The sequence below is a fragment of the Populus nigra genome, chromosome 11 (genome assembly GCF_951802175.1).
Source record: "Populus nigra chromosome 11, ddPopNigr1.1, whole genome shotgun sequence".
In the NCBI taxonomy this organism is placed as follows: domain Eukaryota; kingdom Viridiplantae; phylum Streptophyta; class Magnoliopsida; order Malpighiales; family Salicaceae; genus Populus; species Populus nigra.
In genome coordinates, this window is record NC_084862.1 from 1,641,246 (window position 1) to 1,785,424 (window position 144,179).

The 144,179-nt window shown below is 31.7% G+C and overlaps 11 protein-coding genes, 3 non-coding genes and 1 pseudogene across 21 annotated transcripts; 8 read left to right on the plus strand and 7 right to left on the minus strand.

Moving 5' to 3' along the window:
• The first annotated feature begins 2,463 nt into the window (after positions 1-2,463).
• On the plus strand, positions 2,464-8,151 carry LOC133706389 (eukaryotic translation initiation factor 5B-like; annotated as a pseudogene).
• An 11,734-nt stretch (positions 8,152-19,885) lies between these two features.
• LOC133668233 (indole-3-acetic acid-amido synthetase GH3.10-like) lies at positions 19,886-23,618 on the minus strand. Its single transcript, XM_062088004.1, has 4 exons — positions 23,107-23,618; positions 22,656-22,757; positions 21,556-22,376; positions 19,886-20,532 (listed from the first exon to the last, which is right to left on the minus strand). The coding sequence occupies exons 1-4, from the start codon at positions 23,427-23,429 to the stop codon at positions 19,991-19,993; spliced, it is 1,788 nt and encodes a 595-aa protein (XP_061943988.1). The 5' UTR covers positions 23,430-23,618; the 3' UTR covers positions 19,886-19,990.
• Positions 23,619-30,143: 6,525 nt separating this feature from the next.
• Positions 30,144-32,975, minus strand: LOC133706383 (pentatricopeptide repeat-containing protein At1g03560, mitochondrial). Its single transcript, XM_062131910.1, has one exon. The coding sequence runs from the start codon at positions 32,806-32,808 to the stop codon at positions 30,829-30,831; it is 1,980 nt and encodes a 659-aa protein (XP_061987894.1). The 5' UTR covers positions 32,809-32,975; the 3' UTR covers positions 30,144-30,828.
• Positions 32,917-32,988, plus strand: TRNAQ-CUG (transfer RNA glutamine (anticodon CUG)). The gene has a single exon. It is a non-coding gene; the product is annotated as a tRNA-Gln (tRNA).
• Positions 32,989-36,188: 3,200 nt separating this feature from the next.
• On the plus strand, positions 36,189-40,076 carry LOC133668787 (protein SYM1). 3 transcript variants are annotated; one of them, XM_062088794.1, is made up of 7 exons: positions 36,189-36,726; positions 37,308-37,448; positions 37,552-37,665; positions 37,760-37,933; positions 38,738-38,853; positions 39,347-39,428; positions 39,670-40,076. In XM_062088794.1, exons 1-7 carry the CDS (start codon positions 36,310-36,312, stop codon positions 39,673-39,675), a joined length of 1,050 nt encoding a protein of 349 aa, XP_061944778.1. In that variant the 5' UTR covers positions 36,189-36,309; the 3' UTR covers positions 39,676-40,076. The 3 variants fall into 3 exon arrangements, 2 of the variants coding, with proteins under 2 accessions (XP_061944778.1, XP_061944779.1); XM_062088795.1 differs by having other exon boundaries at positions 36,594-36,726; positions 37,277-37,448; XR_009833802.1 differs by lacking the exon at positions 39,670-40,076 and having other exon boundaries at positions 38,742-38,853.
• A 2,207-nt stretch (positions 40,077-42,283) lies between these two features.
• Positions 42,284-46,844, minus strand: LOC133668023 (probable protein phosphatase 2C 52). Of its 2 annotated transcripts, none has more exons than XM_062087758.1 (6): positions 46,667-46,844; positions 44,798-45,297; positions 44,371-44,718; positions 44,126-44,243; positions 43,813-44,036; positions 42,284-42,998 (listed from the first exon to the last, which is right to left on the minus strand). In XM_062087758.1, exons 2-6 carry the CDS (start codon positions 45,053-45,055, stop codon positions 42,522-42,524), a joined length of 1,425 nt encoding a protein of 474 aa, XP_061943742.1. In that variant the 5' UTR covers positions 45,056-45,297; positions 46,667-46,844; the 3' UTR covers positions 42,284-42,521. The 2 variants fall into 2 exon arrangements, with proteins under 2 accessions (XP_061943742.1, XP_061943741.1); XM_062087757.1 differs by lacking the exon at positions 46,667-46,844 and adding an exon at positions 45,701-46,647.
• Positions 46,845-69,530: 22,686 nt separating this feature from the next.
• LOC133668815 (uncharacterized) lies at positions 69,531-73,088 on the plus strand. Of its 2 annotated transcripts, XM_062088827.1 has the most exons (7): positions 69,531-69,746; positions 70,420-70,643; positions 70,733-70,953; positions 71,276-71,495; positions 71,969-72,054; positions 72,290-72,381; positions 72,485-73,088. In XM_062088827.1, the coding sequence occupies exons 2-7, from the start codon at positions 70,554-70,556 to the stop codon at positions 72,766-72,768; spliced, it is 993 nt and encodes a 330-aa protein (XP_061944811.1). In that variant the 5' UTR covers positions 69,531-69,746; positions 70,420-70,553; the 3' UTR covers positions 72,769-73,088. The 2 variants fall into 2 exon arrangements, with proteins under 2 accessions (XP_061944811.1, XP_061944810.1); XM_062088826.1 differs by having other exon boundaries at positions 69,531-70,643.
• Positions 73,089-84,373: 11,285 nt separating this feature from the next.
• LOC133668239 (desmethylxanthohumol 6'-O-methyltransferase-like) lies at positions 84,374-85,982 on the minus strand. Its single transcript, XM_062088012.1, has 3 exons — positions 85,694-85,982; positions 84,995-85,584; positions 84,374-84,920 (listed from the first exon to the last, which is right to left on the minus strand). The coding sequence occupies exons 1-3, from the start codon at positions 85,857-85,859 to the stop codon at positions 84,621-84,623; spliced, it is 1,056 nt and encodes a 351-aa protein (XP_061943996.1). The 5' UTR covers positions 85,860-85,982; the 3' UTR covers positions 84,374-84,620.
• A 1,558-nt stretch (positions 85,983-87,540) lies between these two features.
• Positions 87,541-87,633, plus strand: TRNAY-GUA (transfer RNA tyrosine (anticodon GUA)). The gene is made up of 2 exons: positions 87,541-87,577; positions 87,598-87,633. It is a non-coding gene; the product is annotated as a tRNA-Tyr (tRNA).
• A 2,370-nt stretch (positions 87,634-90,003) lies between these two features.
• TRNAY-GUA (transfer RNA tyrosine (anticodon GUA)) lies at positions 90,004-90,096 on the plus strand. The gene is made up of 2 exons: positions 90,004-90,040; positions 90,061-90,096. It is a non-coding gene; the product is annotated as a tRNA-Tyr (tRNA).
• Positions 90,097-94,209: 4,113 nt separating this feature from the next.
• On the minus strand, positions 94,210-95,094 carry LOC133667848 (protein EPIDERMAL PATTERNING FACTOR 1-like). The gene is made up of 2 exons (XM_062087529.1): positions 94,926-95,094; positions 94,210-94,732 (listed from the first exon to the last, which is right to left on the minus strand). The coding sequence occupies exons 1-2, from the start codon at positions 95,011-95,013 to the stop codon at positions 94,461-94,463; spliced, it is 360 nt and encodes a 119-aa protein (XP_061943513.1). The 5' UTR covers positions 95,014-95,094; the 3' UTR covers positions 94,210-94,460.
• A 4,681-nt stretch (positions 95,095-99,775) lies between these two features.
• On the plus strand, positions 99,776-104,048 carry LOC133706348 (lipoyl synthase 2, chloroplastic). Of its 4 annotated transcripts, none has more exons than XM_062131867.1 (7): positions 99,788-99,956; positions 100,680-101,490; positions 101,711-101,801; positions 101,901-102,058; positions 102,769-102,940; positions 103,216-103,326; positions 103,650-104,048. In XM_062131867.1, exons 2-7 carry the CDS (start codon positions 100,913-100,915, stop codon positions 103,731-103,733), a joined length of 1,194 nt encoding a protein of 397 aa, XP_061987851.1. In that variant the 5' UTR covers positions 99,788-99,956; positions 100,680-100,912; the 3' UTR covers positions 103,734-104,048. The 4 variants fall into 4 exon arrangements, with proteins under 4 accessions (XP_061987852.1, XP_061987851.1, XP_061987850.1 ...); XM_062131866.1 differs by having other exon boundaries at positions 100,733-101,490; XM_062131865.1 differs by having other exon boundaries at positions 100,786-101,490.
• A 24,410-nt stretch (positions 104,049-128,458) lies between these two features.
• On the plus strand, positions 128,459-131,183 carry LOC133668211 (ethylene-responsive transcription factor ERF054-like). The gene is made up of 2 exons (XM_062087981.1): positions 128,459-128,803; positions 128,944-131,183. Exon 2 carries the CDS (start codon positions 128,992-128,994, stop codon positions 130,384-130,386), a length of 1,395 nt encoding a protein of 464 aa, XP_061943965.1. The 5' UTR covers positions 128,459-128,803; positions 128,944-128,991; the 3' UTR covers positions 130,387-131,183.
• Positions 131,184-136,011: 4,828 nt separating this feature from the next.
• Positions 136,012-137,181, minus strand: LOC133668643 (putative pentatricopeptide repeat-containing protein At1g12700, mitochondrial). The gene is made up of 3 exons (XM_062088593.1): positions 136,737-137,181; positions 136,412-136,653; positions 136,012-136,065 (listed from the first exon to the last, which is right to left on the minus strand). Exons 1-3 carry the CDS (start codon positions 137,179-137,181, stop codon positions 136,012-136,014), a joined length of 741 nt encoding a protein of 246 aa, XP_061944577.1.
• A 3,352-nt stretch (positions 137,182-140,533) lies between these two features.
• LOC133706322 (clathrin light chain 1-like) lies at positions 140,534-143,623 on the minus strand. Its single transcript, XM_062131827.1, has 3 exons — positions 143,179-143,623; positions 141,540-141,693; positions 140,534-141,407 (listed from the first exon to the last, which is right to left on the minus strand). Exons 1-3 carry the CDS (start codon positions 143,541-143,543, stop codon positions 140,736-140,738), a joined length of 1,191 nt encoding a protein of 396 aa, XP_061987811.1. The 5' UTR covers positions 143,544-143,623; the 3' UTR covers positions 140,534-140,735.
• Positions 143,624-144,179: the final 556 nt, after the last annotated feature.

Here is a 144,179-nt window from a genome sequence, read left to right on the forward strand (position 1 = left end):
ACTTTTTTTGTTTTTTTCCTAGGTGGCATTGTTTGAAATTTTTTAAATGAAATTTCTAGTTGATAATTTAGGTTAATCTGACTCAATTCATTTACATATAACCTCGGCCTTAGTTGGGCTTTACAACCAAATAAAAAAAAAAACAAAAAAACTGGATAAGCTATAAACTGGTGAAGTCCCTGCAGTGACTGCAGGATAATAACACAGGTACCAGGCTTCACGTGCCTCTCGTGTCACAGATCCCAGAGCTATGGACCCACAGCATGACACGTGGCGAAACATTAAGAACCTGATCCTTCCCAAGACTCGAGATGAGCAGGACAATCATTTGAATCAGGGCCGTCACTTTACTCAAGGGTCAATGGCACGTGCGATAGGGCGTGTAGGGGTTAGTGATTGGTGAGGCTTGGCAAATTGTGGGACCAAGTCACAGAGGTCCCGTGCAAATTTGGGCCATACGTGAAGAACCCTTTTATTGGTTTCTTTCGCTGAGACTTGAGAGAGTTTCATCAGCTTTCTCTTCTTTTGATGATATTACGATACAATTGTGGGTTGGGCTCAATAATCCTCTAGTACTCAACAGATCGGGCCCACCTCTGTTCATTTCATTGAGAAGATAGGCCCACTTGGTGGGGCCATGTTGTTTGGAAGGTAAAAGATACGACACAATTGATTGTTGTTAGGTAATCTCAGTGTATTCCTCTTGCAATAGAATTACGTATCTATTTGCATAGTTATTATCATCGGTTTATTGCGCCTGGGAGTGCAGTTTAACTGTTGTTTTTTAAAATTTTTATTTTTAATTTATTTATTTTTAGTATTTTTAAATTATTTTAATATGTTGTTATTGAATATAAATTTTATAAAATAATATTTTAAAGTATTTCTAAGCAAAATAAACTTTAACAAACTATCTTTACTATTATCTTAATATTTTTTAATTTAGTTTGAAAGGTGGATTTAATAACTTAATAATTTAAAATTTAATTTAGATTAATTTTTATTTTCAATTATTTTAGATAATGATTAAATTTAAATAACTTAACAAATTAACTTGCAATATTATTATTGACTCGAACAAATACCTAGAAAAAAGTGAGATTATATAGGAAAAATCTCAAGTTTTTTTTAAAAAACTAAAATAATATTATTTTAAATTGATTGATAATTCATGAGTTGAGGTTTGCACGGTGGCCGGTTTGCCCCCGTGGCGTCCAACGTGGAGATGCATGGGAGAGAATAGGGTTTGCAAACGTGAACCATTAACCACATTCCAAATATTGAGTTTTCCATCGTATGCTTCTATATGACCTTTCCAAGCATTCAAGCAATCCCCGGAGCTAAATAAGTTTCCTTCAAGAGCTACTATTTGATTAGGTGGCACATCTAATTGCCACATCCTTACTACGAGATACCACCTGTCATGCTCCGAGTCGTACACCTCAGCAGAACACCGCTCCAACGTGTGCCATGGAACCCATGTACTCCTTTCTCAGCGAATCCCCCAACCACATGGATCTTTCCTTGCCATGTCACCCCAACACATTTGCACCATATTGAGCTCCTGTCAGGCAATGCTTTCCACTCGTCAAGTGCCGCGTCATACACCTCAGCCAACCAAATCCCACGTGGACAAGCCTGTCCCACCAGTCACAAGCCGACGAACGTGTTCCAATACTCCAATGATGTATTTATATTAATTTAGGATAATTCAAGAAACTTAAAAGATAAATATTTCTTTAATATTTATACATAAATAATCTAAAAGAAAGCTAAAAAAATTAAAAGATATTTTAAATAAAACTTCAAAATAAATTCCAACATGAGAAACCATCATGCCAGCTCGCACAATCAAATCCTTCTGCACCTTGATCACCCACCGAACTGCCATCGACGTCATTGAGTTTAAGCCACCTTAATTCCATGAGAGATATTAGTTAAAATCCAGGAATCCTTAATCTAGAAGGATTAATTTGTGTTAAATTAATTAATTAGAATTAAATAGTAAATTAGAATCCTTATTAATATCTATAAATATAAAAACTAACATAAAAAGAATTTAAATGTGTGATAAGCAATAAGAACTTGAAAGATTCATATACTTGTGAGTTTAGATTTTAATAATTAGTATAAGAGATTTTCAAAAATCCAACGAGGCTGCTGAGACCTCATCAAAAAACAACAGTGTTCAATATTTCGCAGCCCAGCCCATTCCATATACAGCCCTAGAAAGGAGTAGTAACACGGTTAGCTACAACAACAACGTCCGCTGCATGCAAAATCCTATATAAATAAGTAGTAAACTACAACAACATCATCGTCTTAAGTAAGCCCTCTCTCTCGCTCTAATCACAATTTTTTTAATATTCTGATTTTTTTTTAATTTATTCCGAAATTATAGGAGGAGAAGAATCGGGTGTATTTATTTTTGTTGTAGAAGGAAGTTAACTCGTCGAAATATCGATGGCTGGAAAGAAGGCATCCGGGCGTGATGATGAGAACGCGGCTGTGGGTGGTGGAGGGATCAAGTCAAGGAAGAAGGGGTTGGTGATTGGTAATGATGATCAGTATTCGATTGGTACTGAGTTGTCGGAGAAGAAGGGGAATCATGAGGGAGAGGAAGGGGAGGATGAGCAGGTGCCGGAAGTTGTGCTTGTTTCTGGGAAAAAGAAGTTGAAAGGGAGGAAGAGCGGTGCTGGTGGGAATACTGGTTTTAATTGGTCGAATTTTGGGTTATTGGGAGGTGGTGATGAGGATGATAATGATGGTGATGATGAGGAGATATCCGAGTTGAATGGTGAGAAAGATAGTGAGGAGTAGGAGGATGAGCCGGTTGTAAGTTTTAAAGGGAAGAAAAAGGGTAAGGGCAATAAGAAGAGTGGTGGTGGTGGTGGTGGTGGTGGTGGTGGTGGTGGTGTGTTTAGTGCTTCGGGATTTGATGCTACCGATGATGGTGAGAATGATGGAGAGGTGATGGATAAAGATGGGGATGACGACGATGACGTGCCTGTCATTGAATTTACGGGGCAGGAGAAGAAGTCGTCAAAGGGTGGTAAGATCAAGGTTGCTGGGAGATTTTCATCCAAGTCTAACAAAAAGAGTGGTAATAATAAGTTTAGTGCAGCATTGCTTGATGACAAGAGTGAAGATCAGGTGGAAGAAACTTTGAAGCATGAGAAGAAGAAGAAGAAGAATAAGAGTGCAAGGGATGCTCAAGAAGAGGATGATTTGAATAAGATTCTTGCGGAGCTTGGTGACGCGCCACTTACTTCAAAATCCTTGGCACCACCTCCACAAGAGGAGAAACCCAATCTTCAGCCTGAACCTGTCTCAGTGCCAGATTCTGTGGCTGAGAAGGAGGGTGAAGATGAAAAAGAAGAGTCTGCTGCTGCAAAGAAGAGGAAGAGGAAGAAGAAGGAGAAGGAGAAAGAGAAGAAGGCAGCAGCAAAGGAAGAAAGACTGGAAGAAGCAAAAGCTGAAACAAGTGAGCCAAAAAAGACTGATGCAAAGGGTAAAGGTGCTGAGAAGAAGCTTCCAAAACATGTTAGAGAGATGCAAGAGGCACTTGCTAGGCGAAAAGAAATGGAGGAGAGAAAGGCGAGGGAGGAAGAGGATAAGAGGAGGAAGGAAGAAGAGGAAAGGCTAAGGCAAGAAGAACTCGAGAGGCAAGCAGAAGAGGCTAGGCGTAGGAAGAAGGAAAGGGAAAAGGAGAGACTCTTGAAGAAGAAACAGGAAGGCAAGCTTCTAACAGGGAAGCAGAAGGAAGAACAACGGCGACTAGAGTCTATGAGGTATCAAATACTTGCTAATGCAACTATTACCGTCCCTAATGCAGAAAGAGATGGTGGACCTACACGACGTCCTAGGTACCAGACTAGGAGGTCAAGACCAGTTCACGATCAAGCAAATGGTATCAGGATAGAGGAACCTGTAGAAGCTAAGGAAAAAGAGCAAGAGGAGGAGGAAGTAGTCCACGAGGTCGAATCCTTAGAATTAGAGAATTTTGAGCCAGTGGAGGAAGAGAAAACAGAAGTTGCTAATGTACTTGTGGAGGATGGAATGGAGGAAGATGACGATGATGAGGAGTGGGATGCAAAGAGCTGGGATGATGTAAATCTCAATGTTAAGGGTGCATTTGATGATGATGAGGATTCTGAGCCTGAACCTGTCTTGAAGAAGGAAACAAAAGGTTCAGCTCCAGCCTCTCGCAGTGCATTAGAATTAGTTTTTGCTTTGATTTCCTGTTGGATTATCAAGTTGTATGTTCTCTTTTTACCATTTGCTTTTGTTTCTGATTGCTAATTATTTTTTTTTCCTTTCATTCTTTTACTATAATTGCAGCCCCTCTTGCAGCTGCACAGCCTGCAATTGCTGTGAGAAAACCTGTTACATCACAGCCAATGGACTCTCACGATGTTGAAGATAAGAAAAGTCAGGCTAAGGTCGAAGTTTCTGACAAAAACAGGAAGAAAGATGCTGCTGCGAAAAGTAAAGGAGCAGTTTCAGATGTCATCCCTCATAAAGGTGAAGAGACCCTGCGCTCACCAATTTGCTGTGTTATGGGCCATGTCGATACTGGCAAAACCAAGCTGCTGGATTATATTCGAGGTACCCATGTTCAGGAAGGGGAGGCTCGGGGTATCACACAACAGATTGGTGCAACATTCTTTCCTGTTGAGAACATACGAGACAGGACTAAGGAATTGAAAGCTGATGCAAGATTAAATGTTCCTGGTCTGCTAGTTATTGATACCCCTGGCCATGAATCTTTCACCAATCTACGGTCACACGGTTCAGCTTTATGCGACATTGCCATTCTGGTTGTTAACATAATGCATGGCTTGGAGCCGCAAACCATAGAATCACTCAATCTTTTGAGGAAGAGGAACACGGAGTTCATTGTTGCATTAAATAAGGTTTGTTTCTTCTTCTTCTTTTTTCAATTTGATATAGGGATAGTTCTATAATCTTCCCTTAGATTGATGCTAGGTTCTGTTTCTTTATCTTTTCAATTTTTCAGATCGACAGACTCTATGGATGGAAAACACAACCTAATGCACCTATTAGGAAGGCATTGAAGCAGCAGTCAAAAGACGTACAAAATGAATTCGACAGGAGGCTCATAGAGGTCACCTAATTTTCTTGCTTCCTTCGAAGAGTTTTATCATCTTGTTCCTTTCTTTAAATGTTTGCCTTTTCTCCTGAATCCCAGGTCATAACGCAGTTGAAGGAGCAAGGATTAAACACTGAATTGTACTATAAAAACAAGGACATGGGAGAAACTTTTAACATCGTACCTACAAGTGCGATTAGGTAAGCCCTAGATTTCCTAGTTTTCCATCACATAACTAGGCTGAGCCTCATTGGCTTTAAAATCTACCATGTTTTTTCCCTTGCATCCATTGTGCTAATTAATGCTTTGGTTTTCTATATGTTTTAGTGGAGAAGGCATTCCTGATTTGTTATTACTACTGATCCAATGGTCTCAGAAAACTATGGTTGAGAAACTCACGTTCAGAAACGAAGTGCAGGCAAGTTTTATTTTTTACTATATATTAACATGCAGAATGCTTTAAGATAACACAGATATCTGATTGCAATTCGGTACATGTTCCAGTGTACGGTATTGGAGGTCAAGGTTACTAAAGGCCATGGAACAACAATTGATGTTGTGCTGGTTAATGGTGTGCTCCATGAAGGCGATCAAATTGTGTTTTGCAGCTTACAGGCAAGCTCAAAACTTTCCTTTTCCTGAAGATTTGTTGACCTGCTAGTTTCTGAGTTGTTGATAATTTATTTTGCTTCACAGGGTCCCATTGTTACTACAATTCGAGCTCTGCTGACGCCTCACCCAATGCAGGAACTCCGGGTTAAGGTGTGGTTTCGCTTTTTTTACCTCCTTTTATTCTCTTCATAGTTCGTTCTTATATATAATATGCGTGATCAGGGATTGATTTGGGCTTAACCCATCTTTTGACTTGGTGTGTGTCAAAATTTCTCAATTTCACCTCTGTGTTTAGTGGCCATTTCTACCACAATTTCTCAGATTTCAGAGCAGCAACCCCTCCTCTCAAATTCATTTGTTTTATTAGATTCTACTTTTCTGTGAATGAGTAAAAGTGTTGATAGATTAGATACTAACCCCATGTTTTTCTTTATGTTTTTTTTTTCCATTTTCAGGGGACATATCTGCACCATAAGGAAATCAAGGCTGCACAGGGTATCAAGATCACTGGACAGGTGATTGTAATTCGCAAACATAGCAATAAAGATTAGTTTATGTTGTGCATATACATAGCACATGCCTCTACAGAGTTCGTATATATTTTTAACTCCTGGTAATAAATTTTCTTGGTTTCTTTCTTGCATTGTTATTTTATTCAGGGCCTTGAACATGCTATTGCTGGAACTAGTCTATATGTGGTCCGGCGTGATGATGATTTGGAAGAGGTCAAGGAATCTGCAATGCAAGACATGAAGTCAGTCACGAGTCGGATTGATAGAAGTGGTGAGGGAGTTTGTGTACAAGCATCTTCCCTTGGCTCACTAGAAGCGTTGCTGGACTTCTTGAAGTCCCTGGAACCAAGCATTCCTGTTAGTGGTATAGGCATTGGCCCAGTACATAAAAAGGATGTCATCAAGGCCAGTGTAATGCTTGAGAAGAAAAAGGAGTATGCCAACATATTGGCATTTGGTGTTGAAGTGACACCTGAGGCTCGGGAACTTGCAGATAAACTAGGAGTGAAGATTTTCAAAGAGGATACCATTTATTGCGTTTCTAAAGAATTCAAGGCTTACATTCAGAATCTGAAGGAGGAAAGAAAGAGGGAAGCTGCTGGTGAAGCTATTTTCCCTTGTGTTCTTGAGATAATACCAGGGTGCATTTTCAACAAGAAAGCTCCAATCGTCTTGGGGGTTGATGTTCTTGAGGGCATACTCAAGGTAAAACTATATTCTAAGGCATTTTGTTTTGTTTCCACTATTTCATCCATGCATACATTGGTGAGTTACTGGTCTCGTATTTCATGAACAGAGCTAACTGAGACATTGAAATATGCAACTCTGCCGTTTGAATGTTTTGTTTCAGTACATTATACATATGTTTTTTGCAGTTCTTGGTTTCCTAGTTGTACAATGAACCAACAAGGTTTCTGGAGGATATACAGAACGCTAGGATGGTGTGAACATTTTCTTTTGGATGTTACGCATGCAATAATTTCAAAGATCAAAGCTGATAGTTATAATAATCATTACGATTCATCGCATTATAACCTTGTTTAAAGATGTATGTGGGTGAAGCCTGCTGTATGCTTCTACCAATTTTTGACATAAACTATAAATTTGGCCATGTCAACATACATGTTCTTAGTTCCATTAGGATTCACATGCTTTACTGTCCTCTGAAACTGTGTGCCCTTTTGCACAGGTTGGGACTCCAGTATGTGTTCTACAAAAAGACTTCACTGACATTGGTCGGATTGCTTCCATTCGGTTTAACGAGAAAGCAGTGGATCATGCAAAGAAAGGCCAGAAGGTGACCATAAAGGTATGGCACATTGTTGTTGATTGATTGAAATTAATTACTAGTTTGCAGCATAATTATGATAATGGAAATTCTATATTTTAGTTCTGTAAATTAAATGAGTGGAAGGTCTCATCTTTTTCCTTTGATTTTAAAAATTGAAAGCATGTATAATCCAAAAGAAAAAAAAGATTAGAACCATGGCAGAAGTAACAGTTGGATGATTATGAAGAAGGGGTAGTAGAAAAACTCTATCAAACTACAGATTCAATCTCTGTTTTAGGTATCTTTCCTTGAAATTTCTCCATACTGTCCGAGTTGATCTTATTTGTTGCTCCTTGGTGATATTGAAGATCGTAGGCACCAATCCGGAGGAGCAGCAAAAAATGCATGGCAGGCATTTCGACAATGATGATCAACTAGTCAGCCACATTACAAGAAGGTCAATCGATGTTCTTAAAGCTTATTATCGGGTAGGTTTTATTCAATTCTGGATACAGTTTACATTTCATTCAACGCTAATATCAACTGTAATTGCTAATATTTATTTTTTTTATGCGTAGGATGATCTGTCTATGGAAGATTGGAAGCTGGTTCTTAAATTGAAGACCCTTTTCAAGATACAGTAAAGCATGAGGGTTTGGTGCATGTTGGCAAATACTTCGAAGGGGCTTGCTTTTACACCAACGATGGAGTCTTCTCTTGTAAAGATGAAAGATGCAAAGAACATATTGAGATTAAATAGCACAAATTTATAAAAAAGAATTTCTTCTATTTTCTTGTCGTGGTCGCCATCGATTGTTGACGTGAAGGGTTCTATGTAGTAGAATAAAAATCTCTTGTAAAACCCAAAGGGCCAGTTTTCATTTGAAGTAGGCTATTGTGGAGAAAGCTACACTCACTCGTCTAGCAAAGAGTCAGAGAGAAAGATTGAGATTAATGAGGTGGATTTGGTATTTTGAACGTTTGTTGCAAAGGTCCAATGTGGTTCCAAATAAGCAAAGGCAAAGGCCAGATGGGGCTATAGGTGTTGAACATCAATCCAACCTTGCTTTTGAAGATAACTTGCATAAGAGCCCATAACTAGTTAAATAGTTGTAATTTTTAACTTTATCTAGTGGGTTTATCTAGTGGGTTGACTTGAATATGTTAAAATTTTAAAAAAAAATCAATTAATCTGGTTAAAAATTTAAATTGATTTGCTAACCCAATCAAAACTGATCCTCAACCTTCTAATTATTTTTTTATCAAAAGAATATTGTTTCGATAATTTTTAGAAAAATAATTTAGAGATAATTTAGATCAATTTTCTAACCCGTGATCTAGACCTTAACCCAAATTAATCTCGGATTGAGTTTTACAAGTATAACTAGTTCTTTATAGAAAACACATTCTACGAATGCTTATTTGAGATTGTGGTAGCGATGACGGTTTAAAGTGTTTTTCGCTTAGAAATGCATTAAAATGAATTTTATTTTATTTTTAAAAAATTATTTTTGACATCAGCATATTAAAATGATTTGAAAACATAAAAAAATTATTTTAAGTAAAAAAAAATTTAAAATTTTTAGGAATGCGGTGCCCAAACACACAAAATGAGAAGATAAAATGACAGAAATTGTTGTTTTTTCCTGCTTTTTTTTCTTACAATAATTTTTTTTGTATAGCTTTTAAATTAAATTACACGAACCAACGCTAGAACACATTAGAACTTGTAAACTTGGAAGTGATTAAGGTTAGCAAGATTTTTAAAAGGTGAGTAAATTATAATTTTGGGTTGATGATCATCTCGTTAATTATAGGTTTGTTTATAAGACTATGCTAGTATTGTGGGAGAAACGAACTTCAACAAGGGAAAATCTATCAATGCATGTATCTTTATTTTATAGAAGACATCATTTTTAATCATACCATTTTATAAAAAAAAAAATTAGTTAAATGTGTCTATGATCATAGGAAAATCACCTTCTCTTTTAGTATATTTGTAGTTTATCATCATAAATAAAGGGAACATGAGAGAATATCCCTCCCAACAATTTCTTTGTTTTGTTTTTTCAAAATCTGGTGAAACACAGCATCGATCTGATATCTGACCCTTGATACATTAATTATTAATTAATTAATTCTATTGAAATATAAATTTGTAAGATTCATGTAATTTGTTGAAATATAAAAATTTTGTATATTTTTGTATGATATAAAAAACAGTACTTCACATTGTTTAAGGAATTGATCTTGTGATTAAGGATCTGAACGAGAGTTCAAATCTCTTCACCTTTCTACTGTCAGGAACAAAAGCTTTACATATAATTCTACTTGTAATTCTGTTGATGGTATTTAGAAGAAGAACTACCTCTCATTTACTTGGTTTCTTTCGTCAATTTCGCTGTAGTTTTGGAAGTTAAAACTAAAATGTTCATGCCCTTAAGCATCTTTACACGCAGAGAAACACATCAGGCAAGTGTTTAATGGGAATATGGCAGCTCCTTTTGGCATCAAAGTAGAACTGGGCATGAGCCAGTTGTCATAGGGGCATGTTCAGTAAATATGAAAGCCACCCGATACTGTACCAATGCTCAAATAATTGGCTCTATGAACTTTATTGTTTCAAAAATTGAGGGCTGGACCAGCAGATATGCTTGTTTTCTTCGCTGCAGTTCAGTACCGTTTCTGCCAGTCCCCCTGAAGTCTGCATTCTGAAACAATCTGGCTTTTCCGGTGAAAGGTTCCCTACGCATATATCGACGCCATTCATTTGACATACAGGATTCCATATGTAGTGCTAATCGTCCATGTTAAAATAGAGCAACACTTTAACACATACAGGATCCTACGCATTATAACCAGCATATTTTATAAGGGGTCGGATTTTTCACACAAGCACCAAGTTCGAAATTCGAAACAAGGAACTCTCAAATGCCTTGTATGGCTTGAATGGTCCTACCTAGTAGGTTTGGCTATACTCTAGCTTGTTTGTCTATCACTAGGTGACCAAATAGCTAAAAAAATATTTTTTTAAATACAAAAATTATGTTCTATCAATATGATATCAAAGAAGTTACATAATTTTTTAATAATGTATAATGTATTAAACTATATCAGTAATATATTTGGACTCTATTTTTATGTTTATAAGCACATATTTGATTTTGAATAATTCCCTTGATTCATTACATATATGGAAATGGTTGAGAACACACATCTTTTCAAACAAGTGGGAAACTCCCCATTTTCTTACAAAACGTGCGGTTTTTCATTCCACGATGACCTTGTAATAGGTCCACAATTACAGAAATCGAAGAATTAACAGCCCTCCCTCTCTTGTTGTTTCATTGTCAAGGACGAGTAGTGATGGAGAAAGTTCTCTTATATGGGGAGGTGTGGCTGTGGTTATTTGACTGTAATTTTGATTGTAGAACGTGTCCCCCCCTGTTTGGGAGCTAGGTTTCTATCAAAGCAAAATCTGCAGTTAGTAGTACAAAAAGGTAATTTTCAAGTACTGTTAATATGAACCACAACATTGTAAAGCCGACACCATAACAACAATGACATTTTATATACAGAGAGAGAGAGAGAGAGAGAGAGAGAGAGAGAGAGCACGGAGCACGGGCACAAAACCACTTCAACTTATAAGCTATTAAGTGAGTTTGCGAGACATAATTTTATATTATTTTTTGAAGTAAAAATATTTTTAAATTTAAAATTTATATGTGTTAATATTATTTTATGTTTAATTTCTATCAAATAAAATAAAAATAATAAGATTTAAATTTAAGATTATTTAATTAATAAAATTCTGAATTTACGTTAAAGAATCATTTTAATCTAAAATATAAATTATTAAAAATATTTTAAAATATAATTTATATTATTTTTAATACTTAGAAGTACAAAGTTAAATTTAATTGTGGTTCACAAGAACATCCCAATTGTTGATGTTTGAAATTTTTATTAGAAGGTATCATGTTTAAATTTCAAAAGAGAAGAGGTGGGAGTTCTTGAATAATGAAGAAAAAAAAATTAAAGGATTCTTTGGTGACATTTGCGTTTCTGGTTTCAGATTTTTAGAAAAGGAATAAAAAAATTGTTTATTTTGATTTTTTTATATTAAAAAAACTATTATATTTTTATAGAGTGAACTACTTTCAACTTCTACAATCATTATTATTATTTTTTAAAAAAATGCTCCAATTAAATATAGTGGATTTTAAAGCCACCCGATAATGGACCAATGCTAAAATAATTTGCTTTCAATTTCAAACATTGAATGTCGCTTCAACACGTGTTGTGGTTGAGATTATTTTTTAAAATATTTTTTATTTTAAAATTTTTTATTTTTTAAAAATTATTTTTTATATCAGCACATCAAAATAATATAAAAATATTAAAAATATATTAATTTAAAATTTTTTTAATTTTTTTAAAAAGACTCAAAACTCAATGCAAAACACTGCCATAGTCATTGTTACAGGATTCCATAGTATCAATCGTCCATGTTAAAATAGAACAACACTTTCAAGCTTAATTAAAGGTGATTTGTTACTAACCATCTAGGTGGTGGTCTAGTGGTAAGAGCTTGGGACTAAGGGGTTTGCTTCCTCTTAGGTCTCAGGTTCAAACCCTATGGCTGCTCATATGATGGCCACTGGAGGCTTACATGGTCGTTAACTTCAGGGCCCGTGGGATTAGTCAAGGTGCGCGCAAGCTGGCCCGGACACCCACGATAATAAAAAAAAAAAAAGGTGACTTGTTACTTGTGAAATCAAAGTTACGGTAACTTAAAATCATGTGATCCTATGCATTATAACCAGCCTGTTTTACAAGGTGTAGGATTTTAATTTCACATAAGCATCAAGTTCGAAATTCGAGTTGCATATGAATAGTAAGTTAACATAAATTTAACTAATAAAGTTTTTCGATTAATTGATTTATATATATGTGATGAGTTTTCATGATGATTGCTACTAATTGATGACCTCTATTGGTAGCTACATGATTTGCTTGAAAAAACATAGGTTCCCTCGTGGAAGTTTTCAATATTTAAATCAATAAATTTATGAAAAGGGTAAAATTTACAGAAAAAGAAAAAATAAAATGAAAGCTAGAGAATAAATATCTATATGTATCGGCCTACAAATTGTCTAGCCAGCTTGGTTTGAACCGATTTTCAATGGTGTAGCTCTAATTGTCTTTCAATGTGTTGAGCCTGATTTTCATGGACGTGAATGCCTTCTGTGGCTAGAGTGGTCCTGATTTCTAGGCCTGACTCTGCTCTGACTTGTTTGTCTGGTGAATAAATGTATTTATATAATTAGGCCTTGGAATTTATTAATGGAGAAGGATATCATATGAGTGGTTGAAAAATTAGCGTTTAATCTTGGTCGTGGAGTTGGCCATCCACTAGAGAAAAAATGGTGCTCGTACATTTATGCTGTATATGAAAAAACCAAGTCATATTTGCTTGCTGGTTGATGTATCATGGAATGATTTTTTTTTTTAATTTAAGAAAACTCTACTTATCAGAAAGTGTATTTTATGGGTTTAGCTAAACGAGTAAAATCTCAATTGTTACAGGTTCTTACAAGAAATGCATGTCCTGACTTGAACTCGAAATTTATTGTATAAGATATCGGACTCTTTACCATCACGCTACTCCTTTTAAGATATAGAATGATTATTATGTTATATATTGAAAATATTATGTTTTCTGTGTAGAAAAAGTAGTACGTGCATGAAATTAAAATTTTTATGCACAACTACTGATAACTTAAAATAATTTATAAAAAGATGTATTGGGAATTGTACAAATCGAGTCAACACCGGTCTGCACTAAATTTCCAGCCTTTTTTTTCATATAAATTGTGTATTATCACTATGCTATCAAAGAAGTTACATAATTTTTTTAATATTTCATATTGTATTAAACTATATTAGTAATATATTTGTACTCTACTTATGATACATTTAGGTTGAGATTTTTTTGTGTCTTTAAATAGTTTTAAAAAGTATGTTTCCTTTGAAATTATACTTTAATTTTTTTTTAATCTTTAGAAGTATATTTCCTTTCTCTCTCTCTCTTTTTTTCGCCTATGCATACAAAAATAATTTTTTTTCTAATTAACTAAGTGTTTTTTACACAAACTTTTCTATAAACTCTCAATTATTATAAGAAAACTAGTTTTAAAAAGACATTTAATATCAAATCAGAGTTATTTAGTTCCATTGACAGAGCATCATATATATATATATATATATATATATATATATATATATATATATATATGTATATAACAACTTGAGAATCACTTTCTTGTACTACTGAGAGCGTGTTTGGCAGTGTGGCGTGTTTGGCAGTGTGGTTGCGGGTGCTTTTCAAATAGCTTTTCGTGCCGAAATGCATGCCAATGATATTTTTTTATTTTTTAAAAATTATTTTTAACATCAGCACATCAAAACGATCCAAAAAGTATAAACCGTACTCAATTTTAACAAAAAAAAAAATTTCAAATTTTAAGGAAACACAGATAAAAACGCAGTACCAAACATTCCCTGAGTCACTGACTGGGCAGATTTTTCTTTGATAGAAACATAGTTTCGAAACGTGTTCAAACAACTGCCACATCTCCCCATATAAAAGAACATTTTCATGACTCTCTCCATCATTACTTGTCCTTGACGATGAAACAACAAGAGAGGGAGGGCTCTAGCTTAATTCTTCGATTTCTGTAAATTTGGACCTATTACAGGGTTATCATGGAATGAAAAACATATATATATCCATCCTAATTTAAAAAAAAAAAAAACATGTTCACCTATTAATAAAACACATATTTGATATTGAATAATACCCTTAATTCATTACATATATGGAAATGGCTAAGAACAAACGCATCTTTCAAACAAGTGGGAAATCCCCTTTCCCCATTTTTTTTATACAAAACGTGCGGTTTTTCATCGTCAAGGACAAGTAATGATGGAGAGAGTCATGAAAATGTTCTTTTATATGGGGAGGTGTGGCAGTTGTTTGAACACGTTTCGAAACTATGTTTCTATCAAAGAAAAATCTGCCCAGTCAGTGACTCAGTAGTACAAGAAAGTGATTCTCAAGCTGTTATCTAAGCTTTCAAGTGATATATAGTTCTATTAATATGAACCACAACATTGTAAAGTCGACACCATGACAACAATGACATTTCATAATATATAGTACTTGGTAGTACCAAGTTAAATTTAATTGTGGTTCGCAAGAACATTGTTGAGATTTTTATTACAAGGTATCATGTTTAAATTTCAAAAGAGAAGAGGTGGGACTTCTTGAATAATGAAGAAAAACTAAAGGATTCTTTGGTGACGTCTGCGGCTTGTTTCAAGTTTTTAGAAAAAGGAATAAAAAAACATTTTTTTGCTAAGAAAAAATTAAAACCATGACTTTGACACATTGGACGACGAAGGAACGGGATTTAGGGGATTTTCAGAGTCTAATAATAATTTTTTAAAAAAATATATTTTACTCAGAATTACATTAAAATAATAATTTTTTAGTTTTAAAAATTTATTTGTGTTATCAATATATTAAAATAATTTTAAAATATAAAAAAATTAATTTAAAATAAAAAATTCAAAATTTATCTAACTCTACTTTGAATGCAATACCGAACAAGAACCGATTAACTCAAAGCCTTAAAAAAAATAGTAATAAATTATAGGAAACCAACCACAAGTTTGAATATCTTTTGAAAAGATGATTGGTTCTGAATCGCAAAACAATAGCTTAAATAGTATGCCCTAGTCACTCATGTGTTGAACATAAAATAAAAATATCATAGAATCGTAAATTAATACTGAAAAAAAAGGATTAATCGACCATGTTTATAGATATATGCCACCTTATCAAGTGATTAATAGAACTTAAACATGAGAGGTTTAAATTGACTGAATTTTTTCTTACCATCAAAACCAATTATTTAAAGTTGCTATAGAAAAAGAAAAGGTTAAAAAAAAAAAAAGGAACCAAGCTTTGCCATGCGGGGTAATTGGAAGGGGATGAGAAGAAGGGTGAGGTAAAAAGCGATGTCAAATTGATGTCCATCTCTTCATGCCTTCATAGTTACTAGTACAATGGCCCGTGCATTGCCGTCCAAATGTACGATGGAAACTACATTGGTATGTTCATTTTTTAAAAAAACGAAAAAAACAAAGAGTGTGGAGAAATTTTCGGCAATGTCATTAGAGGTAAGTTGATAAATCGTGAAATTTCTGGGCTCAACGTTCAAGTTTTTTATTAAACCGTATTAGAATTGATTCGATATAAATTAATTAATTTTATATTTTTAAAATAATTTAAATAACTAATAAAAATATAATTTATCTTATAAAAAACACTAAGATAAAATTTTTTTTATAAAATATTGAGACAGTTGTATATTGGATGACCCCGGTCACCCCGTGACTTGATCTATTAACTCAACAATGTTTAATAACTTTATTTTTTTAAAAATAATTTCTGTATTCGACCTGTAATATCCATTTATTTAGTTTTCTAACTCATTATTATTTTTAATATTCACATTAACCAACTTTGACGGATTGGGTCGAGTCAAATAATATAAATATTACATATGACTCGGGTTTTTTAAACACCCATTGTAGCAACTTTGATCAATTAAAAAATGGGTAATTCACAATAATTAAAGGAAGATGGATGTGAAAGTTTTTGTAGGACAAAACATTAAATTAATCGTTTCAATCCACTATAATTGATCTAATCCTGGTGAATTTTCTAAATATGGATTAATATTTCAAATTCACAACATGTGAAATTACAAACCTTAAATTTAATTAAGAAGTTCAATTCTTAGTCAATTTAATATTGAAAAATGAAATTGACAAACAAATCTCAAATTAAAAAACTTACCAAAGCAAGAAAAATCGGCAATAAAAAGAATGAACATCAAATATGAAAGAAGGAAAAAATGAAGGAGAGTGAAATTGAAAAAAGAAAAAAGAAAAAAAATTCAAAAAGTATTTAAAAAAACATAAATAAAAAGAATAGGGATCAAATCTGATAAATTAAAAAATTAAACGAGTATGAAATTAAAAACAAAATAAAAATTGAGAAATCAATTAAAATAAAACAAATAAAAATAAAAAAGATGGCTAAATCAAAAGAACAATAACTTGAAGGGCTAATCTGCAAGTTCAGAGGGCTAGACATGAATTTCTAGGAGGAAAGAAAAAGGAATGAAGAAAAAAAATAAAAGGTTGTTGGTATCGTATAGAAGGTCCATTGACTAGATGCGTTGTACAAAGAGGAAGAGAAGGTTGAGAAGAATCGAATGACACGATGAAAGAACGATTTTAACCACCGGAGTGAGCTGTACACGTTGCTTTAAGGCAGCGGAGCGGCTGGCTCATGCAACACGCATATTATTAGCTTTTTTTTATTTTTTTAATATTAATGAAAATACCACATTGCTCCTATGAATCAAAAAAATATTATGAAAATACCATTATGAAATGATGAATAAGCTTTTATAGTCAAGTTTTTGAAAATTTGATTATAATGACAAGAGAGTCGTTACATTATAGCAAAAAATATAAAATATCAAAAAAATTCCTAGACCATAGCTAAATGTTTTATGCTTTTAAGGGCAATAATGTAATATTATTGTATAAAAAATAATGAAAAGACCGAGATGCCGTAAACAATTTTAAAATGATAAATAAATAAAGTGAAAAGACTATAATTTTCTTACATGTGATTTTTTTTAATTTTACATTGTTATAATGCACAACAAACCAAGGCATGTGTATAATATTTTTCCTACGTCTTTTAGCTTTTTCTTTTAATTAAACTTGATTTGGGATTTAAATTAGGTGAGATTTAAAAAGAAAATCAAAACAATATTATTTTATTTTTAAAAAACCACATCAAAACAACATTATTTATTTTTTACAATGTAATGGTATTTTAACTAGTCACATCATCTCTCTCTCTCTCTCTCTCTCTCTCTCTATATATATATATATATATATATATATATATATATATATATATATATATATATATATATATAACTGCATATTTTCAGTAATGACTCCCCGTATAGTTAGGATATTTGCTTCCTTAACCTCAGGATATTTGTTTCCTTCTCTGTGTATAATTTTTTTTTTTCTATTTTGATTGTAACTCTCATTGTAAGCACAATATTAAGCATCGTTGTAATACAAGCAAATATCCTAATTATACGGGGAGTCATTGTTAATTGTTTGTGATTCATTCTGATGAACTATTTTCTTGTCCCCACTGAGCGCCTTTATAGCTCAGCAGAAGATTAATGTTCGGTGTTTGTTGAACCTTAAAAGTTGTAGCAGTTGGTGTTTGTCCTTTCTTATCATTTTCCCGACCTTTAAGAGGAGTCCAGAGGACAAGAAATCCATGAAGGGATTGTCTGTGGAGTAGGCCCTGGATTTCATAAATAGGAATGCCCACTTTTATACGTTGAAAATTCAATCTTCTCGTACAGACAGAAGTGGGCTTATAATTGTCATGGTATAATATATATATATATACATATACATATACACATATATGAAACTCAGTCAGTGGAGTAGGCCCTGGATTTCATAAATAGGAATGCCCACTTTTATACGTTGAAAATTCAATCTTCTCGTACAGACAGAAGTGGGCTTATAATTGTCATGGTATAATATATATATATATATATACATATACATATATATATATATATACATATACATATACACATATATGAAACTCAGTGAGTGGAGTAGGCCCTGGATTTCATAAATAGGAATGCCCACTTTTATACGTTGAAAATTCAATCTTCTCGTACAGACAGAAGTGGGCTTATAATTGTCATGGTATAACAAGGACATGCACATGGTATACAACTCACTGCTGCCCCTTCTTCTGTACAACAAGTAGTTGCATGGAGAATTGGCATGCAAATTGCAATGGAAAAGATTTTAGCTTTGTTTCAATTTACCCCTTTAGATTTGAGATGAATCCATTTTCTCTCTTCGATGTTCCCAAACTTTCCAGATCGAAGAATCATCCTAACATTTTTTAAAAAAAAATTTAAAATTTTTACGATTTGATTAACTAGAACTTCTTGCAAATGATTTGATGAGATAAAATCTTCTACTTGCAATTAAAGGGTCTAAACCATGCCGTGAACATTATTTAATTATAGCTAAACATATATAAAAAAAACTAAAAATTTTATGCGAAGGGAAATTTAAAATTAACCATGGGGCTTTTTAAAAATAAATAAATAAATTACTTTTGTGTTTTTCTCTTATGAGTCCAGTACTGTTGAATCACTTCTGAATGTCAACATTAATTAAATATACTATTACTTTATAAGTTGATAATATTTATATCGTTTTACCAGTAAAAAGTTAATGTTTTATTTATTTTAGGCGTTAAGCTTTTAAGTTTTAATTAGGCATTAATGTTTTATGATCTTTATAGTTTAATATTTTTCTTGTTTTTAAAGTATTTTATGTTTTTTCTTTATCATCAATGTAAACCATATTTAAAAAGGATAAATTGTAATTTTATATATTATAATTTTAAACATATACAATATTTATATGTGATATTATTTGAATTCTTTTTATTGAAGTAGAGGATTTAATCTCAACAAATTATTTTAAAAGGGTTTCTGGTCAAATTTCAACAGTTTAGAGATTAGAAAAACATTTTTCTCTCTTACTTTGAGTAACTTGAAGGAGAACATTTACATATATAATTGAAATCTCAAGGTGAAAATGGATTCGCTCTAAATATTAAGCTAAATTGAAATTAAACCAAAATTCTTACAAGGTTTGTTTTTGCAAACATTATAAGGCTTGGGACACCACCTTAAATTGACTTCTCTATCGTTATCGTTATGAGATCATGGTCCTTAATTAGTCTTATAATACATTTGTTTATAAGAAAAAAAAATTAAGGTACATTGTTATATATAATAGTAATAATTAAGGGTTTGAATTAGAATATTCCTTTTCTTGGGTGTGTTGGTAAGATACATTTGAAGGATAAATCACTAGAGAAAATGATTAAGATTTATTATTATTGTAAAATATATTAAATATTATTTGAATGTAGTTTTTTTAGGAAATACAGGAGGAGGGTTTTTTTTATATTATAATCCAAATTTTATATAAAAGCTAGTGACAAAAAGACTTTTCACCTCCACTATGATTTCTCTTTCTAAAATTGAATCAACTAAGGATAAGTAGCTAAAAAGGATGATGGAGTAATTGTCATCTCCATGATGATTTCTCTTTCGAAAATTGAATCAAGTTTGTTAAAAAATAATATAAAAATATTCATTTAACGTTATTCAAAAATTTAATCTTCTAAAATAAAATGATTAAATCCAGGTTACAAATTATTAATTGAGGACTATGACAACAAACAAAAATTATTGGATTATATCACTTACCATATGCAGTGCTGAAGAACCTCTTAATGGTGCTACCATTGAGAATTTTCAATATTCCTTGGTTGCTAGTGCACCTAGGAGTCTTGAACTGGCTCAATGCTGACCCATTGCCTATGAAATAGTCCAAGATCTTCTTGAAAGTCCCTATCTTGACAACGCAAAGCTCGAGAGGTCCAATGGAGTTGGTTCTTCTTGATACCACATAGCCATGATCGCTGAACGATGCATCCATTTCCTTGCAACACTCGCCAAGAATCCCTTCCTCGACCTCTCCTTTGATTTCCCAGTAAATTATGTAGTGACCTGGTTGCTTTTCTATCTCGGCATGGCTAGTAAAATCCACTAGCTCTGCTCTCCCCTTGCTCATGAGTACCTGACACCCTTTCTCCACCACTAATTGTAAATCTTTTTCAGTGTTCTTGTCAATGTTTATGGTTAAAATTAGCTTTCTCCTGCATATGAAGTTCAATTTCGGTGTCCCTTTGTGAAAGCCAGCCACTTCCACCACATCCCCTAGCCTGCATCTATAAAGCCCTGAACAAATTTAAAAAATAATAATAATAATTAGGTGACTTGATATATATCTTAATAAAAAAAAATATCCCCTCGTGAAATAAGATTTGAACCCAAGTTTAATCCTCTAATTCCCTTGCTTTCTCATTTTTGGTTTCGTTCTTTTTTGGTTCTGATTTCAAAGAATTCAAATCAAACTTATACTGCATGAGTTTTTAAAGAATTTCCATCAATTACTCATTACAAATTCCCGATACAAGATAATTGGAAACTCAATGCCCTCTAAAGTGATTATCTAATTGAAAAAAAAAAAAGATCAACGATCTTGATAATCAAATAAACCATGAGCACCAGGCTGAATTTATTAGAAATTTTTTGAACCAATGGAATGTTTACACCACAAGAAACTGAAGTATAGTATTCTAAAACCATGGCTTGTGGACAGTCTTGTGACCATGGAAACCTAGCTTCAAGTTTTTGGAACCGACTTCCTAAATTGTACGAGTTTTATCTTCAATCATGTGAAGGGAAAATAGATTCACGTTTTTTCTGTGAATTGTCGACATGTCACATCAATGGTAGAGAAGGGCTGCGGGTGTTTTAAGTGGCATGAAGCTAGGTTGTGTTTTTAAAGTGTTTTTAATTTAATAATATATTAAAATAATATTTTTTTATATTTTTTTTAAATTAAGTTTTACATCAGATTTAAAATTATAAAAAATTAATTTTAAATAAAAATAAATAAATTTTAACCGTTCCCATTTAAAACACAATAACAAACGGAGGCTTAATTCTCAATGGCTGACACGCATATCATGAATGCACTAATGATTTTCCAGGACATTAAATGTGCAGGACACAATAAGTCCATTCCCATAAAAGAAACTCAATGATTTTAGCTGCTAGCCTGATCACCATGTCCAATATATGATGAAAATATCAACCGACACAGGAAATGGACATTTAATTTACTGGAAAAACTTGATGATATGATCAAAATGGAAAATATAGTAAGAAATATAGGATAAAAAGATTAAAACTTACCAGTAAAAGTAGTGAGGACAATCTCATACTCCTGCCCAACCTTAACTTTTGAGAGTGGTACTGGCTCATCTTCAATGAAGTCATCAATGGCTGAGCTACAATCTTGATTCTCTCTAAAAAGTGGCATGAACTCAAAGTATGAAAAAGTGGGTATTACTGCAAAAGTAACATCTTCAGGAGGCAAATAAGGATCCACATTAGCTCCGATCCAACTCTCTGTTGATCCATAATCAGCACTCACTAATGCCAAGCCCCCAGCATAATGCCTTAGTTTTTTAAAGTAAGGTTGCATGGAGCCTGTCATTATGGAGTAAACATACTTGGCATTTGGCCAGAGTTTAGTAATCAAACCAAGCCAGTTTAGAGTTTCCAACTCCTTGCAGCTTTCTTCTATTCTTGAAGCTAAGCTTGGATTTGGAGAGATGATAGCAAGCACAGCTTTTCTCATCTTTGGCAAGGTGACTCTTTCACTTAGAGTACCTTGTTTAATGTCATCGCATATTTCTCTCCAAACATCTTCAAATGCTCTAAAGGCTTGAACTATGCTGTAAGCAAAGGTAGATGTTATAAACTCTACTTGATCACCGAAGTAGAGGCCAAGGAGAAGATGACAATAAGTAGATTGCTTGTAGTCTCCACCAGAAATGACTTCTGGTGGACTACAAGTGAAGCACTTTGTTTTTTCTTGCTTGATCTTGAACTCCTCACTTGCATAATAATGGGTTGTAGCTGTTCCTACTGTTAACCCTCCTTTTGTTTTGAATTGTTTACTGCTGTATATGAACTCAAGGATCCTTCCTCCTTCCCTTATTGGATAAACCCTACGTCCATCACATAGAACAATGAGAGGGTATAAGAAAAATAAATATCTTGAACAGTTCTGTTATAATTAAGTTAAGAGTATATAGTCTACTATATTTTTTTCTCATGTCCGACAGTTGGGCCACACAACGTATAAAGTGTACTTATCCATCTTTTCTTAAGTTAATTGTCTATCTAATATTCCAAGTATGAGTGACATTTGATTCCAGAGATGATCTTCTTAAAGACCATAAAGATTTGGGTTGTGTTTGTGCAAGAGGGAGAGAGATTGGATGAACCTTGATCTGTAGGCTGCTGCCAAGCTGAAAATCTGAAGAGTGGTTCGGGCACTATGGTCAGTGAAAGGAACGTACTTCTGCCTTCCTTCTGTGGTTCCAGAGCTTGATAAAAATGTGACCGTGAACAAAATCAGAATCATCCAAGAAAGTGGAAAATAAATCTGAAAATATTCTGACACAAATGGTGGAAATAATGGCTAATGGAATCCTTTCAAATCAATGTAAAAAAGCTGAGCTTTTGTACCCATTAGCCAATCCTAAAAGACAACCGTAAGGTATCTCATGAAATGAAGAAGAGCCTAATAGAGCCCATTACCCATGATAATCCTGTATATATTCTGATTCCATTTTCCACATCATATCTGAAAAGATCGATAAGCTTATGCTATAGTAATGTTGTCCAAGCATCGGAGAACTGGTAAAAAAAAAGGAGGTAAAAGGAAGTGCATACCTTAAGGATAGAAGTGTTATGGGCTGTTGAGTGAGTAAAGGAGCAGTATCCCCATCTGCAATTCTGTTAATGAAAGGCTCTAAATCTGCATGGGAAGCAAGAGGCACCAAAGAAGTGTAAAGAGACTCCAATGCACTTGCATCCATATCTCGGACATCAATATCCCCTAACCATTTCTTGAGATACTCCACACCCCAGTTGAGCTCAAGAATTCGGCGAAGAGTCTCGGTCTGGACTTGGCCGGCCTTCTCGGATATGTCCTCAAACCAACCGATACTGTCATGCTCGTAGCTTCTTGACCCATTGGTGTTTTTCGTTTCCATGAAGTTGATGGAGCTGAGCAAGCTAGGTACAAAACAAGAATAAACAAGTAATGGAACCAATATAAATGAAGCTAGGAGTTGGGGGGCACTTTGTGTACAATCGATACATCAACAAGTATAGGAGAGCCCGCATACATTGAAATATTGCTCTCTTAATTAGCTACGGTAATTTTATCTTGAGGTTTGTCGCCTTGTTAAAAAGCTCAACAAAAGCTCCTATCTAAATTGCTTGAAGCTCCATCTTGGAATTGTACGATAGGTTATAGACCACAAGACAAGGCCATGTTATCAAGCTCCTTAGACGAGAGAGAGAGAAAGATTCTTCATTCAAATTGAGTGATGTATGGAGAAGAATGTGACAAGCAGTCAGGACCCAAAAAACCATTCCATTATACATTTCTGCTTAGACAGCTAGGCATCAAGCAATTTTTGGTGCCAACGACTCGTGGGTTCTTTCTCTTGTGTCTTGGGAACAACCAAAGATACTATGATTGGTGGATGACCGGATGTTTAAACATATGGTTATATTTGCAAGAATTCCAGCCGTTCCTGGGTGGCGAGGGCATAAGAGTGAGGAATTCGAGAAATTCTAAGACAATTGGTTTGCTGATAAAGGATTTATATATATACTTTTTTGATTATTTAGATTATGATGCTAATATTCAATTAAATTTATTAAACATTTTTAAACGTATCTAGTTAATATTGGGGGTGTATATTTAAGAACATTTTAAAAAAAATTATCAACTAAATTTACTATTTCATTCAAAAATATTTTTTATCACTGAATAAAAAACAATTATGTGAGAAACATGAGAAAGTTAATTATCTCCTTGATTAAATTTGATTTTACTCCTATTTTAAGTTAGTAAGCGGTATAAATCACTGAAAATTAACTTAATTTGCTAACATCCAAACTTAATTATGAATATATATATATATATATATATATATATATATATATATATATATATATATATTCGCCCTTTCTCTCATCCTTCCATTTATTTGTATAATTTTTTATTTTGCTTTATAATTCATAATCTATTGGTTTTAAGTTTATTTATGCAAAATAAAAATTCAATTGCTACAATAAAATAATTAACAGATTCTATCTAGATTTTGACTGGTTTTTTTTATCCAAATCTAGATAATATGAAGGGATGAATTGATAATAAATTTTATATTTATACTTATTAGTTTATAATATGCATTGATCTATTTTTTTTTATTTTGACAGTTGAAAAACCAACAAGTCACACACTAAACATAGCATAATTAATCAATCGAATTTTTTATTTTATTCAACTTTATAGAAATAAAATTCTTTGATTTTTTTTTGTTTTTTGGTCATAAAAAAAAAAGAATTTATCATTTTTTATTCTATCAATTATAGAATGTAAAGATAAGTTAAATATGGGTTTACTATTCCTCGTCTATCCAAAATTTGAAACCTCGTATCCCTTCTAATATATATACACACGCTGTGCATAACTCCTTAATCAACAACAAAACTTTGACCTTTTCCACAATAACTGGCTTGACTTTTTTAGATCCTTTTATAGATATTGGCCTACGATCCTAAGCTATAAGCTAGATGGCCAATAAAGACGTTGTTAAGATCTAGTAAACTTCAGTCAGTTGACTCAAAAGGCAAGAGGAGTAGGTCTTGTACTTGAGGGTGGGCTACCTTGATTCGAAGGATGTGAAGAACATTTTAATGAAGAAATATAGATAAGTGATTGGCTGCGTACCTTGTAAGTTCTCATGCAAAGATCAAAGTCTCTCTCCCTCTACACTAGAGCCTGAGTGTAAGCTACCAAATTGTATGAATATGTAATCATATATTAGGTTAAAATGAGGGATGAACAAACCCTAATAATAATTTTTAAAAAAAAACATTTGCTTTATGGACCTTGTCGTTATGGAAAGCACAAGTACTTTGCCAATTTAACTAATTGAAACATTCCATATACATCTCATATATTTATTGAATCGCAATAACCATTGGCATTGCCGATTACGTTACCATACTTGTAGAAACATATATATATCTATACTTGTTAAAAAAAAAAATTAATGATTCTTCTTGACCATTAAAATAGTGTCTGTGAATATTGTAGTAGTTTTTATTTTGGGTGTGTTTTAAAAGTATATTTCACTAAAAAAAATATCAAATTAATTTATATTTCTTATGTGTTTTTTGATGAGTTTTATGTGTTGATATTAAAAATAAAAAAATCTAAAAAATAAATTATTTTAATACATTTTAAATTGAAAAACACTTTTAGAAAATATAATACACTACAATACCGAATACACACTAAACTTTTGTATTAGTGACTTTTTGCTCCAGTCTCCTACTAAAGTTCAAAGTTTATTCAAAAATATTTAGTAACCTTAAAAAAAAAAGGTTATTTCTTAGTTTTTTTTTTAATTTTTACTTGTAAGCATAGTTATAAGATCTGATTCAAGGTTCAATTCTAGGTTTGCCAAATCAACCCAAAAAGATGTTATTTTTTTTTAAATTAAACGATGTTACTTAAAAAAAAACTAAAATGACATGATTTTAAATATTTTTTTAAATAATAACTTGAAGTTGACTCGGTCAAGTCAACCGGGTCAGCCAAGTTTGACTATATCAATCTCCAAACTAGTTTAAAGTAAAATAAAACTCATCTCGGGCTAGAATTGATCAGATTAATTCAGGTTTGATTAGATCAATCTCCAAACTAATTTCAAATGAAACCCAACCTAAACTAGGCTCTAGATTGAAAGGTTACGTACCGAGTCGAACCATTATGTCATGCCAATTTTAATAACTATTCTTGTAATTGCATGTTTAATAATAAAATTGGATTGAAAAAACACTAATGTTTGGTTAGTACTATCTTAGACGGAAGAGACATGGAGAGTTGAGATAAAATAAACATTTCTTCTTGTATTTATATCTTAAAAGTATAAAATTAACTCTAAAATTATTTCAAAAATATATTTATTTTATGTTTTTATTTTTATTTCTTTAACCAACTATATTTTTATCTTTTATATATTTATTTTTTTCTATCTTGGTAAATCAACCCAAATAGTTTTTGTATTTTCAACAATACTTCCAACTTCATTTAACTGCAATACTAATTAAACTGGCTTAAGAGATTACAAAGAAAGTTGAAAATTTATTTTCAAAAACAGGAAAAAGAAAAACAAAGAAGATTAAGAAGATTGAAAATTTACCATCTCACGTACTAGCGTGGTTGAAAAATGACCAGCATATTGGAATAGATTGGCCCATGTAAATCGGCTGGCATTTTCACCTGGCCTGAAGGGTTGGACCATTAATTGCAGTTCATTTTCTGTGGCCTCAAAATACAGACCCCTATTAACGTAGTTTTGATCATATTTGTAGTGTCACTTTCTTCAGTCACCACCATATTTTGTAGTATATAATAGCTCAAGGTCCCCCAATCTTTAATGGCTGTCAACATTTTTGTATTTTCTTCGTCACCAAGGCATACTGTACGTAATGCTGACCAATGCACTTCAAGAATCCTCATCCAGATCATGTTTCAGTAAAGCCAATGAATTATCTTTCTCAAAATGAAGAGACTGTAGGTTATTCAAGGAATGTTTGCGAGTGTGTTAGCACAGTTGATAAAAATATAAATAAATAATTTTAAAAAAAATAAATCAAATTATGGTTTTAAATGCGTTACCAAATACAGCTCCTAAGGCAATATACAAAATTAATCATCAAGATTTTGTTTATTTGTAAAAATAATGATTCTTTTTGCAATTCTTGCCATCAAAATATTTTCTTTTTTGATGATCTCTGTCTATCTATTTAGGTTATGAAAACGAAATATTCTTGCTATGAAGTTAATCGAGCAAGAAACGACGGATAATGAAGTGGCCACAAGCTGGTGTAACAGTAAAGCTAAGTTACAATCTCTGCCCCCACAAAATTCACTCACCGTTGATTTTCATGTAGTGTCCAAAATTCAACTTTTTTTTAAGATCTTTATTTGAGTCATTCAACTGGAAATTAATTCCTGGATATTGCTAATTAAGAACCACTTTAACTAGCAAAAGATATTATTATGCGGCCACTGATCACTCTTAACAGATACTGTAATCATACAGGTGAAGTTCATAACGAACATAAATTCAATTATGAATGAACATATACAGACAAATTAAATTTGGTAACAAAAGGGATTTTTTATTTTTTTTTCAATGCTAAGGGTTTTTCACAGCTAGTTTTTGCACGTCGGGAGAAGATAACTTGGGATTTGAAGCGCCTTCGGGGAAGTTTCTGCTATTTCATCACCAAGGTCGGGAAGCATTTTTTGCACTGAGCAAGACAAAAAACGAAAACATTTTCTTTCCGAGAGATCCAAAACCAACCCTGGTAGGGCCCCACACATAGCCCCATGTGGGTTTTTATGCGATCCCACTTGCAACGGACTGCTCTCAAAACTCACCGGCCGGTAAAATACTGGGATTCATGTTAGGTCATCCAGACTCAAATTCCATTGGTAAAAGAGTTGTGTAGTTTTTTTCATGGATTATTATCTAGCAATTTAGAATTTTTATTTTTAAAAAATAGCGTTGGGCCAACTCTTTGGTTTGCAACTTACTTATCTTATTTTTTTATTTTATTTTCAAATTTATCTTCTTTTTTTAAGTAAAAGTCCAAGATTTGGACAAACAAATGTAGTAAAAGTTCAAGATTTGGATAAATGACTGCCCAGAATTTGAACATCCTTGAAGTTTGCTAACCTTCACAAATTTCTATTTTGGATAACGGAGCAACCTCAAAATTTGTTGTTCTCAATAGAGGAATTTGCATATTTTTTTAAAAAAAGAAAAAAGATTGCATTGTTATGATCAATCAATTTATTACTGGATAACACTATTTTCAACAACACAATTTATTAAGCTGAATTATTTTCCTAAAAAACTTTCTAGGACTTTGCGGGAATTCTCACTTGCTCATCAAACCCTTGCCTTATTTATTTTTTTTCTCCGCGTTAACGACCCTTAGGATTGCCGACCATCGCTCTAAAGCAGCCACTAACTTTCACATTCCAGACAAAGAAGGTTTCTTGAGCTGAGAAATAAACGTACAGTCCCCACACCTTCACCAAATGTAGACCAGCCATTGCCATTGAAAGAGAATGAACCGATGAAAATGGCACTTTGATAGACAGTAACACAGACACCAGGGGACTACTCAAATCCAATGTTGTCACGTTTTGTTCTTTTTAATTGGAATTGGAACGGAGCATTTTAACGTGCCCTTTCAAAGCTATTTTGTTCATATATATATATATATATATATATATATATATATATATATATATATATATATATATATATATATATATATAATTTCAAACACAAGTAAAAATATAAGAATTGACCTGATATGACTACATCAGAATTGAAAGCAACATAAAATTTGTTCTCATTTATTTCATTTTTTTTAATTGAACCAAGATAATACTTGACATTTCAGACAAAACAAAATTTTTAACCTTGCTCAAAGCATATCGAGTACTTGTTGAAGGGGACCACTTCAAAGTAAATATCGAGTACTTGTTGAAGGGGACCACTTCAAAGTAAATAACTAATCTTGGTGTTAAAGGGGCTGGCAAAGCTACTCGATCAGTCATCAATCTTTCAGCAACTATGAATAAATGTTGCCAGAATCTCAAATTTCCCGCCCCCCGCCCCAGTGCAAGGGAATGGATTATCATGAAAGCAAGATCACAGAAAAGAAGCCCCCATAATAGTTTCTATTCAATCATATTGAGACTTGCAAACTAGTTGCCAGAAAGCCCTAAGTGTGAATAGCGAGTCTAGGTATCAGCAAGAAAAGCACACCAGGATCTTTACTGATGCTTGTGTACATTAGCTTTATATGCATGGTATCAAGCTATTACTTAAGTGCATTTGAATGGCTGGCGCAGTTGCAGTATTGTTATCAATCATTGGAATGAATCAGGCTAAAAAACCAACACTTGCTAACATGAAAAGAATAACAATATTGTCTAGATTCCAACATTAACTCTTTTAAAACGTTGCTCAGCGGAACTATAATGAAATCCACTTGGATATGGTCCCCAAGGCCAATTGTTTTGAGCTCGTGGCTTTTGCCACTAACATGCTGGGTCATAGCAAAAATATCTGCAGCACAGCCACAAGGTCAAAAAATATAGCAAAATTTCAGACACTTGATTATTATGGCCAAGAATGCAGTGAGATAATGCGTATCGGTGAAAAGACTCATAAGCTGACAAACAAAGGGGAATAACAACAACTAATGGTACTGAAGCTTAGAGCATGGAGCATTAAGCTCAAGGACAAACAGTCATTATATTTTGGGATGTAACATGGAGCCAAAATGGGCGAACAATGTCGTGTATCTAATGTCAGAATTTTACATGGATACCCAAGCAAAAAACAAGAAGACATACCTCTGTATGGATCTGTCTTTGATAGAGAGAAACGCTCCTATCACTATGAAGTTTGAGCTTGACCCAATGCTACACTGGGCATGTTTCTGTAATGAGGAATCTGTTTTGCACATAAAATTCACATTTATCTGTCAAGTTTTAAGGAGAAAGGATTCACGTTCCAGCTCAATTATATTTCAGCCAGCTTAGTGTTAAATTGATTCCAAAACTATTTTGATTTTTTTTCAAATTAAAATAAATGAAATCCATTTATTTTATTGGATTTAACCGCCTAAAAATATCCAAATTGAGAAAACTTAGGAACAGCAAAAAAATAAAAAAGGAAAAGAAAATAAAAGATTTCTCCGCTACTTGGAAGAGATATCAAGGAATCACACTGGGATACTGTGTTGTAGATGGAAGTGTGTTAATGACATTACATAAAGCTTGACAGTTGAAGAACATAGAGAAGAAGGCCATGGCTTTAAAGAGTGCCAGCAAGGCATGGTGAGTTATAGTACCAGCAGAAGTGAGGAGGGCATGAAACATCCAAGGGACCAAAATTAAACTGAATGGTAACTTGACATAAGGAGGGTTATTGGTCTTTGAATTATTGTCAGTTCAGAGTAAGGATCGCTTAGATGCAAAGAAGACAATTGTAGGGCTGAGTTTTAAGGACGGCAGTGTAAAATTTCCCTTGTTTCTTTTTGGCTGGGCATCAATCCTTCCACTCCAAAGAATGAGAGCTGTTCATTTGCATCTTGAACATGCTATCCAAAAGATGTCACTTGGACAGAAGATCTGGTGCCAAAGCTTCTTCATAAAGTGAATAGCATTATGTACAGGAATGAACTGCAGAGTCATTGCAGGCACGCTATCCTCCAATTAATGGTCAAAAGCAAACTGCCCGGAGGCATAGAAGCAAAAATAAGGCAGACGAATTAACTTTCAACAAGAATCCGAAATTTCACTCGCCTCTTCACACTACCCATTCTATCATACCCAATCCCAATCTTGCTATGCATCAACTTCAAAGCCAAATCTGCATTGCCAGCTTTCCTCAAAGCATTGATTAAAACAGTGCGAACTCTCCCTGGAATTTCCCGGCCCCTGTCAACAAAGCCATCAGCCAACTTACAGGCCTCTTTTATACGGCCTGCTTTGCACAACACATTGAGCATATCCTCGAAAGCTGTCTCGGGAATGACACCCATTGGTGCTAGTTCATCCAAAAGTTTACAAGCTCTGGCTACCTTGCCTGATAAACAGAGACCAATAGATAGAGCCCTAAAAGCAGCTGCAGTTGGCGTGATACCCTTATCTATCATCATATCCCACATCTTCAATGCCTCTTCATTTTTATGCTCTCTGAACAATCCATTTATCATTATGGTGTATGTATATACAGTCTGATCGCACCCTTCATCCTCCATTCTCTTAAAGAATGCTAATGCTTCATCGATCTTACCACATTTGGCAAGGGCATCAATAAGAGCATTATAGCAATATGAATCTGGTGGGCATCCTTTCTTGACCATCTCTTCAAAAAGTTTCTCAGCTTCGTGCACCCTCCCAGCCTTGCCAAGGCCATCAATAAGACTAGAATATAGCATGGCATTAACTGCCACTCCATTAACTCTACAAAACTCCAAATACTCCATAGCCTCATCCAACCTCCCACTCTTACACATACAATTAACAACGACCCCATAAGTAACCACATCTGGTTCAAGTCCTTCCTTTTTCATCCTTTCAAAAAGCAACATTGCCTCTCCCATGTTACCGCATTTTGCATTTGAGTCAATCAAGGCTGTATATATTGCCACGTTCACTTTACATCCTTTCTGAATCATCTTCTCGAAAACAGCATATCCTTCCACACATTTCCCCTCCTTACAAAGCCCCCCAATAACTAGACTATAAGCATGAGGCGGAATTTCCAATCCATTCTCATCCATTTCATGATATAAACTTAAACACAAATCAAAATCCCCCTCCGCATAACACGCCTGAATCAAAGTCATATACGTAATCTTATCTGGTGCCACATTTCTCAACTCCATATCTCTAAACTTCTCAAATGCTTTTTGGGTCTTCCCGACCTGACAATAGCCTTTAATCATAGTATTATAGGTAACAACATCAGGTCCAATTTTTCCGTTCTCCATGACCTCAAGAACACGCTCAGCGGATTCAATAAACACTGAATTAACCAAAACATTAAGCAAAAAATTATAGGTAAATAAACTTGGTTCAACCCCATTTTCCTTCATTCCACGCCACACCCACAACAACTCCTCTACCATCCCTAAACTACCGAAGCTCTTAATCAAAGAATTCGCAGCAGAAACATTCATCAAAAACCCCATTCCTCTAAACTTACAAAAAACTGACTTTACATTATCTAAATCACCATTTATAGCTAAGACATCAATCAAAGAAACATAACATTGAAGATTATGAGTATATTTCTTTTGCTTACCGGCCCAAGTAAAGAACTTTAAAGCAAGATCAGGTCTTTTTTGAAGTTCCATAGATTTCAAAACAAAAGACACAAAATTTGGCGATAACTTGATCAAGAACTTGTTGCAAAAAAGATCCAATCTTGATTCCATGTCCACCGAGCCATCTAACAAAAGACTCATAATTTGGTGAACCCAAGGAGAGGGTTTAAGGTCTTGAGGGGTTTTTGAGGCGATATCAGAGAGGTCATTAAAGGGCTCTATCCATTCAGGTGGAGGGAGATAGTTGCTGTCTGTGAATACCCACCTAGAATTTGAAGTGAAAGTCAGCGTAGGTCCCTTTTTTGGATGTTTTGATGAAGACCCGCCATTGTTATAGGGTAGGAGAGTTGTAAGAGAGTGAAGGGTTGTTGCGGGGAGAAGGGAAGGAGGAGGTCTCAAAAGGGTTATTCTTCTCATGAGGGTTTTTGGGAGTTTGAGTGACACACTGAGTGACAGAAATGGCAGAGGTTTTGAAGACAGAACAACATTTGGAAACTATATTTTGAGGGAGAACTCATCACCATAGGTCCCATGGTCTAGTGGTGAGGACATTGGACTCTGAATCCAGTAACCCGAGTTCAAATCTCGGTGGGACCTCTATTTTTTCTAACTATTTTTTTCACAGATTTCTTTGATGGTGGAGGCACATATACCTGATTTTTGTTGTTTAGATTTATATTTTTTATTTTATTATTTGTATTATGAAATATTGTTGAAATTTAGTTTATGAACTCGATTCTTTGGAGATCAGTCTGCTGTAGAAAAAACTTAGACAATCGATCTCTTTTTTCTCTATTTTTTTCTAGTGAAGTCTAGTCTTTATATTTATTTTAATGAACATGGAATATTTTAATTCTTTTTTACACTTATTTTGTTTTTCATATCCTAATCTAAAAAAATTAATAGATCTTCAATAGAGATGAGTATGAAAATCTAAAGATTATTATGAAGCTACGCGAGAGAAGAAAGTGATCGATGTAACCTACGATTAAGGACATCTCAATTTCCATTGCTACGTAAAAAATACATGGATGGAACTGGATCACTGACCAGAGGGTGAAATTAATTTTTTTTTAATATAAAAAAATTTATTTAGGTATAGTTAATGTTTTTTTAATAAAAAATAAATAAACAATATGAGAGCTGACTTAATATAATTTGATCAACTCGACAAACTCAAAGATAATTTGAATAACTAGTAAAAACATGATTTAACTCATAAAGATTCAAGATGACATCTATTTTTAAATATTAAGATGGCAACATATTGGATTTTCCCGAGTTAACATTTTAAATCCGTGACTCGGGGTCATGAGACTATGATAACCCTATAAAAATCAAATCAAAACAAATTATAAAGCATAATTTTCAATCAACCTCACATAAAATGATGAAATTAAAAAGGATAATTAAAAAGGAAAAAAAACAATCAAAGTTAACCCGAGTCATAAGATTAGGATAACTTCTTAGAGAGTAAATCAAAATAAATTATAAAGTTTAATTCTAAATTGAAGAATGAAATTGAAAAAAATTTAAAAAAAACAAAAAAATAACTTGGATTAACTCATCAAACTCATGATCCAGGTCATGAGACTAAGATAACCTAATAGAAAGTAAATTAAAAAAATAACATGAGTCAACCTAAGCTGACCTACCACACTCACAACTTAAGTTATGAGACTAGGATAACCTTAAAGAAAATAAATGGAACAAATTATGATGTTCATTTCTTAATAAACTCATTGTTGAATGATAAAATTTAAAAAAAAATCAATATAAAAAAGTACACAATAAAACAATTTGAGTTTACCCGAGTTTACTTACACAACCTATGACTCGGGTCATGAGATCATGATAACCTTATAGAAAATAAACCAAAATAAATGACAAAGTATGATTCTTAATCAACCTAATATTAAAGATGTTAAAAGATAAAATTGGAAAAAAAATTAACTAAAAAAATAGATAAGAAAATTGAGTCAACTAGGTTAATTTGTTAAAACTGTGATAAATTATAATAAATGATAAAGTTTAATTTTTAATAAATTAAATATTGAAGGATAAGTTAAAAAAATATATAAATGTTTTTAAAAAGACAAGACTATTACAATGAATAATACTTTTTTAAAGTGATAAATATTAAAAACACCATCTCTTATAATTTTTTTTAATAATAACAAATAATATCACCACTACCTTGGCACAAATACAAAAAAATTTACTTTTAACCAAGGGGATCTTTACATCCTTTTCCCTTTGGGAAAATTCCATTTGGATGGCCTAAAACTTCCATATAAATTAGATTGTGTTTATAATATATAGTTGCTAAAGTATATAAAATAATTAAGAATTAAGAGTGGATTGATATCAAAGGAAGAATATTAATTATATACTAAAAACAAACTTGAGATGATTATCTAGCTCCATAGGTTTGTTTTCTTCTTCTTCTTTTTTAATTCATCCCTCTATTTTTTTTTCATTCTCCTTTTTTCATTTTTTTTTATTTTATTTTCAACTTTTTTTAACAATTATTTACATTGTTTTTAAACCAACTAAATCGACCATATCATGTTGGAGTAACTGCTATATAATTTAATTTTAAACTCGGACTAAGCAAAGAGGCATGTATAGAGGTTTTTTTCTTTTAATTTTATCATTTTTTTAATTTTATCTTCAAATATTTTTATCAATCGGTCAAGTCATGTCATGCAAGGACAACTCTAATATGGTTTAATTTCAAACTTTGACTAGGTAAAAAGTTGAGTTCTTTTTTTACGTTGATTTCATTTTTTTTCTCAATTTTATCCTCTTGCTTATTTTACTAGTTGATCGGAATGTTTTTTGATCGGTCAAGTCAATTGTTATATGATTTAATTTTAAACACGAGTTAGGTAAAGAGTCGGACCAAGAGATTTTGAACCTGTTTGGCTTAGTTTAATAAAAATATCAAAAAGTTATCTGCAACCTGTATATTTTTTGTTAATTTTTTTTATATACTGTTTTGAATCGTAGCATAGTTCAAACTTGCAAACTAATTATAGTTGCAAAAAATAGTTAATTTTCAATCAACATGTTTATTATCAAAGTTATTAAATCTAACTTGTGCTATCAAAGGCTCGAGCTATTAGTCAAATGAGTTGACCCAAATCAATTTAAAATATTATCATTTAAAGATTTAAAAAAAATACAAGATGATATTATTTTTAAAAAATAGAATAAAAAAATTAAAATTGACCATGTCAAATAAATTAGGAATTAATCTATCTTATTGAATAAATCAACTCTAATCCAGTTAGATTTAAAATCTAATTCAACTAAGAAGTCAAATCAAGGAGTCACCGAGACAACTTATATAGGCATGTAGATTTTAATAACTCAAAGAGTTCCTTTATGATTGTTTCAACTTATATAGCCGATTTAGATGTCTAACTACAAGCCAATTCAGGAAGAAATGTCGATGAATCTAGTTTTGAGTGACATTACCAAGGTGGTCATTGTTTGGGATTTGATCTCTAAAATTTATCAAAAGTTTTCTCATAAGGGAAGGTGAAGATATGTGGCAAGAAAACCTCCACAGGAATGGTCGGCAAAGTTTGAAATGCTGACTTACTGTACATGGTGATCGAACACATGATGTGGCTCCTTTATCTTACACATGCTCTTCTCTTTAAGGTTCGATGTAAGATCTCTTATTCGACTTCTTTAACTAGAAGAATGTGCAGAATTAACTCCACTCATTTCCCTTTTTTCCTCGAGAACTATGCATTTTAGCTTAAAAGAAGAAAAAAAAAAAAAAAAAAAAAAAAAAAAAAAAAAAAAAAGAAGAAGAAGATATAACCTTAAGTACAATCAAAGCTCCAATCAAAATTGTCTTCATTGCCATTCTTGCACTTTTGGTTTTAGCTCTCTTTCTGATCCATGGCCACTCTTTACACGCTTCCTTCCCATCACAAATTCTCTTCGCTCACCAAAACCCACAAACCCTATTCCTCTTCTCCTTCACTTCTCCTCTCCACAAAACCCTTCACCAAATCCAACCCATCAAAGAACACAATCCTCTCAACCAAAAAGACTAGAACTTTGATCACTGGATCGCTCACAGAAGACAAAGAAGTTGTTCCAGTCAAAGATAAACCTTTGAAAGACAAAAGTAACCCTTTGCTTGTTAATGGGTCTAAAGATTCTGACCTTCTTTCATCATCTTCTTCTTCTACTGTTGAGAGTGATGATGAAGAAGAGAGAATGACAAGTAGAGCTATTAATGCTACCATTGTATTGGGGTTTGGTACTCTTGCTGTCTCTAGGTTGCTTACTATTGATCATGATTATTGGCATGTAAGTAATGCTTTTCTTACCTTAAATTCCGTTCGTTTTTTCTTGTGGTTAGTAAATGAATCCAGTTCTGTTTATGCTGGCCATGAACATGGGTGAAAGTTGTGCTCTTTGTAGTTTGCTTCTGTTTATGATTAACAGGTGGGATTTTTGTTTTTAATTTTTGGTTTGTAATGTTAATTTGTTATGTATTGTGCAAAATTTGGATTGGTTCATTCTTGGTTTGCACAAGAACTTTTGTTTTTTCATTGATCTTACATGTGTGAAACTAATTGCTCAATTTTTGTAATTTGGCTCTTAGAAATCTGATATTAATCTTTGAGGTTTGATACCCTTTGATTGTCAGAATCATGTTTTGTGAGGTTAAGCATCACCTGAATTGGTTCACAAATTGTGGGATCAGCATTATTTGATGTTTTCCGTAATTTAAAGAGTAGAAGTTTTATCCAGTGATGAAAGAAGCTGAAAAGAAAGCTTAATATCAATTTCCTTGCTACATTTTATCAGTAATGAACAGAATTATTGTTCTAGTTACTGCATTTCTATCCTTCAGGAAACTTTTCGTAATTTTTAATAGCGTTCAGGGATGGACCCTTTATGAGATTCTAAGGTATTTGCCTGAGCACAATTGGATTGCATATGAACAAGCTCTCAAAGCGAACCCTGTTTTGGCCAAAATGGCAATTAGTGGGATGGTCTACTCTATAGGAGATTGGATTGCTCAAGTAAGTCTTCTGTTTCCCTTGTATGGGATTTTTCCCAGGTGGCTTAGCAGAGTTTTCAACTTGTTTTTCACAATTCACGTGTTTATATTGTTCTGAAATGCAGTGCTATGAAGGAAAACCAATTTTCGAGTTTGACCGGACTCGCACGTTTAGATCAGGGCTTGTTGGGTTTACTCTACATGGATCCCTCTCTCATTATTACTATCAGTTCTGTGAGGTGATTATTGTTGTTTGGGTTTTGTTCATTTCACTTCACTTGCTGTCATGTTGATGTCATTTGGATGGCTGAAATCGTTTACATTGGTTTCTAGGCTCTTTTTCCTTTTGAAGATTGGTGGGTGGTCCCAGCCAAAGTTGCTTTTGACCAAACAGTTTGGGCAGCACTTTGGAACAGCATCTACTATGTGGCGCTAGGTTTGTTGCGTTTTGAGTCCCCAGACACTATTTTTAGCGAGCTGAAGGCAACGTTTTGGCTAATGTTGACTGTAAGAAGCTCCTCGAATTTTTCCATGTGCTAGTTGAAAATGCTATGAATAAATGCTCCTGATTGAAACATTTTCCCCTTGATTTCAATTTGTCCATGATATTGTTGTCTGGGAAAAAAGTCATTGATTTACCAGCTTTGATTTTGATTTTATACCAAACTTATTTATCAGCATTTTCATTGCATTTTGAAATTTGCTATTGGCTTTTAAATTCAGCTAAAATGTTTCTCTAGAAAAACCGAATAAAGGATAGAATAGGTCTCTTCTAATTTAGACTGCAGGATTGAGGCTTCTACTGAACATATGATCTTGGGATTGTGAAGGGACAAATTAATAGCTTGCCTGCGAATGTCCTCCGTGTCAATTGAGAATATGAAGAAGAAAGATTTTTGTGCTCGCATTGAGGCCCTTGGTTAGAAGATGACATAGAAGGGCTATAGACTGCCACTAGCATCCTACCTGTTGTAACCCTTAAAAGTTTGACAAAGGAATTATCTTTGAAATCATTTTTTTCACAAAGAGAAAAAATCTTGAACAGCTCAATGTAATCTAAATTGCATTCATTTGTCTCCAATGGTGCTAAAAGTAGCATGAACTAGCAGCAAGAAAGAATATTACATTGGTAAAGGTCCATTTTCTTGCCTTTATACACTGATGTAGTTGAATGATTTTCACCGAGGCAATTTTTTGAGGTTCATTTATGCTTTGAGGTCCATGTAAAATAACATTCAACTGATAGATAATTGTTCATTTATACATCGTGTCTTGGTGATAGTAAACTGTTTCTGTTGACCTGCTTGATAGGCAGGATGGAAGCTTTGGCCATTTGCTCATTTGATTACCTATGGTGTTATCCCTCTTGAACAAAGGCTTCTTTGGGTAGATTGTGTGGAGCTCATCTGGGTGACGATACTCTCAACGTAAGTATTCATGATCATTAACCAGCTAAAAATGAGGGTATCTAATGAGTAACACCAGTCTCAACAATTAGAACTGCTAGAATGGCTGGTCTCTTTATAGTTTGTTTAATTTGCAACTGAATCTTATGACTTGATATATAGGATTGAATTATAAAATTGCTTCTTTTTTTGCTTTGTTCTATTCATACGACCTATCATTTTTGGTGGCTAATTGGTTGCATAGTGTAATTAACATATGAAATTTAAGGATTCTGAAGCGCTTAGGACCCCAGGTACAAACCATTGTGAACTCAAAAGGAGCATGTCTTTTATTCTTACCGTTTGTGTAGCATTGCATCTTTCTTCGATTTCTGTCTCTGGTGATAACTTGTAACTATTATCATAGTTTTGGTGGGGTTTTTTTTCCTGGTGTTAAAATTGTGCTATAGCTTTTCTTCTATGTAAAATGCTTCGCTGATTTTCTATTTAACACTGTTTTCTTTTCTGTTTTCAGTTATTCGAATGAGAAATCAGAAGCTCGGATTTCTGACACAACCTTGGAGGCAAACTCAAGCTCTTCAGGCAGTGCTGATGAGGTACATCACAATTAAACTTTTCCTTTCAAATAATCCCATTATGGATAAAACTATATTATTGGAAAGTCCATTGACTCTGAACAATGTAACCAAAAATCACCGCTCCTCTAGGCTTTGCGTCAAGTAATCGAACCTATACTGTAGGTCAGAGGAACCACAATTTTGTACAGGTTCATGTTGTGATGCAGTTGATTTTTAGTTTCCTATATGCTGATATCCTTCCCTTTATCTCACCTTGCAGAAATAAATGAACTGGAAAATCATGTCCCAACAAGAAGGGTGGTGCATTTGCTGTCATCAGGCAAACATGGACAGACTTGCTGTGCAAGAACAGCCTCTACCGTAATTTGCCTCTTGTTTTGTTGATGTGTATGCTGTATATTAATATTGTTTTAGGTTGAGGCTTGGTGGCTGCTGCAACAGCAGATTGTTTCTTTGCATGAGCTTCAAAATACAGAAGCAGCTTCCTGCAATTATAGCAACAAGGGTGTGACACCTGACCCTTCGAATTCTTGAATTGGGAGAAATTATCACACGGACCTGGTCCTCAAACTCAGTCATGGACCAATCAATCAAGAATCAATGTATTGAAACATGGAGCTATAGAAGAAAAGTAAATGAAACATATGATTTTCCTTCTCTCCTCAAGACTGTTATACATTGACCATTATGAAACAGGGACAACAAATCGGATCTCCCAGGCTGCATACACTGGATGAAGGACATGCCAGCTCTTTGGCTTTGTGTTTTGTACTACGTTTGTGTTTTAAAAATGTGTTTATATTTTAAAGGATTTGATATGCTAGTATAAAAAAATTAAAAAATATATTTTAATATATCTTTAAATAAAAAATATTTTTTAAAAAATATCCCAAACACAAATAAGTGAGGAGCATGTGGAAGACATGACAGGCAGTCTATGCTCGTATTCCGAAATTGGCAGGGATCCTCACCTGTTTCAAGGCTTCAAATAAATATTTCCTCGTGAATTCAGTAGTCATAGCATGGGTAGCGTGTGAATGGTATTATTGTAGTTTGTGATTGTGATTTAAAAAAATTATAAATTGTAGATTTTTTAATTAAAATTTTAGTAGAGTTTTTAATAGAATTTATATAAAATTTTGGTATCTATTGATTAATTAAATATTTTTAAATTTATAATTAATATAAAATGTAGATTGTATCTTACTATATAAAAATATATAAAGTGTTGTTTTTAAAAATATTTTTTGATTGAAAATATATCAAAATAAATTTTTTTAAATGTATTATTTTTTTTGTTTTTTATTTTAATAAGATTAGATTATTAAAAAAATAAATTAGAATGCCTATAGTTAAGAAAGAAACCTATACTAAGAATACAAATGAATCAATTGAAATCTATAATAATTCCTAGAAGAAAGAGAAAAAAGTATTTTTAAAAATATTTCTTCACCAGGTACCGGATCTCAACAACTGTAAATGAATCATTTAATAAATTATTTTTTTTATCAACAATTCATATGGCTTTTCAAAATCTAATTACTAAAAGATGGATAGCCTGATACTATCATATTTAAATTCTTATCTGGAGGTGAAACTAATTGAATATACATTTTTATTTTTTTATTCACCATTTGAATTGATGAACTAAATTAGATAATAATATGAGTGAAAAAACAATTTCTAAATTTGCAGTAAAAAAATCAAGACTCATTTCTTTGGATAAGGTTTCTAGGTTTTCATATCTTCCTGATGGTATGAAAATATGTACTTCTGAAATGAGAAAAAAAAAAAAAAAAAAACCCTTTTTATAGAACAGAGAATCAGAATGGTTGGTTATTGGCCATTTCCTGTCATGTTTTGAAAGTTGGAACCTAGCATTCTCTTTTGAATGAAAAACTATTTGAGATCTTGTGTTATTATTTATCTTCTACGTGTTGCCGTTATTTACTAATGTGATTTGTTTTTGTTGATTGAACTTTTGGGTGGTTGTTGGGAGATTTTGTCTGGTTTTGCTTGTGATCAAAGATGGTTTTCCAGCAAGGTGTAAATGTGTTACTGTCTCTGCTTGCATGAAGGATAAAAGAGATGGGTAGGTCATGGTTGTAAGAGACTGATTTAAATGTTGCTGATGGTGACTGGAAACCACATTCATTAAGTTTGGTTTCGAAAAAAACCTTTAAAAATGAAAAACAAAATTATACAGACGATTGGTAGCGACGGCACAAATCCAAGTAGTCTTGATCAATAAAGGATGAACCAATGATGCTTCCCTCTTAAAGGCCATGGAAATTGGAAATTTCCCTCTAAAAATCGCTTGGTGGTTTCTTGTTTATTGACAAGTTGGAACATGTAGAGCTAACCTTGTTTCCCTAACATTTGGGTCCTATTTTTCATTACCAAGCCCGGCGGCCATTAAATTGATCTCTTCCATCCCTCTAACTACATATTTGTCCTTGTGACCAGACGAGAGATGCTATTAATGGTATGTCTGTCCATAACTATACCTGTTCATATGATTCTAGTAAATTTGATTTGGTTTTGTGATCGTGTCCATTAATAATTTTTACAAATGTGTTTACCGTAAACGTTAGGAGGATGCAACAAACCAAGAGATGGAATAATTTCCTGATAAGATGGTAAATGAAGAAGTAATGAATGCATTGATAATATCAGCTAAAAAATGCGTCATATTATCGTGGTTATGTTAAGGGGTGTCCCTTCAGCAGCAGCAGCAGCAGCAGCAAAAAATGTGTCAGGCAGGACTCCTATCGTAGCTCTTGGAGAAAAAGCCCATCTGGGATCAGAAACTTGCTGGCGACAAGAATTTGATATGGCGACCATGAAGACCTTATACAAGCACATTCAGAATCTTGACAGAAGATAAAGTGGTATTGACTGAGCTATGTTTAGTTCAATTCTCTGAACAAAGCTGTCTTTCTACATTTCTGTGAACATACAACAAAAGGGACCGGAGCAATAATTTACCTGGACAAAGTTTCAAAACAATGTGCCACCAGAACAAGAGAACTTTCTGAGTATAATGTGGCTCAAGAGCCAAAATATTACAATGATGGCAGCCCCATTTCATCTATGTAGATACCACAAAAATTATGGGCCTGGTCTTTCCTCAGAAAATCTTGGAAGTTGAACAAGTGAATTCACTCGAGTGACTCCTTCCAAACCTAGCCAACTCTGATCCTCAGCATTATTCACTGCTTCGCCATCTCCATCAACTTCAACAGCTTGCCTTCCATAAGTATCAGTTTCTTCTGCTGATCTAACTGTAAAATTTCTTTGCAAACATGGCTCAGATTTCTGCCCATCGTCTGATTCAGCAACATTGCCAGAATGATTGCTCTGATCAAGAGTTGCTGAGGAAAAGCCTTGTTCATCATAATCCGATTCTGAGTCCATTTTCCCGTCCAGAAATAAGCAAACAACAGCACAGTCATCCATCTTTGAAGTTGGGTATTTAAGCTTCCATTCCCGAGCAGCCGAGTCCACCAGAATTCTTGCTGCTGATGCCCGTGTTGGAGCTGAGGATACAATCTCAACCACCTCTTCGTTGCTCAAGACATCCCAAACCTGTGCAATTCAAACTTAACATTTAGCACAGAAGAAAGTAGTGCATAAGTAAAAAAAAAAAAAGAATATTGCCAAGCATTGTCTCGGAAAAAGAAAAAAAGAATATATCAAGGTTACAGTTCTGGTATTTCAAAATTGCTGAGGTGTAATTGGCTTTGATATTACATTACTGTTTAGCATTTCTGTATTCTTGATGAATTTGGATAGGTGAGACTAAAAGATTTGGCAATCCAATCAAGATGATGCACATGTATCACAATCAGAAACTCAATATATCAAAAAATAACATTTGGAAAAGCTTGCACAAGACAGGATTATATGGAAGTCAGAATAGATTGGGAGCATCAGGAACTCATTTTGACTCAAAAGCTCAAGCATAGAACAATGCAACACTGTTCAAAGAAAAACATGACTGGCCATTGTAACATAGCTGTCATGGAATGGCAGCTGACAGCTGGGTCAATCTATTTGCTGCTTAGGTTTGAAGAACCCTCAATTCAATCTATAGGCATACAAAATCCATGATCCACCACACTGAGTTCTCTTTTTTCCCTTGTAGGCCTTTCAAAAAAAACGTGTTATTGCCTGATTGGTATTTATATACACTTGACACTCCTCTACAACTTTCCTCTCCACCATGCATCCACATGGTAACCAGAGTCAATAAACATTCAGTCAGTAATATATAGGACCTTAGAAATATCAAATTGAAAAGTCTCATCAGCTGAGCATCTCAAAATAAATAAATCCGGATTTAATATTAACAGATAGAAAATGAACTGCTCGGAAAAATATATCAGAGGTGAAAACATACCCCATCTGAGGCAAGAACGATGAATTGATCCCTCTCTGTAAGGGTCCGATGTGAAAACTCAGGTATGGAGATCACTCCATATTCCTTCAAACAGAAATCACCAAATGCCCGAGCCATTGCTAAGCCAGGAGCATCATCAAATGGTAACCAAACTCTTGGCACTTCAGGCTCGTCTTGCAATGCAAACACTCTACCTTTACACCGCTTAATTCTTTCAGCTTCCCCTGCAACAATTTCGTTTCATGTCAACTCATGGGTTTGCAAAGATGGGTACCACCAAAACACATAGTTAATTGTAATGCATATGACCTACTTGGCAAATCAGGCTTCAGATCAACGGTCAACTGGACTGCCACCATGGAATCATTGCTGTCCTTAGATCCCATGATTGCACGGGAATCCCCAATATATCCCATGAATAGATTGGAGCCCTTTAAAATCACAAATAAATGTATACAATAAGGCTAAAGCTAAACAAGTGGAACATGAAGAGTGATCTATACTTCCTACAAGCTAAATGAATGAAATATCAACACTGAGCTGTCCACCCTACAATACCTGTTTCACAATAGTGATAGCTGTGCTCCCACTGCAGAAGCAGTCCAAATTCGGATGGGATTTCAGCTCTTTATCCATGGCCTTATATGACTTCAGGAACGCTTCTCTCCATAAAGAATTCAATTTATCCTCGATAGAGCCATCCTTGTCCAAATCCCCAACATCAGATTTCATCGAATTCCCCTTGAAACAAGTTTGATCTGACCCATTTTGCCTTGACTGACAAGAGTTCAAGAATGATTGTAATTTTACAGGCAGGGCATCCCTGACCTTGCGGGCAACTAGATGGCCATGAGGACCATGACCATCAAAAACACCACAGAAGGTCACATCCTCTGACATGAAATCCTACATAGATCCAAAGTGAGACTAAGCATTTAACTCCAAATGTTATTAAAAGCTAATCTCGATGGAAAATGAAACTTACTTCCCACACAATCATTGCATCCTGGTTTATGCCCTTGCGACCCTGCTGTGTGAATATACAAGAAGTTCGGCTCTTTCCATTGGTGAAAACCCTGTTAGGTATGGATGGTAAATGTTGTAGTGTGACCACATGATCAGAGAATGTTCTTTTAGTTCTCTTTTGCCGGCAAAAACCAATCCCCAAGCAAGGCAGAGGAACTGGCTCTCCATTGCTCTTACTGCTGCAAGTACTCCGACTAGTTGAAACACAAGCTCCCATTTGCTCAATCCCAGAACAAAGACATCTATGGTTTAATTAATAGACAAGTTTCCCCTTATTTCCAGAACAGATCTCGCATAAAATTCCGAATTTTGCTAGCTAGTCAACCAAGAAAAAGACTATCCGAAACATCAAAGATTCCCACACTAGTCACTGTACACCCCAATGTAGAAAACCATGACCTTTTTAATCTTGGTCAAATAAAATCCATAAGTGATTGCGAAAATCAACGATTAAACTGGCTGAACACAAACAAAAGGACAACAGTTACTGATTGTTAATTAAATACCTCGTTAGAAACCAGAGATGACTGCAAGTAACTAAACTCTCAACAAATCAAACAAAAACAAATTTAATAATCTTCCATGTGACCTTGGAATAGGATATTCTTAAAAGGCTGTCCTAATATCTTGTCCTTCGTAAGGATTCACATTATTGTCACACTACTTAGAGAGTTAAAATCTTGTTACTTAAGAATCCACAAACAAATAATTAAAAAACTGAAGCCAACAAAGAGAGAAGCATAAAATTCAAGAACAAATCAGAAAACAAGAAACCTGTTTGTCCTGCCAGGTAAAATACATCAAAATACACTACAATCATAAGAATAAAATGAACGTATTTTCATGATTCTGGAATTCTTACCTTTTATTCTTGAGTAGAGAACCAAAGAAGAGATCAAAACAAAGAGTTGACAAGTAGTATACTATTTGGCACAATCTCAATTAAAACCCTCAGATTTCTGGTGGGTTGTCCATAAAAGACTTAAAGATAGAACAAAGTATGCATTTTGCAATTAGTTTCCACTAAAAAAAAGAAACCCATCAAAGCAAATTCAAAATTAAGACTGGACCATTATTTCAAAGTAAAGAGGGAGGGAGGGAGGGGGGGAGGGGGGAGGGGGGGAGAGAGAGAGAGAGAGGAAACGTAGAACTTTGAATTCCCACTAGAGAGAAAACCAAGACGAGATAAAGCAGAAACAGAAAAGTAAAAAAGGACGAAACAAAGGTATGATTTTGTCAAAACAGAATCAAAAGATGGCCTTAAAAAGAGAATATAACAAAGATATCAACTATTACATAATTATCATTAACAAAGCGAGAGAACCAAAAAAAAAAAAAAAGGAGCAAAACAACACACTACAAAACAAAAATTTACTAGGACTGGAAACTTGTTTGGCCAACCAACTCAACCCAACTCTGTTAACTTGTATGGCCAACCAACTCAACTCAACCCAACTCAAACTCTGTTTCCCTCTTTGGCCACTCAAAAAATGCAAAAAAACAAAGAATATAAATTCAAAATTTTCCATTTTTCAAGAACCCCATTTTGTATACCATAGTAGAGAACAGTAAGTCTCAATTTTTAAAAGCAAAAACACTCCATAATCCATAAAGCATGCATCTTTCTTTTATCCTTTGGTTTCCTCAGTTGCCTCTGTAAACAATTAGAGTTAGCTAATGAACACTTTAAGATAAATGTGTCAGATCTTTAAGCCTTCTTGCATTAAGTGTTAACATTATCTTAAGCAAACAAAGAAAACACATTTATCATCGAAAGACAAGCAAAGTTCATGAAACGGGGCATTCAAAACTGGAACAAAGACAGCACCTTCAATATTTTGTCGAGAAGTGAAACAAAACAGTTCAGAGTTTAGGATAAGAAGAACAGAGCAAAACCCATAGAGAAACAAAATATGTTGAAATAAAAAACATGAGAGAGAGAGAGAGAGAGAGAGAGAGGTGGACTTGTTTGTGTGTGGATGCATTAATTGTAAAAGCAAGCAAAGCAGGCGAGAGGGAGGGACGTTGGCCAGCAGTAACTGATGTGTTAAGGGTGTGGGCTCAGAGCCTAAATCATGATTTTTCCTTTTAGATAATTTTGTTGTTAAGGAAAATAACACTCGCATTTGTTAAGCGCGTTGGTTTCTGATGCATTAATTCATGCCAAATGTTGATTGCAAAAATGAAGAGAGGTTACTATGAAAGGAGGATGGAGTTAAGACATCTAAGATTTGCTTTTAAATTTGCATTTCAAATGGTTTTTCATGAAAATTTTAAAAAGAGTAAATTAATTTTTATATATTTTTACATTATTTTAATATGTTGGTATCAAAATTAATTTTAAAAAAATAAAATAAAAATATTATTTTAATGCATTTCCAAATAAAAAACACTTTTAAAAGCAATCGCGATTGTATTCTCGAGCATCTTTTAAGAATTGATTTTTAGAGGGAATTTCAATGATACTTTAGTTATAGTTTAAAATTTGTTGATTTCTATAGTGGTTGAACCAAAAATATTAAAGCTACACTTTAATTTGATGAGTTTTAAAATTATAATAATTTAATATAAAATCTAACCAAAATTGTTCATGTCACACTAATATTACTTGATATATAAATAATAAGCATGGCAAGAGAGAAATGACATAATAAGAGATTAGAAATACATTTTCAATGCTACATCAATGCTTAGCAATAAAAAAAAGAATCATAATTTTATATGGATTTTATTAAAAAAATAAAAATTTAATTAAAAAAATATTATTAGTAATAAATTTTTAAAATTTATTATTTTAAATCATAACAAAAAAAAATTATCTCAAATAAAATAAATATTATTATTATAAATTATCTTTATAAGTTCTCGACCAAAACTTGAATGTCATGTGATGGCCTACGGGTCCCTTGTTGGAAGCGTGTGTTTTACACTTGAAGTGGAGAGCGTGAAAGGGAACGAGTTCAAGGTTCAGAAGGGTGGGGATTTCCTGTTAAAGGGGCAGGCCGAAAACGGACACGTAGTTGGGGTCACGTGACGTGGCAGTATAAGGGGAAAAGGGAATTAAATGATGGGCCACGAAAAAGGTTTTCGCTAGTGGTAGAATTCAGGCCCACAGTCACTTACCCTCCGTGTTAGCTCTGCTGTCCTCTCTTCTCCTTTTTCTTTTTAAATAAATAAATAAATACTAAGTTTCTTTTTTTTTCTTTTCTTTTCACAGAGTACCTTAATTCTTGTAGACGAAATGGAGGGAAAAGTTGATGGGCCTTGGATGGGCCTTCTTGAATATAATATTTATTACAATCTCAATAACATGCCTAACCTATCTATATGCCAAGTGTGCTTACATGTGTTTAGACTCTTGCAATGACACAATCTATCTTCTTTAATTTTATAATTTTGAGCCCTCGTTGCTTATATACTAATGTTTTCTTTAAAATAATTAGAGATGACTTGCTTCCTATGTTAATTGATGAGTGAATAAAATGGAAAGTCAACCAAAAATATTCAATGTTCTAACTTCCCAACCATACAAAGCATTAATGTTGATATCTTATGAGACACGAGAGAGGCTTGGGGTTAATCAATTGTTGTCTATTCGTTCATAATTATACATGAATATCCCCTCCGTGATTGCCCTACTTTTTGCTGAGTTTTATATATGCAAGTTTTTTCTTGAATATTTATGGTGTATTTTATCTTGTGATAACTTTTAAGATTACAGTTTAAAAGAAAATTATAAAATTATAAATTATCACCATCATTCTAGATGAAAAATAAGTTTAATTATCTAGGTGGTAGTCCAATAATAAGAGGTTGAGACTGAGAGGTTTGCTCCCTCTGTGGTCTCAGGTTTGAACCCCGTGGTTGCTTATATGATGGTCACTGGAGACTTACATGATTATTAACTTCAGGGCCAGTAAGATTAGTCGAGGTACGTGCAAGCTAGCCCGGACACTCACGTTAAACTAAAAAATAATAATAATAAGTTTAAGGAATGAAAATCAAATAACTTTTAAATTATAAAAGTTTAGCAAAGTTGGATAATGGATGATGTATCATTTACATTAATTAATTATGCAATAACTCTAAAGTTCATGGCTGATGAAGGAGGGAAAAACACATTCCAGTCTAGAGTATATATGCAGCCTGTGTGGGCTAGCAGCTGTGTTGTTATTATTATTATTGTTAGGTGGTGTGATAATAACAAAAAGTAAACATTATGAAAATTAAAAATATATATATTTTAATACTAGTTTTATTTTTTTTATTTTTAAGTTATTTTGATGTTTTACTGTGTTTTTTATTTTTTATATTTATTTAAATATTAAATTTCTCATTATCTAATAATAATAATAAAATCATTATGAAAATGTATAAAAAAATATTTCTAAATATTTCTAAATAAATAATAATATTTATTACAATATTAAACACCACCCCATCTGGTTTTTCAATGGGTACTCAATGGGTCCTCATTCTCCAACTCCAATCAGACAATGACTTGGAAGCGTATTGACCTGAAAATAAAGTTGATAACAATTAATGAACAAACCAAAATTAGGTGAGGAATATAAATGCAAAATTTTCTTATTTCTTTTTAGTAATCCTAAATATTTATTGTGGTTACTTAAATAGCGCTATGTTATTATCTCAAAAAAAAAAAAAACAGTTATTACAAAAAGACATGTTGATTTGGAAAGAGCATGAACTCATTCTAAATTCATCTCATTCATGTAATCAAAACATGTTTTTGTTTTTTTTATATTTATTTATTTATTTATCTAAAATACTAGTCAAATACAATTTTAAACTAATCTTGAAGTTGTAAAAAAAAGAAAAAAAGAAGGTAACATACTAAAATCTTGATAGAAAAAATATATTTTGTTATAAGTATAATTCTAAATTTGAACTACACTCTACACTTTGAAAAATCTAATTTTAATTTTGAAGGGTATAGTTTAACTGGTCAGATTCTAGGTTTACTTCAAAGAGATCACCAGTTTGAGTCCCACAAATCTTAAGGTCGCTGGAGATTTACATGTTCGTTAATTTCAGGGCCTGTGTGATTAGTCGAGGTACGCACATTAATAAAAAAAAATCTAGTCTTTGAGAAGCTGTTAAAGAAAATCTTCGGATTTTACAAACATCCCTTTAGAATTTTCAAAAGACTACAGATTCATTATTTCCATTCCCACACATTGAATTTTCAAAGATATCTAGAACCTTTTTCATAGTTTTTATTTATTTATTTATTTCACTATTTTATTCTTTTGTTTATTATTTTGGCGTTGGCGATCGATCAAAAGAATTGCTATCTTTTCCACGACCTTTTGGGATGGTTTCTCTAATGCTCTTCGCCTTTACAACATAGTCTACGAATGTAGGCCCTCTTCTTCCCTTTGTACATGCATTTCTTCACTTCAATTTCTTGCATCACAAATCATTATTTAGTGCCTTCATGATTATCGTTTTCCTTTTACAACAACCCACCATTCATGTTCTCTCCACACTCCTCGATCTTCAATCACATTCTGTTCCTTCTTATTAAGCAAATCTTGTCGATTTTCATAAATTATTATTGGAATGGTTTAATGATTTGGATTGAAATGGGATTGTTTGAAAAGGGTCCACATGAAATTTCATAAAAAATTTAAAATAAAATTATTTAAAATTTTTATTTTTATGTTTTTAAATCATTTTAATAGGTCAATATCAAAAATAATTTATAAACTTTTTAAAAAATAAATTAATAAGAAGTTGAATTACCGCAGGCACTAGATCGTATTCATATTTAAATTTTAAAAACATGACAAAACATCAAGAGAATCCCGATCATTTATTTTAATTTAGCTTCACAAAAATCAATTAATGACACCAGGGTATTTCTATTTCTATTTTCCTTCCTTCCCCTCTCAGGTAATATTAAACTTCTCTCTCTCTCTTTTTTTTTTATGAATCATAATCTTTTCTTTCTTTTCTCTGGAAAAAATAAAATGATAACTTAATTCTTTTGTTCTCCAAGGATGTTTCTCCTCCTGCAAGCTTCATAGCTCCTCTGGTTCTCACAGGAGGATGCTTGACTTGGTGATGATGTTTGAATGATACACTTAGCCCTAATTAATTATGTGCCTTCTCGGCAGCTAGCAGAAGAAAAAGCTTCAGCTTTTTCAGGTAAGAAAGGAAGGATAATGCGCAATGGCATGGAACTAAGTGAAACGATACAAAATAAAATGATTAAAAAGGGAATGACAAAACTCTAACCTTATCCTTCTTTACGAAGCAACAAGCACTTTATCTTCAAATATTTTAAATCGAAATCCCCTTAAAGCATGGGCAATACATGGTGGCTTGCATAAATTACACAAAGTTGAATGGATCCAAGTTGTAGTCAATGGAGATTGGGGTCCTAGCTCATTATTTCCCCCCATTTCTATGAAAAGTAAATCTTGGCTAAACTTTGTTTCAAAACCAATGTGCTATCATCAATCACAATTAGGTAATGCTTGGAGGTTAAAATTGTCTCCGAATCAATTTAATTTAAAATTTAAATTTTTAGGTAATGTTTTAAGGTATAATTTATATTATTTTCTAATACATCTCTTCAAGTGAAAGTTCATTGATCTTGAAACTTATAGAGACTCATACTATCTTGAACTTAATTTTTATTAAATAAATAAGGATTGTGAGATTCAAAATCGTAACCGTTTTGTCATCAAGGTTTTGATATCATGTCAAAAAACAAATTCAACCCAAAAACTTAAGTTGCTAGATGGGGTTTTAAAATATAATTTATATTATTCTTTAACAAAAAAAATACAAGATTTGATGTAATGTAATATATCAAAATATAAAGAAGATAAAATTGTGTTTGACAGTGATATATGAAATATAGTAATTGTTATGTTTCACCCTTGATTTATATTATTATTAAATCTGACTTATTTTAATATTTTAAATATCTGTTGTTTTTGTTTAATAATTTGAAATGATAATTTCTTCATTGATAAAAATCAAGTTAAAAAATCTAGCAGTAAGCATACAATATTTTATTTTCAAATGAATATTATAGATTATATCTACTAAGTTATTAATATTCCAAGTTTCATATGTTAAATCTAGAGTTATATATAAAAACATAAACTAATATAAATTCTGTTAAAAACATAAATAAATGTAGCGTGAATATATTAAAAATCTATATTATATTTTGATTAATTATTTTTCATCTATTTCTCACTTCATAAAATGATAAATAAATCTCTGTGATATAATAATGTTGCAATAAATAATATATATGTAACATATATATTTTTTAGAAAATAAATGTAAAAAAGGAAGGGATCTGGCTAAAAAATAAGAAATATAATAAGCTTGGACCTGTGCCAAATTATAGAGACTAATGGGCCTGGAATAAAGCCCAGAACAGCCTACGCTAGGATGCAGCCCAAGCTTTAAGCAAAGGATCAAACAACGCGCTTCTTCCTCTATAACTATCTCATCATTGCTTGGGCAGACTCGTCGGAATCGGACTCACATTGTCGACGACCGCGCCTGTGTATATTTATGTATAGAACATGAAGGGTCTAGATTCAAATGTGGGGGGTCATGAACAGAAAATATGAAAATTTTGTGAGGTCTTTTTTGGAAAAACAAAATCATAATTCTATATTGTCTCCTCGTGTCCTCTTATCCTCCTTTCTTTTTTTCTTTCATTTTTTAGAGGTGCATAAATTTATTTCTAGGGTAGAAATTCTTTTTCACCATCTATCTTCATCCCTGCATTCAAGTATATTTTTAATTTTTTATATCTATTTCTTATATCATGAAACACTAATAAAATATTTTATAAAAAAATCCATTCTTTTCTTGACGAGGGAATTTGACATCCTTATTTGAAATACTATCATCTTAAAATACTGGAAAAAAAACCCTAAAATTCAAAACTCCTAAAATCACGATTAAATTGTAATATCAAATGATGTTGATTTCTAATCATAATAGAAGCATTTTAGTTTAGGAAGTGCTTTACCTTTCAAGTTTTATATATTCATGTAACAAATGGGTTTGGATCTCATATCGTTGTTCTGGGCTTCGATTTCAAAAGAGGTAACAAGATTATTATTTTTTTTAATGAATGGGAGGATTGAATCCAAATTTTGAGAGATAACACAAAGGGCAATGGGAACTCCATGATAGGCGAGAGAGGTTCCTTCCACATCCTGGACATGGATGCGTGCCATTTTGGGTTATGAATCCGATTTAGCTTACAATAACGTATTCAACCCTAAGATATTGCAGATAAACATGGTTTGACATGGAGACCAGACAACCTTAGTCCTGGTAAAAGATGCTGCCGGTCTCAATTTCTTGCCGATAATTATGGCAGGAGAGAGTGAGAGACAGGGAAGAAAAGTATTACTCTTACCATTTTATCTTCCATTATCTTATTTGCTCAGCCAAAATTTGAGGATAATTATGATTGACATAGTCATGCCAGTGAATTGACGTAGGCCCGATTTTATGTCCGTTTGATAAGAAGGCCACGTGACATGTCGATTTTAAAAAAATAGTCGTCTTTTTTTTTTTTTTGGCTAACCAAATCTTCCACGTGATATTTCTTCATGCAACACAGATTGGTAAGCATGTTCAGGCCACATAATGGCAACGACATTCAATCAGCCCAACAAAAATCAGTGTTAGCCCATGCTTTCAAGTAAGTTTTACTATTTCTCAACTTCTCATTATCATTTAACCCAACCCATTCATAGTTCATTTCAATAAAATCCTGTATTGAGTTTTAAATTAAACTATATAAAAATTAATCTAGTTAATATGATGGGATAACCTGTAATCTAATAAAAAATAAATCTGTTTTTTATTTTTTTCAAAACAATATCATTTTATTTTAAAAAAAAATCTTGGAACGAACTTTGTGAAGAATTCCATCGTGTCTCTCCCTTGTTATAAACAAAAAAAAGTAGGGTTGCACCCTAGTGCTACTCATTTCGACCTTGTTGATTATAAACTTTATTTACAAAGAAATAAGGTTTTTAACAAGCCAATATTTATTTATACATTATTTTACCACGTTGTTTTGGATTAATTCAGGTCAATTAAAATTAACATGTTCAATTTATAATTCAAGTTATTGGCTGAGCTTGATTTAATAACTTTGCCTCTTCTTTTTTTTATTGAGAAATGATTATTATTATTATTATTATTATTTGATGTTTACAAGTATTTTTAAATGAATTTGTACATCAATAGAGATTATTTTATCTCCAAATAAATTTGTATCCATCCGTTTTAACTTAACACATCGAGAGAATTATATTCCTTTAGATGCCAAAATAATAAAAGAAGAAACAAACCTCCTAAAGGCATTAGGAAAGAACCAAATCATGCCTTTTAAAAAAAAAAAACTCAACATTTTTTCAAGTTTGGCCTTTATGCCTAGAAAGATGGCAAAATTGTCCAAGAATTTTAATGAACAATGGTGACATAAATGCAATTCTGAACTGAATTTTAGGCAAATAATACGGAATAAATTAATTTTAGGCACATGTGATGTGATACCACCAATTAATTCAAAGTCGGTAAACCATCTTCATCTTTAGTTTATCTATTTATAAATAAAAAATATTTATTTATAAAATGCACCGTTTCTATTTACATGAAACACATCTATGGCCAACAAAACCCACGTGTACAAGGCGACCCAGATTTCTATCCGTAGTAAGCTTTATCACATGACTGAGATGGTCTTCTTGTACAGTAATGGACCGTGCTTTATCTAGAAGCCTAAAACTGAAGCATTGACAATCTTGGAATATTCCCACGTGGCTATATCTATTTCAATTTGGAGACTATTTCTCCACGTTTTTTAAAAACTCTTTTTCAATTTTTTTTATTTTTTTATTTTAAATTAATATTTTTTAGTGTTTTTAGATAATTTTGATGTGTAAATATAAAAATAAATTTTAAAAAATAAAAATATATTATTTTAATACATTTCTAGATAAAAAATACTTTAAAAAACAGTTATAAATTAATATTATTGTAATATTTTCATATTATTTTGACATGCTGATATAAAAATAAATTTAAAAAAATAAAAAATATATTATTTAATATATATTTTAAATAAAAAATATTTTAAAAACAACTTTTCCCACCAAATAATAATAATAAACATCTCTATAACAAAGTTTTGACTTTCTGCACAACGCAATTAATTAGTACCAAAACCAATGCTAGTTGAAGGGACAAAACTACGAGCTTAAATAATATAGCTTTGGAATTTGAATAGTTAGGTCAAATCTTGCATGAATTGAGATATTAAATCTATGATCTTGTGATCAAAATAGATTTTTTTACATTGAAATTAAGAGATTTCCTACGAGCCATCTTCTCGTAGCTTGACCAAAATGACTTGGTATCCTTATCCATTCAACACATACCACTCCTTAATTTCTGGTGGTCAAATCTTCCATTGTTTCATGGACTTGAAATTGTAATTGTGGACATAAAATTTACAAATGGAGCTCCCACTTGGCTAGTCTTCTAAAGGGATATGCCCATCCTGTTTAATTTGGCTTCTGCATCAATCACCGATTAATTTCGTTCTAACTAGGTCTTAGCCACATTAATTAAGAACACTAATCTTTGGCCTTGTGATCTTAAAAAAGATGCCTCTGAACAAAAATACTTCAATATGCTAATTATGAAATAAGTTTCCCATCTTTTATTTTGTATGCACGGATGGATCAATTTAGGGTTCATAGAATCATCTGGCATAAAGAAAGGGTTATTATAATCAAGAGCTACGATTTATGAGATTGTAAGCATTTTCTTATTGATGGGATTTGTCTTCCCAACCAGAAAAAGTTTTCACTCAGATTTTATTGAAGGCAGTAGGGGAGAAAAAAAAACCAAAAAATAATTAAATCTAGAAAACTGAAAAAACCAAATCGTGAAAAAAAAACTGATTAAAATTTTAAAAAAACCGACCAGTTTGATTTCAGTTTTATAAGTCTGAAACTGAAAAGACCGAACCGAATTGAATTCAAATAAAAAAAACTGAGCCTAACTAGAAAAATCAAATCAAATCAAACTAGTTTGAATCAGTTTTTATTAAAAAAAAAAACAAACCTAATTACTTTGAATTCACAAACTTTTTGGTGTTTTGACTGCATAAGAAAACTCGGAAAATTAATGGGGAGTTGTTGCACCATGACAATTATTGCAAAAGGTAACTCTATCCTCGACATCACCTAGCTAGAAGCCACTATTTCCTGCTACATTAAAATTGAAATTAAACTAAAAATCATCGGTCATTTTCTGTCGCTCAAAATATATATTATTATGAAATAGTGAAATAAAATAACTATTTTACCATTAGTAAATAAAAATAATGAATTAGCCATTTGAAGTAAAACAATATTTTCTCTAGCACTCATGGGTCATTACCATAGTTATTTAGGACAAATTGATATCCTCATATTTTTTAGCATTATAAAGGTTCTAGCATAATAAAGTGATTTAATTATTTTTAAAAACAAATGAATTTCAATTAGTGTCTAAACACTTTTTAGTCTTTTTAATATATTAAAATCATTAAATTGCCTTTAAAAATAAAAGTTATTAAATTGACTTCTAGGGGATTTTTTATTTCATCTTCATATTTATTTTTTTATTATCATTTATTTTATTTGAAATAATTTATAAATTATATTTTTTAAAATTTTAAATTTAAATTTTTTTATTTGTTAAATTCAGTCCCTATTCTTTTGATTTTTATTTATTTTATTTTATATAATTTTAAAATTGAATTTTTTTATAATTTAATCCTTATTCAATTTTTTCTATAAAAATTTATTCTCATTCTTTTTATTGATATTTTTTTTAACTTTGGAGAATTTGCTAAATTCATATATTTTTTTATTTTATCATTTAACATTAAATTAGTTAAAAATTAAGTTTCTTGATTGAGTCAGAGTTTAAAATGTTACGGGTTGCTGGTTTGAGAGATTAACCGAGGTTTAAGAAATTCACTCAACTTTGCTAGTTTTTTCTCTCTATATTTTAAGCTTTTTTTTAGTTTCATCCTTGAATATTTATTTAATTGAAGATTGAATTCTATTATTTTTTTATTTGCTTCCTATAGAATTTTTCACTGAATTTGAAAATGACTTGGGTTATTTCTTGTCTTTTTGTTTATTGTTCCTTGTTAAACTTAGCTTTTTAAAAAGAAATTGTGTTTTATTTGAATTAAATTATATTAATTAATTAAATATAAACATGAGAATTGAGTTTATTGATTAAACTCGAATCTAGGATTTTATAAATTATGAGCTTAGGATATTAATCATTGTTTATGATATTTGCTCAGGCGTGCTTTTGTTTTTGTTTTTTTTAACTTCTATTTTTTCAATTTCATCATTCAACATTTATTTAATTAGAGACCTGGTTTTATTATATTTTTTTATATATATTATGATGGATTTTCAATGATTTTAAAAATTACATGAGTTATTTTGTATCTTTTTATTAGTTGAATTTAGTTTTTTTTTAATTATTTTTAAATTAAATTAATTAATTTAATATAAATATAAGATATTTACCTCATAATATATTATTTGATTTGCTTTAAGCGTACGTAATTTTTTTTAATATTATTATATAACCTTCACGGTGGTATTAAAACCGTTTCAATGAATTTTTTTAGTTGATGAATGATGTTTACAATGAAATAACAATGACTCAATGAGTTAAAAAAAATAAAAATTACTAGCTCTTTTAAAAGAAACAAAGTGAACCCGTGGCGCATCGTGTATCAGCTATCTAATTAATTATTTTGATATTTGAGGATCTGGTAGTTAGGATTTGGTCCTTGACGTACGAATCTACCGTGCAATAATCTGATCTCAACAAGTCTCACTTTTTGGTGTTTTCATGGACATGGATTGCATTACCATGCAAAACTAAAATATTTAAAATGAACAAATTAATATATATATATATATATATATATATATATATATATATATGTAGACTTTGAACAAAGCTCAATCACTACTGAGCTTGGAATCAAGCCCAAATGACTTAGTTAAAAAAATTAATAGATTAAATTAATAATTGTTCGTTATTGTCTTCTCCAATCTTTCATTAGTTTGGTTTTATTATTGAATTGTGGTCGAATAGCTAACCATATAGATAAATATAAATTATTTTTTAAAAATAAAACATGAAAACACTCAATTGAATATTATAAACACAAATTTAACATTACTTTTAAACAACCAATAAACACACAGATTTGATTAATTATAAACATTTTAAGAACCAGAAATTTAAATCCACTAATAAAATTGTTTAAATCAGGTGTGTATAAGCTTTTTATGATGAGAGTTTTTATTTGTTTGTTCGTTCGTTTGACCGAATTTCATTCAATCCACGCTTTCTTTCTCTTCTCTTTTACTTTCTTGTTTATATTTCTTATTTTCTTATGATTTTTTTAATATATTTTCTAGTTTTCAATTCTGATAATGAAAATTAAGTTGATTAACAAGTGATGACCACCTCATTAGTTTTCAGAGCAAATTTCCGACCGTTTACCATGAACTACAATTTCGACGATTACTTACTCCCACAGTAAGGCCCTTGACTTGCTTCCATCCATTCAATGCCTGCCGAAGGGAAAAAAAGTCTTCAAAGGTCATTAATTTATTGCCTTTCTTGCCGGGTAGCCATCCACAGCAGTGGAGCCACTAGCCTTGCACCTCCACTTTCTCGCCTTTCTTTTCCACAAACGGCGACTCAGGTCAATTAGCATTTTTTTTTAATTCCTCCTTTTCTCTATCGAAACTATATCTTCTTCTTCTTTTAATGGGGAAAGAGCACCATTAAATGGCCTCCCCCTCCCTGCCGGTGGCCCATAAATTGATGTTTGGAATTTCTACTGCCGAGCATGATTTGTTGGAAGTTCTTGAGATTAAATTTGCTCCTACACAATACTGTTCTTGTTTTTTGTTTTCTTATTTTCTCAGGCTGTTGTTTGCGGTCAGTTAATTTACCTTTTCTATGAATGGAATTCGTGGGGCAAAGTATTTGACTATCTGGATAACAATTTTTTTATGTGATCCATAATTTTGGCCGTTGATTTTGTCTCAAGACTAAAGTTTCTATTTAATTAATTCTAACTATAACTCATACTTTTTCAATGAACTGAGCACTTTTTGGTGGACGGTCGAGTCATTCTGCTTATGGAGTCCAGCTTAATCTGAAATTAATTATGGATTTTATTGTTAAATTAATGAAAGTCTTCTCTCTTGTGTTGTGTTTGGTTAGAAAATTCGTATCTTGAGGGGGGAAAAATGGATATAGAAGCTAGGTAAAGGTATTGATATATACATTATGATAATTATATATTGAGTTCAAATTTTAAAGTTATTAATTAAGAATATATTACAAAGTTCATGCTTGTATTTAATGAGGCACAATTTATATTTTCCCAAATACTAACTTCTAGGTTTTATTTAAAGACTTTCTTGATATCAAATTGTTATAAATTTTCAATTCTATAAAAAACACCAAAATCATTCCGCAAAATCTCAGTTGGATCCAGCTATCAAATGAAAAGTTAAGACTATATATTAATATAAAATTATGTAGTCAAATATATGTTATGTTAAGTAATCTCATTTCTTGTTTGAATTATACTAATTAAGACCTAATTTTTTTTTAAACACCACTTCATGTTTGAAATTAATTATTTTAGAAGAAATTCTCAAAGTTTACAAATACCATGAATAGGCTGAGGCTTGTTCAATATCTCTTTAGTCCTCTTGACTCTTATCCTTGTAATAAATCCAATGGACACAAATAATGAATTTTATATTGGTGCTTGTTTATTCCTATCAAAATTTCTACCCTTGACTAGCGGTGATATAAAGAAATATTGACCGATCGAGTGCCATTAACTTCAAGAGAAAAAGAAGTACTAGAAGTGATTAAAACTGATGGCCATCTGCACCCAATAGATCCAAGTTTGATATTTTAATTATCTGTAGATTTTTTTTTATTCAGTGGTTTTTTATTATACATTTCAACCAACAAAAATTAGGAATATAATACAAAAAAGACCACCCGTTTAGCTTTTAAAAATGTCCAAAATATATTATGGCCATGGGTCTGCATGGCTCTTGACCGACATCCACAGCTCCATAATTGAGTGCGAAGGAGAAATAGCCTTCAATAGTCTAGTTGACATTTTTGGCTTGTTTACGGGCGGCCATCAAAGGAGGGTAGCCATGCACTAAGCTTCGCAGCTCAACTTGCTAGCCTTTATTTTCCACAAGCTACAGTGTCAAACTGTGGCTTCAATGCGATGTCAAGATCAAGTTGTTCCATTGTTTTTGTCATTGGGTGACGAGAAAAATCGTAACATCTGAAAATAATTTTAGATCCTCTTGTTTTCGAAAAGAAACGTAACCATTCATGTTTCAAGCTTTATCATCACTTTTGAATTACATGATGTATATTCAAAATAAAATCAATTATTTAGCCATCATCATTTTTAACGTATGTTACAAGGAGAAAGGAGATGATAGTAGATGTTCGAGAATGTGATAATAATTATTTTTTAAAATATTTTTTATTTAAAAATATATTAAAATAATATTTGTTTATATCAGCATTTTAAAACGATCCAAAAACATAAAAAAAAAACTAATTTGAAGTAAAGAAAAAAAAATAAATTTATTTTATTTAAAAAAAACACTTTTAATATGCAAAAACAAACGGGCTCTTGAATCATTAGTATTAATTTTAAATTTATTAATTTAAATCTTTAAAAAAAGATTAAATATGAAATGAAAGAATCCAAGAAAATCTCCATCTATCAAAAGAATATGAACCCCCATGCCGATGGACCATAGATGATTCGCATTGACTTGCCATCGTTTGGTGGAAACTTACAAGGCATTTAGAAAACTTTAGAGAACATTTTTTTCTTTTTCTTTTTCTTTTTCTTTAAGGATGGAGCTAATTAGGCAACGTAGTCAAAATGAAAGCCACTAGAAAGCTTGGATATACTTTTTTGTGAAAAGGAGATTCTTATTCTCCTTTATCATCCTATTCTCAATTAATTACATCTAATTAATAGGAAAATATTTAAATCGAGTCTTCTATCAATCGAACTTTATCCAGTTATTCCTTGTCTTAATATCTTTGCCTCTAAAATCATAAAAATGAGAGCCTGAATTTCTTAAAACTTGTCCATTTTTGTTTAATGGTAAGATTAATCGGATAATATTTTATATACAACAAATACTGTTTTCTTTTTAATTTTCTATAGTGTTGGAAAATTAGTTTTTTTTTTTATATAACTCGAAGTATTCTGGCCAGCTTACATGCACCACAATTATTTTCTGGATTCACTAAACACCCTACAAATCTAGTAGACAGGTAAGACACCGCGAGAATAATAGATCTGGACACAAAGTTCGAATCTAAGGTGCAGAGACGAGGAATTCTTTGTCAGGACCGCTAGGCCACGAACCTCGGTGGGTGTAAAGAATTAGTTTTTGATATGATTGATGGATATAAGATAAAATTAAAGCAAAATCTGCTCTGCTCATATTTGAGGTTAAGATTTTATTTAAAAATTTTATGCAATATAAGTTCTTTATAATGGATTATTAACACATATAAAATTAATTGTAAGCGAACAAGAGATTGATCTTAAAAAATTATTAGGTGATAAGAAAATCTCAAATCTTTATCTTATCTTGAGAGATCACAAGCTTTTTTAATATCGTATGTAGTCGTGTCTTGGATGGAAAGTAAAATGAATTTTTTAGGCAACCAAAGCTTTTAGAGAGAGAAAAAATCTAAGCAGCATGGGTTTTGCTTAAAACCACCGACGTGCACTCAACTCTCGCTTGGGCATGGGTTCAGATTCATTGAATTTGTTTTGTTTGGTTAATTTTCCATCTTGTTAATTTAACATTTGATGATTTTGGTTTTTTTTTCCTTCAAAATGTTAGGTATTAAACCGTAAAATATGTCATAACTTGAATTTTCCTCCCAAATTTTCAGTATTTACAAAAACATAAAAATATCAAAAATATCACTTCAATCAATTTATGTCATTTCTTTATTTTTGGGCGCTTTCATTGATTTATATTATTTTATAAGATCAATTTTATAGATAAAAAAATTAAAAATATTGAAGAATGAAAAATAAAAATAAACATTTAGGGAGTGAAATAAAAAGGAAAAAAAGTATTAAAATGTATTAGAGAATAATATAAATTATATTTTGAGATCTCAACTTAAAATTTTAGATGAGATCTCAATATATGATTTATATTATTTTTTAACAAAATGATTTATATAGAACTACAAACAATATAATGAAAGATCTTGTAAAATGAGAAAAATAAAAATAAATAGAAGAATCAAATAAAATTGAAAAATTATAGGAAGAGATTCTACACAATTAAAAAAGAAAGAAAATTTATTTAATTTTGACCACAAAATTTTCCAATTAGAAATCCCCAATCAAGAAGAAAATAATATAAAATCTTCAAATATTATCTTTCTACTTCTGACTTTTCCTATTTAATAAAACCAAAAAAATTTTCATATCCAAACAAATATATTTGTTAGAAAATATTTTATTTTGACTTCTTCGAAGATTTAAATTGACATATTGTATAGTGAAAAACTAGGGCTTGGGTTTTTCAAGTTCAAAGATTACAATATTAATTAAATGATAGAAAATAACTCAAATATAAATTTAATAATTTATAAAACTGATTGAAAAAATAGCACACTAACCTAACTGTTTTCACAATAGCTAGACTGGCCTAGTCTATAAAGGAAAAATCAAACCAAAACATCATTTTCTAAACCTAATTTATATATAAAAACAATCTTACAAGAGGCAAGGCTTCTAGAACACTCTGATAAAATTATATCTAAGTAATCAGATAATTAAGAAATTATAGTGAATTTTGTCTGAAAGCTCAGATAACAAGTATCAACCTTTTCTTATAGTTAACATTATCAACTTATTCCATGAATTCAAGAATATATTTGCTAAAAATTCCGCGTCACAAATTCTAAATGATAACGATGAATTGAAGGCTGTCAACTCTGAATGGTAGAGCAAAGATGTCACTCATTCGTGGAAGGTAGAAAACTTGGTGCTCTTTTGCACGTAAAACGCATGAATGGTGGGTGAATTGATGCCAAATTTAAAGTCTACAGCCCCTTCTTCTTCTTTTTTTTTTTTAATGTTTAAAGATTCTTATAACCGCAATGGTTATGGTTATTTTTTAAAATATTTTTCACTTGAAAATATATTAAAATAATATTTTTTTTATTTTTAACTTCAGTACATCAAAATAATCTAAAAATATCAAAAAAATATTAATTTGAAGCAAAAACAACAAAAAAATTTTAATTTTTTTTAAAAACACTTTTGAAATACGAAAACAAATAGGTTGGTCAAGCTTTCTAACATTGTGTTTTAACTTGTGTTTAAATATGTTTTCAAAATACGTTTATCATTGAAAAATATTAAATTAATGATTTTTTTAGTTTTTTCTAATAATTTTGATGTGGTAATATAAAAAATTAAAAAAATTAATATATTTTAAATTAAAAATCACTTTTAAAACACAATATATATTGCAGTATTAAACACACGCTGAATTCCTTACAATTCAAACTGAGGTATGTTAAAAACATTATGGCTACATTTGTAGCTTCCAATAAATTTCTACCAACTTTATAAGAAAATGATTTGCTTGATTAAAGTCGTTAATTTGGCACTTTTCACACAAAAAAATCGAATTTAGGATGGCCTTCTTTAATCCCTAACAGTGGGGAAAGTGTTGCGAGGGATTGATGTTGGTTTTTATTATCTTACACATGGTAGAAATTACATAACAAAATTATTTGAAAGTTTTTAAGATTTTATTAGATAGATCTAGAGTTGTTTAGGGATTTATTACCTAAAAATTTGATCATTTTTAGGTTTGAATAATTTTTTAAAGACTGGGTTGTTGCAAGCCATAAGCTGACAATTGTCCAGCCTTCAACGATAATCTACATGAACTACCGATAAGAAATCTTCTAAATCCCTATTTAGAAAAGAGAGATTGCCACGGTTAGAGTGCTAGCTCTAATATTATGTTTACGTATTTTTTTCGTCTAACAAACAATCACTCCTCTTTTGTTAAAATAAGAGGCATGATTTATTATTTATAGATAAATCTAAAAAAACCTATAAATTGGTAAAAATATCACTTTACCCCCTGAATAATATTCATATATTAATTCAAGATGATTTTAGAAATTAACTCAATCAGGTCCTTACTTGATTTTTCTAGGTCTAGAAATATAATTCATGTATTAATTATATTCTAGTCCTTAAGTTCTAAAATATATTTTAATTTAATCAAGTCATACTTAATTAAACCATCCCAGTTTAATTTGTAAGTGATAGTTTTTAATGCGTTTAACCTATTAGATTACTAATATGTTGACCCAAATATAAATTATAATTATAATTAAATAAATTAAACAATTTAATTTATTATCAATTCAACAATTGATTAATTTATATTTGAAGATTAAATGCATTATCTAACAATATGTTATGATTCTCAAATATTAGAAAAGTTATTGATTTTAAATTAAATTTCAACAATTGATTAATTTATATTTGAAGATTAAATGCATTATCTAACAATATGTTATGATTCTCAAATATTAGAAAAGTTATTGATTTTAAATTAAATTAGATTTTAAGTTGAATGGATATAGAATTGAACCGATAAAACAAGTTTAATTACTGCACTCAAAATCGGTTGTTTCATATTAAATTCTGTGAGGCCAATCCCATTCTTTTTTCTGAATTATTGATGACTCGTTAGTCTCTCAGATTTTATTTGCATGTGCATGCGACAGAGAGGTGGACGAGCTTTGAATTTTTGGAACCTTAATTTTCAAAGGATTTTGCTATCAATTATTTTTTGTAAAATTAGTTGCTTATACTCTCTTTTTTCTTCTTCTTCAACTATCTCATCAATTAATTTAATGAGTCTAATTAATCCACAGCCCAAATCTTAATCGACTTGTTAATCTAATTTGTGGTTTTATTTAGCTCTTAATCTCTTCTTTTCCATCTTATTAATCTAATTTCTTGAGACAAAGAAGGATACATCCGTCCCCACCTAATTAAGATTAGGGACAGGAAAGAAAAATAAAGAGAAAAATCCCAGAGGACCCCTCATGGAAGATCGATGCAATTTAAACACAAAAACTGAACATGTGATTTCGCTTCGCTTTTTTTGCATGTGAGTGTCATTTTCACCCTTCTTTTTATAATTATTTTTCTGCATTTTTTTGATAGATTTTTATTTGTGGCCTTGAAAGTCTCTTGATTTTAGGATGTTCACATTAAAGGAAGTCTGTCGTTTCCTTCGTGTTCGGTTCTTGGATATCTGTTCTCGATCTGGAAACAAAATAGAAGAAAATGATTAAAATAAGAAATTTATGCTTGTTTTTTCCATATATGTGTTGTATTTTGAATAGAATCGAGTTTAGTAATCTTGAAATATATAAATTAAATCAAGATATTTAATATTAAAAGTGCACATAACAAGGATATGTTTTTGTAATTGGAGTTTTAATTTCTTGTAAATTTAATAGTTTTTTCTGGTTAGCGAAATTAAGATTAATAAAAGATTAATTATAATTGGTACCTAAATTAAAAAAAAAAGACCTGTAAACACATCCATTAAAATCCTTTAATAAACATCACCCACAAGTTTACTTATGAAATCATTAATAATAATATCCTTTAGTTGATGTAAGTTGTTATTATTATTATTATTAGTAAAAATTATATAAATAATCATTAAAAATTATTTAATAAAAATATCATATGGAAAGAGAAATATAAATTATATAAATTTTAAAGTAATATATATATATATATATATATATATATATATATCAATTAGTAAATCCACGCATGCACCAAGCAAAAATCTTACGACAACAAAACATGAACAGATCATTGTCAAGAATAAGATTTGGTGCATTGAATGACTTCAATTATGTTTTCCCCTTTCACATGAAATTAAAATAGAGAACAAATCATTGTAAAAAACATGGCAATTGATTATACCATTTAACTAATTGATGGACTTAATTTACTTCTAGTTTGGCTTAGAGCACTTGATTAATAAGATTATTAATTCTTTTTTTAGCTGTTGAATTAATAATATCTCTCAATTGATGTTGATTATTTTTAAATAATGCTAAATATAAAGAAAACATAATTAAAAAAACTTCAAAAATATATATTTATTTTAAAATCACGGTCCAATAACACAAGTACATTCTTGAATTTTCTTATTGTTATTTTTTTCACATTTAGCATTTGAGATGTCATAAATTCACTCATTAATTTTTTTGTATCATTTTAAATCACTCCATTTAGCTTTTTTCTTTTACATGATATAAACTATATTTTTTATTTTTTTTTATTTCATAAAACTTAAATCATCCTCCACCTATTTTTTCAAAATTGTACGCTACATATTTTTCTCAATTTCTACATATGGCTATGAATGAAAATGCACGCCCAACCGTAAATCCATCTATCAACCCGTAGAGAAACAAACAAATAGTCAGAATAAGGGCTCCACCCCATTATTCTATCCCTCTATCTGTCACTATAAATTGCCCCATGCCGTGCTGGATATCCACGTGTTGCTTTCTCCATGAATGACCTTTTTTCCTTCTTGTTTAGTTATGTGACAAAAAGCAACAGCGTCAAACTTCAATTTCGTCCCCAAGATATTACTCTATTACTAATTGAGTTTCGAAATTTTTTGTTTTATCATTTTTTATCCAAACACAATCAATTTTAGATAATGAACCTGTTTAGGAGTGTGGTAAAGGGTTTTTAAAATATCTTTTCTCTCAAAAAATTAATTTAAAACAAAAAAAAATTAAAATTTTATAAAAACACAATTCAACTGCACTCTCAAACACTACCAATTTTGTTTGATAACGTTCAAATGTAACTACAAAATAAGCTAACAAGAGTATTTCTAATACGAGAACGGGGTGACATTGTCTAATATCAACTACATTTAAGATAAAAAAAAGTGTTTGAAAATGTGGTAGCGGTTGTGTTCAAAGTATTTTTTGCTTGAAATTATATTAAAATAATATATTTTTTAAAAAAATTATTTTTAATATCAGCACATTAAAAAAATATAAAAAAATAATTTTAAACAAAATTTTGTTTTAAATTTTCCCAAACATTGCCAAAACCTATAAAATCAAAATAATGATGACTGAATTGATAATAAGATAATAATTAAAGACTAAATCTAGGTTTCTGCAAGAAACAAAATAAATCCTCTGCCTTTGTCGGCTTATGACATGAGTGATGAGAAAGGAAGCAGTGGAGGAGTCGGTCAATCAGTTACAGCTAACAGATATCCTGCGTACGTAGTTGAAAATTATTTTGTAATAGTTTTAAAAGTAGTGTCTGCGTTCACGCGGTTTGATTCACTGCTCTTTCTGATAATTAAAACAAAATAATAGTAAGAGATTAAACTTTAACTCAAGGTTAAGAAATAATAATAAAATATTAGACTTCATTTAAAGGTTAAAAAATAATAGTAGAAAAATAAACCTCAATTTAAAACGTAATAGTAAATTATTAAACTTCAATTTAAGGCTTAAACAATTGTGATTAGGACTTTTGTGGTATATTTTAGGTTTTTGTCCCGTATACCATATAGTTTTTTTTAAATGATATTTAATATTGAAAACAAATTATTTTATATATAATTAGTTGTATTGTAAAATATTTTATGAATAAAACTAATCAAATAAACATATTATCTTTTAAAATTATTAAGATATAAAATTCAACTGAAAGTTTCTTCAACACAAAAATATATTTTGATAAGACAAGTTGAAGTTGCGAGCGTTTGGAAACACAGTTATATATGTGTTTTTAAAAAAATTTAAATTTATTTTATTAAAAATTAATTTTTTTATATGTTTTGAATTGTTTTGATGCACTGATTTCAAAAATAATTTTTAAAAAATAAAAGAAATATCATTTGATACATTTCATTATAAAAAATACTTTAAAAAATAATCGTAATCATACTTTCAAACAGATACGTACCATATCTTGGCTTTTTTTTTTAATTTTTTAGCACAAGATTTCAGTTGCTTTTCTTTTAAAAAATTATTAATAGAATAAAATGCTTTTTTTTATGTCAAAGTCGAATTCAGAACCGTTAAAAAAAAAGAGAAGATTTCTTTTAATTAAAAAAACTTTCATTTCTTGGCTTGAGAGTTAATTTTTTTTTACCTTTTTATTTAAATATTGTAAAAATCAAATTAGAAAAAGCTTGCATTTGTTTTTAAATAAAAATAAGTTGTCGTTTTTTAATCCTTTCCATGATAGGTCCAAGTGAAATCCTAACCTAGATGTCTCTCTCCCTCTCTCTTTTCCTTTTCCTTTCCGAGAAAAGATCCTAGTGAATTAAGAACCTCACCCTCCTACATCTTAAATTCAATAACTTGCCGAATTCAATAACTTGCCATAATTAAGTTTTGAAATAAAATTTTCGTACTTTTTTTTATATATATTTTTCTTTTTAAATTCAATTTTCCAACAACTCCCATTAATTTTACTTGGACATGGTCCTAGGAAAATGGCATTTAAATTTTAAAGACTTCACTTTTGGCTGATCAAAACTTTGAACTTGAACCCGTCCTTGCATGAGAAGACGATAAATGCTAGTGCCATTTCTAGATGGGTTAATTAATAAGTAATTGTACTTAGGATAAGAGGAACTCGTGTTAATAAATTGATTAAAGTTGAATACGATAGTTATCTATATTTTCTAAGGTTAACCGTAATTAGAGTTGGAAGAAATGTGTAATATAATAACCTCATTAAATAAACAAAAAGGAAATAAATATAATAAACAAAAAGGAAATAAATATATCATATAAAACTTAGAAGTCAGTAAGATTTTTTATTCTCATTATTTGAATGCGGAAATTTGACTAATATGTGATAGATTTTCACTATTAACCAGTGCTATTAAAGTTGAGTGGGTCTACCTTATCCTTTAATTTATTTTTTTATATGAATTGAGTTTTAAATTAAATTAAATATAAATTAATTTGATTTGATTTGGATAATATAATGGATGAATTCGTAACTTGGTTAAAATTTAATATATTTATTTTCAATCTAATTTTTTTAAAGTTGAACATTCTAAGGATTTGATTTGTGACTATATGAGTTTATTTTCCATTATCATCTCTGTTTTTAAGTTAAGAAGTGGTGATAAAAAATAACATTTTTTTTGTAAATATAAAAATTCAAGTATATATATATTATCTAATATTTAATAAATTTAATCCAAATACATAAAACAGTTGAAAAAAAATCCTCATCATAAAAAGATTTCTTGATTTTTTTTACCAAGCTTTTTGTTTATTAATTCTAAATAGAAAATGATAAAAATAAGATCCTATACTACCTGCTAAAAATTCCAATGGACCAAGTCCCACTGCAAAACCATAAAAACCCTCCCTCCCCACATAAAAAATTTAAAACAAAGAAAAAATTTGTACCCAGAAGAGAGAGTGAGAACCATAAATGATATAAATCTTGTGTTCTGACCCCTTTACCGAGTATCCCATAGTTTCACCCTCTCTCTCTCAAGAAATCAATAGCTCTATGCTTCTCTTCCATTTGGATATTTCTAATTGACTACACTCTGCTTAGTATCCCTCTCAAAACATCAAGACATCAACATACTCTGTTTTGGATAGTGGTTTGTTTCTTGATTTACCAAGCTCTCGCCATCTGCTGTTCTTTTCACTTAAAGTTGATTCCTTTTTATCATTTTCAGTTATAAAGAGAAATACATTCTTGATCTTAGAGCTACAAAAGAAAAGGAAGCAGAGGAGTATTTAAATTCTCACTTTCTTGTATTTACTCTGCCTTTCCTTCCTTCAAAATTCAGAGTGGTTTCTTGCTGTTTCTGTTGATTTAAAGTGTTTTTCTAGCTGGGTCTTGATTTAACTTGAAGAATTAACGTTGAGTTTGTGTTGTTTGATTACCAAGACAAGTAATTTGGTTTCTTCAATATTGATCAAAGCAGAGTCTCTGTTTTGTAGTGTAACGGTTGAGTTTCCTTCAAGAAAAAAACAAAACAATATAAAACAAAGGAGTAATTCCCACTCGAGAGAAGGTTTTAGTGTTCCAATTTGAAGAAAAATCTTGCCTGAATTTTCAGTCTCCGGTGACAGGGAAAAGATTTGATCTTTAGACAACATTGTCATTTTTTCCTTCTTGTTGCCAACAAAAACTTATTTATTTTAGTTTCTGTTTGATAAAGATAAAGATAAAGTAAAAGAAGTGAGAATTTTTTTTTTCCTTATATTTAGATGTCCAAACGTCAAAAAATAGAATTCTCTAACATTTCTGTTTCTTTCTTTGAATAGGGAAATCGTATCCCTATAATCTCTCATTCTCTCCGCTCTTTCTTCCTATCTCTCTATTGTCCCTCCTCTGTTTTCACAGGGACAAGAGGAAGACTCTTTGACTCGAGATTTCCTGTCTTTTTTAATCTAAAATCATGTTTCTCGACAAAGGGTCAATGCAATCAAACCTCGATTGCTTCCTTCATTGCACAACTCCGCTGGTCCCATCTCAATCCCTCCCCAAGGTTTGTGTTTTTTTGTCTTGCTTCTGAAGAGTTTATCTGCAAATTGAGTTGTGCGTGATTGTTGGCCAATTGTTTTATTTGTGTTTTAGAGGGAGATTAGGAATCTAAACAGACTATGGCACCCATGGGAGAGAGACACAGTGGAGTATTTTACTCTGGGTGATCTATGGAATTGTTATGATGAATGGAGTGCTTATGGGGCTGGAGTTCCTATTGCTTTGGACAATGGTGAAACCTTGGTTCAATACTATGTGCCTTACCTCTCTGCTATCCAAATTTTCACAAGCAATTCTCCAGTCAACAGTTTCAGGTATCACTTTGTTTTCTTGTGTTTATGCACCTTTAATATTCCTCTTGAAATTAATGAACCATGTAAGTTATCATGTTAATTGATGAAAGAAGATCACATAAGTGTTTCAAAATCCCAGATGCATTAGCTAAAAACTTATTGATTTTGTGACCAATACTGTTGCAATTAGCCCTTTCATTTGTTCAAGTTTTTTAAATTATGATTGTTGGAAGTCTGCAACATACTAACTGGGAGGGTGAATTGTGTGAATTTTGAGTGTTCATCTTAAGCAGACGAGGCCGAGAAAGTAATGTTTGGAATGTTTTTGATTTGGTGTTTGTAGGGAAGACACTGAGTCTGGTGATGGCGAAACGAGAGACTCTTTCAGCGATTCGTGGAGTGATGATAGTGAGAGTGACAAGAAATGCAGGTGCGATGGATGCTCATCAGAAGGAGGGTCAGAGCAAGACAACCCTTGTCCTAGAAATGATAGATTGGGGCGCCTATATTTTCAATACTTTGAGAGATCAACTCCTTATGGAAGAGTTCCTTTGATGGACAAGGTTGGTGTTTTTTTTGCTCTTGCGCAAATCTTACAGCTTGTAGCTTTTTTCAATCTACTTTGAGTAGCATTTTTCAGCTTTAGTTTTCAAAGATTATGAATGATCAAGACAAAGCAAAACTATATTGATTTGTTGAGAATCATTCCGCATCCTTTTCATGATAGGCATCTTGTAAAGAGGAATTGCAACTTTTGACTTTTGTACTATAAAATAAAGAACTGCAATGTCTTAAGCTAATAGATTCATATCTTTCGTTGTTTAGTTCATCATGGTGTTTCCTGAGCATATATTCGCACGTTCTATCGGTATTGTCTCTTTAACTTTTTCCTGTTGTCTGGAAGAAGAATCGATGAGACCATCAACAAAATGAGTTCTTAAAACTGGGGTTGATTTTGACTATTAAAATGTACTAATTCCTTCGCTTTGTTTTAAAGCTTGGATTCTATGACACCTTCTTGGCCTTTTGCTTACAGATTAATGGATTTGCTCGACGCTTTCCGGGTTTAACATCATTGAGAAGTGTAGATCTTTCACCGGCAAGTTGGATGGCAATTGCCTGGTTGGTTTCTCAATCTCTCTCTTACAGAAACTCGCACGACAAGCAATCAAAATAATTAAGTTAACTAAAGTATACTCAAAGGCATGGTTTCCACATTTAACATGGTGCCTAATTGTTTATCCTGTTATTCAATTCATGGGAGTTCCCTGATAAGCTTCAATGAATCATTATTCTTCACACCCATCAGCATGTTTATATTAATAACATCGAAGCATTTGTGTTCAACTATACGCAGGTACCCTATCTATCACATTCCAATGGGAAGAACCATAAAGGACTTGTCCACATGCTTCCTCACCTACCACACCCTCTCATCATCTTTTCAAGGTACCTTTTCGAACCCAATTCTCTGATCTTTACCTAGAGAGCTTCGAATATGCTGATTGATTAGCTTATTTAGTATGCGTTTAATGTATGTTTATGCCTTCAGATATGGACGTAGAAGATGACATTGAGAGTCCGGAAAAGAAGCGAAAGGAAGGGGATAACATCACTCTCCCTCCATTTGGTTTGGCCACTTACAAGATGCAAGGGAACGTGTGGGTCTCAGGCAATTGCGGTCGGGACCAAGACAGGCTAGTGTCACTTTTAAGCGTGGCAGATTCATGGCTAAAGCAACTATGGGTCGAGCACCATGACTTCAATTACTTCACGGGGACTAGGCGTGGCCAATACCATAACTTAAAAGATTTCACTTTTGAAACTTCCCCTTAACAGGGGGATTGATCACTAAAATCCTCCTTTTTTTTGTTGGATCTCCGGCGTGGACTTTGTGTCTGAGGACTCTAGCTAGTTCTTTCTCGCAACCAAGCTCAATTTCTAGCCAGTCAGTGTTGATGAGGTTACTCCTCTTCTTTTGGCTGCTGTTTAAGTGGTAAATGGGGCCTCGTTATGTGTAGAGTGATGGTCGAGGTCCCTGAGAGATAGTAGGATTAGAGGCTCTTGAACTTTGAACTTCCTTTTAATGTGCAACACACTTTTTCTTGACCATCATGAAATCGTTGAGAGTGAGGAGATCACTGATACTTTTGCAAGCTTCCTCCATGTCTCTAAAGCCACAGCAACTTGCATGTGTGTGAATGTGCTTTTGGGATTGTCCGGCACAGCACTCAGCACTCTCCCTTGATCATTACCATAAATCTATTGTTTTCTTGCATCATGAATCACCATATAGTGGCATATTCTATATGTTTGATGACAGCCATACATTCACCTTGGAGATGGACTCTGATTCTTGTGAGTTTGGCCTCTGGGAAAAAATCAAGCCAAGAATCTTCAGAAAATTTCATATACATTTCAGTGGCATGTTCCCCTACTTCCCTGTCAGATTGATTGGACTATATAGCAGTGTTATTAAGATGTGTTCGGTAGTGTAGTAGTGGTTTTTCAAATAACTTTTCAAATAATTTTTCGTGCTGAAATGCATGTTAATGATATTTTTTTATTTTTTAAAAATTATTTTTGACATCAGCACATCAAAACATACAAAACATATTAAATTTTAACAAAAAAAAATTAATTTTTTTTAAAACGCGGTCCCAAACGGTTTCTAAATCTAATCTGGCCTCCCCTGACCTGCGCTCGATCAAAAGCCCGGACTAGGTTTAAAAGAGAGTCCATTTAGAATTTGGTTGGTTTGATTTTATTGATTTGATAAGATAATTTAATTTAATTAATTGATATAGATTAAACTTGATTAACTTGTCTAATTTATAATCTTGGTCAAATATCACATATTCATAAATATAAAAATTATATATTTTTATATAACTGAACTAGTCATGTTATATATTTGCTCTATAAAGATTATTAGTTTGAGTTGCACAAACTTCAAGACCACTGGAAATTTACATGATCATTAATTTCAGGATCCATGAGATTAATCGAAGTACGTGCAAGTTAAGCCGGATACTCACATTAAATAAAAAAATCATATATTTAAGGTTTGTTTATTTTTACGTTTCAAAAAAATTTTAAAAAAATTATTTTTTTATTTTTTTTACTTTAAATTAAAAAAAAATAAACAATAATGAAGCTCGAAGGATAGTCTGAAACCAAAGCAAAATAAAAAAAATAAACAAAATTATATATTTTTTATTTTTATTTTTATTTTGATATACTAATATTAAAAATAATTTTTATAAAATTAAAAAAAATTATTTTAATATATTAAAAAAATAACTATTACAGCCATCCCATCATCCCCTCACAATAATGATGAAGCTCGAAGGATAGTCTGAAACCAAAGCAAAAGTGGGTCCTTGATGCTGCTTCTGAAAAGCCCCACTGTAAATCTGTTTTTGACTTCTTTGGCTGCAATTTCCAAAACCATTAAACACACAACTGTTGCCCATTAACACCTTCTTGTGCCGGTGACTTGGGCTGCCTGCTCATGTGTGCTGGCGTTTAAGCTCTTGTCGGTCGATACCAAGCACTTTAGTTGTTGGTGGTTACTGGTTATGCATTCTGCTGGTTTTGAAAAAAAAAAAAACCGAGTTTAGGTTTTAAAAAATATATATTTTGTAGAAACTATTTTGAGATTTATTTTTTCACACAAATAAATTAAAAACATATCTTTATAAATAAAAAATAACTTATTTTAATTCTTACCGAATAAATGTTTGAAACACAATTATGAATGGGGTTCAATAATAAAATATTAAAATAATTAAACAATATTAAATAAAATGGTAAAAAAATCACACTTGAAATTAAAAAAAAATATATTAAAGATGAAATGAGAATGCCAATTCATCTGATTAGGTACTAGAAAACAAATAGCTCAGTAATATAGTTATTTCACATTAAAAAATTAAAAAACAATATATATTGATCTACACAATAAAAAAATATGAGGTATGAAGTGTTATATAATTATTTTATGTTAAAAATTAAGAAATAATTCATGTGAAAATAAAATATAAAAAAAATATAAAGTATAGTATAAAAAAGTTAAAAAATAATTAATGTGAAAGTAGATTATAAAAGTTAAAAAATAATTTATGTGAATGTAGATTACAAATAAATATTTGAAGCTAAGTATTCATAAATTATTTTATATTTTTATATTTTATAGAAAAAAATGTAAAAAAAAAATGAAATCTCAGCAGGGTTGTATTGAATCACCTGGATTTTAGAATAACTTAACAAATCATTTAAGTTTGACTGTTTCAATTATAAATCCAAGTTTAACTTATTTATAATTTAATCAACCTGTCAAACCAGACAAGTTTATAAACATGGACTGTAGCTCATGATCTTGCCAGTGGATTATCAAAAACAAATGCATTTGATTGACGTTGCTAGTGGTTTGTAAAAAAACAAAAGCATTTCATTGACGTAAATACGAATAACAATTTTCAAGTGCCATCCACTTGTGATTAGTTTTTTACTTTTCGAAACTATTCAAAGAGTTTTGTATCTTAACATTATTTTAAAGAATTTTTTATTTAAAAATATATTAAAATAATATTTTTCTAGATTTTATTTTTATTTTTAACATTAATATATTAAAATAATCTAAAAAAACTTAAAAAAACTTTTTTGGATTCGATGTTGTTATTTGTTTTGGTTGTCATGATATTATGTACTTATTGTGTCAAGAACAAACCTAAACAAGTAAAGCTATGAGAACCAAAACTGAACAATTGATAAATATTCAGACCTTTTTTCAAGATATGTGTTCCAAGGGTAGGGGAAAGATTAAGCCCTAATCTCTTTTCTTCATTTTATTTTTTTAATTTGACCCTTCTACATTTAATTTATTTATTGGAATTATAATTAACGGTTTTTTTTATTGGCTATATATGGAGATTTCATGATGTCAAGAAAAATTTTTGGTGATTAGTTGATACTTAATTTTAAAAAATTAAATTAAATTTGGTTGATATAAAACAATTAAGAAACCCTTTTTCAAAAACCGCGTTTCTAAAAAAATTGTTTTATTAAAATTTAATATGATTTGTATGTTTTGAATTGTTTTGATGTGCTGATGTCAAAAATAATTTTTAAAAAATAAAAAAATATTATTAATATGCATTTTAACATGAAAAGTTATTTAAAAAACAACCACTACCATACTACTAAATATATTTTAGATGAGATAAAAATTAAAACAAAACAGAAACAAGTACAGAGAGTGAGGAAAATGGATAGAAACAATAAACATGAACAATAGAGTAAGGTGGAAGGACTCACCATTACTATAGTCAATTGGATAAGTTTCCATTGTTCAAAATGAATTTTTATATGCGTTGCACCACTAGGAAGAATGTGGCTTGACGCTTCTACACCTGACATGCTGCTTGAAGACTATGAGAGCCTCCCATCTGGGTTTGTAAATATTTTATTTTTTTAGAGTTTATTTTTGTTGATTGGTTTTTTTATTTTTTCTTATTATATTTGGATTGTTAAGAATTGAACATTCATTAATTTATTTTTTGTGAAATTAACCTGATTTCATGAACTGAGTTGTGAATTTTTTATATTAACTTAAACTTTTTTTTTATTGATTTTTTTAAATTTAATCTCTTGATATTGAGTTGTTTTGAAATTTAAACTTTGTTATTTTTTTTCGTTATTCTTTTTCAACAAGTTATTGTTACCATATTTTTTTTTAATTTCAATCCATTTACTGTAGTTGATTTTTTTATTATATAATTAGATAAAATTATTTTATTGAATCTAATAAAATCTATAAGTGAGATTTTCTTTTTAAAAAATATTAGTAATAGTTGAATATTTTTTTAGATACAACTAGTTACATGACCCGCGCGATGCCGCGGGACAATAGTTTTTGTATAAAAAATATCAAAAAAAGTTAAGATCTAAAAGTATTAGGTCTTTTTACAAAGTTATACCCAAGAGTCTTGAATGTGGCTGCAATGCCTGACCCAGAGTAATATTTATAATATTAATAATAATATTAAACTTGCATGACCCAAGTTTAAGTAGGTCTGACTGCAATATCAAACCCAATAGTCTTGGATGAGGGTCTGGCTGCAAGATCGTGTCATAAAAGTGTGATAATTAAATAGATTAAGTAAAAAGAAAAAAAAAACAAAAGGAAGAAAAAAATTAATGAAGAAAAAGAAAAAAATAATTGAATTAATTGGGTTAACCCTTTAAACCAGGTTAACCCATCAAACCTTGGATTCATGTCGTGAAAGTTTGATAACTAAATAGAAAAAAAAAATTGACGGGTTACCATAAAATTAACTGGGCTAACCTATCAAACCGGGATCCGTGTCATGAAAATTTGATAACTAAATAAAAAAATTGAACATTAACAAAGTAAATTAAACGAAAGAAATTAATTAAAAAGAAAAAAACAAACAAAAAGGCATCAGCCTTTTTACTATGGATTACAGTGTGCAGTTCACAGTTAAAGGCATAATAATAGCAAAAAAACAAAAAGAAAAAAAAAGAAAAACTAAAGGCATCAGTCGATAACTAAATAGGAAAAAATTTAATATTGATGAACTAAATTAAATAAAAAAAATATTAAATAAAAAGAAACAATAAAAGAAAAAAAAATTATAAGAAGAAAAAAACTAATGAAGAAAAAGAAAAAAAATCTAAATTAACTGGGTTAACCCGTCAAACCTGATATCCGTGTCATGAAAGTCTGATAATTAAATAGAAAAATAATAATATCAACAAACTACATAAAAAATTAATTAAAAAAACAGAAAGCATCAGTCTTTTTACCGCGGACTGCACTGTACAGTCCACAGTGAAAGGCATAAAAAAACAAAAACAAAACTAAAAGCTTTAGCCTTTTCATTGTGGACTGCATATAATATTAAAAGATGAAATCAAAAGAACAAAATTAATGAGAAAAAAAAAATCTGAATCAACCTGGTTAACCCGCCAAATCAGGTCAACCCGTCAAACCTGGAATTCGTGTCATGAAAGTGTGATAACTAAATAGAAAAAATGATTTATTATTAATAAAATAAATTAAAAAGAAGATTAATTAAAAAGGAAAAAGCAAAGAGAAAAAAACCTACATAAAGAAAAAAACTAATGAAGAAAAAGAAAAAAATCTGAATTAATTGGGTTAACCCTTCAAATCAGGTTAACTCGTCAAACCTGGGATTCGCGTCATGAAAGTTTGATAACTAAATAGAAAAAAAAATTGACGGGTTAACCCATCAAGCCCGGGATACGTGTCATGAAAGTCTGATAATTAAATAGAAAGAAATTTAACATTAGAAAACTAAACTAAACGAAAAACATTACTTAAAAAGAAAAAAAGCAAAAAACAAATTCCGGGTTAACTCGTCAAACTTTAAAAAAAGCAAAAAAAAAATTTCAGGTTAACTCGTCAAACCAGGTTAACTCGTCAAACCCGGGATCCGTGTCATGAAAGTCTGATAACTAAAAACAAAATTAACATTAATAAACTAAATTAAACAAAAAAATTCATGAAAATAAAAAAACACAAAGAAAAAAAAGCAAAAAAAAACCCATAAAGGTATAAAAACCGAAATAAATAAATAAAATAGAAAAAAAAATTAAAAATAAAAAAAAAACAGCTTAGCGTTTCATTGTGGACTGCACAGTGAAACACTAAACAGTTTTAGTATATGTTATTAATTAAAAAAAAATTTAGGTTAACTCATTAAATCAGGTTAACTCGTCAAACCCGGGATCCGTGTTATGAAAATCTGATAATTAAATAAAAAAATTAACATTAACAAACTAAATTAAACAAAAAAAAGTCATTAAAAGAAAAATACACAAAGAAAAAGACAAAAAAAACCTATAAAGGCATAGAAAAAGAAAAAAAAACAGAAAAAAATATGAATTTTTTTTTTTAAAAAAAGAAGAAGGCTGCTTAGCGCATAGTGAAACACTGAGCAGTTTTAATTTATTTTTAATAATAATATTAAGAAAATAAAAATATTTTTATTTCCTTTAAATTAATGAAAATTTATGTTTTACAAATAAATACAATCTAGTTTTTCTTATATTTAATATTTAGAAAATAAAAATATTTTTATTTCCTTTAGATTCTTTTTGTATCTTCCATTGTTGTTGCTCGAAAATGAAACTCATATTTTTAGGAGGAGGTTCAAATGCTAAAGATTTAAAGTTATAATAATAAATATACGCATATCATGAATTCCCCTAAACAATTGTTTTTAATATATATATATAGCTGCAGCCAGCCCCTCTAAAAAGCAATCAATAACACCAATCACATCAACTCACCAAAACTTGAAGCTTCGATCAAGCTGCAAGTGCAGGGAAGAAAGCCAGTAAGAGTATTAAATCACGCGAGAAGAAAGGAGAGAATAAAGAGATTATAACGAAAAATACTGTTTGAATCCACAGTAAATTTACTCACATGTTACAGTGTTTTCCTGAGCCCTTTTAGTTTTTTTTTAATATACACGGTGTAGCGTAATTTACCTATCTAGTCACGTAGCTATACACGTGGGTTTCTTGGACCTTTTTGTTTTAAAAGTCAAAAGGTGGCATGTGGATAGATTGGTTGTATGCCACTTAGACTATACTTGAATTATGAAGTCCTTGTCCCCACACACACACACACACACACACACACACACACACACACACACGCACGCACACAGAGAGAGAGAGAGAGAGATGTCACAATCCCACTTTAGCACTCTCTTACATGTCTTTGTAGGCTGCATTTCAAGCTATAAAATATTGGATTAAATATTAATTGAACACATCAACTATAAGTAGATATATAATCTTGAAAAGTCCCATTAGATAAGGCTAACCAGTTCACTTCCATGTTTTACAGAATTGACCCATATCTTTTTCCTATGTTGGTTCTTATCCTTAAAATCCAGGCCATGTTCGTATTAAAATGATGTTTTAATTATTATTTTTTAAAATTAAAATTTTATTGTTTAAAATTTTTTAAAAATATCAAATTGATTTTAATTAGGTTGACTGAGTAATGAATTAATAAGATTTGTATTAATGAACTAACCTGTATTAATAAGATTTAATAACCCTGATTAACATTTCTCAAGTTGAGTTAGAAAGGTTAACAACATGACAAACTAAAATATTTTCAAGATTTTAAATTGACCCCTTAATTTTTAAAGATCTAGTGGGGTAACTTCCTGTATGTAAAACCAATATGAGAAGGTTCATATTTCATCCTTGGTGGATAAGATTTTAATCATTCCAATTTGAGTTTTTTTTTTGTTAAGCTTTTGTTTTGGTATCGTGTTTCAAATGAAGATTGATTAAAAATTATTATTTTTATTTAAAATATATATATATATATTGTTCAATTTGTATGTGCTCACTAAATACTTTCATTTAAAATGTCAAAATAAGCCAATATGCTTTAAGAAATAATAACATCAAATATATTTAATATTTATTTTCTTTCCTCCATTTCACTAGCTAGCTTTAATGAAAGAAAAGAAAAAAATATGATTATTTTACGATAAAATTATTTTTATTCAATATATTATATTGAAGTTTATTCATTGATTTTAATGAAAATATTTAACAAATACATGCAAATTGAAATTGAAGGAAATATTTGAATATCACTTACAATGATAGATGGATTTAGGAGTGACATTATTTGTTGTCCATTATGTTTGAGATAAAAATGATAAAATCAAAAGGTATTAATTAATTATTATTTTTTTGATTTACGTGGGTGTCCGGGCCAGCTTGCGCGCACCACGACTAATCCCACGCCCCACTGAACACCCTGCAAACCCAGTGGACATGTAAAGCACCGTGGGGGTGACAGACATGCACATGAGGACTCGAACCCAGGAGCAGCACGAGAAGACAAGCCCCTCCTACCGCCAGGCCAAGACCCCTACCGCCAGGTATTAATTTATAATGGGATAACGTGTCAAGGACTACATTGTGATTTTCCAAAGACTTTTGCATAATAATTTCATCTAATTTATTTTAATTTCCCAAGAGTTTATCTCATGGGAAAAAAAAAAAACCACCATCTTTTATTTTCTATTACCTTTGAATTTTCATTTCTCTATTCCCTTCCAAACATACCCTACAAGCAGGAATAACAACTTAATCTGAATCAAATGACTACCGATCCAAATATATCTAAATGAGTGGTTATTTTTTAAACTCTGTGGATAATAAATAGAATATGAATATTATCAATTTTAATTTAAAATCCACCCAAAACTAATCTAAAATATATATTTATAATATATAAATATACTTATAGAATATTTATTTTTTTAATACAATATGATATACACATACCTTAATATTAACATAAAACACATATGTATGAATAATATTTATCATTTTATGATTTAATATACAAATACATATTTCAAATATATATTAACTATTTAGTTTTTATAAATTAATAATAAAATAATAAATACATATTGAATATCTGAAACTTGATATAAATTTTTTATCAGATAAATAATAAATAAAATATAAATATCAAAAAGTTTAACCCGTAGGTACACATGGCATCCTCGCTGCAAGTGTTTTTTAATGGCAATAGCAATTTATCTTCTTTTTTTTACCTCTCTATTTTTGAAGTAAAAAATGAAAACATGGGCTAAAGGCCCATTGAAAGCCTACTTGATGGGCTGAACAAATAGAGATAAAGTCATGCACGAGTATCATGCCTAGGTTAGGCTAGTAGATCATTCCCAGCCCGTAAATGTTAAAAATAGTATTTTACATTTTAATCCCTAATCCATTTGTAAGAAGTTATTTTGGTATTTATATTTAACATTTCATACAAATAAGTCCTTAATTGGAACATATTGGACCAAAATGGACGGACACCTGCTTTTTACCCAGCCCATTACCATCCTTCTTTGTGACTGGTTGGACATCACAGTTTGTCATTTCTAAGAATCATTCCTCATGGAGACCCTTAGGAGAAGGAAGTGCGAGCCAAAACCCTATCCAAAATTCGTCTTTACTAATATATCAGCCCCTATTTATATATATATATATATAGTATGTATGTGTATGTATGTATGTGTATGTATCTACACACACGCGCACACATGCTAAGCCCAGATAAAAAAAATCCAACCTTAAAGACATTTATATTAGATCCAAGGCCCATCAAGACAATTCAACGGGCCCACTTAATTACCAAGACCAAAAAGAGCCCAGGCCTAATTAACAGCTAGAAGTCTAGAACCCTATACACACCACTTTACTTGTTGCAAATGGGGCTGTCATCGCATGTTAAGTTTTTTTCAACATAGTTGTTAAAACTAGTCAAGCCCAATTCATAGATCTGAAAAATAATTGATCAATTAAATTGAAAAAGATGTTGATTTCATAGCACCTACGTTGATTCGATTCAATTGGGTTGATTCATGACTAGATGAACCCTAATTCATTGATTTGAAAGGCATATTCCATGTAAGAAAGATAATGTTTCAACCATCGCCATCTTTTTGAATTTCAATCATGAGTAGTTGAGCCTCCAATCCAATCCACGTGTCCAGATTTTAATCGATATCTTTTCCACCTCTTTTGACGTAATTGCAGCTCATCACTTCGCCTTTTCCCGAAGCAACCCCGTACACTTGTCATCTTTCTTTTGGACCGTGTACTGAGATAGTGCGACGTCGTTGTAGTCGAGTAGAAATATTAGTTGCTAAAATTAATACCACGTCAGTGTGTTTATTTTTGTCTTTAAAATGTGTTTTTAAAATTTTTTAATTTTTACTTTAATTTTTTATATAGTTTTAAATCGTTTTAATCTTTTAATATTAAAAATAAATTATGTGGTGGGTTACATCACTTGCAAAAGCCGTAACAGGTCAAAATCACAGGCCTATCCTATTGTGTATACTGACGTTGGTGGTAGGCATTGACCAACCGCCCAAATACCATCGTTCCTTTCACCACCACCGTCCATCAAACTCAGGCCAAACCAAACAATCTTATCACCGTTGATTCTCCTGACGACTCAGCTCATGTCACGTTAATACCCCCACAAAGCCGCCACCAATAAAATATTCGTGTTTGTCAGAGCAATGCTTCCTGTCAGTTCCCCAGACCAGTTGACCTGCGTTTTGAAGGTCCACCTGGAATTAATTATGGTTTTTTTTTTTATGACTTATCATATTTAAAACAGATAATATCATTATTATTAAAAAAATAACTAGGGGGAGCAAGACTTATTAGATCGTGAATTATTTTAGTGTAATGATGTTTTTGCTCCTGACAACCAAGTAAGAGTAAATTTAAAGGTAAAAAGGTCTTTTCATGGGGTTTAATTGATATATCAAAAATAAATGGCGTAAATTGTTTTTTTAATATTTTAATTGCATAATAAATTTACTAATTTATGACTAACCAGGGCTTCATGGGTAAAAAAGTCTTTTATATTTTAATTTATTTTGTTTTTTAATTTAATCTCTAAGTATTTTCTTTCATTTATTTTTTTATTAGATTTAATTTTTATTGTTTTGATTGTTATTTGTTTAGTTTTTTCTTAACTTTTTATGATTGAGAATTTCTTATTTTTTTTTGTCTAGGCGCATGGGTTAATCATCATCTCATGACTTGAGTCACTGGTTTTGAATATTAACCCGATTTGAGTGCAACCTTTTTTAAAGTATTTTTTTAAAAAATTATTATTTTTTTATCAATTTTATCATTTGACGTTGAGTTATTGAATTTTGAGATTCAAGATTTGTTTTGTTTTCCTTTTTATGGGGATATCCCGATCTTATATTCTGAGTAATGAATTAATCGTGTTAACATGTGTTTATTCAGGTTTTTTTTCTCAATATTTTATTTTGAAATTGATTTTTTTTAACTTTCATCATTTTACATTAAATTATTGGCTCTTGAGATTTGTGGTTTTTTTCGTTTTTCTTTATGTGGGGTTATCCGAGTTAGTCAAGTTAACGCAGGTAGACTCGAGTGTTTTTTGGGCACTTTTTTTATTGATTTAACTTCAATTTTTTTTCAATGTTATTTTTTTATTTTAATTTTTTGTATCCCAATCTCATTTTACAGGTAGCGGGTTAGTAAAGTTAACCCGTGTTAACTCAAGTTTTGTCTTTGATGTTTTTTTTTAATTATTTTTTTTCAATTTCATCCTTTAATATTATATTATCGAACCTTGAACTTGACTCGGATTGAGTTTGTTTTTGAATCATTTGAAAAATCAATCTAGTCAAACTTAAATGACCCGACGAGTCAATTCATGACTTATGTGACCGGTCAAAATCCCAATAATACTCGTTTAACAAATTTTTTAAATTATTCAAAAGTAATTCATTTTTGTTTTTTAATTTTTATCTAAAACAATACTATTTTATTAAAAAACAAATAAACACAAGTAAACTTATCCAACCCATTATCTTGAACCTTGGACCAGATCATGGAACCAGTCTATCTAATAACTATGCCACCAACAACAGCAAAGAAACATACCATGAAGGGGGGAAAAACAATTCAGCTTTGGTCATGTGAAATTTTTGTGGCCATTAAGCACATATCACTCGCCAAATTTTCTGAAAGCACGGACCTTGAAGTTTATTTTAGGACAACATATGACCATAGAAATCAAATTTATATTACTGTAGATAGGCCTCAATAATTGATGGTAAAGCAGGAATATTGATGATTTTGTAGCGAGGAAACCCTCCTTCCTCTAATAATTTCTTCCATTCAAGTTCAGTCCTCTCTTTTCCACCTGTGCTGTGTGCAAACATCACTAGATCAGACACCATTCCCATATCACCAAATTGGTCATTTCCTTCTGGTTGCAGAACAATCTCCACTAAAATCAGCTTTCCTGTCTTCTCAGGCATTGCTTTCCGACAGTTTTTTAATATCTTTACACAGTCTTCATCTCCCCAATCATGCAATACCCACTGAATTAAGAGAAGAAACAAGATGTTAGACAAGACAGCAACATGAAAATTGCACTAAAGGGACGCTTAAATACCTTCATAAAAATTGAATCAGCATTAGGTATGGCCTCAAAAAAATTGCCTCCAACATGTGACACCCCATTATATGCTGGTGCTGCGGCCACAACATGTGGTAAATCAAAGTTTATGCCTTTGATGTGAGGATAGGCTTTGACAATCTCAGCTAAATTTCCTCCTGTACCACCTCCAACATCCACCAACGTCTCAACATCATCAAAACCACCTTTATAATGGGATACAACTGCCCTCATAATGATCTTTGCAGTACATGCCAAGGCATCATTGAAAATCTTGTTGAATTCAGGATTTTGGGAGGCCAAGTCCCAAATTTCACAACCATGAGCTTTCTTGAAAGCTATGCCACCTTCTTTGACACATTGGCTGAGGTAATGCCATGGTGCTAGTTGCCATGGATAGTTTTGCATCAGAACCATTGGAGCAAGGCTTACCTCCGAGTCACGTAATAGCCATTTTGAACTGTCGGTTAGACCATAGAGAGTCTCTCCTCCATCAGATGGATTGTGTTGTGTGAAGACTCGTTTGCGGACCAGAAATCTCATGATTCGAGCAAGGTAGGGAATGTCAACACAAGGTGAGTCAATTCCTGAACACCCCCCCCCCCCCCCAACCCAAAAATAAATAAAAAAATAAAATGAGATGGACGACTATAAAATTATTCTGAGTGGAAAAAACGAGTGGAAATTGCAAAGAACCTGAAGCTATCTGGTTCAAAGTGACTGGACCACCAAGAGAATTTATGATGTCTGCTATGCCTAGCTCTATCGCACACTTCAACGCCATAGATTCTGCGAAGCCAAACATGAGCTGCCATACTTCTACTTGGCCTCTCAGTAATGTCTCTTCGTCTAATGATCCCATTCTCTCTGCCAACACTTGCTAAACTTTTTCCTCTCCACTTAAAGCTTGGAGATGAGGGGAATATTTATAAGAAAAATGGTGTATCAGGTAAACATTAACTCACAAAACTTGGATAAAAATAAAATGTGATAAACTTTCAGAATTTGTTTTTTCCTAGTGTCGCTTTGAGGCAAGATTTTCAACTTCTGCATCTGACCCACTAGTTAATTTTATTTGAAATGTAATTTAATTGCTATCAATCAACGTCTGCCACATAGTATTGAGTAGATTTTGACCTGAGAGGATTAAAAGCCCTACCAAACTTTTTTATTGTTGATTTGGCTAAATTCTTATACATATCAAACATACTACAGGGATATATAATGAATTGCGTGAGGCATTTAACAATGTATGATTTAAGTAAATATAATCTGAAAATATTCTGAAATGACGTTGCGTGACTCACTGAAAATGGTTTAAAATCATGTCCGGTTTATTTTTTACGTTTCAAAAAATTTTTAAAAAATTTTTAAATTTTATTTTATCTTTTTATTTGCTTCAAATTAATATTTTTTTGATCTTTTTAGATTATTTTGATGCCCTAATATCAAAAATAATTTTTAAAAAATAAAAAAAATATTATTTTAATACATGTATAAGTAAAAAGTATTTTAAAAAGCAATCGCAACCACACTCTAAACTCAAAGTCCTTTTTATCCCTATTTTACTTAATTTTATATATTCATATTTAATTTACTAAGAATTGAGCTACATCTTCTTTTTTTTTTATTTTGAAAAAGAGTTTTTTTCTTTAGGTTATTATTGTCACTTTTTTTTTTATTTAGTTTATTTGATGCTAATGCCTTTTTTTTTATCATCTAATTAATACAACCAAAATCACATATTTTTTTAAAAAATATTTTTATAGTACTCGAATATTATATTTGACAAAAAAAGAAAAATCTGGCCAATTGAGAAGTGCAGGGCCAAAACTAGCAATACATAATCGTGCTAAATCCAGGTATAATTAGTATTTTTTTTATAACGAAGGTCATATCGCTACGTCAAGTATGATTTTGGGAAAGGTTATATGATATCAAATAAAAAATAATGATAAAAGTGACATTATTTAAGACTTGCTATCTCAGATTAAGGGAAAAAAAACACAGAAAAAGGGTAGATGACTTTGCATTTGTCTTACTATTTCTAGCTTCACAATTTATGTATATAGATAAATGATATTAAGTAGTTCATAATTCTTCAAAACAATGTATTGTTTCCTGAAATAGTTTGATTGAGAGTTCCACACACACACACACATATATATATATTAACTTTATTAGAATTTTAAATAAAGTGGGATTAAAACTTGAGACTTCACCCAACTTATTTATGATGGAAAATCACATTAATAATAACATGAGGAGACATAACTTAGAGGAGAAATTGTATAGTATTAAAAAATAACGAATCATATTTTATATATGTAGTAATTTTTCTTAATAAAATAGAATTGAATTATAGTGTTTTAGTTTATTTATTTTTAATGAAAATTAAAGATTCAATTAACCTAATGTACAAATTAAATTAAAACACCATAGGATGATCCAAACGATCATACGCAAGTTCAGAATCTTCGGGCACAAATTCATTTTATATTATATTACAATATATTAATTTAGCCAACGTGTACGGATAGCTTCCGACCTTAGCTCAGTTGGCAGAGCGGAGGACTGTAGTGGGTGAAATCCAAATAGCCATCCTTAGGTCGCTGGTTCGAATCCGGCAGGTCGGAAACTTCCTTTTTGTTTTTTGAATGACAAGTCGGTCATGTTCTGATAAGGCCCATTGGCCATTACCTTACCTTAGGTGTTTAGACTTTAAAGTTTAAACCCACTGCTCATAATGCATAGGTTAACCACGGCCCATTTTTCATTTATTTTTAACATGTGGAGTAATTATCTTTTTTTTTTCTTTACTTGACTAGAATTATTTTTATTTTAATCCAATTTTTTTTACACCATCAAATCCCATTAACTTTATTTTATTTAAAATAATAATAATAAAAATTTATAACTAATAAGCTAAAACTAGGTTCAAATAAAGCTTTGACTAGCCAAAAATAGACGCAAGAAATATCCATTCTATCTAATTTTAAGATATTTTTTATCCCATTATTTTAAAAAGATTTAATAGATACAATAAATAATAAAAAAATTTCAAGTGGTATGCTAACGTGGCTCAAAATATAAAAAATAGTTTCATGTTCTTCCACGACAACCATAAATTTGTTACTCTGGATACGCCTCAATGACAGACGGCAAAGCAGGAATGTTAATGATTTTGTAGCGTGGGAAGCCTCCTTCTTCCAATAATTTCTTTCATTCCGGCTCAGTTCTCTGTTTTCCACCGTTGGTATGAGTAAGCATCGCCAGGTCAAAAACAAGTCCCATATCGACAAATTGATTGTTATCATTAGGCTGAAGTGCTATTCCCGTTAAAATAAGCTTTCCAGTTTTATTTGCAATTGCTTTTTGCTGCAATTTTGACACAATTTTCATCTCCCCAATCATGCAATATCCACTACAAAAACAAGAAAATAAAATTATTGTATCTTTATTTGTGAGAAAAAAAAATGGAATGAAGAATCATCATCAACATATATGAATGCTTCGCATTTTTTAGTTTGATAATAAGGGTTTTATCAAATCAGTTTTTATTTCAATTAACTCAAAATTAAGAGTTTTAAGATTTGAAATCGAAAGGTGAATAAATAAAACAAATAAAAACAATACAAGAAAAACAACAAATAAAAACAAATAATATCATCATATAAAAATTTTAATTCAAGATTTTATTATTTACTATTTCACTTGTTGAAATATAAACTAAACAACTATATTTATACTAGTTTTAGATCTATTTAAAAAAAACAAAAAATCTCAATTAATAATTATAGAATTATTTTAGAGATTACTAAACTAAAACAACTCAAGCCTTGATATGAGTTTACTCTCAGATTAATTAAGTTTTAAATCTATGATTAAAAGTTGGTAGCCTCATCTCTTTTTGTTGCTTATGCTCCTTGTCTCTTTTGTTCTTCTTTCATTTTGCATCCTTGATCCTCAAAACCAGATTGATTTTGCATCCTAAAGGGAAGTTGGTTTTTTGACATAAGAAAAAGAAGATGAAGAAGAAGAATAGGCTCCCCTATCATGAAATGAGGGAATCTAGTCTCTTATATTAGAAGATTTTACTGACGGTTTTATCAATGAATAATTAAATATTAATAATTTTAACCATTCCAAAAATTTTCAATTTAAATTTTCATAAACTTTTAAATATTACCGATAAATTTTTAATCCGTCGATGAATCCGTCTATAATATTTAATATAAATTTTTAATTTAATCAAAAATTTTCAGTAACCCGTCGAACAACACCGACGACTTTTCAATTAGTCGGTGATTTCATCTGTAAAAAACAATAATTAATAGTGCAATTGAGAAGTGAGCAATTCTAGAACTCTGTGAAAAATATTGATGGAATTTCCCGCTAGTGATTAACTTTATAATTGACATGATGAACAATGTTAGAGAGAAGTGAATAGTTTATCAACGAGTTTACGGACGGATCTTACTTACGGTATTAATAACGTTGGTAATCCCGTCGGCATAAATAACATGTCATTGTATTTTTTGACTTTGTTTTAATTCTTTTTTTTTTCCTATAATTCCCTCGATATATATCAATGTAATAATTTCGTTGGTAAAATCCACTACAATTTACCGGCAAAAACATTCCATCAATATTTTCTTTAGTATTTATCAATTTTATGGTAGTCATAAACATTTTCAGATTATATTTACTCAAATCATTCATTGTTAATTCATTATATATCTCTATAGTATGTTTGATATGTATAAGAATCTAAACAAATCGACAATAAAAAGTTTGGCAGGGCTTTTAATCCTCTCATGTCCAAATCTAATCAATATTTGCTATCTGGTAGACGTTGATTAATAACAATTGAAAGCAGATTTCAAATAAACTAGTGGGTCACAGAAGTTCAAAATCTTCAGATATGACGATCACAAATTGTGGCCCAAATTCATTTTATTGTAAATTATATTACATAGCTTTAGCCAACGTGCATGAATTAACATCCGACCTTAGCTCAGTTGGCAGAGCGGAGGACTGTAGTGGGTGAAATCCAAATAGCCATCCTTAGGTCGCTGGTTCGAATCCGGCAGGTCGGAAACTCCCTTTTAGTTTTTTGAATGACAAGTCGGTCATGATCTGATAAGGCCCATTGGCCATTATCTTACCTTAGGCCGTCAGACTTTAAACCCACTGCTCATGATGCAGAGGTTAACCACGGCCCATTTTTCATTTATTTTTAACATGTGGAGTAGTTATCTATTTTTTTTTCTTCACTTGACTAGAATTGTTTTTATTTTAATCCAATTTTTATAAACGATCAAGTCCCATTAACTTTATTTTATCTAAAATTATTAGCTAAAACTAGGTTCAAATAAAGTTTTGACTAACCAAAAATAGACGCAACTAAAACTTCAAGACCTTTTTTTAGTGTTATCTGATTAATGGAATTACATTATCTATTCTATGAAATTTTAAAAGATTTTCTATCCTATTATTTTAAAAAGATTTTAATAGATACAAGAAATAGTGAGATTTTAGGTAAAAATATTTTTATTATTTTTGATGAGTTCTAATTTAAAGAAAACTAATTTTTTTAGATGCCAATGTCATTAAATAAACAAAAAAAAATCTCTTTAATTATCTTCCGTAGGGTACGTATGAGAAATAAAATTTTCACAACTCCATAACCACGTACCTACTTGGTGTGATTGGTAGAGGATCATGTGTGGGAGATTGGTGTTCATGTTGAGAATGTATCGTTACAAAGCATGGAATAATGTTAAATACCTTGGATAAAGTTCTTGCAATGGAGGAAGGGAAATGAGGATATATAGCTCTCAACAATTTTATTGCTTTCTCTGATCTAGTGGTGAATACTAAAATGTACGTAGTTAAACCAATAATATATTAATTTTGAGTTTTCAGCCTACCTATTTCTTGAAGTTCAAGTAATAATATAATTTTATCTCATATCTCCTTAAGAAAAAAATATCCTCCTGGTGGCATCATTTGCTATTATCTTTCGTACATTTAAAAGTGTTTTTTAAAATGATTTTTATTTAAAAAAATATTAAATTAGATTTTTATTTAAGAATTATTGCAATTGATATCATGAGTCCTTTTAAGCCAAAATATTAATGATATGAAAACAAAACCCAAAGTGGTTGTTCTCAGTAAAGAGTTGCACTTTTTTTCTTGAGTCAATTATGTTGTTAGGGGAAAAACCATTTTGGTCACATATATGATGTTAATATGCTCCACCAAAGGTAGAGAGAGTTTCATATATGGTTTGCTATCTTGAGTAAACTGTTTTATAAAAGACTTTATTTATCTGAGAGGTGTGTTATAAGATAATGATTTATTTTTTATTTTTTTTATATAAAAAAACTGAAACTATAAATTATATTTTATTGTATTGTCATATGATTGGAAATTATGATTTCAGTTGGTAGTTTGGTTGGGTTAATAGTGGATCCCATCTCAATCACTAGATAATTTTTTTTTTTTTTATTGTGGAATAGCATAGTTGTTGGTAGGGGTAATTATTTTTTATTCGGTTCGGTTTTTATAAAAAAGGTAATCAAACCGATTTTAAAAAAAATCGAAACCAAACCGAAACTAGGTCAAACCGACCGGTTTCGGTTCGGTTTGGTTTTTTAGGGTGAAAACCGGTTCAAACTTGTTTGACTTGGTTTTGCCTTGATTTTTTTCTGGTTTTTTCGGTTTCGGTTCGGTTTTTTTGGTTTTTTGCTTATAAAACCGAAACCGAACCGAACCGAACCGACTGGTTTTTTTAAAATTTTAATCGGTTTAATCAGTTTTTTTTGTTTGTTTTTTCAATTATTTTTTTTCTAATTTTCTCAATTTAATTATTTTTTTAATTTTTTTACTTAACCGTAGTTGTTGGCTCATGTAAAACAAAGGCGTGGGGTTTTTTTTTCTTTGTTATCGTCTTGTCTATTTGGAATGATAGGAATATTCTGATCTTTAATGTGCTAATAAGTGATTGGGATGATGTTTACTATTCACTTTTTCACCAAGTTGCAATTTGAGTAAAATATGAGACATTGTTTTGAAACCCGGCCCGATTTAACGGGTTGATCCGGAACCCGACCAACTAGAGCTGCAATCGGGCCGAGTTGAAGAAAAAATAAAGGAATGAAAAACCCGATGTGACCCGGTCAAAACCCAGTTGCAACCCGTTGATTTTTTTTTTTACTAAAATGACGTTATTTTAATTGAAAAAAATTGACCCAGTGACCCGGTCAAAATCCAATGACCTGATCAAAACCTGGTAACCTGGGCCTTGAACTGAACCGGATCTGAAAACTATGGTACCAGGTCCGATTTAATATGTTCTTCCAGTTGCCTTGTTATGTTGTTTAATAACACAAGACTGAAAAATCATTCATCTTAGATACCTCCTTTTTTAGGAATGCTGAAAAGGAATGTTAATGCTTCTTTAAATGGTAGTCTAGATCCATCAAGAATTGGTAAAGTTCTGAGAAATATTGAAAGGAAATTTCTTTATATTTCTCTTGCACTACAGGTAACATAAACTCTAATGAAGCCGATGTTCTAGCAATTCAAAAATCACTACTTTTTTGTACTGATTGCAACTATGCTACTTCAAATCAATGGGTTGTGGAATCTAATTCTTACAATGCTATTACTTGGATTAAAGGTGAAAACATCATGTGGCATTTGCAAGGTGAATTTAATGATATCTTCAATGCATGTAATATGCTTTCTTCTATGTAATTTTAGCATATTTTTAGAGAGAAGAATCATGTTACGGATCATTTAGTAAAACAAAGAGTTTTGAGACTGGCTGATTTATTATAGCTTTTATCAAGAGTTTATTTTAGTATGAATTTGCTCTGAGGTTATTTATTTTGTAAATATATTTTTTAAACAATCTATTATGTTGTATTCTTCTCTTTGTTTAAGCTAGGATCGTATTGGCCTTGACAATTGATTAATAAATCTCCGTATTTCATTAGAAAAAACAAAGTTTAGGATCAAAACATAAAATTATAAGACTTTAATGATCAAATAATGTGTAAATTAAATATTTAGGGATTAAATTGAAGTATTTCATGCCTTTTTAACATTGGGCTCAGTTTTTTTTCCAATGTTCTTTGAATTTCTCTTTTAACAATACTTGAATTTTAATTTTTCAAAATTTATCTAGAATTATTCTTGAGCATTTCGCATGTGAAGTGAAAAAATATCGACACATGAAACTATTCTAAGATAACTTTAAATGATGGGATTGAAAAAAAAAGTTTGATAATAGAAATGAAAAAAAAAATTACTGTAAAAATAAACAAATAGTATTGCAATATTCACCTCTCCTGATCTTTTAGTTTACGAGATAGAAGATCAGTTAAATTGAACTTTTAGGCTCAAAATGGAAAGGAAACGAAGGCCCATGTTAACAGGCCACAAATAAAACTAATTTCAATAACAAATTCCATGCCCATAATGGTATGCTGGGTGATAGCATAATTTTAAAATCCAGCTGACTTGTGGGTTGTTCCGGCCAACCTGGTTAATCTGGGAATGGAATTGACAGGTTAACTCAGTAAAATTTAGTTAAAAACTCGGTTATAACCCATTAATTTTTGTTTTTTATACTAAAACGATGTCGTTTTGATTAAAAAAATTGATCTGAATGACCCGGTCAAAACTTGAAACCCAGACCTTGAATCAGGTCGGGTCTTAAAGCTATGTTTATAGCATCACCATGAAAAAAAAAAGTTACTCTGTAAATTTCTTTTGCTAAGTCCAAGTATAACACCGGAATTTGATAAAGTGTTCTTCGTTTGGCAGAAACATAATATTGTTTCCGTTCCTTGAGAAAACATTCAAAGGTTGTTGTTCATTTCGAATTTTGAGATGGGAACTTAATATGTTGGAGGGATATGTTACAACCAACAAAAGTTCAAATATACACTAGTTCAAGATGTCATCAATTTATTCTTGTAAATAAAGGAAAAGCTGTATTTCTTCCCATAATCAAGGGAGTTAAATCAAAAGTTATTTTACAATCTTCCCATAATCAAGGCCATTTATTATCTATCTAATATATAACTTCATGGAACAGTGAATTTTGTTGATCAGATTTCTACAATGTAGCCGAATATGAAAAATTCAGGGAAATGTTTAGTTTCTAGCAAATTATAAACAAGCACTATATTAGAAAATAATAAATTGAAATGCTAGCAAATAATAATATCAATGACCTCGTAATGATGAAGGAAGCTGATTGACTCTCTGATTACACAAATAAAGGCATGTCTACAATAGAAAGGTAAAATTGGGGAAAATGAGAGGGAAAAAAAACAAAAACACGGGTACCTAAATCTACTAGTTAGACAAAGTTAAACATTTGGTAAGTTAAGTCATGGGAGAGGGTACATTTTAACAAAAAAAGAAAGAAAAAGGGAGTCATGGCTCATGGGACAGGATAAGACTTGTTATGACACATGCATTTATAAGCCATGGGACAGGTCTCAGCCTCTTCAAGTGAAGCACAAATAAAGCTGACCATTACTAGTCTACATGGTGAGCATGACCCACATGCATGAGAACAATCAGGCAAGCTTGATCCAGCAATTTGGACAGTATCGCCCCTTCTCTTTGCTGGCCATCTTTCCCTGTAGAAATTGGGTTGTGCCACAGTCCCATCTTTAATTCGAGACCGTGTCGAATGGTGGTGCCCATGGTCTGTTCAGCATCAAAGGAACAATATCAGTATCAATAGAAACCCTAGCAAAAAGGGAAAAGAATCGATCGAAGTCTCACTTCCAAAATGTATCAAGAACTAACAGCATAATTTTCACACGTAAGTTTGAACCGCTCCCTTATATATATTTAAAAAGAAATGAAGCAAAAGGAGAAAACGTCGAGAGGTTCATACGTGTTCGTGGCCTGCCTATGTGCCTCGCGGAAATGGCCGTAGGAAGACAAATGAGAGCAATGACCAATGCTGCAACAAAAATCTTCATGGCTTTGGTATGCTTTAATGGCGTGTTACTCTTTTCTTTGAGCAAGCTAGCTAATTATTGGAGAACTTGAGTGTTGGAAGAAAATTCGAGACAAAGGTGTGAGAGTGGAAGTGTGGGAGCACAGGAATATATAAAGAGGTGGGCAAAAGGATAGTATTGAAGCAAGTCACAGGCAAGAGTGTGTGCCGAAGCAGTGTGACAAGAGAGGGTCACATGAAAAGGGTTGCACGACGCAGGTTTGCTAACAACAGTCACATGACTCAAGCCTTAGCATGTGTGTGGTTCCATGGACAAAAAATTAAGGTGATACATGTAGAATGGAACTTATGGGAGGATTAACTGAATTCAAGTGCTCTTTCTACGTGACTTTCTGACTAATGTACTTAGGGCATAATTGCTTACATAGCCATAAATGCTTGGAGGGATTTTCAAATTTTACTGAATCTATCTCTGAAAAGCTTAAGGCCATATTGTAGGAGCTAATAAATTAGAAACTGTAGATGTAATGTGACTGCCATTAATGTGCTTCTACATTTATATGCTTGAGTTTGGACCACCCCGAAGCTATTTAATTCCAAGAAAATTTGATACCTTGTTCTATACAAATATTGGCCTATCCATATTAGAGTATCTACAAATTACTCAAGAGAACATGTCCAACACCCTATATATAGTCAATAGTTTTAGAAGATCAATAGTTAATTAATTACCATAGATTTGTGATTGATGGCCCAATTTCTCCAATTAATTTTTGGTTAATTTGTACATGGTTGCTTACTAGTAAATGGGACCAATAAAACTCATTTATTTTCCATTTTCTGCACGAAACTATTCTATGGGCTGACCGCCGACTACACAAATAACTAAGCTAGATGGTCGAAAGTGAAGAGGAAGACAAATAATGTGGTGCATGGAAGTTGACTCTCCTTATTTTTAGCAATAAATGAATGTAAGTACTTTTAACTTAGTGATTAATATTTCCGGGAAAGAGACAACATAAAAGACATGTTTTTATATATTTTTTATTTTAAAAACATATAAATTTACTTTAAAATAATTTTAAAAACAAATTTATTTTATATCATTGCTTATAATTTCCCTGTAGGCCTAGTTATTATTGAAGTTCCATCTATTTTTATCAACATTCTCTAAAATTAATTTCTTTCATATGAATCGATCAAATATATTTTATTTCTCATTACCTCCATTTCTTTGTACAATAACCAAGTAGTATTGTGTAATTTATGCATGCATTACTGCTATGATGAGGTCTATTAGGCGTACAGAAAGAATAAATCCAGTAGTTTTTTTTTAAAGTTTAATATGAGTGTTCGAGCTAATTTACATATACTTCAATTAATTTTATAAATTCTAAAATTAAAAATCATATAAATAATTATTATAAATCTAGTTGTTTTGTTAGCTAGAGAAGATTATCCTATGCATGTTCAGCCTATCAAATTCTTAATGGGTCATACATAAATGGCTGTAACCTTAACTTACATCGTCCTTGTTGTCGGGAAGCCTAAAGGGTCAGCTAAACAGAATGCACATTTGGTATAAAAATGCTGTACTTTCACACCAGTATAGATATGCTGACCAAATATAGATGCGCTGGTGAGTTGAAGAATGATAAAAGTTTGTTTTTTATAATATTTTTTATTTGAAAATATATTAAAAATATATATTTTTAATTTTTTTAAATTATTTTTAACATTAATACATTAAAAAAATATTAATTTAAAATAAAAAAATTATATTTTTTTTAAAACACTTTTAAAATATAAAAATAAACAACCCTAAATAAATCTAGGATGGAACTCAAATTTGAATCTTTAGACTGAATAATTCTTTTTCTTACATCTGACCATCTATTGAATGTTTTGCCTTTTTCTTTGAGTTAATTATAATTTCACACTTATAGCTTGACATCATTAATTAACTAATTTTCATAGTTTTAAAAATTATAGTTATCAAGACAGGTTATAAAGTCTAGCCCGGTCTAAGGTCTAACCCGATTATTATTATAGTTTCAACCATAGTTATCGGATTAAGTTTGGGATTGAACCAGACTCAAGTCTCAAGTTAATCAAGTTAATTTATGGACTATGGAATTGACTTAGATTTATCATAAAATAACTTTGTTTTAACAAAAAAAAAATTATTGGACTTGATTCAGCCAAGTCTTGTCTAGTTTTGGCTAGGTCAACTAGGTCACGAGTTATCCTACAAGGTTACTCAGATTTGACCGAATTAATGGTCTAAACAAGTCAAAAGCAAACTTGATGTGTACCAAATTCCAAGTTAGCAGGTTACCGAGTGAACCTGATGAGCTAGGCGTGTTTGATAAGTATGCAGAAACATTATCTTTAACCTTTATATTTTGAAATTTATTTGTTACTTAATCCTTTTGTGAGTTGAAGTTCTTCTCCAAATTAATTATTATCTATTTTTTATTTTATTTAAAAAAAATGATTGAAATAAGAGAAGTAGGTAGGATAGAAATTTGATTCGAACACAAGGCATTATTTTAAAAAGAAACAATTTAATTGAGGATGGTCAATGCTCGTCAAAAAAACTATTTAGTTGGATTTCATACCCCAATAAGTAATTAATTACTTTCAATAAGCTACAAGGATTGGGTTATTGTTATAATTATTATTAGGGAAAATTATTCTCATACTCCTAATATTCAAGTGTGGTAACACTTTACCATCATCTTTTACAAAATCACCAATTTTCAACCACTATATACTAGATTTACTACCATTCCCTCTGAAATCACCACAAGAACTGACCCACCAACTTCTGTCTTCGATTCTAACTTCCTTTAACCATGCTTACCACCATTGAAACCACCCAAAACAGACCCACCACCGTGCCATTAATTCAAACCATCTTTAACCATACCCGCCACGCCATAGGTCGTTGTCATTTTAAGAACATTATTTTATTTTATTATGAATTAAGGTAGTGGTATTTTGACTTAGAATTTAATCCTGGATTTATATTGCGACGATGGAAGAGAGAGTTTCAATATATTTCTCTATTACTAAGATCTTGTTCTAAAGAGAGAGGGGATGAAGAAAGAGAGTGGATGTTCATTATAAAGAAAGAGAAGAGTGGAGATACGGGGAAGGAAGAGGAGAAAATAGCAGAAAAAGAAGAAAGCGAAGAAAAAATAAAGAAGAGGGAAAGGGTAAAAAAAAGTTAGGTTTTTTTTAGTACTTTAGTCGAGATATGAATCTAGATTTATTCGAATAGGTAGTGTGATAATAATAATTTTTTATAATGTTTTTGTTTAAAAATATATAAAAATAATATTTTTTTTTAAAAAAATTATTTTTGATATTAGTATATTAAAATTATCTTAAAACACTAAAAATAAATAAAATTTGAAGAAAAAAATTAAAAATTTGTTTTAAAATGTTTTTAAAAGTAAAAAAAAAAAAGGTGCTCCCAATGTTGAATTTTATGTAAAATATAATTTTTTTTAAAATAAAAATACAGTGTTACCGCACTGGAAATTTAGAGTAATTTTATAAATTTTATTATTCTTTCCCAAACCCAAATACAAATTGAGCTCACAAAAGATGAGCACGACCAAACTGAAGAGCACGTTAACTTAGAGGCAGGCCCACTTAAAAAGTCAGAAATAAAGCCAATATCCAGCTACAAAGGCCGAATCATAGCACGGTAATGGCCGAAATCAGTAGACCCAGGGGTGAGCAACAAATAAAAAACCAATTAAATCAAGAAAATAAAAAATATATATAACTAAAAAAACCAAATCATAAAAAAAAAATTGATTAGAATTTTTTTAAAAGAATTTAGTTTAGTTTAATTTCATTTTTAAAAATAAAAACAAAACCAAACCGGACTAGTTTAAATCAGGTTAAAAAACCTATGACTATAAATACTTAAGTTAATTTTATTCTCACCCTAATAATACCTACTCCCTTGGAGACTCTTTTCATTTTTCTTACTTTCTCAACTCTAAAGTAATTAATATGATGTAACTAATTATTTTTTAAATATTATAAAATTTATTTTAATTATTTTATTCTATTCAAAATCAAATCAAATAAAAAATATTTATCCCTACTAAAAATTTTCCCCGACTTCCAATGACAAAAAATAACCTAAAATCCAATATCATTGAATTTCTTTTTTTTTTAAATAAGATAAAAATATATTTAATGAGATCACAATAATTTTATGATATCTAGAGAATAACTATTTAAGATTTATTTTTTAAAAATAGAAAGATATAATTAGAAAAAAAACTTAAATAAAAATACTCCTATAATTTTTTATGTCTCTCCTTTTTTTTTTAAGTGAATTCAATGGATTAATTAATATGCTGTCATTGATTACTTTACGAATATAAAATTTTTTTCATATTTTTTTATATAAAAAATATTAGAAACTTGAAAAGAAATTATAAAATATTCTTTTTAAGAAATGTTAATAAATATTTTTTATATTTTCCCATCATAACTATAACTAATATTATATATTAAAATATATAAGTATAAAATTATTAAATAGCCACAATGTATTTATCTCTTACTTGTATAAAAACCATATTATATGAAAATATCAATGATATCCACATAAAAATTCACAAAAAAATTTATTATGATAGATTCTACTAATTTAGTGGGAGTCCTTAAACATTTATTAATTTAGTGGGAGTCCTTAAACATTTATCTAGTCTTGTTACTATCTTGTTTCTCTTGAAAGACATGTCGTCTGCGTGATCGCTGCCTAACTGCTCTGTTACAGTTGCAACTACCAATGACAAACAAAAAGGTCTTTCTATTGTTTGGACGTAGAACTCGAAGACCCAAAACAAAAGCCCTCTCTTTCAAATCCCAGCATCATATCATTTCATCAAACACAAAGCCTGTATTTTTCATCACAGATTTCTCTTATCACAGGTGGGTTTGTGCTTGCCTTTCTATCTTTTAATCTTGCTTGCATTTTGTTGTTCGTACATGTGTGTGAAATGAATGATGGTCTGGGATTTTGGTGTTTGTTAAAATGCCTATGTGAACTTGCAAGATGATGACTTTTTTGGGTTTTAGTCTTTGATGCTTGTAGATATTTGGAAAATGTGCAGTATAGTTTGAGTGTGGAGATGAGTTTTGAATAATTTGGTGATTTATTTGATGTTTTGATTGTAAATCACTGAGTTTTTTGCATTAGATATGTAGTTATGCATTTTGGTGATGCCTGGAAATTCTTGTAGTCAAAACGTAAGATCCTTGGAAATGTTAAAGTTTGAAGCTTGATATACTGTATCTTTGGATTTGATGATGCATTAGTGGCAATTGTTTCATTTCTATAAAAAAAAGTTCTGGTCTTTCTGTGTTGGGATGTTTAAGAAATACTAAGGACTAATATGAAAGAAAATCAACACAGCATAGAACCTTCACAGGTTTCCAGTAGTGTAGCCAGTAAAACCTCCTGGTCTTGTGCTAGAACCGCTTGTTCCATAATTCTGCAATGCAGAGTTGTGGTGGATTAATGGAGTTGAGCTGTGGGATGTGTGTGTTTCTAAATGTTTATCTTCTGTTCATTTTCTTATTGCTTTCATGTTTACATTTATGATGGGGTTTTCTTATCCATTTCCTTAAATTCATGTTTTGTTGGTCTGCAAGTGAGCATTGCGTCTTTCAAGTGGAGTTGAATGGACTTTGTAAATTCTCTGTAGCAAAACAACTGGATGGAATTCTGATCTATACAATGTCATCCAAGTGGACACAGGCACCGTTGGTTGACAACATTTAGATATATTACAGCAGCTGCTACTCAGGCAAATAAATCAAAAGAGAAAAGAGTCCTTTTTTTTCCCTCTTCATTTGAATCGAAGAATAACCCAGAAAAAATAAAAATGATAGAGCAATCTCTTTCAAAACCTTCATTCTCATTGTCAATTCCCATCCCTAAAGCCCCTAAATCCAAATCCTCCTTTTTTGGCTCCTATTCAAAAATTCGATGTGAATCTGTTGATTATCCCTCTTTGACAAAAATTGATGCAAAACACCCACAAAATTCTACCACTATCAATAATGGCTCTTCATCATCAGCGTCTGTGGATTTGAAGAACAAGGAGAAGGGCCCATACCCATATCCAGGAGGTGGAAAGATGGGGCCATACACCGGGAGGGATCCCAATGAGAAGAAGCCAGAGTGGTTGAGGCAGAGAGCTCCTCAAGGAGAACGATTTGAAGAGGTAAAAGAATCTATCTCTCGCTTGAATCTCAACACTGTTTGCCAAGAAGCGCAATGCCCCAATATTGGAGAGTGTTGGAATGGAGGCGGGGATGGTATTGCAACAGCAACTATTATGGTTTTGGGTGATACTTGTACCCGTGGATGTAGATTTTGTGCTGTTAAAACCAGCAGAACCCCTCCTCCTCCTGACCCCATGGAGCCACTTAACACTGCTTTGGCTATTGCAAGTTGGGGGTGAGTTTGTTTCTTAGAATTAACTATGGAAATATTGTTTCTGTACTGTTTGCAAGTATGTTTTAGATTATCAAATGAAAAGCTTTTTTTTTTCATCTCAAAATACCATTTCCTTCAATATGTAAGAAGAAATGAAAAGATAGACAGTAGTTCATACTGTAGTGTTCAACTTGCTTTAAGCATCGAACTAATCTAGTATGTTTCTTCTTTCCCAATTTAGTGTGGATTACATTGTTATAACAAGTGTAGATCGTGATGATCTACCGGATGGGGGAAGTGGCCATTTTGCTCAAACTGTTCGAGCTATGAAGGTTTGTATGTTATCGGGCTTACTTTATGGATGTCATGCTCCTATTTACTGTTGCAGAGTATATGAATCACATATTGGATTCTGTACACCTTTTCTGCAGGAACTGAAGCCAGAGATCATGGTTGAATGCTTAACTTCTGATTTCCGTGGTGACCTAAAGGCTGTAGATACTCTGGTACATTCAGGATTGGATGTGTTTGCCCACAATGTTGAGACTGTTAAACGCCTCCAACGAATTGTTAGAGATCCCCGAGCTGGGTGAGTGCCTGTTTATTGCTTCTGTACAAGCACAAAACATGGATCTGTCTGCATCATATCAGTTGTTTTGTGTTTTGAGGCTTACCAGCCATGGTTGTATTTGATGATCAGTTTATAGTATTTGAATACAAAAGACAAAAGCTGAAACAAATCGAAAATTTCTGGTGGTTTGTTCTAGGCTATTTCTGACTTTACACATGATGCAAATTTTAAACAATATTTAGTATTATATAACATTCACGATTATCGCCAAGTAAAGCTGATGGAGAATTAAGGGCAACAATGGGAGTTGGTATTTATTTGTTTAGGAATTTTAATATTTTATGATTATACTAGTTTTTATTATTTAGGAAAACCAATAAGTCTTAATTCTATAATGAAACTAAAATCCTAATTAAACTATCAAATAATAAATACCAATTCCCATTTTAAATAAAATAATCTAGAATAATCATAAAATATTTAAATTCCTAAACAAATAAATACCGTCTCCCATTGTTGCCCTTCATTCTCCATCAAAAGCATACATATACAGATGATACATAAAGGTATTCTATTATTTGTTGAGAACGGGACAAAATTTGCATGAATAAACCAAATCCAGGCTTGGTGTACTCATAGCAAGAAATCTTATGCAGATTGGTCTTTCTTTCAAGAAAACTTGTCGTGAATGCTAATTTTGATTCTTATTTTAAGAATGGGAAATGCAGGTATGAACAGAGTTTATCAGTTTTGAAACATGCAAAAGTCAGTAAGAAGGGAATGATAACAAAAACTTCTATAATGTTGGGTCTGGGAGAAACTGATGATGAGGTGAAGGAAGCCATGACTGATTTAAGGGCTATAGATGTTGATATTCTAACATTTGGACAGTACTTACAGGTAAAATTATGTGCCACTATGCTCTTATGCTATTTAGCTCGAGTAATTTACGTCTTATGCCTAGAATTGGGCCTCTGCTTTCTTAATTATGTTAAACTCTTAAAGCTTGCCATAGTCTTGTGTTTTACTGCCTGAATGATTCTCATATTGCCAAAAGATGGTTTCAGTTCAACTCTGCCAAGGCATTTGTTGCCTTGTCGTGTTATATGGTGGTGCTATATTTATTTGACTCTTGTAGCCTTAGCTCTCAATATGAAACTGCTTATCTTTTGCAGCCCACTCCATTGCATTTAACGGTTAAGGAGTATGTTTCACCTGAGAAGTTTGCTTATTGGAAGGAATATGGAGAGTCTATTGGATTCCGTTATGTGGCTAGTGGACCTCTGGTAAGTTCTTTGATAACTATTTACGTTGGAGGTTATAGATGTCAGCATTGTTGTTCTTACACGAACAACAAATGGGAAGACAGGCTAATTGTTAGTGTTATAATTTGTAAATGCAGCCCTGTTCAAATCCATTTGTGTTCATTAAAATCCTGTTGGGTCTAAATTTCAGTCTGCTTCTATAATAAAAGCTTTGCAAACCTATGCATGGTTTTGCTTCAAATTCAATGTTTTACTAGCTGCGCTTGAGTTCCTTTAGTTGTTTCCAAGACACTCTATCGACCCTTTTAAATTTACCTACAAGAGCTTTCGATTTTATTTTCCAGGTTCGATCGTCTTACAGAGCAGGGGAACTCTTTGTCAAGACAATGGTGAAAGAAAGTGCTAAAGAAGCTGCTGCCATATCCTAGTCACCTCCTGTAGTCCTTTTTATCATTCCATCTTGATGGCCATGGAACAACAGCAACAGCAACTTTACGTCACAAGCAACTGGCTTTGGGACAAACTGTATCAGATATACAAGGTTGAGTTTTCGTTCTCTTGGTTTTTTATTTGCCAGTGGTAAGTTTTACTGGCGATAGTTAGTCATACCGTGAATTGATCTATTTATTTTTTCCTTCCATTCTTGTTGTAACTACTCTTTTTCTTTTTTTTTTTCCCAAGAAAACCCAAAGCATGGTTAATTGATATGGTCAAAAACAAAATAAAGTTGAAGACCACAAGTTTATTATTCCTGTGAGCATCACTATTTTCTTCCTGCAAATAAACAAAGCAAATACAATTGTTCACGTGTTACCCTTTGGAAAGATTCTTAAAGAGAACTAGATAGTTTAAAGGAAAAGAGCGAATTCACTCCACGAATCGGTTCAAGTCCGGGACTGAGATCGTTTTAGGGAGATGATTTCTGCTGCAGAGAGCCCAGATTGCTGCATGTTAGAGATTCGTCTTTTTTTTTTTTTTTATAAATTTATTGCAAGCTATATTAATTCCACCATCTCTGAATTTTCGAACAGGTTCAAATAATATTAAATTTAGAATGATTACAACAGGTCAGTGAAAGTCAATCTAGAATGATAATGTTTTCATTTTTTTTAAGTTAAAATAATATATTTTTTTAAAAAAACCAAATTAAATTTTAGTTGATTAAGTTGATTAAGTTTAAGTCACTTGGGTTTGAATGAATCAAATTCCATTTATTTTTTTTAATCCTCACTCAAGCTAGATTCTAGCATGGTGAGGTTTCGACTTAGACTGAGTTTAATATGTTTTAAAAATTGTGATTTTTGACTAAATTAAGTTCTATTAATTTTTTTAATCCCGGATTTTAAAAAATTCAGGTACATGCTCGGAAGAAAGTGAATTTTCAACAAAAAAAAGGTTAAAAAATTATAATTTTTTTGATGTATATTTTGTGAGAGGTGGGAAGTCAAGGAATGTGGAACTAGATGTATCATATGATATTGCTGCGACGTTGCAGTTCTTGCTTAGCATGGTTCAAATCCTTATAGGATAAAATCCAAATTATAATAAATTAAGATATAAAAAAATTATAAAACATTGTGAAGCTTCATGAGATGGCTTTGGGGATTGACAAGTTGTTGATTGCACATTTTACCATAGCCAGTTCACGCCAGTTATGATCGGAATTTGCCTAATTTTCTCCACGTTAGCACAATAAAAAAAAAATAATTTTCAAACTAGTACTATTAAAAAATATTTTTTAATCTAGCATAGTCAACATTAACACAATAAAAAAATATTTTTCAAACTAGAAGAATTAAAAAAAATATTTTCTAATCTAGCACTACTGATTTATTTGAAAAGTGGGCAAAATACTTGGTTGGTCCTTGAGGTTAGGATTTTTTTTTATATTTGCTTTTATGTTTTCGATTTAATCATTGTTATCCTTTACATTTTCAATTGTTTATCATGTTTGTCTTATAATTTTGCGTTTTGGACATGTTTTTTTTTTTTTTTTCTTTCTATGGTTTCGGTTTTAGTTTGGTCTTAATATTAAGATTTTGGTTAAAAAAAACATAAACATCAATCCATGTATGTACATTTTACCCCAGAGATAGTTTCAAATTCATGCTTACTATACACTGAATATACAAGATACCTTGTTTGTCAACGGTCAAAATAGGAAGCTTAATGCACAAATTCATTGCCTATTTAACATCGAAGACTAGGTTCTGAGTTCCTGTAAATATAGTAATTCATGTACGGCTTCCAAGAAACGAAAACTGCTAATAAATTTTCAAACGTAAACCCTTTTTCTAGGTCTATATATTAGTACACTTACCCCCAAGAATCAAGATCTTGTCTACTGTTTCCTCTGTTTATACAGGCATGAACACCACCACCACCACCACCACCCTTGTCCATGACACCATAACAAAAAATTTTAGCAGTAGATTAAAGGGTTACCAGCCATTGGATCGTTATGATGCTCTGCATGGAGATGATCCTCATGACTTGGGGTATAGAAGTGCAAGGGCTAAGAAAAGACAGGTTTTTCTGAAGTCTTACAGGTTAGCATCAAGAACCGAATTGAGAAGAAGAAGGTCAAGATCGTTGAAGCTGAAGAAGGTGGTGGTTAAGGTTAGGATGGCTGTGTTATCAGCTGTTTCGTTTATGAGGGGAAATGCTTTAAAATCTTGTAATTCTAAATCATCAATCTCTGCTTCCTCTCCTATGCAACTCAGCAAGTCTTGTTAGGTTTTTAATTTTTTTCCAATTTCTTGAACTGATTTCCTTCTTAATAAAGCATCTTTTGCTGCTGCAATTCTATGATTATGTATCTATATCTGTTTTTAGGTAGATACATTGGCAAATATTTGACACTCTAGTCTCTAAGGTAACTTTTGGATACCATCTCAGAAGAGCAAACACAGTGAGAGCAGACGATACATGTTCTCTTTTCCTTTCTATTTTGAAAACACAGAGTTCACTCAAAAACATCTCGTAAACAAATTTATTTCATATTTCTCTCTATGTCTTTCTAACCAAATATATTTTTGTTAATTTTTTGTTTGGGACACTAACCAAACACAACCCAAGAAATATCACAATTGTATACAATAGAAAGGCTTTTTTGCTTGTCTGCTATATTCCTCGACACTTTCCTCTTCCTCTGCCCTATGGAAGGAGATTAGACAGATACATATGCACGGGATGAAACAAAAGCTTCTGTTTATGTACTTGTCATGTTCAGTCCTATTCAGTCTCAAGTACCAGTTTTCTTTATTAATTTCATTGCACCCTATGCTTCTGGTTCTCGTTCTGTTTACTCTTATTCAGTGTCACGTACCAAACGCTTCCTATAACTTTCCTCATTAATTTCATTGTATCCCAGGCTTTTGGTTCATAATGTAATGTGGTTATCATACATAGTTTCCATGGCTCCAACTGGTTCTGTGTAGGTCAAGTGTGCAAAATTCCCGGAGTAATCTGCAACACCAAGAGAATATTTTTCCCTATATAGATTGGAGTTGGACTTTCCAAACTGTCATTTCTTTTGAGTGGTTTGAAAATCATAAGTGTTGGCTATAGTTGTATATAGGATGATCATTTACCATTTAGGGCTGTATTGACAGACTGCAATTTGTCATTGGTAGCTGCCATTTGTTATGAGCAACTGATTTTGTCTATGTAAGCCAATCTTTTTACACAACGATATGGCAAAGAATCGTTAGATTTTCCTAAATTTGCTCCTCCTTGGATGGTCTTAACAAATATCAGCTGCAACCCCAGATAGTTTGTGCTAAAAATAGAGAAATAGAGAGTTGTGTAACAACCATGCCAATTACTATCATCCTCCAATCCATGCCCTCACATTATATAACAATAACCTAAACCAGTGGAGCAAAATTCTCCAAAAAGGTCCCCTGTCTCCTCTCTATCTCCAAGTTCAAGATTCTTAGACGTGAAGGGAAAGGGCTTTTCTTTCTTCTTCTCCTTTCTTGTATGGACTATGCTCAGCGCAGGGTGCATCCATCTGATGTTGAGGCAGCAATGGAAACTGCCCCTGCATACCCATCAAAATATGTTATGCTCAACAATAGTAATTCTTCAAGCGTAAGGCCTCCTCCTCAAAGGCGTAACATTCCTAGGTACCATTCAAACCATCATCATTCTCATGGACATTTTTGTTTAAAATGTGTATGCTGTTGCTTTTGCTTCTCGATTGTTGTGATTATCGTTCTTGCTAGCCTTCTTTCCGTTCTTTACGTAACACTAGACCCCAAAATGCCTCAATATAATATCGAAAGTTTTGAGGTCAATGCTTTCAACATGGCTCCGGATTTTAGCCTCTATACCGAATTTGTTGTCGTCGTGAAAGCTAACAATCCTAATAAAGAGATTGCTTTCACCTATGGCAAGGATAGCTCGGTCGTTGTAGCCTATTCAGATTCAACTCTTTGTTCTGGCAAGCTTCCTGCCTTTCACCAACCGTTCGAGAACACAACGATGATCCGTGTTGTTTTGACAGGAAAAAGCGAGTTCGGTTCAGGACTTCAAGAAGCTCTTATAGACAACAGGGAAACAGGAAGGATCCCTTTACTTGTAATCGTAAAGGCACCTATTTCTGTGATGGTTAAAAGTCTTGCATTGAGACAGGTTATGGTTAATGTCAACTGTTCTTTGGTTGTTGATAACTTGGCACCCAACAAAAGGGTTCGGATTCTATCAAGTACATATACCTATGCCTTCGAAGGTATTACGCTCAAAATATGACCCTTATATTTTTATTTTCCTCTTCTTCATTAGCATCATCGATTCCGGATGGAAGGGAAAGGAGAAGCAGAGTTGGCTAATAGCATCCATGCCATTTGCTTCCTCTCTCAGAGATGAAATCAGAAGAGTTTGTTCTGCAGGCTATATTGTGTAGATTGCTGGTTATAAAACAAGTGTATGTTATGCAGCTTTAGCTTGTGCTGTGTAGGCTTCTGTTGGAATTTATACGTAACTTTATGTAGCAGTATTGTAATTCTGTAATGTATATTTCACCCTGAACTTGTTATTGTGTGCACAAATTTAGAAAGCTTAATCCATGTTCAGCTCATCACTTGTTAATCCAAGCACTGATTTTATTGAAACATAATCCCAGATATAGTCATTTTTCCTTTCCATTTTCCCTGCAACCAAGCACATGCTGCAAATGTAGAATGATGGAAGACTTGCTAAATATTGTTGCCCAAAAACCTCTGGTAGAATCAGCCGAAGCTAATCCCAGAGGGTTCACAAAAGTGGTTAAGTCTTGGCACGGCTAGTTCCAAGCAGTACTGGAGATATATATCTCTACTGCTTGTAAATATGAAGTTCAAATCAAGCAAAAATGTGCTGTGGATCATCCTTTACGTGCAGCAGGGTTGTTATTTATGAATTTTATAAATTATTTCATGTAAAAAAAATAGAAATCAAAAGAAAAAAAATTAAATTTGAAGAAAAATAAATTAAAAGATTGTTTTGAAATTTTAAACGGTTAAGCATGAAAATTAAGGAGAAGAGAGAAAAATGACAAAACAAAAATGTCACCAGACCTATTAGTGACATGTACTGTAACATCATGGAGGGGCTACCAATATGATTTAAATACCATCGTGAAAGGCAGTATTTGATTACTGGACAACGCTATAAACATTGCTCATAAGACATGAGGACTGTTCACGCGCTGACGCGTGCAACGCAACATCAACTATTTTTTTTTAATAATATTTATATTTATTAATATATCAAATATTCCCAAGTGAACTTGATTATAATAATAAAAAAAACATAATGGAAAGATGAAAATGTCCTTGGATGTCATCTTGAGAGTTTTGATTTTTATTTTTTAGGGTATTTTAGTTATTTTATTGTATTTAAAAATTGAAAAAAACCCTTCTTCATGTTTTTTTTTGTTTTTAAAGATAATCAAGTCATTTTATTGTGTTAAAAAAATATGATAAGATTGATTTATCCAAATATTTGGAAAAGACTATCTTACCCCTTATAGCAAGGTTATTGGTTTTTTTTGATGAGAATGAGAAAATAATCATTTCATTATTCTAATGTATAATAAACTGTGTCTTGGCTTTTAGTGTTTTTGTTTTGTTTTTAATACTAATGATTAAATTCAAATCTATTTATGATTAAAAAAAAAAATCCTAAAAAATGGACTGTTTTCTAGAATGAATCTATTTCACGCTAGATGGAGATTGACCTTCAAGTGCAAAGGAGAAGGGAGGGAGGTTGACTACAAGACCCACCTATCTAGAAAGGATGAAAGTTGATTTTAGCATGCATGTTTACCTCTCAGAATCCACCATGCTCGATTCCAAAAGAAAAGAAAAACAAAAAAATAAGGCTTAGATAGAGAATCGTTATCAGTAAGAGATTGAGAGCATCAAGGGTGAAGTTTATAGGCTCACAAATTTGCTCGAACAAGCACTGGGGTCCAAATCTAGAGAAGGATCAACTGAAATCTGGAGACCATCCTTTTATTGAAGCCCCAACAGCACTCACACTTGTAGGGGAAAATATCTCATTGTTAGAATTTCAGCTTACTGCTCATATCTCAGCTGTTCAACCTACTCTAACAGTACTTGTCAATATGAATCTAATTGTTGAAAAACCCACAAGAGTTAGAAAATCTGGAGAAGTTGAGTATGATAAGTTCACATTTTTACCATTGAATATCAAGGCCAGTGGTTCAATGTTAGAGCCTCACTGTTGATGAGAAGGACAAAAGTTGATTTTAGTGACCAGACAATAACGAGCGGTAGGGTCATCGTTCAATGAATAAAAGTTATACTCTAGGGTAGATAATAGGTTGATCTTGCCCATGAGCTCACATTGATGAGAAGGTTTTAGCACCTCGCTCTTCACCAACATAAAATAAACCAAATTTAATACATGAATATTGGGTTTAATAACCTGCTACTAATTCATTTTCAGCTTCTAGTAAATCAAAAGGTAATCACTCACCTTCAGCTAGGGGAAAGATTAAAAAAAAAGAGAAATCCCATAAGTTGACGCAACAAATTCCATCCCTGAAGCTATATTTTCATTGCGCCTCAATTCACACCTGCTAATTTTCTGCAGATAAATTTCAAATTAAACTGTTTTCTCTCCTTTTCTCTCTGTTTTTGTTTCAATGGCATAATAAAAGGTGAATTAAGACTCATCAAGATCCTTGCTTATTTTATCTTGTTGAAATTGACTAATGATGCATAATGTAGTATGTTATGGTCCTGTTTTTGTTAGCTATAGATTGTAGAAATCTGTTTTTCATACAAAGCAAACCCAAAACGTAAAAGCAATTTACAACATATATTTCAGCTTTCTTCCGGCTCGTTGAGAATATGTGGTTGTTGTTTTCCTCCAACGTTTGCTCTGTACATTCTACAAACCATCCTCTGAATGAATTATTTTTTTTTAATGGTAATGAATTATTTTTTCAGGTTTTTTTATTCAATGGGAGGCCGAATAGCCCAAAATATGGCAAATATGACAACAAAGCTTATGTTCCATGCACTATGCAATATATATTAATTAAGCTCCAAGCATGGAGTCAGGATTGCATCAACGCTATAGTTAAAGAATAAAAATGATATTGTAGACACAATTTTGAGCACATGAAATTAAACAAATACATGTATATAAATATATGATTTTATTAAATATATGACCGGGTATAATTTCTATCTAAAGTATTCCTTCAAAAGAATAAGATCATTCTTTGATTCTTCTCTTGGATTTGATGTATGGTGACTTGATTTATTTGAGAAATGAAGCCAAGATTTGTGCTATGCAAGAATATGAATTAATTTAGGCATGTATTGCGAAGTGAGATTTGGTGATTTGATGCTTTGATGAGAACATTTGATTTGTCTTCAAAGTGTTGTTAAAGAACTCTTATGGGATATTTAGGCTTGATCCAACAGAATTTTGTTTTTTGTAGACTTCAAGTGTAGATGAAGAAGATTTGAAAACTTTTGAGAAAGCTTCCTTACTTGAAAAGAAAACTTTCTTGCTTGAAGAGCTTGTCTAAAGTAGGTTGAGTTTCTTTACTTATAGAGGTCTGTAGGGCTCTTAAATTATTTTCTAATACCACATGATATAATTTTATTGGTTGATATTTATAAAGATTGATTTATTTTTCATGTTATTTATTTCAATTTTTTGTTGAGAATGACAAAATAACTATTTCACTATTCTAATCTACAATGAACTATATCTTGGTGCATATGGTGAGAGGCAAATGGCTTTCAATGTTTTTTTTTTAATACTAATAATTAAATTCAAACCTATTTATGATTAAAAAAAATCCCTAAAAGATAGGCTATTTTTTAGAATGAATAAATTCCACGCTAGATAGAGATTGACCTTCAAGTGCAATGGCAGAAGGGAACTTAACTACACGACCCACCTATCTAGAAAGGACCCAAATAAAAAAAAAAAAAAAAAAAAAAAAAAAAAAAGAAAGGACCCAAATATGATTTTAGCATGCATGTCCATGTGTATTTCAATATTTTTTTATTCTTTCTTGTAAAAAATAAAAACAAAAATAATACATGGTGAAAAATGGTGAAATTTGATTGGTAAAAAATTTAGTTTCTACATCTACATCTGAAAGAAATTCTTGAAGCATGATCTATATTAACAAGTACATAGATATTCCCTGATTTCTATTTTATGGTTATAAATGCATCTTGGAATACATGTAGTCGAATACCGCAATCACCACCGACTATAGTGATCTGCAACCGGAAATCCTGTCAGAATAAGGCAAGCTTAAGTTTGAGCTTGCTATAAAATACCGATAAATTATGCAGCAGAGAAAAAAAGGTGCCCCGTTCATTGTATAAAATGGACGGGAGCATTCACTTGAATTTCTTCTCCAATTAACTTTCTCCCTCCATTGTGGCAGTGCTCCTCTTTTTCACAACCTCTGTAATATGGATTTGCCGGTACATCATTACATGCTTTGGGATTTTTTGGACCGCATTCAATATTGCCTCCTCGACCAATAGCTCCATAGCCAATCACAGGAGACGGAGTTTTGTTGTCAGCAACAGTTGGTACACCGGCCGCTTCTGCAAAACATGCACATCCCACCATCACGGCGAGCCCAAAAACCATCAATGTCTTCGACATTGTTCCGAAAGGTGATCGATCGACGGGCCAATGAGTACTGCATGTGTTAACAGGAGGCAGGGATTGAAGAAATATTGAGAGCTAATCGGCTGTATTTATACATAAGCCTTGCCTATAATAAGGCACCATTTATTTCTCTGGTTGGCCTTGACATTCTCTGTCATGAAATGTGTTCTAAGTGTTTTGGTTCATTTAATTATTATATTCAGATAATAAATTTTCCACATACGTTGTTTTTCCCTGAAAGCAGAAAGAAAAGGGTCTCTGGTATAAAAAAATAATATGTGATTTCTTCATCAAGTGCACATATTAAGGTTTGGATAGACTAGATAAAGATCTATCATTTTTCTTCCCCACGGTTTCTATTTGTGCTTTCTTATGTTCTCTTGGGTTTCTGCTTTTAATGTATTGAAACTTTGTGATGATATTGTTAATATTTGTTATCAGAGCAAGATCTCTTGTCTAGTTCTGGGTTCCATACGTTAAAATTTGTTTTTGAGATCTCTTTTATTGCATTATAAAGGGAAATTATAAATTTAAAAGTTTTAGTTTTTAAAAGTTTCATAATTTTAAAACCACATATTTCCTCGTCAAGTGCACAGATTAAAGTTTGCAAAGACTGGATAAGATCTATCAATTTTCTTTTCTATATTTTGGTATCTGTGTTTTAGATATGTTCTATTGGGCTTCTGCTTTTAATTTATTTAAATTTCATTATGATATTGCTAATATTTGGTATCCGGCAATATCTCTAATCTAGTTTTCGGTTCCGTTAAAATTTATGTTTGAGATCTCTTTAATTATATTGTTGTTATTTATTTTGGACCCCATATAAATATACAAAGAAATCAGAAAAAAGGAAATATAAAAAAATTTGAAAAAGTAGGGAAAATAAAATATATATACCAGTAGGTAGGTCATGAAGAATGTCCAAAAATTTTTCAAATACTGGTTGGGGATGATCAAAATATCCAGAGTTGAAAAATTGACAATTCAATTTTAATTGATGAATGCTCTATTGACAAGAAAAAATCAATTTGAGAGGAGAAATTCAAGATTTGATGTTTAAGAACTCAATTGAATTTTTTCTCAGAGTTTAATTAAATTTATTGAGGGTTTAATTGCAAGAAAAATTAGTTTTTGAGTTTAATTTGGGTTTTAATTGGAAAGAATTGAAGTCTGGGGATTGAATTATAATTTTAAAAAGCTAATGTGGTCAAATCAACAGCTTAATTGCATAAATAGTAAAGCTTGAAAGGTAATTAGAAACTTGAATGAACAAATTCAAAACTAAGGATCAAACCATAAAAGGCGCGAAACTTAAGAGACTGAAATCAACAAAATCAAGGGCAAAATTAAAGAAAATTGAAAGTTTGATGGTTAATGAAGGGTTAATTTTTATAAATAAAAAACCGAGGATTGAATTGAAAAGGGTGCTGAACTTTGAAGTTGACAATTAAATTTGACAGGGATAAAAGTGATGAAATTCAAAGTTGGAAGGAAATTACGGGTGGAACTTAAAACAACAAAAGACGAGGAACTAAACAGAAATCGGCCAAACCCCAAATTAAAGTAATCATCTCTATTGACTTATCACCGGAATCATTAATACTATTATTATCAAGTAAATGTTTGGGAAAATATCGAGTTTATAAAGCATAGTATTACAACTTTGATGGACTAATCTACTTTATTCATACTGATTTCCATTCATTGTGGAGATATATATGGAGAAGCGGTCAAATCATATGCGTCAAAATTTCACTGATTTTCGTTCACTGTAAATCGTTAAATCAATAAGGGGGGAAAAAAAGCGAGAGCAGGGTTTTATGTAAACGTAAAGAGAATGATAAAAAGTATTGTTTGATGTTGCGACCGTAATAACAAACACGCACTGTTTTTGCACCATTTTTCACTTAAATGAGATGAAACAGAAACATGTTGTACTGTTGATGCTGCTACTACAAAATTAGATGCATGATATACAGGCATTCACTACAGAGTTTGATTTAAATCTTACATTACCGCGTGAATAATATTTGGTTGATTGATTTTGATTTGTGTTGATAAAATCTTGGATCATGTTTTGTGTGTCATTTTTTTCATTAATGAACTCTTAAAATGCTTAAAATGTGTTGTCGACATGATTTTCGAGGAGCTGTGGAAATTTTAGCCATTGCATGAAGAAAGAAAGACCAAATGTTGGAAGAGAAATGAACTGGTTGCTCTCCTTTACAACCAAAAACCAATTACAGGTTTGGTAGTTTTTTTTTTCCTTATCAACATGATATGTGCAATGATAGAGTGTTAAGGTTGATAGAAATGATCATCTAAGCTTAATTGTTTAGTCTTATCAGCATGCCATTGAAATTTGATGGAACAGAAGATATGGTAGCATGAGAATTTGCACAAAGATCTTGTGTGGTTTTTTTTCTCCCCCCTATTGCTTTGATGGTGTGATCACAAGGGGAATTGAGACTCAATAATACTTATTTTAGTGATTTAACAGGTGATTATGATTCTGATTTCCAGGCTGAGCTTCTTTTTAAAGATGAAGACATTGTGGCGATTTATGAATTATTGGATAGTTTCTGCGAATTCATTATGAACCTGTCATACATCTGCTGGCACAAGTATGTAGAGTACTTTTGAAATGAAGTTTCAAGTCACACGTGGATCATACATATTGCTTCTTTCTTTCTTCTGATCCCATGGTGTGTTTATAAAACCATTCCATTTTCGGAATCAATGAAGCAGTTTCAAGTCTTATATTTGCATCTGCAAGATGTGTGGATATACCGAAGCTTCGTGCTGTTTGGAAGCTCTTTGGACAGCATTATGGACAAAGATTTGAAAAGACAGCTCTTGAACTTTATCAATCTTCAGGTTTTATATCTTTGCTTATAAGTTATAACAGATATCTTTTAAAAGTTTCTACTATAGTTCATAGTTCATACAATTCAGTCAGTATATATGTTAATGCACCGGAAAATTGTAACCTCATGTAAAAGAGAAACTCTCTATTATGTCAGTTCCTGATGCTGTGAAGAAAAGGCTGGCGGATGAGATTGCTAAAGATTACTGCTTCCGACCAGAGATTTTGGCACTTGTATACGTTTCCGAGCTGCAGCAACAGGTATTGATACTTCTGTTAATATGTATAAGCTAATGTTTGGGTATTCATATAAAGAAATAATGAAGTTCTTTGTTTCATGTTACTACAGGAAGAGGAACATAGAGAACATCAGGTCCTGGATACAGATGTTCAAAATTATGGTAGCGAAATAGAAGAATCTCAAATTGCGGTTTTAATTGACAACAAGTTAAAAGGGAAAACTCTATACGTTGATTCAATGTCAACAAGCCGAAGCTCTTCAATATCAACTCACTCTTGTCAGAATAGTCGTACAAGTAGTAGTTCCATGAATTCTTCTATATCTCAGCAATCTTCACCGGATGTGCGGGTATATCCAATGCACAACAAAGCAGAGAAAAAGTACAATTTCTCTAGACTTAATTCACAGTCAAAATATGAAGTGGTTACTCTAGGCACCGAAGAAAGACCGGTGGCTAGTAGCTATGATACTACTGCTCCAGAACACAAAGGAGAAAGAAAGATGACAGCGCCTTCTTCAGAAAGTTGACGTCAGTTTCCAGAGGAGATGATAATCTATCTTGATTATGTAGAGGAGGTTCAATCCATTACAAAACAAGGAAGCTGCCAGGACAAGAGAATTTTCAAGTTCAAATCATCTCCAGCCCTGCCTAGAAAAGAAAAGGTAGAAGGCAGTTGTGACGTAAAACCCATGGATCAGTATGAAACAAAGAGTGAGAAGTCTAGTTCAAGTAACTCAAGAACTGGAGCGGATGAAACTGTTAGAAGATCAAGGAGATCATTATCTCGAGAGCATTCAAGTGTTAAGGATATCGAATACGTGATTTATTACGACACACAATGCAAGTAATACACAACTTATCAGAAGCACAGATCGCATCTTCCCAGTAATCATCACAAGAAGACTGCAACAGGAAAAAGTGAAGAAATAGTGAGACAGAAACATTCTCACTATTCCAACCACTGTTGCTTGGACCGCCCATGTTAATTCTGCATTGATGATGGCAGAGTTGCTCATGGGTTTCCTCCTTGGAATCATAAGAGATTCCTCACTGTTATTCACCATTGCCAATGTCGTACAATTGGAGAATCAGATACAGAAATGGAATGGCATGTCTTCCCGCGGCGGTCGAGGAGAAAAAGCTGTGAATTTGGTGCTTCTGCATGTGATTTTTTTACCAGCCCAGATTGGCAGCCTGATCAGCACAGGAAACGAAACTCTACCTGCATTAATATTTCATCCACGGATCCAATTCCCAAGGCAACTAGTTCATTGACAAGCAAAGAAACCAAGGCCCTCTATCTAAGAGCCAGGACAATGCCGCAAGAAAGATCCAAATACAGTAAAGGGAAAATGTTGAGCGGTGCAGTTCATTTCCCATTGAATCTCCCATTTATGTCCACCCTGCAGCTAAGTTCACGGCTCTCAAGAGAGAACATGCAACGAACAGACCAGCATAGACAGATTGAACAAGGTTGCAACAACATTTTACTTGTTTAGAATGACTTGAAGAATTTTTTTTTTCTACCCTTGAAGTTCTAGAATTATTGGTTTTGTAGTAGCAATTGTTTGGAATACAGAAATTTGTTTGTCCTGGTTCGGTATAAAAAGAAAGTAGATACATTTTCACGTACAAATAAGTTCTATTATGTTTTTAGCTCGCCAACCAAACCAGAAGCATCCAACTCCAACATAATACGCCATTGCTCGGTGAATTGAATATAAATTAGCACCCCAAATTTATAATAGCTTCAATATTAAGTCCGCCAATAGTATAAAATTCGTAGCTGTTAAGTTTAAGTACCGACTCAAAAAAAGCTGGGGTCAGTGGATCATCTGGTTAACTAATGTAATGTATAACATGAATAAAAGTTAGGGACGTTTTAAGCCCTAATAATACAAACATAAGCTACAAAGCAATTTAGATAAAACTCTATGATATTTTGATATTTTATTAAAAGTTTGAATTTAATGTTATCAAAATAAAATAAACATCTTTATCTATATTAGTTATAGATTTAAATTCCTTTATAAGATAAGATTCCTAATTAAAACTAACATTGCTAATAGAATCCATCCATCTAGCATTAGGATTTCTAAATTAAACAAATTCTTGTAAATCTCAAAACTAAATAAATATTACAATAAAAATAATTATTCCATAAAATTAAAAAAATAACGTACCATGTTAATCCTCTCAACTTGCAAAAACACTCATCCTCAAATTAACTATCAGAAATTAAACTCAATCATACCAAAAGTATAAATACTTTGAATGTAACATTAATGTCATCAATTTATGCATGAGGTAACTTGTTCTAAATATCTTAAATTCAATTTCAACAAAGATATGTCCATGTAGAATTTTTGAATCTTGGCAAAACTTTTTAGGACCCAAAAAAATCAACCTCGTATTAAACTATCTTTTGAGTTGATGGCAATTTTAGTTAACATGTTTGGTCATCCGTCACAATAATGTCTTAATCACCAGCTAATTTGATAATTTCATAATATTGATCCAACATTAATAAGCTTGGTTTGGACGACACGTCCACACTTAAGTCCTTTTTGATGTCAATTTTACCTCTTAAGCAATTCCAATAACTTATTCTAGCTTTTCTTTTAGTGTTTCAAGACTTTGAAAATTACTATATAATATTAATTTATGAGCTTGCTTTGATTTCTTCTTCAGAATTAGTAGATGAATAGTATTTGTAATAGTGTTATTATCATTGAGGCGATGTTGAAACTTTCTACTTTGAAAAGATGAGACTTTGTCCATATTTTTCTTTCTTGTTATATAAGAAGGTTGAATAGAAGATAAATGTTAATAATCTATTTGCTTATCTATCCAATATAAAATATCTTCATAATCATCTTGTATAAACTCTATAATTAATTATTGTCTTAAATCTTACTATGATGGTATTAAAGACATACCAATACGAGTTCTAAAGTTTAGAAATTCAAACTACCATTTTCTAGCACCACAAGGTATTAAAGACATACCAATACGAGTTCTAAAGTTTAGAAATTCAAACTACCATTTTCTAGCACCACAAGAAAGTTTGTGTATCACAAATCCTATTTTTTAATGATAAATAAGCTTTCAATTTTATCAACTAGTTAATAAATCTTTTCTTCAAATATCTTTCATCATAGAAATGAATCTATTTGAATTAAAGGTTTGGGGTATGACCTGCCTCAAGGTAAGTCTTTAGGGAAGTTCCTTTTCTTTTCATGAACCTTATTTGTGTTACCCATTAGAGAGTTAGATCTGTTATGACTTGCTTCAAATAATCAATTCTTTGCTCTCGAGGTAGCGCAAAACTATCTAGTTTCTCCTCCCAAGTCCACGTGTTGCTTTGGAAGGCCTTCACTCCTGCATCGCGAAGTGGGTTACTATCATCTTCATCCATCAAAGAGGCTAATTTGTTCTGATACAAATTGACGTGATGTATATCATGTATAAAAATTGGGATTCTTGAGCCCTAATGCTATATATAGATTTAAGTTGTGGAGAAAACTCTTTGATATTTAGATATTTTATTAAAAATCTAAATAATTTGAATTTGAATGCTCTCAAAATATATTAAACATCCATATTTATATTAGTTCTACACCTAAAACCCTTTTATAAAAAATGATTATTATTAAAATGATGTTTTTTTTTTCTTGAACTCAATCAGGTTTAGATTTAGTTTCATCCTATTAGATCAATCAAGTTTTGCGAGGTAAATTTTTAATTTTCTTCAACTGAAAACTTGATTCAGGCGGTTTCTCTAATCAATTCGTTAATTTAGTTTTAGTTTAACAACTATAATAAAAACTTAGAATACCAATGATGGCAGGTGTGGCGGTAAGAGTTATGTATGTTGATGTCGAGGTCAAGTTTTTGAGTCTCACCTTTGATTGCCGAAAAAAACAATTAATCGTTTTGTGGAACCAGCCATGGAATTCTGTAGAGAGAGTAAGGCCCTATCGATTCCCCATTCTGCTATACCAGCTAAAGAAATATTGTAGAAAAGCAGATTTTACAAAAATAAAAAATAATCTAATAAAACATCGAGAAGATAATTACAGTGATTACTTCTTAAAACTTCATTACTTCTTGTTTGTACAAATAAGATGTTTACAATGATTCTCAAAATTCTAACAATACTACATTGATTTATATCCACTTCTAGATAAGGTTTTTTTTTTAAAAAAATAAAACTCAAATATCTCTTAACAAGATGAATTTAAATTCTAGATATAAAAAAAAATAAAACATAAAAGACAATGAAAACACTACAAAAAGTTGAGAAAGAGTAGGAAAACATCTGAAAAATTCAAGTTATAAACTCTTTATTCACCTCTTTTTTTATAATGAATTTTGAAAGTTAAAAATTTTAAAAATTAATAAAAATTAATTTTTATCATAATTAATCATTGATTAGCCACCATAAATTAAAAGTTAAATTTAAAAAAACCAAGAGGGTTTTTAATGAAAAACCAATGATTCTTTCAAATTAACTTCTTATTCCCTCATAATTTAGTGTTACATCTACATGGCCATGCACATTCCTTATTGGCTTATTTAGCACTCTTTTGTCGCAAAAGAAATGTTTCCTTACTTTAAAGTACAAGCTAGAGCTATCGACTTGGTTATTCTTTTTTTTTTTCTTTTTTTTTTAGCCAAGGTCATTCTAATCCTCCTTTAGACTCTGGTTCGAATCTGCTTATAAACCAAGAAACAAATTTATCAACATCAATGAGCACCACTCCTCACACGGCGGCGTATATTCTAGATGTTGATACAATGATCTTGACGTTGCAGTGTATACAAAGCATCTGTTCAGCATTTATGTTCATCAAATCTTTGTAATGGTGGAAAGCATGCAGTTGCTCACCTCTCTGTCTTTGGCGGCATAAAAAGAACAAGGCAAATGGTCCCATTAATTTATTGCTCTTGCATTCTTGCAACTTGCGGGCATAATTTGGCTGGATAAGGTATTCAAATGTTTGTACTCTGTATTAAATAATGATAACCAGATTATTGGTCTGTTCCTAGTTCAATTATCACCGTATATGTTTCATGTCCAATCTTATATAGGTTGATCCGGATTAATTTTTAAAAAATAAATTAAATTTTCATTAACTCGTAAATTAACTTGTCTCATCTTATGGTTTGAACAATTTAACTTCTATTCATTTTATTTTTTAAGATTTTGCTAAAACTAGATGTCAAGTTAACTCTTTTCACCATAGACCCCACACAGTACTTGAGGCTTACGTTGAGTTTCAGAGCTCTAACACATTTCACATGCGAATTTAAATGGGAAAAAAAAAAAGAAAAAACAAAGGTTTTCAAATTTAGTGACAAGGACTGTTTACAGAACCTCCATTTTCGAAGGTTTCGTGCTCTCTGAAACTCTTACAGGGAAGCTGGCATGGTCCACCATTTTCTGCTCGTACTATACATAGAAATGGAGAGAGTGGAATGCGTTCGTTTTTTTTTCAACCATTACAAAAACGGGCCAATAAGGAAGTGTATGATAGCATTATTTCCATTAGACCCACACTCTGTATTCTCAACGAAATTGGAGTTGACTTTCTCACATATATTAATAATAGATTCCTAAGTTAATCCATTTCGAGGGAAAATATGTTGTGGGCAACCAATGGCCAATCGAAAAGTCATCGCATAGTACTAATTAGTTGCAAGCCAATGACTTCAGCACTTGACTATTTAATTTAAGACCTATATATATATATATATATATATATATATATATATATATATATATATATATATATATATATATATATATATATGATAATGGGGTGCGTACCATCACGATTAGGACTATATGTTAATTAATCTCCACTTCGCATTTGAATTCAAGGATCTTAGCTAATATTAGAAATGATCTTTGATAATCCCGTTAAGTAATACTAAACGTGTGGAGAAAGTAATGTTTTTTTTTATTTGTTATTGTGTAGTGTTTTTTTTTCACAACTTTTTTTTGTTTTTTTTCACTATTTTTTTATTTTTTTTCATAAAATTTTTTTTGTTGATTTTTTTAATATTGAGTTGGTTAAGAAATTAGCTTTGTAATTTTTTTCTTTAAAATACTGTGAATTGCTGCACTGTTTCCCCATATAGTTTTTTTTATGAATTTTTTCAAAATTGATTGTCGATTTTATTTTTTTGTTTTTTAGTTTTGTTTTTTCCCTAATATTTTTTATATGTTTTTTATTTTTTTTCACAAAATTATCTTCATTGATTTTAGTTTTTTTTAATATTGAACTGATTAATAATTTAGCTTTATAATTTTTTCTTTAAAACAATGTGAATTGCTATAGTATTTCTCAACATAGTTTTTTTTTGTTATAATGTTTTTCAAAATTATTTATCGATTTTATTTTTTTAATATTGAGTTAGTTGAGAATTACAATGGTAGCTTTTCTCACAAAATATTGTAGATTACTATAGTGTTTCCTCACATGGTTTTTTTTCCTTTTTTTTATGATTTTGTTCAAATTGTATTTGTCAATTTTATTTTTTTAATATGGACTTGGTTGAGAATTTAACTTTGTAATTTTTTTCTTTAGAATATTATGGATTACTACAGTGTTTCCTCACATGTTTTTTTTTGTTTTTTTTATGATTTTTTTCAAAATTATCTTTGTTAATTTTATTTTTTAATATTAAACTGATTGAGAATTATAATTATAATATATGAGGAAAGCACTGTAGCTTTCCTTATAAATTACTGTGGATTGTTATAGTATTTTCCCCATATGTTTTTTTTTCGAAAATTATCTTTGTCGATTTTATGTTTTATAATATTGAGCTGGTTAAAAATTATAATTACAAGTAAAGCTAAATTATGTGGGGTAAGCACTATAACTTTCCTCACAAAACACTGTGGATTGATGTAGTGTTTTCTTATATGGTTTTTTTCCCATTTTTTTGTTTTGTTTTCTTTTTTAATTTTTTCTAAAATTATCTGTATTAATTTTATTTTTTTAATATTTATTCATAATTATAACATCATTAAACACATTTATTTCATAAGCTCGCAACAGTACGCAGGCATGCCATCTAGTAACCATTATATATGATGTGAAATATTCTCTGAGCACTACAATGGATAATAAAAAATAGTAGGAGTTTTGATTTTTTATGTTCTTTTTAGAATGGTAATAGAAGTTTACTTAAGTTTTATTTTTATTTTTATCTTGTTAATAAAATATACATGTCTACATCACAAATTAATATATATATTTTTTAACATGAATATTCTAATCAGTTTGTATACACTTTAATTATATATAACTGCTGAACACAGTACTGATTTCTCCAATATATATGTGTCTGTGGGAGATATTTTTAATCTCAAGGCTAATTGCACGTGAAAATTGATTTTGTTGTGATATATCATGTCCTATAATGATGTCTATTTTTTCAATAATTTAGGGTTAATTTCTAGTCTAGTGCAGTCCCTTTCTAGCAAGGACCAAGATTTTCTTTTGAATCGGGAATTCAAGCTCACTACGAAAGAGAGTGGCAGGAACCAATGAAAATATGTGTTGACCGCATGAAATTAAAATTAGCTCTTGAGAAATTAATTAAATTAGTGAAGAACCAACTAATCAAGTGTTTAACCACGAATAGGCCTTTGACAGCTATTTCATTATTCTTTACATATATTTCATTAACAAAATATATAATTAGTACTATAATACAAATAATAGCATTGGTTATCTTCTTTATGCATCATGATTCTTGGTGATAACTACGAGGTTACTTATTACAAATAACCACGAATAGGCCTTTGACAGCTACTTGCATGAATTGACATGGATAAAATTGAAATCAATTAATTACCATGTTATGAAATGATCCACGGGAGGCATGGCTGCCTCCTTGTCAGCCAAAGTATGATGGATCCATGGAATTATGTCTGTGAAAGGAGTTCACTAATCTGTGAGATACTCATGCATGCTTCCATTTCTTCGCAAATGTCAGAGGGTTCTCTCACAAACTCCGTGGGGTTCTCTCACAAACTCCGTGACATATTCATGCATATGCCCCACGATTTGTGTAGAAAGAGACACACAGAAGATAAATTTGGTGTGATTGCATGTTGGATGGTCAAAGAAAGAGAGTTAACAGGCAGTCAAAAATTGTCTCCATGTTCTTGCGTGGACGTAAGAACCGGCCGGTAAATAGTAATTCGTTGAATTTTTAATGATTTAGATAATCCTATAAAATTTATTATTAATATTAATCTATCAAATTAAGATAACAATTCACGTGTTATTTCAATAACTTACATCCGTGTTATTTCAATAACTTACATCCACGTAGATTAATTGAGATGTATGCAAGCATATCTAAATACCATTAATAATAATAATAATAAAAAGGTAACTCACCGGTTGTTCCAATAACATAGATATTTTTGGGTTAATTTCAAATTAAGACATCTACATGTTTCACTGTTCTTGATTGGTTGTAAGAACTAGCAAAGATATTTTCTTTCTTTCTAGTTCCGGAGATAGATACTCATGATGTAGCCACAGTGATGGAATAGGTACCACGTGTCCTTCACTTGGGTCACCAGCTTCAAAAGAAAGCTTGTCCTGTCTTGGTCACTAAGCTAAGGTGGCTTGATATTTGACCTACTAAAAAAAAAAAATTTATTTCAAAGAGAAGAAGACGTTATGGTCAGGTTTTGCTATCCTGGGTTTCCTCTATTTCCAAGTCACTCTCGCGCAATAACATTTGAGAGTGTCAGGCATTGTTTATAGTAAATATCGATTAGAAGAGGAGTTTCTAGTGACTAACATGTAATATCATAATTTCTAATATTTATATGTATTTTCTGTGTGGATTTTGTTTAATTATATGCCCATTAAGCAAAATTAGTATCAATTTTATCTCTGTGTTTTTTTCAGTAAAAAACATATTTTTATAAAATTTTAAAGACTTTTTATTTAAAATTAAATTTTTTTATTATTTTAATGTGCTGATATAAAAAATAGATTTGACTTTTAGTAGGGCTACTATGAATGAATTATATTCAGAAATGTATTCATGATTAAAAAAAACATTCCTGTATTTTAAATATTTATCATTAATCGGAGTCAAGATTGAACTAACAAATAAATATTAATTATAATAAAAACTTTAATCGGTACAAAACTTGGGAAGCTCATACTAATCTTACCATAGAATAGATATTTTTTTTCCCTTTGAATATTAAAAAAAATATATGATAAGTTATGCACATTAATTAAATTACTACATTCAATCATTTGCATTGCAATTAATATATTCAGGAAAACAATTTTTTTGTTATAATTTTATACTGTAGATTAAAATGCTATTACAAAAAACTCACCTATCAATTCGAACCAAACTCTATTAAAGAAATAGAAAAGGAGTTCTACGTCGAAAGTTATTAATTTTCTTGAAGTGTTGGACTTCGAGAAATATAAACAAATAAAAAAATGATGGGGTAGCTGGGTGGACCACCGACACGTGCCGATTACACCGACACACTGTGATAATGTTGACTTTCCAAAGACAAAAAACAGCGAAGAATCTTCGACAATTTTCTTTCTTTGTTTCTTGATTGAATACCTTTCACCGAAAGTGATTGTAACCCTAATAAAAGTGGATGGATGATCATTTTTTTCTGTGGCATAAGAAAGACCACACAGTCGTCTTCTTCTTCCTGTTTATGATACTGTGGTGAAGGATGTATATTAAAAATATTTTTTATATTAAAAATACAATAAAATAAATTTTTTATTTTTAATATTAGCAAGTCAAAATTATCAAGATATACTAAAAAAATTATCAATCTAATACTTTTTCATACCAAGTACAGTTTTAAAACACACTCAAATCTTACTCTTTTATGATAATTTGTGAATTAATAATTCTTGGGAATTATCAAATGGGCAATCAGTTGAAGATACTCTACTAATCATAGAGTAAACATAGAAAATCATTGATTGAACTTGGTTTGGTCATGATCTAGTCCAAAACTTAGTTATAAATTGAATAGATTGACCGTGTTGATTAGAATTATTTTAAAACAAAATAATTTTAAAATTATTAAAAAAATATTAGAATGAAGTTTTTTTAATACTATTTAAGTTAAATCTAAATAATATAGTTTTAAATTATAATAACCATGATTTGTTTGTTGTCTTTTATTGCTTGAAAAACTTATTGTTCATGCTTTATGATATTGCGGCAATAGCATGTTAACTAGGTTCTCCTTTTCTTTTTCTGGCTGTATTTATTTATTTATTTATTTTGGGTGCTTTTATGCGCTCAATTAATTGCAGCTGAATTAGTAATATCATCGAAATATTAACACAGCTTTTCATAAAAAAAGTTTCTAAAATAATGTACAAATATCAGAGAAATATTGCAACGAATTAATTAGTGACCAAACTTTGACTAGTTTTTTGATGGATGCCAAACTTTTGTGAGTATTCAAGCAAAAGGAAGGATGATGTTCATAATATAAAATGCTTGCTTGCTGTGGACTTGAGTTGCCAGTAGTTTCATTTATATATTGTGGGTAGAGGGATACCTTGTGTGGTTTTCAATGTGTAACCTAGTACTAACCCTTTAAGGGTACACAAAAGCATATTTAATTTTTATTGTTGGAGGGTATAATATAAGATATATTCTAACCTTATCTAACTTTCTAGGTTGATCAACTTTTTATATGGTATGATAGTGTTTAAAGTAATAGATTAAAGTTTTATTTATATCCATTCTCAATCCATTTCTCTTTGTTTAGAATTTCAAACGCTTTCTCTTTGTTTAGAATTTCAAACGCAAGAGAGGATAGATATGTGCAAGTTTTAAGACGTTTTAATCTTCTAATAATCCATTGAGGTATAAGTAAATTTTAAATTATGATTAAATTTTAAACAAACATTAATATATATTAACAAAAACTAAAAAAGAAAATAAATTTATTGTTCACTTTTTTACAAAATATTATTTATCAAAATAGTACTTTGATTTTTCTTTTCAGTTTTTTTCTTATTTTACTATTTTTTAATTTTTTAATTTTATCTTTTAATATTATGATTATTAATGATTGAGTTTTATAATTTTTTTTAATTTTTTTATATAAAGTTATCCCGATCTCATAATTCAGATCGTAGGTTTGACAGGTTAACTAGAGTTGAATCATTTTTTTTTGTCTTTTTTAATTGATTTTTTTTAATTTTATCATATAACGTTAAGTTGATTGAGAATTGACCTTCAAATTTGTTTCAACTTACGTTTTATGAGGTTATCCAAGTTTTATGACTCGATTCGAGGTTTTAGTAGGTTAATCCGAGTTAATTCAAGCTTTTTTTATTATTTTTTTAATTAATTTTATTTTTAATTTTATCATTTAATATTGAGTTATTAAAAATTAGCTTTCATAAATTATTTTAATTTATTTTTTATAAAATTATAACTATCTCATAATCTTAGTTGTAAATTTAATAAATTAACCTTAGTTGTTTTATCATGATGTTATTTCAAATGCATTCTTGAATATATTTTAATTAAATTATATTTTTATAAATTATCCAAATTATTTTTAAATTTATTAAATCGATAACGTAACCCCACATCATTTATATATAAAAAAAATACAAGAAAACACGTTAACTGTCTATTTAAATTAAAAAAATAATCCCGCAACCTACATTGATCTTAGTTTATATACAAATGATTTCTTAATTGTTAATTGTTAATTGTTAATTGTCTTTGCCCAAGATGCTGTTTGAACCACACTCTCACAAGCATGTGTTCCTCGAGACCTTATCGATCAGTGAGCAACACACCGAGTAATGTCACTAAAATTATCTCTAACAATTGTACGGACATTGAAGTTCGAGTAGCTACTATATTTTACTCTGCCGACCCTCCACACCTTTTAGTGGCTCCTGATTGGCCAGTCACGGCTGAAAGTTCGAAGAAACGAATGCGTGCATGAATCTCCAAAGATTTTAGCCAGGTGGTAGGTGTCTTATTTCTTGTCAAAAGCGTTTAAACTTGAATTTCTCTTAGGTTAGATGAAGAAAGAAAGACTTTTTTTTTTTTTTTTCTGTGTCGAGTAGTTTCGGTTTTCTTGTCCTTTGATAGGAGAGATGCCCTTATTCAATATGATATTGCAATCATGATATGAAAAAAAACTAAAATATTATCTTCATATCAACGAAGATTAAAAATTTACCATATTTTATGAGCAAAATCGTACTTGGATTTATACTAAAATATTAATCATAAAAAATTTATTACTACCGGATATTTATATCATGTAAAAGAGAAAAGAGAAATATAAAAGAAAGAAATTAAAAAATATATAATTCTTTTAATAAGAAAGATTCTTTTTTTTAGTGTTTTTTTGATATTGTGATGTGAGATACTTTTCAAAAATTAATTTTTAATTGTAAATGTATTAAAATATTTTTTTTTAATTTTTAATATTAACACATCAAACATACTAAAATTTATTAAAAAAATATCAATTTAATATTTTTAAAATATAATCAAATACATAGAAACACGATACCGAATATTTTCAATTCTAACACAGCACCGTAGGATCGTAGTTTAACTTTGATTTAAGCTGAAGGAAACCAAATTAACATTTTTGCAATAATAATATAGAATTTGTGTGGAAGATTAGAGAGAGAAAGAGAGGAAAAGAGGCAAATTAGTGTAGAAGCAACGATATTTGAAAGGCAACAAAACGTGTGGGTCCCAAATTAAGCTAACCAACCACGAGCCTTCTACAAATTCTCTTCTATCTCAAACTCCCGAAAAGTCACATATAAACCCACTTCCCCTGCTTTCCCCCTTCTCACAACTACAAAAAGAAAGACTCCCCTGTTTATTCCCTGCTTTCTCTCTGTTTTGAACTACTCTCAATTTTACTCCTCCGATACCAAAAGCCGAAATTACCTCACCACCACCACCGCCAACAGGAAAAACCAAACAGCAACAACATCCCATTGGATCTCTCTACCTGTCTTTTCCCCGCGCTCGCTCTCTTATCAGTATTCATTTTCATGAGACTTAGAGATGGAGTGCTCAAGATTTGATATGTTTGGCATCCGATTCTGTTTTTACTTCAATCAGATTAGCCATTAAATTCCATACAAGATTCTCGAATCTTTTTGACTAAATCTGGATCTTGGTATTGTTACTTTCCATTTTTCTGCTTTTGTAGATTTGGTTTGGTTTTCTTGTTTCTGACACATTTGATTCCACTCTTCTTTTTTACCCCATTTGCTTCTGCGTGGTGTCTTATCCTGAAAATTCTATTCCTTCCCTTAGCATATAATAGAATCTTTCAAGAGAGAGCGAGCGAACGGGTAGCTATCAATGGATTCAGCTAAGAATAACACTGGAAAATCCAAGAAGGGTGTTGTTGATGAAACTCAAAGGCTGGCAATGGACCAAGATTGGCAGCTTGATAGAGGCAGAAAAGAAGCTGATATTAGCTTTGAGAGGCGGCAATGGAAGCCGGTTTTTGGTGAAGCTTCCTTGTCGGATAGGCCTTCCAAAAAAATCCGTAGCCCTGAACGTCAAGAACAAACTCAATCCTCTGCATATTTAGCTCATCAATTACCACCTTCTTTCTCTGTTTCTTCTAGCTCTGCCTCTACTCTGTCTTTATATCCTCCTTCTTTGTCGTCTTCGCCTGTGTCATCTTCAAGTTCAAGACTTCAGTTTCCTTTTGCCTTTGAAGGGTCTAATCAACCTGTTCAATTCCACCAGCAAGTTGGAACAAACCCTTCATCAACTATCTTTCGTCCACCATCTCAAGTTGCACAGAATCAGCAGCAAATGATTTCTTTTGGTCAAAACCAGCAATATGGCATTGCATATCCTCAGTTTTTTGCTGGAGAATCTGCATTGGCTAACCAGCAGCAGCAGCAGCAGCAGCTGTTTCAGTACTGGAATGACGCATTGAACTTAAGTCCGAGAGGAAGGATGATGATGATGAACAGGCTGGGGCCAAATGGGAGGCCATTGTTTAGGCCACCGATTCAGCCTATAAATACAACAAAGCTTTATAGGGGAGTGAGGCAAAGGCATTGGGGAAAATGGGTTGCTGAGATTCGTCTCCCTCGAAATAGGACTCGCCTTTGGCTAGGCACATTTGACAATGCAGAAGATGCTGCCTTAGCTTATGATCGCGAGGCTTTTAAGTTGAGAGGAGAGAATGCTAGGCTGAATTTCCCTGAACTTTTCCTCAACAAAGATAAAGAAACTTCCACAGCTCCAAGTTCATCAGTTTCTTCTCCACCGAACCCCAATCAAAGTTCAATGCCAAAACAAGCCCAGGAAGGCCTTAACTTGCAGGTGGAAACCATGCCGCCGCCGCCGCCGCCAGAACAGCCCCGAGGAGACCATCCTGATGATGATTCCGGGTTGGGTTCAAGTGGGGCTACGGTGAGTGATGAGGTTCAGGCAGTGGGGTCCAGTGGAGGGGAAGGCACTTCGGGGTCTCAGGAATTGATGTGGGGAGACATGGCAGAAGCTTGGTATAATGCTATTCAAGCAGGTTGGGGTCCAGGGAGTCCTGTGTGGGACGATTTGGACACCACTAACAATTTTTTATTACAATCACACCTTCCTTTTGTTACTCCAAATCAACAGCAGTTTAGTGATTCTTCTGATCTCCAGAGACAACAAGACAACATGGGCTCAGCTTCTTCTTCTTCTTCCTCTTCCTTCCCCACGAAGCCATTCTTCTGGAAGGATCAAGATTGATTGACGTAGTCACCCACAAGTCTAGTTTTCTTCTGGTATAGCGTAGTAGCCGATATCTTTTACTTTTTCTCTCTCAATTTTAGTCTTTTGTAAGAGGTTTTTGGACCAGCCCTTGGATTTTTTTCACAGGTTGCAGATTTTTTAGCCAACCAATTTGTGACCTGCTGTGCTTAGGAAAATTATCTCTAGGCCCACTTTATTTTCCTCACTGGTTGCAGATTTTTCACAAACAACCTGTGATTCCCTCGGAGCTGAGCTTCCTTATCAGGATTCCAGAAGCTTCAAACCCCTACATTTTTTTTTTCTTTTCCTTCTTTCCAAACCTCCTGCACACATTTTCTTGATCCTTTCAATCCTTTTCCATTGCATCTATTGCACAAAGGCTGCATATTTCAGGCCTTTATGCAATGAGAATTTAGCTTTATAGCTCATGCATTCTCTTTCCAGATGATATTATCTATCAAGTCTCTAGGTAGTCTCATACTGTATTCCCAGTCATGGTTTTTTTTATTTTTTTTTCCTTAGATGTTCATGTCATGTTGGAGACAGTCAACTTCTAAGATCAGGACCGGCATAGAAGGAGACAGTTTGGTGATCTCCCTCTTCATTGGTCTATCCATCACAAGCTTAGTTTTTCTGCTTGGAGAACGGAATCAGACATTTGTAAGTTTATAGATTTTGGAGTATGTTATGATCTTAATTAACATGTAATGATATGTCTCCTCTTTTATGAACAGTAGTTGTAATGATACATAGTATGCAATTTGCAGTACCATCATCTTTCTTTTTCATCATTATGTGCTGTTTTCATTCCATTTTAACCCTTCTTTTATATTTCTGCTTGCTTTCAGTCATTTTTTTTTCGCCATTTGATGGAAACCCTATTTCACGGTACATAAATTCTGGTGTGGAATGATTGTAGTTACAATCAATTTCTATGGAAGATCTGAGGTTTGTGAATCTGCCTCAGGTATGAAATCAACAAAGAGTTCCGAATACAGGAAATTAACACATAAACATACTAATTTGCATGGATCCAATATTATTTTCATACACTATTTGGTAATGGTCCAATGAAACAAGTGTTAAAGAACTTCATCTAACATTTTAATTTTTTAAATTAAGATGATCATTTAATATTATAAATAGTTACGAGTTTGAATCTCACTACAATTATTTTAATTAATAAAAATTATATATAAAATAATATAAGTTTATGCCATTGTTAAGTTTATATAGCTTTCATCTTAGGAATGTGTTAGAGAGTAATGTAAAATTATTTTTAATATCTTACCCAATAATTTAAACTTTTAAATTAATAAGATTTTTAACAAGAAAAAAAAAAGAAGATGGAGCAAACAAATGATCCACATGATTAAAGTCATTGTCAATATGCATGCTGGAATGTGTATGGCGTTATTACTTGTTGAAGTTTAAAACTTAAAGTGATGATTTTTAAGATTTTGTTTGATTAATGTACCTGTAAAAAAAGAAATAAAAAAATATATAGAAACATGTTTAGTTAAAAAATGAAGACAAATATATAAAAATAAAAAAGATGATTATAAAAAATTTTAAAATTAATTTTTATCCTTCTAAAATAAAAAATATATTGATTCACTATTTATGTATTTTCTATCATATGATTATAACCAAAAGCTATCAACCATCTTCAAATATCGAGCTTTGCTAACAACTAAAATCTCCGTAGAGCTTACTCTCGAATATTGATTCGAACGGTAAATAAGTACATTCCAATGTTATTATCTTAGATCTGTAATGGGATTTAGAATATATATATATATATATATATATATATATATAGCTATTTTGATAAGTATAGTCTACCTGAAACCTATTATTGAAAGAGTTGATCAGTCTTGATAAATGAAAACTCAAAGTGACGATATCTCGAGCCCAAAAAAGGAAGAATAAAGTACTAAAAAACAAAAATCTTGAGCAAGAGAAGACACCTACAAGACAATGAGAGGAATCGTAAAATCTACAAAACATAGTGGGATTCAAAGCAGAATGACCACAAGCATATTCTGCAGAAGGGAATAATCTTCGAAAATGTGAACAATATGGAAGTTTTTCTTTTTTTAAAAAAAAAACTTCATTGTAGATAATATTTCTTGTCTGGGAATCCTCACCGGATTCAGGAATTGTTTATCACATCTCATAGCTATAAAAATTATGGAATAAAGAGGCAACCATAAACAACTATCAATTATGGCAGTAAACCTTTAAGATTAGCTAGGCTAATGCATTTGCTGTCCTAATTTGAAATTGTGGGGGCCATTTCTGCCGTCCAATGAGATCATCTACATTTTTCTTACTTTCGACGGCACGACAACGATGGATTAGTCATGAGAAAGTGCTAAATTAGGAAAACGATGTAGTTTATAAAATATTATGTAGTTGCTAATCATGAACTTGACAAGGCATTGTAAATATCTAGCATGGTGGGAGAGGCAGCTATGGACGAAGATGTTGATGTTCCTTTCTGCAAACCAAACCCAACATCTTGATGTCAAGGTGTGGCTGCGGTCATTATCCATGCGTAAGAACAATTGTTTTTTTTTTTTGTGTGAATATATAATAATATTGGTATGGAAACATGAATAGGACTTGACCATATATACATATAATTAAATACTGAGTGTTTTGTGATTTGAATTCAGCCGGTTCCAGAGTCCTTGGGGGGATTATTTAGAGAATTGATCAATTACTTCTGAAAAAAAGGTTATAGAAAATTAGAGATTAACTTAATAAACTAAAAGTTTACTATATGGTCAACATTTGGAGTCCTTTCTTTTTAGGTTCTTAAGATATAATAAACAATCATTTTAATGGACCAAGACTTATCGATATTTTTAAAAAATATTTTTTAGTGATCCAAGCCTATTTTAATAATGATGTAGGCTTTTAAAAACAAGCTTTAAACCCAAACTATGGTTCTAGGCCTAAACACTAGGCACTTGCTACTATTTGTGAGCTCCAATGTAACATCAAAGCCTAGTTGTCGAACACATGCTATCGCTTATGGGTTCGGGCACCATGCTGAAGCCTAGATGATGGGCACACGCCAAGCACCCTTATGAGCTTCAGCGTGGTGTCCAAGCCTAGGTATTAGGCGTGCGCCTAGCATCCTATGGGCTTGGGTGTGGTGCTCGAGCCTCGGCATGAGACCTTCATCCAACGCTTTGTGGACTCAAGTCTCATGCCTAGCCCATGCATCTTGCTCGATGTTTTGGGCCCGACACATATTATAGCTCTTTCTGGGCATGACTTTGTAGTCTAAGTCGAATGTTTGTAAAAAAAAAAGGTTCATAAGATCTAAATATCTCATGTATCGTCTAAATAAAAAGATTTATAATTTTCATTTTCAACACATACATATCATTTATTTACATAGAGCATTCATTTTATACCAAAACAATAACACATTTTTATTCTTAAAATTTAATATTTTTTTTCACATTTATTATATTTTCTTGCTATAAAGATTTTAACTTAAAGTATCTAAGGATACTCAAATAAACCAAAAAAAAACTTTTTTTTTTAGATATCAAGATTTGTTTCATCAAGAGATTAACTTTCTTTACTATAAAGAGTAGATTTAATTTTATAAACACTCGATTAATCTATAATTCAACCATAAAAAGACCTTATTCTTAAGCAATTGGATTTTGAACATCATCCCATACATTTTGTTTAGTTTTTTGACAAGTGGCGTTGTGTGTGTGTTGTTGATGATTCATTTGATGCTTTATTCTAAATAAGCATTCGTTTAATTTTACAAATGGACCAGTGAGAAGATTGAAGGAGACTACAATTACTCCAACAATTTCCTGTGTTCTTAAAAAGCTGGGTTTTTTCTCCCCTCTCCCCTCCCCAGGGGAAAAAAATAAAAATAATTATCATGAGTGAAAAATCTGAAATAGAAATGAAAGAATGGGAATAGAAGTAGAGAAATTATAATTTCATTTTAATTCCAACACTGTATTTGAAATAATAACAAAAAAATCAGAAAGAAAATTAACATATTTAATACAATGAATAGTGATTCTATAAATAATAAATGTGATGGTGATGATGGAAGATGTGCAGATGATGGGGTCTGTGGTAATAATGATAATATATTATAAACAAATTAATGCCACCGTCACGAGAGGTGATGGAGGAAAAGTGAAGGGGATGGTGGAAGAGTGATTATACGATGACGAGGACCAAGGTGGAAGGCTGTAAAATGCCTGCAATAAAGCAAGAAGGATGAAGACGAAGCAAGGGAAAGCAGAAATCCCAGCGGCAAGGTCAGTCAGTGGAAGGAGTTTTTGTGATAGAATTTTCAGCAACCATAAGTCAGCAACTAAAGTGAGATTTCTTGCGTCGACTGGATATTGCCTGGTTTGGTTTTGCATTTCATTAAATTTTATAATATTTTTAAATTGTTTTGGTGAGTTAATATTAAAAGTAATTTTTTTAAAATAAAAAATATTTTTTAATATATTTTTAAATAAAAATTATTTTTAAAAACAACTAATATTATACTTTCAAACATAATTTTTTTAAAAAAGTATACTACAAGGCAAAGTTGAAGAAAAGTAAAAAAAAAAAGAAGAGGTATAATGTGCTGCAGAAACATTACTGAATACAACTAGTCAAATTGGGCAAACTTGGTTTTTAACTTGAGTTGTGATAATTTCTTACAACTATCTTATATTAGGTTATGATTATTTTTATTTTTATTAGTAGTTTTTCATTAATTAAAATCCTTTTTAGGTTATGTTATAATTATTGAACAATCATTTAAGCAATTAAAATAAATCAAATGCTTTTCGGCTTGTGCTTCTCTTCACCACTATTAATAATGATGATGTTGATGAATATAGTAATTGAGATGATGATAATGATATAAAAAATTAAGATAATAATATTATATTTTTTTTTAATTTAAATTTTTATTATCATCGCAAATAAAACATAACAGTTAGGGTGATGATAATAATAGAAATAGTTAATATAATAAATAAAAATATTATATTATTTTTAAAGAATTCCAATTTTTATTCATTGTTTTTATTTACATCTCCAACTATAAAAATAAAATTATATTTGATTTTCATTTTCACTCTCACTTCATTTTTTTCGTTTCATTTATTTCAATCAAACACTTCTCACCATTTCATTTCTTATCTTATAGTTCAGTTGGTTGTAAATGGACTCTGGGCCATGACGCATGATGGCCTTGTTGAACGGCGGTGCTAAATGGATCAAAAACCCTACCTTATATTTTAGACAGCTTACACTAAAACCAGCAGTTACCTTTACATGTCCATAGCCAAATGGGTCAAGTCTCCACCAAATTATGGGTTTCAGCCCATCATGAATATATAAAAAAAGTCTCTTTTTTTTTTTTTTTAAAGTGAGTTTACAAAACAATTAAAATTAATTATATTTCCTAAATAATTTAAAATTGTGTAGAAGCAGCGTCTGTACTCCCTTCTACTGTCTCCATCTACAAAGAGGTCAGCACTTATTAATTATTTTTTCTTATTCTTTAAGCAAAATCTTGTTCCTTCGATGCATTTGTAAATGATTTAGAAGCATAAAATAAATGTTCTAATGATTCCATTTTCCTAGAACTGATGTGATGTACTGCAGGTGAAGCAGGAACTGCAAGAACCATTCACCAGCTCAATTTCAGCTCGTCTCTATTTACCTTGTAGTCAAATTATGATTTCTTCTACCTTAATTTCCATTAAAAAGGATCACAAGAATATATAGCAACACCAGAACATAAATGAAGGATAGTTCATCAGGGAAATAAAAGAAGGCATGCTCTTGTCCAAAGATACTTGAGTCTTCAACCAAGTATTTATCAACATCCATATATGTGCAAGAATAATCTACAAGAGGTGAAAGCTAGTAAAAACATGTAACTAATGGAAAACATGAAAAAAAAGAGCAAGTGATTGGAGCTATTTTCCAGATTTTCATCATTAGATAACAGATCCATCACCAAGGCTTTGGTGTGGGCATCTGCTAAGAACCCTTTGTCTCTCATTTCACCAATAAGTTGCACTGCCCTTGATGCATCCTTATGCTGGAGAAATCCTCGGATAATAACATTATAAGACCATTCATCTGGAGAGTAGCCATCCTCTTCCATCTTTCGGAAAGCTTCGAATGCTTCATCTACCAATCCTACTTTGCGAAGTGCATTTATTATTGTAGTGTATATCTGAAAATTAGGCTGCAACCCTTCGACAGAGAGTTTCGAAAACAATTCCCCTCTTCCATTTTCTTAAGCAATCCAGAAGCCACAGTAGTTTCCCCAATCTTACATAAGCCTTTGATAATCGCAGTATAAGTGTGGACATGAGGTTGATACCCTCTTGCCACAAAGTCATTTAAGAATTCCACGGCTTGAGCAGCCTTACCAGCTAATTCCATTTGTTTGGAAAGAGTAATCACAGTCTCATAATGTCCCATTCTAACAATTGCAGACAATAATTTATTGAATTCGACAACAAAAGGCAGAGGATGCAAATGAATCATGTGATGGAAGGTAGCTAAGGCATCATCGATGTTCATCCTAAAATTAAAAGAACCCACTTTGTCATTTTGTCTTCTACTGCTAGATGTGGTGCTTGAAGAAGATGACGAAAGAAGTATAAGATCTGATAATGGCCACTCTGAACAGCCAGCTGAACCAGAGAAAGGGACCTTCATGGACCTTGTATATAATGTTGTTGCCCTTCTAGACACTCTTGGCATAAATGTGGTCATGATTTGCATGGATTTTTGGTTTTAAATAGTGCATCACTTGAATTTTGATTCATATGAACCACACTAATGCTAACCTTGGTGCTTTCATGAGTTTGAGTTTGATCATAACTCCCATCAACTTTGCCTTTGTTGTTTTTTTGTTTTTTTTTTGTTTTTGCTAAACATGGGTCATTCATTGTGCACTAATTTTATTAGTTGAGCCGTATTGCTGTGAGCCTGTGATCTTGGTGAACTTGATCTTCACCTTTAACATCATATAGTGTCGAACTGCTTGATGGTTAAACTAGCTGTGCAAGAATTATTTAACCGTCCCATTTGTTATAGATCTTCGTTTTGGTGTCAGAAAGTGGATTGTTCATCTGATTAGTGTTATATCATATATAATATATGCACCGTGAGGGATTCGCGTAATTTTTATCAGCACCTTCGCTTAATTAGCAATTTAAGTGAGCTATATGTGATTGAAGTGTCAAGCATGCATCGGTTTCAACAGTGTTGCAACAACTTCTCACATAACAAAGGTAAGGAAAACAACAAGCTCTGCAGGGCATGCATGTATGAATCGACAACGAATTTTCCTTTAAATGTTGGATATCCAATATTGTTGAAGGCCTTGTAGCTAGGGAAGTATTTAAGAAACAGATAACGAAAAAGAAAAATAATTCCTAAGACCTTCATTTTGATCTTATGCACATATGTAAATGTAATGCTTTGATGTTGGCACCAGGTTTTTATCGTTGTCCACCCTGAGAGGGTGTCAGGTCTTGTATCCATTGATATTCCTTTCTTGCTACCAGGTCCTAATTTTGTTTCAAATGATCTCATGCCCTCAGGTTTCTGCAGAACAAGATAGCAGGTATGATGTTAGTGTCGTTTATCTCCTCTGTTATGATATTTACGTTCTAAGCTCCTAGAATGAGTTGTAACAAATGACAATGCTCCAACGTTGATCATGCATTTTTTTTCCTAAATAATCTCAAGAGCTAGGGAGAGCTGAAGCAGATTCCGAGCGCTTAGATGTTAAGAAAGTGGTAAGAAACAGAATTAAGGTTCTAAAGCATCTGAACACAAGTTCATAATAAGAAAAAGGCACGGGTTGATGTCAGTTGAGAACACCCCCAACCTTCCCTCCATTGTTTGTTAGTCAATTTGAAAATTTGTCTCTCTATATGGATGACATTACCTGCAGAAAAGTTATGTTTAAAGTTTATACACATAATGTAATAATACGATCACAATTCGCCAGCTCAATGCTAGCTTGTCTCAAGTGATCTTGCAGCCAAACTATGATTTCTTCTGCGTTGTTTCCGTTTAAAAGGATCACAAAAATATATAGCGAAATCACAGCTGAAACAAAGGATAGTTCATCAGGAAAAGACTCCATGATAGTTCATTAGGAATAAGTGAGTAAGTTAGTCAATAGCATTGGATTTCATCAATATGAGAAAACTTCGATAGCTTTCATCAGCTAACTCTATTTAAGAACACATTAATCGACAAGAGGTGAATGCTATTCCAAAACATGTAACTAATGACAGTATGAAGAAAAAACAAGTGATTGGTGCCATTGTCCAGAATTTCACAAGGTGGAACTGAAAATAACTTACATTGTGACAAAAAGCTGCTTTTGCAACATGAATTAACAGCATCGAGCATGAAAAATTTATATAACCTTTTCAGCTTGACAACCTTCTCGGAAGCCTGGATACTTGTTCAGAACAAGATTGTCATCATTAATTAGATAACAGATCCACCACCAAGGCTTTTGTGGGGGTTCGGCAGAGAATCCTCTGTCTCTCATTTTATGAATAAATTTTGCTGCGCTTGCTGCATTCTTGTTCTGGAGAAATCCTCGGATATAATAACATTATAAGGACATCCATTCGGAGAGCAGCCATCCTCTTCCATATATCAGAAACCTTTCTATGCTTCATCTAACGATCTTATTGTGCTGTATATTTGAACATTAGGCTGCAACCCTTTGAAAAAGAGTTCTGAAAACAATCCTCATTTTTCTTTAAGCTTCCCAGATTTTCCATTGCATCAATCAGATGGCATGCATCAGCAAAAAGCTCTCTCTGCCTTGTCTTTTTGTTCTTGTCGTTCCTTCATCAGGTTCTGCCTTCTTTCGTTGTCTTAAATGGCCCATTTTAATCTTATAAGGATCCATGGGCTTTTATTATTGGACCAAACTTTGTATACTGAAGTCTTGGCCCATTTTAATCAAACATGGTACATGATTTTCATGCTTGGCCCATAAATAAACCTAGATTATGAGAATTATAAATTTGAAGTTCAAAATGACTTTTCTCTCAAATAGAGAGAAAAAAAGACTTTAATAAAAAATAAAATGATAAATTATAATTTTGCCCTTATAAATTCATCAAAATAACCAAAGAACCAAAAAAATTCTCACTTTTTTTTGCGTTTTTTCCTCTCCTGTTCTTATAATATTTTATAGAAAAAAAACATTAAAAACGAAGCAAACCTTAGAATCAATTTAGTTGTTATTTAAGCATGTTTTTTTATTTAGAAGTGTTTTGAAGGTGTGTTTGTTATAAAAAAAATATTAAATTAATAATTTTTTAGTATTTCTAATAGTTTTAATATATTAATGTAAAGAATTTTAAAAAATTATTTAAATGTATTTTTAAAGAAAAACACTTATAATTTTATTTTTTTACAATAATATAAAACATTCTCTGTTTTGCAGAGAGATTGCGTCTGCTTTTATATTGTTTTGGTTATAAAATGGAACCCAAGTTTTGTACCTTAGTCCCACCAATAAATGAGGTATGCCCTCACTTTTTGGAAAGCAACTTATGCTTTTTGTTCACTTTCCTCTGCGAGCAGCTTTTTATTACCGTTGAATTTGCTACAAGACCAAAATAACCTCACCATCCTTTAAACTAATCAAAAGAATTATCGTTGGGAAGTTTTTGCAGAAGCTAAAAACTTGGTGAGGAAATCCCTCTGAGACCCAAGTTTTTTGCTAAAAACTTGGTGAGGAATATTGATAAATCTCCAAGGGAAAAAATAAATTTTCCCAAAGAAAAATTACATGAAATAGATTAAGTTGGGGCAATAAGGAGTATATCCTCGTCTAGCTTGCAAATCAATCAAGGTTGAATTTCCTCTTCAAAAAACCCTAAGAATGCACCGCCACATTGATCGAGTGTAATTCACATGGTCGCACACAAATTTTAGGATGCATAATTATCATAACAACTTGTGGCTTTCTTGCTAGCATAGGTGTAGTAGAACATATAAATATGCTTAAAGGGCACGTCCATAAACATCACACTCAGAAGCAAAGCACGAGAGAAGATTTAGCTAAACAATGAATCTGGAAAAAAATTGGAATTAACAGAAATCTTTTGAAAGTAAAGCCTAGAAACATCCTATAGTTAGGAAGAAAGCTCTCCACAGTTCATGAAGGAAGCTCGATAACATCTATAGAGAGCTGAACTTATTCGCAGTTTGCATAACGAATGGTTAAGCTGAGACCTTACAAGTAGAATAGGAAATGATGGTATGGATAATAGGAACCATCACTAAGCAGTGGCTTGCTCACCTTCAGCAGATTGCTCACCTTCAGCAGCTTGCTCACCTTCGGCAGCAGCTGCAGCAAGAACATCTAATTTCGACAAGTCAAATGAACTACTTTTGGCAATGTCTTTACAGGGTGAAGCAGGCTTGTTTCCATCGGCAGCTGCAGCTGCAGTAGCAGATGTTGGTGCGGGAGTTTTCTCATTCTTGGCATCTTTCCCTTCATTTTCATCCTTCCCATCCTTCCCATCCTTTACATCCTTCCCATCTTTCCCATCATTGGCATCCTTCCCATCCTTTACATCCTTCCCATCCTTCCCATCATTAGCATCCTTTCCATCCTTTGCATCCTTCCCATCCTTTGCATCCTTCCCATTCTTTGCATCTTTCCCATCCTTTGAATCCTTTCCATCTTTGGCAGGTGCGGGAGGGGGAGGCATCATGTGAGGTGGAGGGTTCTGTTTCAGCTTCAAGAAAAGCTGTCTCGTCCTTGAAAGATCAGTGGGTTTTCCAGGCTTTGGACCCTGAATTACCATAATGGAAGGTTTCTTATCATCCTCTTTCTTACCCCCTCTCCTTTTAATGTTCGGCACCTCTCGAGGAATGATCTCTGCAATGGCTTTCCAGTAATGTTTGTCTGCCTCTTTATGGAACTTCTCTTGATTGGCCAAGTACAGCTGCAGAAAAAACGCATTCTTTTATTTACTTCATAATAAAGATGGAAGGAATGCGGAAAAACTTGAGAGCTCATATCCGCTTCGAAAAAGATAGGTAGGAGATAAGGAAAAGTGGCTTTTCAGAGATTTTACCTTCTCTCTTTCTCTGTTCTGAGCTTTGTTTGTTTCGCAATTCTGCTGCCTCTTCTCATAAAAAGCTCGTATATACTCTTCAGCTTCATTGATGATCTGGTTTCTCATCTCCTTCTCTCTTTTCTCCTTTTCCTCTAAATGGAGGGCATTTTGCCTGCAAAAGATGAATGTCAAATCTGTTTCAACACGCCGAAAATGTAAACTTTTATCCATCCATAGGTTTGGTGCCTTGCTCATCCCCAAAGAACTTCCATCATATATGCATGCGATCAGGCAAAACAAAAACCATTCAAGTCTGCACTGATAATGCACCTTATCAAAGAAAGCTAGCCTGCTGCAGCAACTTTTAATCTGTTCTATTTTCTAAGTTTCTTTTCATTAGAATGGATCATAACAGATGATGTCAGAAAGAAAGACATTGGTCTAAAATATTTCAACATTCTGATGAAACTATAACAATTAGAAGCCCTTTCAGACATTAAGATTTTGAATTAGCCGTGGTGCAGTACAAGTATGGTGTAACGCAAAAACAGCAGCATGTAAAAATCAAAGAGGTTTTTAGTACTCCATTGCTTCATATCAAGCAAGTTTTGTCATATTATTTTAAAAGCAATCAGAAGAGAGATGTTTTCTAAAATAAACTCCTTTAAACTTCCAACCATTAATTAAAATTCGTTAGAATCACAACTTTGATTTCACACCCTCCACTTCTAAACTTGGTAGCCACAAAGATGAACTCAATTAAAAAAATATTAAACATTAGCACAGGACATTTAGTTTTGCTGCTAATCTTTGCTTGCCAGCTTCGTTCTTATATTTCACAATTAATCAACCGACAAAAACACCGTTAGTAAACATGCGCCTGCTCCAAAAAGAATGAGATAATGCAGTAGCAGTTGCATTTATTAGAGAACGGCTAGCACACTTCCATCTTTTCTATTTATTTCTAAAACTCCAAAAAAAGTTACTTCTTTAGGTAATCCGTCAGCTACAACCTCGGGGAGGGGGTGTTAATTACCGGTGGAGGCTAATGAAGGCTGACCTTGATTGCTAATGCTAGGAAGAAACCGTTTCGAACCTATTTGGGGAAATTCTGGCAAAACATAGGCTGACTATTCAACCTCACTGTACTATAAAGGATACAGATTCTTATTCGATATGGGTGCTATAATAAGAAATGTTATATCAGCTAGCCTCCAAAAACATAAATCAAGTAGGACAATGATCATATGAAGATGAAGGTGCCAACTATAAATCAATTAAGACAAAACAGATGCTTTACTGCTTCCAAAAACAGAAGGCTCCCACATCAACATCACATTTTCCTTTTCATGGTCTCCCATGACCAATTCTTATGTCAGTTTATGTATATATCAATAAGCAAAAACATAGAATGAGATCATCCCAAAGTTACAAGATTGAGGCTTGTCTTTCTATAAATTTGCTATCACATCAATACTTTTCAGCTTACATTAAAATGATAAGAACCCTTTGCTAAAATGGCCATATTGGTGATCCTAGATCTCATCATGCATAAATAAATCACCCCATTGTAAATTCCAAATGTACAAGACTCGAACCAAGATCCATTCAAGAAAACAAATTTAACTTGTTTCCACAAACAAAAACAAAAACTCACCTGCGCCACTCACGGAATTTGACTCCTAACTCCTGCATTTCACCAGGTTCAGGCAGAATTGGCCCATCAGAAGCAAAAACACCATCACCCCCATCACCACCACCACCATCAGTCTCAAAGGGTGAGGAAAATTCAGTGCTTGGAGAAGGCAAACCAAACCCATACCCCTCAGAAGAATGCATGTTGTCATTGAAGAAATTTTCTTGTGGCAATGGTGTTTCTCCAGGGAATGAGGAGTCATCACCTGTGTAGCCATCATCAACAAAAGGGTGGGAGGTAGGTGACACATGATCGTGTTGGACATGCAGCACTGTGGGGTCATTTTGATCTCCTTCAGGGCTGAATGAATCAAAAGAGGATGACATGGTTGATGATTTGATGCAATTTCTTGTCTCTAATATTTTGGGCTAATGGAGATTATTTGGAGATTTTCCTCTCTGCTTTTCCTAGGTGGTCGTTATGGCAGTTAACGTTGTGTTCGGATCTGTTAAGCTGGGTCAAAGATTCTCCCAGGTGTCTTGATGTTCTGTAAGAGTAAATTAACTTAAAGCTCCTCCTCAGGTATAAGAAATTACACATTCTGCCCAAATCTTTTGGTATAATAAATATTTTGACAAAAGAAGATTTTAATTTTAATGTAGACCAACCGGTAAGTTATATAAGAATTTGTAAAGATTTTGCTACATAATTTATCATGGTTTCAATTAATAAAATAATTAATTATCACGTAACCAAAGTATAAGCACCATAAAAAAGTTTTTCGATTATGACAAATTCTTTTTTAATTCCCAATCATTAATTGGAATATGATGATATTATAAAACATTTAATACTATCACCTTTAAATTAAATTTATTTAGATACTCGACTTCAGTTTTGGTTTAAGTCAATATTTCTTAAATATTAAGTATGAATTAAAAAAAAAATGAAAGAGACACCATCATAAATAATAACTCATGACACATGCAATAACATCCAAAAATATTTTCTCTTTCTCTTTT

Bases quoted from the DNA above. Each gene is read 5' to 3' on its own strand.
- LOC133668233 (XM_062088004.1), bottom strand. From the start codon at position 23,429: ATGGAAACGAAAAACACCAATGGGTCAAGAAGCTACGAGCATGACAGT. The intron at 22,758-23,106 runs GTATGCACTTCC...ATTTTTATCAAG, and splicing joins ATAACACTTCTATCCTTAAG to CTCTGGAACCACAGAAGGAA. The intron at 22,377-22,655 runs GTTCATCCAATC...TGATGGACGTAG, and splicing joins GCAGCAGCCTACAGATCAAG to GGTTTATCCAATAAGGGAAG.
- LOC133706383 (XM_062131910.1), bottom strand. From the start codon at position 32,808: ATGAGAAGAATAACCCTTTTGAGACCTCCTCCTTCCCTTCTCCCCGCA.
- LOC133668787 (XM_062088794.1), top strand. From the start codon at position 36,310: ATGGCCACTCTTTACACGCTTCCTTCCCATCACAAATTCTCTTCGCTC. The intron at 37,449-37,551 runs GTAAGTCTTCTG...TCTGAAATGCAG, and splicing joins TAGGAGATTGGATTGCTCAA to TGCTATGAAGGAAAACCAAT. The intron at 37,934-38,737 runs GTAAGAAGCTCC...CCTGCTTGATAG, and splicing joins CGTTTTGGCTAATGTTGACT to GCAGGATGGAAGCTTTGGCC.
- LOC133668023 (XM_062087758.1), bottom strand. From the start codon at position 45,055: ATGGGAGCTTGTGTTTCAACTAGTCGGAGTACTTGCAGCAGTAAGAGC. The intron at 44,719-44,797 runs GTAAGTTTCATT...GGATCTATGTAG, and splicing joins ATGCAATGATTGTGTGGGAA to GATTTCATGTCAGAGGATGT. The intron at 44,244-44,370 runs GTATTGTAGGGT...GTGATTTTAAAG, and splicing joins CTATCACTATTGTGAAACAG to GGCTCCAATCTATTCATGGG.
- LOC133668815 (XM_062088826.1), top strand. From the start codon at position 70,554: ATGTTTCTCGACAAAGGGTCAATGCAATCAAACCTCGATTGCTTCCTT. The intron at 70,644-70,732 runs GTTTGTGTTTTT...TTTGTGTTTTAG, and splicing joins CATCTCAATCCCTCCCCAAG to AGGGAGATTAGGAATCTAAA. The intron at 72,055-72,289 runs GTTGGTTTCTCA...AACTATACGCAG, and splicing joins AGTTGGATGGCAATTGCCTG to GTACCCTATCTATCACATTC.
- LOC133668239 (XM_062088012.1), bottom strand. From the start codon at position 85,859: ATGGGATCATTAGACGAAGAGACATTACTGAGAGGCCAAGTAGAAGTA. The intron at 85,585-85,693 runs GTTCTTTGCAAT...GGGGGTGTTCAG, and splicing joins TTTGAACCAGATAGCTTCAG to GAATTGACTCACCTTGTGTT. The intron at 84,921-84,994 runs GTATTTAAGCGT...CTCTTAATTCAG, and splicing joins CTGATTCAATTTTTATGAAG to TGGGTATTGCATGATTGGGG.
- LOC133667848 (XM_062087529.1), bottom strand. From the start codon at position 95,013: ATGAAGATTTTTGTTGCAGCATTGGTCATTGCTCTCATTTGTCTTCCT. The intron at 94,733-94,925 runs GTATGAACCTCT...GATGCTGAACAG, and splicing joins CATAGGCAGGCCACGAACAC to ACCATGGGCACCACCATTCG.
- LOC133706348 (XM_062131865.1), top strand. From the start codon at position 99,814: ATGACAAACAAAAAGGTCTTTCTATTGTTTGGACGTAGAACTCGAAGA. The intron at 101,491-101,710 runs GTGAGTTTGTTT...TTCCCAATTTAG, and splicing joins TTGGCTATTGCAAGTTGGGG to TGTGGATTACATTGTTATAA. The intron at 102,059-102,768 runs GTGAGTGCCTGT...TGGGAAATGCAG, and splicing joins GTTAGAGATCCCCGAGCTGG to GTATGAACAGAGTTTATCAG.
- LOC133668211 (XM_062087981.1), top strand. From the start codon at position 128,992: ATGGATTCAGCTAAGAATAACACTGGAAAATCCAAGAAGGGTGTTGTT.
- LOC133668643 (XM_062088593.1), bottom strand. From the start codon at position 137,181: ATGACCACATTTATGCCAAGAGTGTCTAGAAGGGCAACAACATTATAT. The intron at 136,654-136,736 runs GTAAGATTGGGG...TCTCTGTCGAAG, and splicing joins TGCGATTATCAAAGGCTTAT to GGTTGCAGCCTAATTTTCAG. The intron at 136,066-136,411 runs GTGATGGATCTG...TGGTTCTTGCAG, and splicing joins ATGCCCACACCAAAGCCTTG to TTCCTGCTTCACCTGCAGTA.
- LOC133706322 (XM_062131827.1), bottom strand. From the start codon at position 143,543: ATGTCATCCTCTTTTGATTCATTCAGCCCTGAAGGAGATCAAAATGAC. The intron at 141,694-143,178 runs GTGAGTTTTTGT...CATCTTTTGCAG, and splicing joins AAATTCCGTGAGTGGCGCAG to GCAAAATGCCCTCCATTTAG. The intron at 141,408-141,539 runs GTAAAATCTCTG...TTTTTTCTGCAG, and splicing joins AGAACAGAGAAAGAGAGAAG to CTGTACTTGGCCAATCAAGA.